This window comes from Elephas maximus, chromosome 6 (genome assembly GCF_024166365.1).
Source record: "Elephas maximus indicus isolate mEleMax1 chromosome 6, mEleMax1 primary haplotype, whole genome shotgun sequence".
Lineage (NCBI taxonomy): Eukaryota > Metazoa > Chordata > Mammalia > Proboscidea > Elephantidae > Elephas > Elephas maximus.
This window is the reverse complement of record NC_064824.1, coordinates 78189577-78333755: the sequence shown is the minus strand read 5'-3', so window position 1 is coordinate 78333755 and position 144179 is coordinate 78189577. Positions and strand designations below refer to the sequence as shown.

At 38.8% G+C, this 144179-nt stretch overlaps 1 protein-coding gene across 1 annotated transcript; it reads left to right on the top strand.

Annotated features, from left to right (window-relative positions):
* The first annotated feature begins 71813 nt into the window (after positions 1–71813).
* CWC22 (CWC22 spliceosome associated protein homolog) lies at positions 71814–143194 on the top strand. The gene is made up of 20 exons (XM_049887569.1): positions 71814–71919; positions 88094–88233; positions 92720–92787; positions 94680–94790; positions 98764–99009; positions 100398–100526; positions 106637–106805; positions 107177–107230; positions 108666–108801; positions 109069–109275; positions 109365–109427; positions 115707–115808; positions 117049–117130; positions 125122–125182; positions 132077–132154; positions 133583–133735; positions 135371–135498; positions 137146–137247; positions 137341–137561; positions 142138–143194. Exons 2-20 carry the CDS (start codon positions 88207–88209, stop codon positions 142722–142724), a joined length of 2724 nt encoding a protein of 907 aa, XP_049743526.1. The 5' UTR covers positions 71814–71919; positions 88094–88206; the 3' UTR covers positions 142725–143194.
* Positions 143195–144179: the final 985 nt, after the last annotated feature.

Sequence of the window (144179 nt, the reverse complement as noted above, 5' to 3'; positions counted from 1 at the left end):
TCTGATCTAAGACACTATTTTCTCTTAATTACTGATCTTCCCAAAAACTACATAGATTTATTATTCTACAAGATTTATAACAAAAACTAACAATCTTCTACCCCCACTCTCAACTCTCATCAAAGAGATAATTGCTTTCTATTCTTTTAGCTTTTTCTTCTGGTATTTGTCATATTTTAAAACAATAGCGTTACATTGCTATTTCTTGTTTGTGAGCTTTAAATATATATTTACATGCTACATGAAAATTATTTCAACCTCTTATACCTGTGATGGAATGAATTGTGCTCCCCCCCCCATTTATCTTGAAGTCTTAACCCCTGATACCTATAAATATGACCTTGTTTTCTTGGAAATAGGGTCACTGAAGATGTTATCAGCCCTAGGAAACTAATACATCCCTTTACCAACACACACACTTGTATTCCCCACACCCATTATAATTATAGAATAGTTTTTGGTACAAATATTAAATGTTTATGTTACTGTGATTTTTCAAATGTTATTCATAGCTGACCTATGTTGTGGACAATAACGTCATTTCCTTTCTTGAATATTTTTGTTTTCCCCAGGGTCAACTGCCTTGTCTTATCAATGGACATTTTCACTAATACATCTGGTCATCTCTCCATTTCCTATTCTCTTTCTTGGAGAGATTATTATTGAAGCCTTCTTTTCAGCTTCTATCTAGATTGGTTGCTCTTTAGTCTGGTAGCATATCTGGGATCCTGTGGTCTCCTATCACCTTCATCCTGGGAATTCCCTTGGCTTCTTAGCTATGTTGGAACCATATTTCCTGGGTCCCATGTCATCCTCTTGGTTTACTCCTCTTTTTGGTGAAAATTCCCTAGTTAACTTCTGACAAAGGATGCATTAGAGGCAAATGTTTTGAGACCTTGCCTTCAGAAATATCTTTATTCTACCATTACTCTTGACTGATTGTGTAGCTGAACACTGGATTCCAAGAAATGTCCTATCTTATTTCTATTTATTTTTGCTCTATTTTGGGGAAATTTCTCAGTCCTTCTAAAATTTCTAATGATTATTTTTGTTTCTGTTACCAATTTTTTTTTCCCAAGATATCTTTTATTCTCTAAAGGTCCTTTAATTTCTAGCATCCTGTTCTTGTTCCGGAGATGCAAAATCTTCTAATGATAAATGAGTTAAATAATACCTGGTCCTCCTCTTCTTGCAGGCACAAGGAAGGACTATACTTCCCCACCCCTTGATGGTCATATGTCTTACTATGGCCAAATAATGTAACAGAAAATGATTTGTGTCATTTCTAGATGGAAACATTAAAATGTGGCACTCAAATTCCCATTTTGCTCTTCCTTACCATAGTGATGGTGGAAGTGTGTATTGATATGAAAATAAAAGCAGCCTAATTTTTTTTAATATGCTGAGCCAATACATGGAGAACAAAAGCCCAAGAGAGCCACTTAAACCTGCAGCACACTTTGCATGACCAAGCAAAAATGGTTAGTTGTATTTAGGCATTCAGATTTAGGGGTTGATTGTTCCCACAGCATAAGTAACTTAGGCTATCCTGACTGATCTAATCATTGGCACCACAGCTGCAGTACTATCATAACAAAAACATTAATTATGTAGCATTGACCTAGTGGCTGGTCATCAGGTGATGAAGAAACTGATACTGGAAGCAGGAAAGTTAACAGACTTTAAGGAAGGTGTTTCTAGAGATAAAGGGCAATATTTTCTACGATTAAATAATCAATTAACTAAGAAGATATAACAACTGTAAATTTATGTACACTCAATAACATAGCTTCAAATATAAAAAATAAATGTGAGAAACTTAAAAAACCTTTCTCAATAAATGATAAGTAGACAAAAAATTTACTAAAGATCTGATAGATTTAACTATATTTAGAGAAAATAAAAATCCAAAAGTTGATTAGTTAAAAAGAATAATAAAATGATATAGCAACACTTACAAAGGAAAAAAAAAAAGGTTAAGAAGGCTCAAAGTACCAATAAAAGAAATGGAAGAGACATTACCACAGATCAGACAGATACCGAAAAAGAGAATGAGAGGATTTTATGAAAAACTATATACCAATAAAGTTGAAAATTTAGATGAAGTGGACAAATTCCTAAGTCTATAATTGAAAACCTTCACACAAAGAAATCTGTGAGCTCAGATGACATCACCAGAGACAAGTATTTAAGGAAGAAACAATATTGATCTTATATCAACTCTTCCAGGGATTAGAAAAAGAGAAAATACTTCTCGATTTATTTCATAAGGTCAAAATTATCCTTAAAAGTCCTCTAAAGTGATGAAAATTGGAGATCAACCTAGCTTCTCTACATCCAACAAAGCCAGTTTTTCCTTCAGTATTGGACCTAGATGAATCTGTTGGCTATAATTTAGGCATCATATTATGTGAAAATGCACAACTCTAAATATTAGAATAATACTAGCAAGGCAAGATGCCCACACTGTGAGGGGCCCAGAGGAACTGAGTTAGAAAGAAGGAACAGCAGATTAACAGTTCACATCTAGCACTCAGTAAAGAACAGCAATTAAGTGGAATGGCAGGAGGAATAGCTGACAACATGTCATTGTTCTCTATCTATTCCTTTCATCTGCTTTCTCCTTTCCCATTTTCGGCAAGTACAAATGGTTGAATTCACATTAATTAAATGTTCACAAAGTGAGACTCCACAGTATTTGAAAGTGGAGCACTGTTAGGGGACCCTAGAGGCTAAAGACAATTAATTAGTACTCCACTAGTTATCAGACCACTCTCAGTCCTCCCCCTCTTCAACCCCTCCCCCACGTCACTCACTTCCTCTAAATTGTTTTACAGATCCTCTGGAGAGCCCCAGAAGAGTCCAGGTTTAACTGGCCCAAAGGACCCAGACATGCGCTGAACAGACCACGATGACCACAAATGACCACCACGCATGCTCAATAATGCAAGAGCACTTCTGTCAAGGAACCAAAAGATTCATGCCAAGGAACCAAAATTACTGGAAATACGTCATCGGTAGTGGTCGAGCCCATTTCAAAAGCGCATGGTCCGTCAACCACTTCCGTGCCAAGTCTTAGCCCCAACTCGTAATAAATAATCAGTAGAAACTATGAATAGTTAAAACTTTCTGATCCTGCCCACCGTTTTCCTCCACCCTTAAATGAATATGTGTAAGTATAAATTGCAAATTGCACGGACAAATCGGGGAACTCAATCTGAGGTCCGTACCTGTGAGTTCCGCTTGCTAGCCTGAGAAATTAACTCTTTCTTCCTCTCAAAACCAGCGTCTAAGAGTTTGGCTTCTTGCACGCTGGGCACGGACCCATGGGTCCAGTTTCAGCATAATCTTCTCAAGGACTAAAGTGACAGTTTGCAGATGGGAATACACTATTATTGGAATATTATCCATCCTTTCTCCTAAGCATAATTACCCAATTCTATAATGTTTTTTCCATTTGGTTTAGGAAGATACTCAATGCTAAATGTGATCTTGAATAAGATACTTCGTTTCATCAGCTGTAAAGTATGGGTAATATTTCCTGTCACGTGGAACTACTCATTCAGAACACAGTCTAGTGAATAGGAAGTACTATATAGTATTTAAGGATCCCTGAGGGCAGAGAGGGTTAGAGCCCAGCTGCTAACCAAAACGTCGGCCATTTGGACCCACTAGCTGCTCTGCAGGAGAAGGATGTAGCAGTCTGCTTCCATAAAAGTTACAGCCTTTGAAACCCTACAGGAGTTATACCCTGTCCTATAGGTCGCTATGAGTTGGGTTCAACTTGATAGCAATGGGTTATATGGTATTTATTAAATAAATAAGTAAATAAAATGACTGATCCCCCTGCTATGAATCCTCAAATTTGTTGTTAGGTGCAATCAAGTTGATTTCAACTCATAGCAACCCCATGTGACAGAGTACAACCGCCCCACGTGGTTTTCTAGGCTGTAACTCACACCACAACAACAATCTTTACAGAAGCAGATCTCCAGGCCCTTCTTCTGTGGAGCAGTTGATTGGGTTTGAACCGCCAACCTTTCGGTTAGCAGCTTAAGCACTAAACTGTCGCACCACCAGGGCTCCTTGATTAAATGTGTAACTTTATAATAATAAATTCACAGTAAAAATTAAAAGACTACTTTTTTACCTCCTCTATTCACATTCGTGTCTCTTTGCTACTTTATGACATAATAAATCCAACTTAATAAGGTTTCGTTCCAAAAACTACATTCTTCATTCACAACATGTGAGCAAACATGTTAAGCTGCTTCAGCATTCCCCTCTGAAGCTCTTATTTGAGAAATAAGTCTTAACACAAGCTCTGAGATATTCACCTGTCCATGCCCTCGAGGTTTTGGGGACACAATGCAGTGTCCCGTTGAATTAATTGTCCCTGTCAGTCATCTCTGCATGTAACCATTAGGCAACAATCACCTTATTTATAAGGCACCACCTACCAGGTCGCACAAAATACTGGTGAAAAAACTCCATGATAAATAATAAAACACACAAACAGAACAGGCCAAAACTAGCCTTCAACAATATGCATTTCCTGCTGATCTGAATAGAAAGGGACACATGAAAGCATTTTATGCATATAATAATACCACATTAATAAGGAAACTTCATAAAATAGTGTATCAACTAAGTTTCACCTAAACTGTTCAGCTTCATTTTATGGATTCGAAGCAAATAAAATTACTTCTAAAATAGTTTAATGCATTCTATAGTTAGCATTCTATAGTTATGATCATTTTCTTTTCCCTCATATTTTATTTACTCTGTCTATATATTTTTCTACATTGTGCTGTTTCAAGGCATTCCTCTTTGAGTCTCAGTTCTCTTGTTTCCTTATTTCATCACAAGTAGAGATCATCCTAACTTCTTTCAGATTCAATTTCCATATCTTTAATACCAAGAATGCTTGTTCTGCCTTCTGCACAGATTTTTAAGGAATGATATATATGAAAACTTTTATGAAAATTGAATAGAATGTTCTCTAAGAATATTTCCAGCTTACAGAAATAGGAATATGTTTCAAAAATTTGGTTTTTTTATTTCACTGGCATTCTGTGCATTTATTCTGAGACATTATAATGTGTGTTATTTACATAATTTTGTAATTGGTATTTTATATGTAACCTAGAGCCCATCCTGTGGATCCTGAGAAGCATTACATGCCCAGTTTGCCTCCAGGTGATTGGACTATTTGCCCCATCTGCCAAATGGCAGGACTTCCGCCCTCCCTCTAATGCCTTTCTAGATGAACCGGTGGGGCAAGGACAAGGGGTCCTTGTAGACTGTGAGGTCCCATTGCTCCACTGTTCCTGCTGCTACTGTATTCTGGTAGTCACTGCCTGACAGTCTATACCTCTGGCTATTTAACACAGCTGTTACTTTAACCCCAAGATCACCTTCCATTTGGTCCTGATCAAACTTGGCCTCCAGCGTCCTCTCAGCTATATTTCTTTCTCCACTGTTGCCAATATAGGTCCCTACCTTTTCCAGTACATCATCTAATCTCTCTCCAGCCCTTCTTTCATAAGGCCCAGCTCTTCCAGAGGGAACTCTAATAACACAATTCTTTGTTTTTTTATCACCTAGCACTTCCCTGAGGATGCACGACAGTCTTACAGAGGCAGACAAAGTCAGGGAGGGTTTAAGTGCAGCTTCACAATTTATCCTGAATTACAGTTTCTTCCTACAGAGTTGCTCTGAGTCAGGTAAATAATGGTACAGAAAAAAAAGAGCCAATATGCACTTGAAAAGATGCTCAACACATTAAAACTACCAGTAAGATACCACTACATACCTACTGGGATGGTTAAAGACAAAAAGATTAACTATCTTTTATCAGTAACTTATTTAAAAAAAAAAAAAAAGCAATAAAGACTTATAAGCTTTGAACCTAAATGATACCCAACAAATAAAGAATAGATATTCTTTTCATGCACATAGAACATTTATTCTGGGCCATAAAATAAATCAATCTGGGCAAAGAAAAACAAAGTTGGAAGAGCCCCACCACTTGATTAATTTCAGGACTACTTGATTTCAAAGCTACAGTAACAAAACAGTGTGGTTTTGGTATAATGTCAGGCAAAAAATTCAGTGAAATGGAATGGGGTACAGAAATAACCCCACACTTACACAATCACCTGATTTTCAACAAAGGCACCAAAAGAGGACGGAAAGTCTTTTCAATAAACGGTGCTAGAACAACTGGATATACATACAAAAAAAAAAAGCCAAGACCTCTAATCTATACCTCTAATCTAATCTTGACAGAAGAAAAAGAAGTACAGAGAAAGCAAGAATATACAAGTAAGACTTGGATTATCAGTTGCCACTGACATGGTTTGGCTCATAAATGGTAAGTCCCGGTATGTCTGTGGGCTCACATAAGCACACACATGTATGTGAGATATAGCGAGAAAAGGAAAAATCCACGTGTGTGCCTGAAACAAAGAAAAGTGAGCATAAATTGGGGAGCTAGATATATAAAAACAAACTTCTTTTTTGCAGAAGAGTAGCCCTGATTTTACTCACAGAGATAATTTCTTTTGTTCACCTGTTGTGAAGTTTTTGGAGAAAAAAGCCTTAAGCCATAATTTTCAGTCATATTCCAATAGTCAGGGTATTTTACAAAAACTAAAAGACCATCAGGTTAATCAGTGAAAGGAATGAGGAAATTACACATATTTTTTAAAACATGGTTTCTCTTGCTAAATTCTCTGTACTGGAAGATGTAGCATGACTCTGTCCTTGGCATTAGAATAAATTACCGCTCATCTCTTCCTAGGAGAACAGTATTCCTGTCCACTCTGCTCAGTGGGAGTAAGCTGGGAACAGTTTATGAGATTACACAGTATTACTAAATCCATGCTGCTCTCATCTGGTTGCTTTTCGATCAGAACCTTGCATCTTTTGCCACATATAAATCATCTTATATAAAAGAGCTTTTGAATACTAAACCAATGATTTTTTTTTTTCTGGAGGCCTTAACACACTTCTTTATTTGATTATGAAATTCAAACTTGCTCACTATCATCTATGTGGAAAAGTATACTGTGTTTTTGTAAATACTACAATTATAAACCATATGACCTTTTTACTAAACTACACAATATTCATAGGTAGTGCTACCCTAAATTGGGATAATAAACCATGGCATGCTTTGTTACTTACTCTAAATTATCCTGCACAATTATAAACAGATATCTAGTTCAATATTCAAGGGTGTAGAAGAAGACAGAAATGTATATGAGTACATGTAAGGGAAACTGTGTTGGGAAGAGAAAGGAAGTGGGAATGTACAACAAGCAATAAAACCCTGCCTCCCTAATCTCCACGGTGTTGTTTGGGAAATATTCTCAAGTACTTTGGAATTAATTTAGTAGTCAAGTTGCCTGGGTTCAAAATCAAGCTCTAAGGGTAATTCACCTTGTGGTCTCTGGTAAGAAATTTCACATCACTGAGTCTCAGTATCCTCAGTTACTAAATATATATATATATATATGATTTGATTTTACCATACCTAATATTTTCATTATTATTTTCAGATTAACTAAGTATACTGTATATATGCCAAAATAGTGATCTCTACTTGTTTGCCATATTTTTAAGTACTGGTTAAAATGTAAATTAAAATGAAAATGGAAAGACAAATAGAATTGGATGCTTCAAATCATTTTTGAAAAGGATTAAGTTCATTATTCAACAATTATTCATTAAGTACCTACCATGTGCCAAGCACAGTATAGGACACTAAGTTGTAGATAAATAAATAAATGGGTGGAAGGATAAACAGCAGGTGGGAGAAGGGAGAAAGGAGAGAGTGAGTTAGCTATCTGGTTAGCTGGATAGTCAAACCTATACCAAATCAAAGTATGGGGAGATAATAAATATTCCACTCATCAGAATAATCCCATCAGGGCCCCAAAATAACTTTAGAACTGATAATATGTGCTGTAATATGATTTCAGGTGATACACAAAGGAATGCTTTTAACGGTCATAATTTTAATACATTTATAAAAATAACTAGCATGTCATACCTTACGAGTATTACTGATTAAGATGAGGTAAAGTAAAATTACTGAGTTGAATTAAGGACAATTTAGAGAAATATTATGTAAAAATAATAATCTGTTAGATGTAGATGGTAAAAATAATGATGATGGAATTGAAATGACTGAACATGGGAAAACATAAAAGGAGAATATAAGCCTCTGATATTTGTGATGCCACTCTCCTGAGTTCCATGGTCCCTTTGATGATTCTATAAATTTTAAATTGTTGGACTAGACAAGAGCAGCTTGTCGTCTTGTCCAAGGGTTTAAGAATTATACACACACACAAACAGCAGGCCAGTGCTCTCTCAACAGATGGACTCTCAAACGGTTATCAAAGTATGGACAGCAGAAAACAGTAAGAGCTTCCTGAAAAAATGGAACTAGAATAAGGGATATAACAAGAAAAACCACCACAACTTATTAAGCATCAACTTTATGCCATGCACCATATTTATATTATTCTTAGTCTTTGTAACAACCCTAAAAAATTGGTAATTTTCCAATTTTAACTATAGGGAAACTGAGGTTGATGGATTTTAATAAATTTTCTTAAAGTAACATTGAGGACACAGGTCTAAACAAACTGAGCTCCCAGCACATTGTTACTAGAATAACTTTTAGTTTCAATTTGTGGTATAACTTTCTACCTTAAATCAAATATTTATAAACAGCAAGATTTCATACTAAAATTTGTATCTATTTATGAAATGAAGCAAACCTAGCAGAGGATATAGAGAAATGAGGGTCATTGCCATTTACAACTGTGACTGGAAGATTGTAAACTCTACTAAAAATAATGTTCTCCCCAAAGATATCTGAGAGGAAAAGAGGAGGCTGGAGCCATGAGGCACTGACTTCGAGTAACTGAGAAAAGTCTAAGTTCCTGCTTTTTCCCTCAAGCTCTCTACCATAGGATACATTGTTCACTAGGACATCCCAGGGTTGGAAGAGGCTCCTAAGAACTCTATTATTGGATTTCAGGCTGCTCATCTGTTTTACCTATCCTTCTAAAATTACTTGGCACATATGTACTTAACATAGCCAAAATAAGTCTTGAAGCATAATGCAAATAGAATTAATGACAATCTAGAGTATAATCCCAGAGGATCGTAACATTAACTACAAGATCTAGGAAAGGAAGGAGAAATGGGACAGTGTTTAAGATTTTATTTTAACTAATTTTAGACCTTGTTAGAAAACCATAAACTTATTCATTAATCTTATGTGTACTCAAAAAATTTTAAGGGAAGTGACCATCAACAGATGAATGGATAAACAAACTATGGTACATATACACAACAGAATACTATGCAACAATAAAGAACAGATTAATCTTCAAAACATCTTACAACACGGATGAATCTGGAGGGTGTTATGCTGAGTGACGTAAGTCAATCACAAAAGGACAAATACTGTACGAGACCACAATTATAATAACTCATGAAAGGATTTACACACAGAAAGAAACAATCTTTGATGGTTACTAGGGAAGAGAGAGGCGGGGAGGGAAAAACACTAGACAATAGATAAATGGTACCTTCGGTGAAGGGTAAGACAGTACACATGGAAGCTTCATAGACACATCCAAACTCCCTGAGGGAGCGAATTACTGGGCTGAGGGCTGGGGACCATGGTCTCAAGGGATATCTAGCTCAACTGGCATAACACAGTTTATTAAAAAAAAAAAAAAGTTCTGCATCCTCCTTTGGTGAGTAGTATCTGAGATCTTAAAAGCTTGTGAGTGGCCATCTAAGATACTCCACTGGTCCCACCCCATCCTGAGCAAGGGAGAATGACAATAACCAAAGACACAAGGGAAAGATTAGTCCAAAGGACTAATGGACCACAACTACCACAGCCTCCACCAGACTGAGTCCAGCACAGCTAGATGGTGCCCAGCTACCACCACTGACTGCTCTGACAGGGATCACAATACAGGGTCCCAGACAGATGTGTAGAAAAATGTAGAACAAAATTCTAACTCAGAAAAAAAGGACCAGATTTATTGGCCTGACAGAGACTAGAGAAACACCGAGAGTATGGCCCCCAGATGCACTTTTAACTCAGTACTGAAGTCACTTCTGAGGTTCACCTTTCAGCCAAAGATTAGACAGGTCCATAAGACAAAATGAAACTAACTGGGCACACCAGCCCAAGGGCATCAACAAGAAGACAGGAGGGGACAGGAAAGCTGGTAATAGGGAACCCAAGGTGGAGAAGGGGAGAGTGTTGACATGTCATGGGGTTGACAACCAATGTCACAAAACAATATGTGCATAAATTGTTTAATGAGAATCTAATTTGCAATGTAAACCTTCATCTAAAGTACAATTTAAAAAAAGAATAAAAAAAATTTTACGGAAGCCTCCATAAAAACATAAATGGGATATGTAACTATCAAACAGCCAGAGGGAAATTTTTTAAACATGTAATTAAAACACAATTTACCTACAGCCAGACAGAGAAATAAGAAGTAGGAAAAAAGGAAATGTTAAAATACAAAAAGTTGTTGTGAGGTGCTGCTGAGTCAGTTCAGACTCAGAGCAAACCTATGTACAAGAGAACCAAACACTTCCCAGTCCTGCACCATCCTTAAAATTGTTGCTATGTTTCAGTCCATCATTGCAGCCACTATGTCAATCCATCTCATGGAGGGTCTTCCTCTTTTTTGGTGACCCTCTACCAAGCATGATGTCCTTCTCCAGGGACTGGTGCCTCTGATAACATGTTCAAAGTACATGAGACCAAATCTTGCCATTTTTGCTTCTAAGGCACATTTTGGCTGTACTTTTTCCAAGATAGATTTGTTCATTCTTCTGGCAGTCCATGATATATTCAATTTCTTCACCAACACTATAATTCAAGTTCATCAATTCTTTGTCACTCTTCCTTATTCACCGTCAAGCTTTCACATGCATATGAGGCAACTGAAAATATTATGGGTTGGGTCAGGTACACCTTAGTCCTCAAGGTAACATCTTTGCTTTTCAACATTTTAAAAAGCTCTTTTGCAGCAAATCTGCCCAATGCTTAAGTTGTTTGACTTCTTGACTACCGTTTCCACGGGCATTGATTGTGAATCCAAGTAAAACGAAATCCTGGACAACTTCAATATTTTCTCCATTCATCATGGTGTTGCTTAATAGTCCAATTGTTTTCTCTATGTTGAGGTGCAATCCATACTGAAGGCTGTAGTCTTCAATCTTCACCAGTAAATGCTTCAAGTCCTCCTCACTTTCAACAAGAAATGTCACAGGTTGTTGATGAGTCTTCTTCCAACAGTGATGCTGAGTTCTTCTTCACAGTTTCGCTTCTCGGATTATTGGTTCAGCATACAGATTGAATAAGTATGGTGAAAGGATACAACCCTGAAGCACACCTTCCCTGATTTTAAACCATGCAGTATCCCTTTGTTCTGTTTGAATGACTGCTTCTTGGTCTACATACAGGTTCCACATGAAGATAATTAAGTGTTCTGGAATTCCCATTCTGCCCAATATTATCCGTAATTTGTTCCAATCCACAGTCGAATGTGGTTGCGTAGTCAATAAAACACAAGTAAACATCTTTGTTGTACTCTCTGCTTTCAGCCAAAATTTATCTGACATCAGCAATGATATCCCTCGTTCCTCATCCTCTTCAGAATCTGGCTTGAATTTCTGGCAGTTCCTTGTCGATGTACTGCTGCAACCCCTTTTCAGTGATCTTCACCAAGATTTTACTTGCATGTGATATAATGATACTGTTTGATAATTTCCACATTCTGTTGGAACACTTTTCTTTGGAATGGGCAGAAATATGAATCTCTTCCAATTGGTTGGCCAGGTAGCTGTCTTCCAAATTTCTTGGCATAGACGAGTGAGCGCTTCCAGTACTGCATCCATTTCTTGAAACATCTCAATTGGTATTCCATCAATTCCTGGTGCCTTGTTTTTAGCCAATGTCTTCAGTGCACCTTGAACTTCTTTCTTCAACATATATGTTCTTGATTATATGCTACCTCTTGAAATGGGTGAATATCTACCACTTCTTTTTGGTACAGTGATTCTATGTATTTCTTCCACCTTACCTTGATGCCTCCTGCTATGTTCAACATTTTGCCCATAGAACCCTTCAATGTTGCAACTTGAGGCTCAAATTTTTTTCTTCAGTTCTTTGAGCTTCAGAAATGCCAACCACATTCTTCCCTTTTGGCTTTCTAACTCCAGGTATTTGCACATTTCCTGACAATACCTTACTTGTCTTCTCAAGCTACCCTTTGAAATCTTCTGTTCAGCTCTTTTACTTCATCATTTCTTCTGTTCACTTTAGCTACTCTACATTCAACAGCAAGTTTCAGAGTCTCTTCTGACATCCATTCTGGTCTTTTCTTTCTTTCCTGTCTTTTAATAACCCTTTTCTTTCTTCATGTATGATGTCCTTGATGTCATCCCACAACTCACCTGGTCTTTGATCAGTAGTGTTCAATACGTCAAATCTATTCTTGTGATGGTCTCTAAATTCAGGTGGGATATATTCAAGTTTGGGTATGTTACTTACCCTTATTATGTTATTGCTAATTATACTTTCTAATTGTATGGTTTTGGATAAGTTATTAATCCTTCCTTATGCCCCTTTTTCTCTTTTATAATGTGGGAATATATTAGCAGCTCTCCATACATAGCTGACTTTAGAATCAAATAAGATCACATGTGCAAAAGTCCCTTGCCATCTGTAATACACTAAAACAAAACAATTAATATGAATAGTAGTATTTCGTACAAGTAAAATGAGGTGTTAAGACCAAAACAAAGATTTCACTAAAAAGAGATGATAGCTTTTCTAAAATACAACATTTATGCTGCTCCCTATAATACTAGATGAAAGAAACAGACATCCTGACTTTCTTATTATTTGTTAATGTATAAAAGAGTATTATTTGGTTTTCTTTCTAAATAAGATCTGCTATATGCTTTTTTTATATGCTTTAAGGAGAATTAAGAGAGCTTACAAACTTTCTTAAATTACCCCATTCAATAGGATACCATATTATAACACAAGAGGGCGGTATTTCTTTAAAAACTTCCTCCACCAGATAAAAAATAAGGAATGTAACTCACTGAGGCAGTACAAGAGAATATCTTTATATGTCAAGATTAAAACAATTTAGCATCCATGTCAACTATAACTCATAGACATTGGGGGAAAAAATCATAGCACTACATTTCTGGAAATACTTAAATAATCCCTAAAACAAGAAACTCATGGATTAAAGCAGCTGTAGAGATTAAGTATCTGACAACCAGAATAGAGAAAAAATGTAGCTCTGGCCCTAGTGCACCTGTTTTCATACTGGAAGCAGGTTAGGGTGCAGGTCACTGTTTCAGCAGCAGCAGCAATTAGTGCAAAAGAAACAAAATCATGTGTGACTTCAACACCATATTCAGATCCACTTCGGAAATATCAAGCAAACTAAATGGTTGTTTCTCTGGAAAAAAAGCAACAGGAATACTTCCAAAGAACCCCCATCCCATGTTTAAAGTACCAACTTACATGAATTTCACCTTAATATATACAAATACCAGAGATACATAGCTCAATACTTCTTTTTATGATGGCTCTAATGGCATTTTATTTCCAGATCAAGTTATGGGTCAATAGGAATCATTTCTCTGATGGGTTAAATAAGTAAAATATATAACACTACAGCCTGGGCTGAAACTACAAATAGCCAAAATGATGCTAAATATAGGCCAGATGACAGAGCACACCAGCCTTTTCAAGGTGATGTGGGATTATTAACACCTGTTGCGTGCTCATTGTCCCGGCTGTTTTAAGTGCCATTTAACTCATTTAATCGTCTCACTAAGTCTGTGAGGTAGGTACTGTTACAGAGGCATAGGTTAAATAAGTAGCAAGGACTGGATTGGAGCCAAAATTAAACCCAAGAGGTCTAACTCCAGAGTCTGGCACTTAATTGCTACATGAGACACTGCTTTTCACAAGGCTGAGTTCTGTGTTAGCATTCAGGCAGCATGGAGTCCAGTCCTACCACTGCCACTACATGTTGTGTGAAAATGGAAAAATGGCATCATTTCTGGGCCTCAAAGCCCTGTCCACTCACCTACCCACTACCATCACCTCTGTAAATAAAGGAGTTGGACTAGCTAATGCACGAGGTTATTCTTTTTCTCAGAAATTGATGACAATGTTATGAAAGCAGCTGTCAGGTTGATGCAAAATGTGGGCTCTTATATTTTTAGATACTTGCCTTCTCTGATTTCTGCAAAGAAAACATATTTTTTAAATTTTTGAGTCAAAGGCGTATAATAAACACCAGTTTATTTGTATAAATAAATTTATGGCTATCTCTTATCTGCTCTCCATCTGCAAACAGGTTTTGATATAGAGGACTATATATGAGCATTTTTTTTTTTTTTTATATGAGCACAGGCTGCTTATAATTAAATGGAGGTGGGAAGGGAGGTTGCCATCAAGAACGTAAAATGTGAATCTAATATGGAAGTTCTGGTAAGTAAATATGAACTTCCACCACTATACTTCATAGCTCTGACTTCAGCTAACTCCAGTCCTTCCACTGGGATTTAACAATGTGATAGCTTTGAGAGGCTTCATAAGATAACATATGTGCTTTAAAGGTACTCTAACAATTGCAATTGCTGACCTTTTCATTAAAATTTTAGGAAATTTGCTGCAAAACACCAAGCTATTATCAGGTAACCTGACAATCATTTTAAGAGGTGTTTGGATATCTTAATAGAATATCAACTCATCATGAAATTATACTGGTTCACACTCATCATGAGTATTACAATTACTCCTAAGAAGCATAATTTTTAACTCATCATTTCTACAAATTAAATACTTCTTTCTTTTCACACATTTTTCCACCGAGTATTTTAAATCCTTTGAGATTTTTAAACATGAAGTCAATTGATCTTTGCCATATTCCTGTTCTGTTCAGAGGTGTTAGAGGATTATTTGGAGAGGAAAAAAAGGAACATTATTTTCAAATATAAAAAATAAAATTCACAGTTCAACCAAGTGTCAAAACTGCTAAAATTTAAGAGTTGAAATGAATGTTGGTTAAAAAGAAATCCAGGGGGCAGTTTTTTAAAAGAAATTTTAAAATCTTTAGCATTTACTATTCTATTTATTTATAAAGGAGCAATCTCATCCAGGCAAACTTTATAGTTCCTGATTCATAAATTAGCTTTGGCATCCCCCCAGCCCCTCAAAATTTAGCTACTGTTGAGACAGGTATAAATATTGGGAGCAAATTTTCAATACAGCTGAATAACCCTTCTTTTCTACCTTCTTAACAATTAATTTCTTATCTGGTATATTATTTTTTATATACACAAATCAGGTATTATAGATTTAATTGTGTCCCCCCAAAAGATATGTTGATGTCCTCATCCCTGGTACCTGTGAATATGATCTTGTTTGGAAACAGGGTCTTTGAAGATGTTATTGGTTAACATGAGATCATACCTGAGTAGGGTAAATTCTAATCCAATCTGAGGGGTGTCCTATAAAAGAAAAGAGACACAGACAGAAGGAAAATGGCCATGTAGTGATGCAATCATGCTGCAGCTGCACTCCAAGGATCGCCTGGGGCTACCAGAAGCCAGGAAGACAAGACTAGATATTCCCTCAGAGCCTCTGGAGGAAACATGGCCTTGCCAATACCCTGAATTTGGACTACTAGCCTCCAAAACTATGAGACAATAAATTTCTGTTCTTATGAGCCACCCAATTTGTGGTTTATGGCAGCCCAAAAAAACTAATACATCAGAAGCTGAGTAAAATACAAACATTCTTTCAGAGGTTGAGCAACACCGATAGAAATTTTTCCATAGAGCTTATGTTGTATTTTCCTACCTGGAAATAAGAGAAATAGGCATAGTATCATTAACTCAAAAACTTCATTTCCATACTATTATATCTTCTGATAACCCTAAACATGTTAGGCAACAGCCAATTTTAATTATTTTTAAGATTTACATACATTCTAGTTTTTTATTTTGTAAGAGTTATACAGAACTCAAATAATACTCAAAATATTCACAGAATTCTTCTCTGAAATTCACTCAAGTCTAATAGTTCTCAAAAGGCAGATTAGATCAGACCAAAAAGCATTCTCCAGAGTCATAAACTAAACTAGAAAACAGGATCCCAGACAGTAATAACGTAATGAACAAAGTAGCTCTTTCTGTGCCAAAATAATTGAAAAAGTTGTTTGGATTGATTCTCAGCTTGATTTGAACTACATTTAAACAAAACAAAAAAAAAACAAAAGTATATATAGGCAAGAATAATCAACTTTAATAAACCTCAAAGGCCATTTTGAATTTTATTATCTTATCTTCATTTTGTAGACTATGCAACATATTTTTTTAAGTTGTCATGCTTAAAAGGAGGAAAAGAAACTAACACTTATTATGCCTCAGCTAAGTGCCAGAAACCGCAAATTTCTCATTTAGCCTTCATAACTTCCCTGCAAGGAATATATTATTTTCCAGAGATTTCATTCAGATAAGGGCCTTCAAACTTGAAATAATGCTGCTGTGCTATTTATCGATGTTACTAAAAAGACTGACCTGGGGTAACAATTCTTTCCATGGCATATTTCTAAACCCTTTATGTGGAAAAATGCCTGAACCAAGTGATTGATTCAGATGTTAGAAGCCATAGAATTCGCTGAGAAGAGCCTGCCATTCAACAAATGAGTGCTGAGTGCTCACAGAGGCCGTGGTTGGTTTGGGACTTGGACTAAAGGTAATACACAGTTCCTACCCTTAAGAAGATTATAACTTAGGGCACATAGAGAGAGTTACAAGATAAGCTCATCCAATCACAATATGTTCTCTTTCTAGCCCAAATTTCTACCAAATACCTTCTTGGAGAAGACCTGAGGCATCCCTGCAACACTGAGCACTGAGGTTCTAAATACGTGAGAGAGGATCTGACTCAGCTCCAGGACAGCTTCCAGTTGAATATGACATACGAGCGACCTCAGAGTACAATACATGGAGCAGAACTGCCCCCTGAGCCTAGTCAACAGAGTTGTGAGAGATAAATTTTTTTTCTTGTTTTTATCTACTAAGTTTTACAGTGGCTTCATTAAATACCTGAAACAGAGAGGAAGAGTTGTATTGTAAAGATGACAATGGTGTTTTTTTTTTTCACCTTTGGGTCTAAAGGTTATCTGTAAAAATATTTAGTGATAATAGCCAATAGGTTTTTGAAAACTAAAATGAGGGGATGCTTATGCTACCAAACATTAAAACATTTTTAAACTTTAATAATCAGAAATCAGAAAGAGAATAATAGTTATCATTTATTCATTACTCACAATGTCTTAGTCACTGTTCAAAGTATTGCCATGACAATTACATAATGCTATCATTTTTTTTTTTTTTTATCACTTATGAATAAGGAAGACCAAAGAAGAATTGACACCTTTGAATTGTGGTGTTGGCGAAGAATATTGAATATACCATGGACTGCCAAAAGAACAAATAAATCTGTCTTGGAAGAAGTACAACCAGAATGCTCCTTAGAAGCATGGATGGCAAGATTGCATCTTACATACTTTGGACATGTTGTCAGGAGGGATCAGTCCCTGGAGAAGGACACCATGCTTGGTAAAGTACAGGGTCAGTGGAAAAGAGGAAGACCCTCAACAAGATGGATTGACACAGCGGCTGCAACAGTGGGCTCAAGAATAACAATTGCGAGGGTGGCGCAGGACTGGCCAGTGTTTCGTTCTGTTGAACTGACTCAACGGCACCTAACAACAATTATTCTCTATGCTTCCACATGAAGATCTGAAATTTTTCCTTTTTTATGCTAATAATTAGAGATCATCAATGCTAAACCAGAATAATAGACGAGACACTTACTAAAGCTATAATTTTTTAAATAATACCTGCCTGAATTTTTGGCGAAAGTATACACAGTAAAACAGGTTTCCATTCAATAATTTCTATATACATTGTTCAGTGTCACTGGTTACATTCTTTACATTGTGCCAACATTCTCATTATTTCCCTTCCAGTTTTTCCATTCTCATTAGCTTAGTCTCACTGTCCCCCAACCTTCTTATCTATGCTTTGGAGTAATTATTGACCATTTTGTCTCATACAGATGATTTTTTAAAAGTACAGTACTCAAGGATGACATTCTTTACTTTATGAATTGACCTGATATTTAGCTAAAAGGTGACTTCAGGGGATAGTTTCAGTTCAAGGTTTGAAGTATATCTCAGAGCAATAGTCTCAGGGATTCCTCCAGTCTCAAAGGGTCCAGCAGGTCTGGATTATTTTAGACTTTGAAGTTCTGTTCCATATTTTTCTCCCTTTCTATCAGGATCCATCTATTATGGCCCCGATCTGAGCACTCGGTGGTGGTAGCCAGGCACTATTTAGTTCTTCTGGTCGCAGGGTAGAGGAGGCCATAGTTCATGTAGACAATTAGTCCTATAGACCAGTTCCTTCTCTGGATCTTGGGTTTCCTTCTTTCTCTTTTGTTCCAGATGAGTAGCGAACAATAGTTGTATCATAGATGGCCACTGGCAAACATTTAAGACCCCAGGTGCTATTCACCAAACTAGAACGTAGACTGAGTTGTCCCATGAGACTATGACCCTAAGTCTTCAAACGAAGAACACTAATCTCATAAGATGATTGGTTACATTTAAGAAGTATCAGTGCCTGTGGTCCCTATTTGTATATATATGTGTGTGTGGTGTTATTGCTGTTGTTGCAAAATTATATATTGCATAGCATTTACCAAAACATCGTTTTCCTCATGTACAACTTAATGACATCAGTTACTTTAGTCAAGCTATGCATACTTCACCACATTTGGTGTAAAGCTACAAATTTATAAGTTAGGTCAGGTCAGACTGTGAGAGTTAAGGTGGACTACGTATGTAGGACACTGGGCCTGTCCATGTACTGTATTTATGAATAATTAAAATTGAAGAGCTTTCAGCCTTCAGAACAAGTCTCCTAAGAGATCTAGGACAACTAATGCTCTCATTTTAAAAAATAAAAGGTGAGGAGAAAAGAACAAATGCTCCATGATTTCAACTCCTATCATTCAGCTCTGTACAGTCAAGTGTAGTAGCAAGGATCACCGGCAGGGGGTGGGGATAAGTAGGATCTCTCTGCTTATCACATAAACTTTGCTTCCACAGTTGGGAGGACAAGGCATCCCTTGGTACAAAAAACAGACCTCCCACATTCATAAACTAAAGCTGAAAAACACTCTTGAGATCAAAGAGCAATACATTCATTTCACAGATGAAGGAACTGATGCTCAGCACTAATGTGATTTTCTCAGTCATATATTAGTACAAGAACTGTTCCCTAAACCCCCAACTTCCATTCTACCACAGGGTGATTTCTTCGCCATTTGACTTCCGTACCAAACCTACTCAAGAAGCATCCTCTTCATTCATTCCCATTTCACTTTTAAGAACCAATAACAACTTAAGAAAGGAAGAGGGCAAAGGCAGAGGTTGTATTGCTCACACTGTACCTGAGCACCTGGCACTATTCCTCACCGTAGAACACACTCAAGTAGCACTGATGGAGGGAAAAGAAGTAAAATGAGTGTCAGCCAACAGTTATCTTCAACTCTATTCAACAAACACAAGCTATTTATAAAAGCAATTTATTGAATATATCAATCATCTGTTAACATATCAGTATTGATTTCTATCTATGCTAATAAACTGAGACAAGATAATCTTATTCTGTGAAATTAAAGATGTTTTCCCAGTATAACTTTTTTCCTTTCATAATTAGTATAATCATTAAAAAAGAAAGAATTGCTTTTTTTCATTTATCTCCAAGACAGCAAACTGTTTACTTGTAATTAATGATTCAAATACTCTGAGGTGGGCAGCCTGAACTTTGCCTGAAGTACCATTTCACCAGCAGGAATGCAGCTCCTGGTTCATAAAACCACACGAAAAGCATATGATTCTTTATTTGAAGACACCTGTTCACAAAAGGCAATGCCAAGGTAAAATTCAAACTCAAAAGATATCAGACTATATTACTAACAAAACGGTACTTCAGAGTCATGGCTTTTTACAATACCCTAAACAAAAAATATTTCCCCTTGTAACTTTCAGACTGGTCAAAATAAGTAGCATGTCATAATATTTTCTTCTCTAAATAATTATTTTTAAAAATTCAATTGTATATTGCTCATGTTTTAGAAATACTTCTGTCCTCAAAGCCACAGCATTGTTAAAATACAGGGTCATGGCATTCTCTAATTTGGTCCTCACACAGCATGGGCTCCCTCCTTGCATTCTCAGCCAGAGAGCATCCATCAGTGTTTCCCAACACTGGCACTTGCGTCATTTGGCCAGGAAAATTCTTTGTTCTTCAGGACTGTTTCATCACCTTCGGTCCACTAGATGTCTACAGCATCTCCAATCATAGACACGTTGCCATCAAGTTGATTCCAACTCATAATGACCCTATAGGACAGAGTAGAACTGCCCCCATAGGGTTTCCAAGGCTATAGTCTTAACAGAAGCAGACTGCCACATCTTTCTCCAGTGCCTCAACTGGTGGGTTCAAACCACCAGCCTTTCAGTTAGCTGCTGAGTGCTTAACTGCTGCACTACCAGGGCTCTTTCCCCAGGACCAAGGAATGTCCTCATTTATCAACTCTGAGAGTCTGCTGAGCCATACCTGGGTTCCTCCCTCCATCACACCTGAGTCTGGAAACCCTAGGCACCACACTGGGCAATAATAGGGCTCACCACATTTGTTTCCCATTTCCAGGGATTACTGCCCTTTGTTGTCTGATGTCCAGTGTCTTGAATAACAGTTTTTTCATAGATGCTGTGTAAACTGTTCTTAGGTCTCCTCTTGCAGGTGGGCAGCTCTGGAAAGGCTTCCATACTCCAACATGGAGACAAGGCCATAAGCTCCCACCATCACTGAGTTTATAGGTATCCCTGTGTTCTGCATCTTGACCTCCATGTCCTCCTCCCACCATCCTTCTCAGTCTCCCTCAGGTCACAGAGCATGTAATAGTTATCTAACTGGTAAAAATCAATTCCTGAAAGATTCTCGTCATTCTAGCCTACACTCCTACATTCCATTCCCTTGGAGAATAAAGCAGGCGTAAAGGAGAGAAATTTTAAAATAAAGTTGTCTTCTGGATGAGTTTGGGTAAACTAGAGATTCCAAAAGTAGAGTCTATCAGTGTAGTGAGCAGAGGGGACACATAATGAGGTTTTTAATTAGTTGAGTGCAATTTCCCAATGATGAGAAACATGTCAGGTGATGTTTTCTTTATAAGGGTACTAGAACCCTGGCCTGCATGCATTGGTAGGCTAGATAGAAAGCCTTTGGTAAAATACCTGACACTGATTCATTCCAATGAGTGCTAAATTTTTCTAGTGCCTGCTGATGGTTAAAATGAACCATCCCTTGTCTTGTTATTTGAATGAAAACTAAATTTCTATCACCTGAATGTTAATCCTTGCAAATCTCACAAATGTTATCTGAATGAACAGGAAACTGTCAGCACGGCTCCGTTTAAACAGCATGTTGCTCAGACTTTTATGCATGACTGAGCAGGGTAGAAATGTGGCAGGTGTGGATACGCCAGATGACACACTGAGTCAGACTGTGCTCGGGGGATGAATCTGATGATGCAAGTCATTAAGAGGGAGAAAAAAATACAAAATAATAAATATGCGTTCCTTAAAGCGCAGCCTCAACACTGACTTAGAACAGCAAAAATAAGGCCATGTTTAAGAACTGCATTGACCCAGAGAGTTGGTTAGGAAATGGCGCATATAACAAAATGTACTCTTGACTGACTTTCACCCAAGGAGAGCAGCAGTGCTTAAAGTAACAATGTCAATAAAAAGTGGATTTATGTGTGGCCTTCTGTGTAAGAGATAAATGCTACTTCCATACCTTCTATATACTTTAGTCCAAGTTCATGTTATTCAGAAATACATGAACTCTTCCTTACATCTTTAGCCACACTCAACTACAGTCTCTGATGCCTTTTACCTACATGTTTGAGCTCAGCAATTTCTAAGACAATTATAACTAGTGCATTAAGTACAAAAGGAATCTTGACACTTGTAAATTTAGTCTGCTGCTAAAGGTCTGGTGTTTAGTATGCGTAAGCCCTTAGCTCCTGTGGGTTCTCCAAGTATCACATACAGGTAGTCCCTGACTTAATACAGGGTTCCATTACCATGACTCCAACATAAGTCGATTCTGATGTAAGTCAAATATCTCATTTTTTTCTTTTAGTTTTCATTTTTATTTTATTATCAATATCTTTATAAAACATACACAAAAATCTTTGTCTTTGTGGGTTGGAAACATCACATATAAACTTACAGATCTATTTTAATACATATATATAACTAACAATAAGATGTAAAAAAAAAAAGTATGGTTCATCATAATTTGAATATGTCTTAAGTTGGGGACTACCTGCACTCTCCACATCCCTGTTGGGCTAGCCTAGGCTAGGTGATTCTGCCTCAATTTCTTACTTACCACTCTAGTGTGCTACTAAGGCTGTTCTGTTTAACAAGGAGCAGTCAGCGAACTGCTTTCATAGGGCTTTTCTAGCCCTGGTTTGATTGGCTAGGACTACGTAAACTGAGTGACTTACAGTCTCTCAAGGAGATTGGTCAGTTCATGGATCTTGTAGGAGGACCATGCCTTGAAAGTGACAAGGAGTAGGCTTATATAAGGGCAAATTCCACAGAGCTTTAAGGGGACTTCTCTACCATCAAGAAGAATCCGGAGCGGAGCACGTCCTTTATACCAAGGATTCGGGGTCCCTGCACTGAGAACCTCCTAGAGCCAAAAGAAAGAGCTGTAACACCGAAGATGGCATGAGACAGAGAGAGACAGCTGCAATGGGTTTGCTGGCCCACAGAGGGAGGCAGCTGAGGTGGGCTTGCAAGTGAAAGCTGAGCACCTTCAGGCAGGAAGCTTGGTGGCGGAGTTAAAAGAGCCATAACATTTGCCCATGCAGGTCGGAGCCCTGAGTGTGCCCTATGCAGGGGTTGCCTTGGAGGATCCTCTGCAAAAGTCTTCCTACAGCAGGGCAGAGCCGGACACCTCTGGGCAGGAGGCTTGCCAGCAGAGCTAAAAGAGCGTTAACGCTTGTGCAGGGCAAGAGAGGCCTGAGTGTGCCCCATGCAGGGGTTGCACACGCCCCCAGAAGCAGAGATTAACATGGTAACAAGAGTGCTCCTCAGGCCCAGGTAGGGTTGCAGGAGGCAGAAGCCTCGGGCGGGGTAGAGGCAGCAGTAACATGAACACAGTATCTGACTTGAACCACAGCGTGCCTGCCCGGCAACATAAGAGTGAACATGGGTGATTTGGGGAAGGGTAAGCACTTCCCATTTGGAAATCTGTTATTGTTTACTGTCTGATTTCTATAAGTAGTGATAATGGCTTTCATTTTGCCAACACTGTGTAAGTATTACTTGTGTCTGAGATGAAGTGTCTCAATCACAGATGAACGTAATACCCAGAGAATGGTTGATGCCAGTGAGTGTATGCGTCTCATTCCTTGTAGTCTCATGACTGCCTGGAAGTCTGAGGCACAGCCTTTCTGCACGCGCAATGCAGATAGGCAGACATATGCATACACAAGGATTCTGAACCTGGTTAACCTATTCGAAACTGTTCCTTTGTGAAGATATGGAACTAGTGTGATGATCTGGAGAATTTGTTATAATGCCTGTCTACCTTTTCATGTCATCTCTGCTGAAATCCTCCTACTGCTATCTACCATCTTCCAGAATGGACCACCATTTAGTCAAACTTTACTCTGTATATTAGGCTACCAACTACCCAACTTGAAGGCAAACCCTAGAGAAGGGTTCTTAAAGTTCAAAGACCTTTGAATAGCTCACAGATAAGTTACAGGCAATCTATGAACCTCCAACATTAATTTTATGTATAGTTTTTAGCATACAGAAATGTATTTTCATCAAAGCCTCAAAGGACCCACAACTCAAAAGACGTTTAAGATCCATCTCCAGGGGGGCGAAGCCAAGATGGCGGACTAGGCAGACGCTACCTCGGATCCCTCTTACAACAAAGACACGGAAAAACAAGTGAATCGATCACATACATAACAATCTACGAACCCTGAACAACAAACACAGATTTAGAGACGGAGAACGAACTAATACGGGGAAGCAGCGATTGTTTCCAGAGCCTGGAGCCAGCGTACCAGTCAGGTACGACAGAAGCACAGAGACCTGCTCCACCCCCCTGAACTAACCCCGGGAGGGGGACCAGCCGGTTCCACGGGCGGCGTGGGACGCAGCTGGTAGGAGAAGTCCCCAGGAGGCAGTGACTGGTCTTGGAGCAGAAAGAGCAGCATCCGAGCCGGGGAACCGTCCTGCAGGGATTTGGACTGGACACAGGTACGCCATAAACATGGAGAGTTGCTCCACCCCCCGAACTAACCCCGGGAAGGGGCTCAGCAGGGTCGCGCGGGCGGCGTGGGACGCAGCCGGTAGGAGAAGTCCCCGGGAGGCAGCGACTGGTATTGGAGCGGGGAGAACAGCGTCCCAGCCGGGACACTCGGTCACGGCACAAGCACGGGGAGCTGCTCCACCCATCTGAACTAACCCCGGGAGGAGGCCCAACTGGTTCTCGGGGGCGGCACAACCACGCGGCTGGAGGGACGAGAAGTCCCCGGGAGGCAGCAACTGATTTTGGAGTCGAGAGTGCACCGTCCCAGTAGGGGAGACTTGACGCTGGGCGTGGGGCTGGAAGGGGAGGATCTGACCGTGACTCCAGCGGGCCAGACCCCCCGGGGGCAATCTCCACACAGCCAGCACACATACGCGACGCACCAGCGGGAATCTCAGATATAATAGTCATTCCAAGCAAGACAAGCAACTCTGGCTATATTCTGAGGTGCTACTCTCCTATCTCTCTGTTCCCTCCCCCACCCTCCCCAGGCGGCTTCATTAACATCTGAATAGCCTGAGCCAGAGGGAGAACTCTGATAGGGATCTGACTGCATTTTTTTTTTTAGCGGATTTTCTGGAAAAACTAGTTTCCCAGTGATGGCTCGGAGACAACAATCCATATCAAACCACTTAAAGAAGCAGACCGTGACAGCTTCTCCAACCCCCCAAACAAAAGAATCAAAACCTTTCCCAAATGAAGATACAATCTTGGAATTATCAGATACAGAATATAAAAAACTAATTTACAGAATGCTTAATGATATCACAAATGAAATTAGGATAACTGCAGAAAAAGCCAAGGAACACACTGATAAAACTGTTGAAGAACTCAAAAAGATTATTCAAGAACATAGTGGAAAAATTAATAAGTTGCAAGAATCCATAGAGAGACAACATGTAGAAATCCAAAAGATTAACAATAAAATAACAGAATTAGACAACGCACTAGGAAGTCAGAGGAGCAGACTCGAGCAATTAGAATGCAGACTGGGACATCTGGAGGACCAGGGAATCAACACCAACATAGCTGAAAAAAAATCAGATAAAAGAATTTAAAAAAATGAAGAAACCCTAAGAATTATGTGGGACTCTATCAAGAAGGATAACCTGCGGGTGATTGGAGTCCCAGAACAGGGAGGGGGGACAGAAAACACAGAGAAAATAGTTGAAGAACTCCTGACACAAAACTTCCCTGACATCATGAAAGACGAAAGGATATCTATCCAAGATGCTCATCGAACCCCATTTAAGATTGATCCAAAAAGAAAAACACCAAGACATATTATCATCAAACTCACCAAAACCAAAGATAAACAGAAAATTTTAAAAGCAGCCAGGGAGAAAAGAAAGGTTTCCTTCAAGGGAGAATCAATAAGAATATGTTCTGACTACTCAGCAGAAACCATGCGGGCAAGAAGGGAATGGGACGACATATACAGAACACTGAAGGAGAAAAACTGCCAGCCAAGGATCATATATCCAGCAAAACTCTCTCTGAAATATGAAGGCGAAATTAAGATATTTACAGACAAACACAAGTTTAAAGAATTTGCAAAAACCAAACCAAAGCTACAAGAAATACTAAAGGATATTGTTCGGTCAGAGAACCAATAATATCAGATATCAGCATAACACAAGGTCACAAAACAGAACGTCCTGATATCAACTCAAATAGGGAAATCACAAAAACAAACAAATTAAGATTAATTAAAAAAAATACACATAACAGGGAATCATGGAAGTCAATAGGTAAAAGATCACAATAATCAAAAAGAGGGACTAAATACAGGAGGCATTGAACTGCCATATGGAGAGTGATACAAGGCGATATAGAACAATACAAGTTAGGTTTTTACTTAGAAAAATAGGGGTAAATAATAAGGTAACCACAAAAAGGTATAACAACTCTATAATTCAAGATAAAAACCAAGAAAAACGTAACGACTCAACTAACATAAAGTCAAGCACTATGAAAATGAGGATCTCACAATTTACTAAGAAAAACGCCTCAGCACAAAAAAGTATGTGGAAAAATGAAATTGTCAACAACACACATAAAAAGGCATCAAAATGACAGCACTAAAAACTTATTTATCTATAATTACCCTGAATGTAAATGGACTAAATGCACCAATAAAGAGACAGAGAGTCACAGACTGGATAAAGAAACATGATCCATCTATATGCTGCCTACAAGAGACACATCTTGGACTTAGAGACACAAACAAACTAAAACTCAAAGGATGGAAAAAAATATATCAAGCAAACAATAAGCAAAAAAGAAGAGGAGTAGCAATATTAATTTCTGACAAAATAGACTTTAGACTTAAATCTGCCACAAAGGATAAAGAAGGACACTATATAATGATAAAAGGGACAATTGAACAGGAAGACATAACCATATTAAATATTTACGCACCCAATGACAGGGCTGCAAGATACATAAATCAAATTTTAACAGAACTGAAAAGCGAGATAGATACCTCCACAATTATAGTAGGAGACTTCAACACACCACTTTCGGAGAAGGACAGGACATCCAGTAAGAAGCTCAACAGAGACACAGAAGACCTACTTACAACAATCAACCAACTTGACCTCATTGACTTATACAGAACTCTCCACCCAACTGCTGTAAAATATACTTTTTTTTCTAGCGCACATGGAACATTCTCTAGAATAGACCACATATTAGGTCATAAAACAAACCTTTGCAGAGTCCAAAACATCGAAATATTACAAAGCATCTTCTCAGACCACAAGGCAATAAAACTAGAGATCAATAACAGAAAAACTAGGGAAAAGAAATCAAATACTTGGAAAATGAACAATACCCTCCTGAAAAAAGACTGGGTTATAGAAGACATCAAGGAGGGAATAAGGAAATTCATAGAAAGCAACGAGAATGAAAATACTTCCTATCAAAACCTCTGGGACACAGCAAAAGCACTGCTCAGAGGCCAATTTATATCAATAAATGCACACATACAAAAAGAAGAAAGAGCCAAAATCAGAGAACTGTCCCTACAACTTGAACAAATAGAAAGTGAGCAACAAAAGAATCCATCAGGCACCAGAAGAAAACAAATAATAAAAATTAGAGCTGAACTAAATGAATTAGAGAACAGAAAAACAATCGAAAGAATTAACAAAGCCAAAAGCTGGTTCTTTGAAAAAATTAACAAAATTGATAAACCATTGGCTAGACTGACTAAAGAAATACAGGAAAGGAAACAAATAACCTGAATAAGAAATGAGAAGGACCACATCACAACAGAACCAAATGAAATTAAAAGAATCATTTCAGATTATTATGAAAAATTATACTCTAACAAATTTGAAAACCTAGAAAAAATGGATGAATTCCTGGAAAAACACTACCTACCTAAACTAACACATTCAGAAGTAGAACAACTAAATAGACCCATAACAAAAAAAGAGATTGAAACGGTAATCAAAAAACTCCCAACAAAAAAAAGCCCTGGCCTGGACGGCTTCACTGCAGAGTTCTACCAAACTTTCAGAGAAGAGTTAACACCACTACTACTAAAGGTATTCCAAAGCATAGAAAATGACGGAATACTACCCAACTCATTCTATGAAGCCACCATCTCCCTGATACCAAAACCAGGTAAAGACATTACAAAAAACGAAAATTATAGACCTATATCCCTCATGAACATTGATGCAAAAATCCTCAACAAAATTCTAGCCAATAGAATCCAACAACACATCAAAAAAATAATTCACCCTGATCAAGTGGGATTTATACCAGGTATGCAAGGCTGGTTTAATATCAGAAAAACCATTAATGTAATCCACCACATAAATAAAAGACAAAAACCACACGATCTTATCAATTGATGCAGAAAAGGCATTTGACAAAGTCCAACACCCATTTATGATAAAAACTCTTACCAAAATAGGAATTGAAGGAAAATTCCTCAACAAAATAAAGGGCATCTATGCAAAGCCAACAGCCAATATCACTCTAGATGGAGAGAACCTGAAAGCATTTCCCTTGAGAACGGGAACCAGACAAGGATGCCCTTTATCACCGCTCTTATTCAACATCGTGTTGGAAGTCTTAGCCAGGGCAATTAGGCTAGACAAAGAAATAAAAGGTATCCGGATTGGCAAGGAAGAAGTAAAGTTATCACTATTTGCAGATGACATGATTATATACACAGAAAACCCTAAGGAATCCTCCAGAAAACTACTGAAACTAATAGAAGAGTTTGGCAGAGTCTCAGGTTATAAAATAAACATACAAAAATCACTTGGATTCCTCTACATCAACAAAAAGAACACCGAAGAGGAAATAACCAAATCAATACCATTCACAGTAGCCCCCAAGAAGATAAGATACTTAGGAATAAATCTTACCAAGGATGTAAAAGACCTATACAAAGAAAACTACAAAGCTCTACTACAAGAAATTCAAAAAAGACATACTTAAGTGGAAAAACATACCTTGCTCATGGATAGGAAGACTTAACATAGTAAAAATGTCTATTCTACCAAAAGCCATCTATACATTTAACGCACTTCCGATCCAAATTCCAATGTCATATTTTAAGGGGATAGAGAAACAAATCACCAATTTCATATGGAAGGGAAAGAAGCCCCGGATAAGCAAAGCACTACTGAAAAAGAAGAAGAAAGTGGGAGGCCTCACCTTACCTGACTTCAGAACCTATTATACAGCCACAGTAGTCAAAACAGCCTGGTATTGGTACAACAACAGACACATAGACCAATGGAACAGAATTGAGAACCCAGACATAGATCCATCCACGTACGAGCAGCTGATATTTGACAAAGAACCAGTGTCAATTAACTGGGGAAAAGATAGCCTTTTTAACAAATGGTGCTGGCATAACTGGATATCCATTTGCAAAAAAATGAAACAGGACCCATACCTCACACTATGCACAAAAACTAACTCCAAGTGGATCAAAGACCTAAACATAAAGACTAAAACAATAAAGATCATGGAAGAAAAAATTGGGACAACCCTAGGAGCCCTAATACAAGGTATAAGCAGAATACAAAACATTACCAAAAATGATGACGAGAAACCCGATAACTGGGAGCTCCTAAAAATCAAACACCTATGCTCATCTAAAGACTTCACCAAAAGAGTAAAAAGACCACCTACAGACTGGGAAAGAATATTCAGCTATGACATCTCAGACCAGCGCCTGATCTCTAAAATCTACATGATTCTGTCAAAACTCAACCACAAAAAGACAAACAACCCAATCAAGAAGTGGGCAAAGGATATGAACACACATTTCACTAAAGAAGATATTCAGGCAGCCAACAGATACATGAGAAAATGCTCTCGATCATTAGCCATTAGAGAAATGCAAATTAAAACTACGATGAGATTCCATCTCACACCAACAAGGCTGGCATTAATCCAAAAAACACAAAATAATAAATGTTGGAGACGCTGCGGAGAGATTGGAACTCTCATACACTGCTGGTGGGAATGTAAAATGATACAACCACTTTGGAAATCTATCTGGCGTTATCTTAAACAGTTAGAAATAGAACCACCATACAACCCAGAAATCCCACTCCTAGGAATATACCCTAGAGATACAAGAGCCTTCATACAAACAGATATATGCACACCCATGTTTATTGCAGCTCTGTTTACAATAGCAAAAAGTTGGAAGCAACCAAGGTGTCCATCAACGGATGAATGGGTAAATAAATTGTGGTATATTCACACAATGGAATACTACGCATCAATAAAGAACAGTGACGAATCTGTGAAACATTTCACAACATGGAGGAAACTGGAAGGCATTATGCTGAGCGAAATTAGTCAGAGGCAAAAGGACAAATATTGTATAAGACCACTATTATAAGATCTTGAGAAATAGTAAACCTGAGAAGAACACATACTTTTGTGGTTACGAGGGGGGGAGGGAAGGAGGGTGGGAGAGGGTTTTTTATTGATTAATCAGTAGATAAGAACTGCTTTAGGTGAAGGGAAAGACAACACTCAATACATGGAAGGTCAGCTCAATTGGACTGGACCAAAAGCAAAGAAGTTTCCGGGATAAAATGAATGCTTCAAAGGTCAGCGGAGCATGCGCGGGGGTCTGGGGAACATGGTTTGCGGGGACTTCTAAGTCAATTGGCAAAATAATTCTATTATGAAATCATTCTGCATCCCACTTTGAAATGTGGCGTCTGGGGTCTTAAATGCTAACAAGCAGCCATCTAAGATGCAGCAATTGGTCTCAACCCACCTGGAGCAAAGGAAAATGAAGAACACCAAGGCCACACGACAACTAAGAGCCCAAGAGACAGAAAGGGCCACATGAACCAGAGACCTACATCATCCTGAGACCAGAAGAACTAGTTGGTGCCCGGCCACAATCGATGACTGACCTGACAGGGAGCACAGCAGAGGACCCCTGAGGGAGCAGGAGATCAGTGGGATGCAGACCCCAAATTCTCATAAAAAGACCAAACTTAATGGTCTGACTGAGACTGGAGGAATCCCGGCGGCCATGCTCCCCAGACCTTCTGTTGACACAGGACAGGAACCATCCCCGAAGACAACTCATCAGAAATGAAAGGGACTGGTCAGCGGGTGGGAGAGAGACGCTGATGAAGAGTGAGCTAATTATATCAGGTGGACACTTGAGATTGTGTTGGCAACTTTTGTCTGGAGGGGGGATGGGAGGATAGAGAGAGAGGGAAGCAGGCAAAATTGTCAAGAAAGGAGAGACTGAAAGGGCTGACTCAAGAGGGGGAGAGTAAGTGGGAGTAGGGAGTGAGATGTATGTAAACTTATATGTGACAGACTGATTGGATTTGTAAACGTTCACTTGAAGCTTAATAAAAGTTATTAAAAAAAAAAAAAAAGATCCATCTCCAGGAGAGAGGTCCAATTTTCCTGTCTTGGTCCCTTCGAACCTTCAGTTTCTTTCCCCTTTCTACTACTAACAAACACAACTGAAATCCCAAAAAGAATAATAAATGAGCCAGACAGAATTATAACAACTTCAGAGCACATCTTACAGGTCAACCACATTATTCCAAAATGTCCCTTTTATACCAATTTTGTCTTCACGTTTCCCATCTGCGGTTTAAAAAAACTAGCAACTGCTATTACTTAGTGATACAACACTCTGATGCATCACCTTAATGGATGTTTAATTGATTTTTCACCCAAATTAAAACATTTGCTTTCAAATTGTACCAAATGTCAGTGGAGGGTATCAATTTCCAAGAATATTCTCTGCCATGCATTTTGTTTGTTTCTTTTCCTTTGCTTTGCTTTTTCCTGCTATTTTGCTGAAGCTATCATAGTTTATAGAGGGAAAATGTCAAAACTTAATCCCAGTTGACAGCTAAGAATGTAAAGTAATGCTAATTGACTTTTTTACTTGAACAGTCATTGTATTTATTTGGACTGTTTGTGATCTTTAGAAACTAAAGCTCTCCTATCAGCTCACAAATCATGACATGCCTCAGTTCTTACTGAGTTCTACTGGATATCAGCCACAGGTCACAACAAAAAACACATTGTTTTCTGATCACATTTTCAAATTAAATAATACACCTGTTGATTTATCTTATCAGACATTTTTCTTCAATCTGTGTCCAGCTCTCGCCCACATCTCCCTGGAAATGAAATTAAGTCAGCTCACTGATTGGTTTTGCAGGAAAATTACTGGAAGAAAAGAAAGGGAGGAGGGAATTGGCCCAGGTTCTTTTTTTTTTTTTTTTCAGATTTTGATTCTTCATACTCAATAGTAACCTTATCCACAGAACATAACAGTGAAAGTGAACAGTCAAAAGATAATAGATTACATTGTGAGGTACGGTAAGAATGAGATCAAAGTTTGAAATTTATTATAGTAATAGTTTTCTGTTTCATTATATTAAAAATTATAGGCAATGTATTAAAAAATATATGCATCTTCAACCCTAATTAATAAATATTATGTCTTTTTACTCACTAAAATGCAAAGACATTAAACTTAAAACTATAAATATCAATAAATGAATTTCTTTTCCTTTCAGCTATTTTTACTGGAGAAAATCACAAGAGTCAGGGGTATGTGCACCAGAATTTGTTTTGTTCTATTTTCTTGTTATTTTCAAAAGAGAAACGTGTATTTGTAGCATTACAAAACCTAAATATCATGTGGAAAAATGTTCTTATACAGAACTGTATTTAACATTTCAGCATGAACACTTGCAGTACAGGGCACAATGGGAACTTCACTGTGAAAGGGGGTAGACCAGAAGTGGAGAATGCCATCTATGAGGCTGGCTTTGAAACTAAATCTAGAAAAAACAAAGAAAAAAAATACCTATATGGTATCAGAACAGCCCTTCTAGATATAACCATAAAAAATCTCATCCTACATGAGTCCTGAGAAGAAGTAAGAATACACCTCCTCATACTTCATTTACAACTATGGAAGTGTAATCAGGATCATAAATGCCTTCAAGGTTGGGCAGGCAACATAAATTGCAAGTGTTCTGTGTTTTGTAACAGGGAGTAGTAGGGACTGTGTTAAACTGCAGAGTGCATACTCATGCATAAAAGTCTTCATATCTAAAGAAAAAAAAAATTAAACATTGTATAGACCAAACAAAAGAGTGACAGAGTAAGCTGAGCAATGGTTCATCGATTTGCTCCCTAAGACCTCCTCAAAATCCCAGCTTCAAACTTCTGATGCACTTCTCATGACCTAGGAGGGGCTCCAGCAGAATGTGGCTTGATGGGGGTCTTGGGAACTGGAGTCACGAGCTTCTGAGAGTGATGATAAATCAGGTCTCCATCTTGGATAGTGCCCTGTCACCTCCATTCTTATTTCCTGAAAGCCTCAGGAACTGGACAAGCTGCTTCCACTTTTAGGAACACATTTTCTTCTTCTGTCTAGAGCTTTTTCCTAGCCCAATAAGAAACATAATACAGTAATCTCACAGCATTTACTCTATTCTCTTGGCCTTAAAGCATGGAACTATTTTTGTGGTTTTTCTCACCATTTTACTTTTAGCAGTTAAAGATACAATGTAACTTAAAAAGTCATTTCCTACACACCTAGTTTATTTTTTCTCTTATTCTTCTGCTTCAACTCTAGCAGGAAAGATAAAGATGGCACAGTTGATAACAGCAGGTTTATGTAGGAAAATTTGTCTGATGTTCACAAGAACCCCCAAGTATTTCATAAGAGCATATGGGACACAGTCTCTAGGTAAGGAGCTAAATGGGGGAAGGGAAAGGCTGTGGAGAGTTGGTGGGAAATGCTCAATCTGAGGCCAACCCTGAGTCTGAGAGAGGGCAAGCCTGGGAAAGGGAACAGCTGCCTCAGTAGCTTATGGATTGACTCTCTCTCCTCCTATCTCTCTGAAATATTTCTTCCTCCTGTTTTCATAGATCCCACATTAAAAGACAATGAAAGAAAGAGAAATGGATGAGACGATTATGAGAAAGCAAGAAGAAAGAAAATATACACAGAAGAAAATCTACCAGGTTGGAGTAGCTAGAAGGAAGGTGATAGCCTGAGCCCAGGAGACTATTTCTGTGTGTCCATTCTGATAAATGAGAGATCCACCAGCTGGTTGGGCCAAAGTCCAGTGTTGCCCATGTCAGCTAGGCAGATCTGCCATTGTCTCCCACCTATATTCATGGTGCACCCACTGTAAACATCATAGCAGTGATGTTAACTAGGCATTTCCAAGGAAATATCCATGATTCGCCACAGTTTCAGCAACTGTTTCCCCTATTTCTTGCTATAATAGCATAATTTTTATTGTCAAATAATTATAGATTCAAACAACTGAGACTAACACTTGAAATATTCATTTGGCTTCAAACACAATCGTATGTATGTGTGTATGTGAGTGTGTGTGAGTGTAATTGTATGTGTGTGTGTTTACTCTGGCTAGTTTATTTTACTGAAGTCAAGCAGAAAACTTTTCTGCGTTCCTTTGAAAGGAAACAATCAAATAACAAAGTTCACTGAAAGGCAAGAACTCTGTTAACCAATGAACAAATGAATTCAACAAAGTAAGGAGAAAGTGATGTGCAGGAGTTGGTCTGGACTCTCCTGATAACATGTCCAAAGCACATGAGATGAAGTCTCAGCATTCTTGCTTCTGAGTATTCATTTCTGTAAAACTAACCAGAACATACTAACTGGAACCTGTGGTCTTCACTATTTCCACATGAAAAAGGAAGTCAACATCTCTGATTGATAATTTTGGCTGGGAGCCTCTCTTAGCAATTTTTAACTTGGTTGGTAAAAATATTTTGCCAGCTAAAATTGTGAAATATTACCAGATTAAAATATTTCCGGCAACTACAACTCCTAGGAAAAAATGAAATTGGGGGTTGGTTATTTTCTAAGTGGTTAATTTAAGAATGCTTTAAGTAGGCCTAACCATAAAATATTCATTTTAAAAATCTTGCAAACATTTTACAAATTACTTTTTAGGGGTATTAAGAATGAAGACCCAGAAACTTCTTCATTATTCAAAGCATAAAACTTCTGAAATAATTCTGAATAGTTTACAACAAAAGCATAACTTCATAAGTCTGAGAATTTCTAAAAATCATTAAAGCCATTCTTCCTGATGTACAACAATTGGTCTTTTGATCTACTACAAGGCCAAGGTGTTGAAAACAATCAAGAAGCATCACTCTGATTTAAATAATAAAATTTCATCATCAAGTGGCTATATAAATAAAACAGAACAAAATAATGGATCAATCACAGAAAAAAAATACAAATGGTCAATAAACATATGAAAAAAGGCAGCATAATGTATAGTTCTTAAGAGCATGTGGCTCTAGAGTCAGACTATCCAGATTCAAACTCAGGCTGTCATGCCTAGCTGTGTGACCTTGGTCAAATCACTGACCTCACTATGCCTCAGTTTCATCTGCAAAATAAAACTGATTAGCTAGCCTGCCTCACAGGGATAACAAAAGGAGTAAATAAGACATCCATATCAAGCATTTAGCAAATAATTGTCACAGTATAAACACTCAATATGTGTTGACTATTACTGCTATGTGAGAAAATATTCTAATGTCATTAGAAATCAGGAAATGCAAAATAAAATACTAAACTTTACTTCTCCACATTAAAACCCAAAAAACTCATTGCAGTCGAGTTGATTCTGACTCATTGCAACGCTATAGGACAGAATAGAACTGCGCCATAGGGCTTCCAAGGAATGGCTGGTGGATCTGAACTGTTAATATTTTGGTTAGCAGCCTTAGCTCACCATAGCTCTTAATCACTGCGCCACCAGGGTGCCTTTACCACATTAGAGTAGCAAATTTCATAAAAAAGACTGATAGTGCCCAGTGTTGGCAAGAGAGTGAAGAAACTGGTATACACATATGTAGCTGGTGGGAATACATATGGTTTTGCCCCTCTGGAAGCAATTCAGGTGAGGGAGGGGAACAAGTTGGTGGAGAGAAGTGAAGTAAACACACTTATGCAGTGTTTCCAAACATTTAACTACAGGACATTTTTTCATCATCATTTGTTACACCCTACTCTTAGCAAGCCATTTACCTGCAGTTTTCCACTTAGGTGCTAATTTGACAAACCAAGAAAAAAATCAGAAGAAACTGACTACACAGACATCCATCATCACGTGAGTGCTTTTCTAATCCAATGACGAACAAGACCTCTCTTTCAACAAGTCCCTGTTGTTGCTGTTGTTGTTAGGTGCTGTTAAGATGGTTCTGACTCATACCGACCATATATACAAAAGAGTGAAACACTGCCCAGTCCTGTGCCATCTTCACATTGTTACACTTGAGCCCATTGTTGCAGCCACCATGTCAATGCAGCTCATTGAGCGTCTTCTGCCCTTTCACTTCTGCCCATGCTTAGAGGGTCTAAGCATGATGTCCTTCTCCAGGGACTGGACTCTCCTGATAACATGTCCAAAGCACATGAGATGAAGTCTCAGCATTCTTGCTTCTAAGCATTCTGGCTGTACTTCTTCCAAGACAGATTTGTTCATTCTTCTGGCATTCCATGGTATATTCAATATTCTTCACCAACACCATAATTCAAAGATATCAGTTCATCATTCTTCCTTATTCATTGTCCAGCTTCCGCATGCATATGAGGCGGCTGAGACAGGCCCACCTTAGTCCCCAAAATGACGTCTTTGCTTTTTAACACTTTAAAAAGAGGTCATTTGCAGCCATATGTCAAAACAAAAAAGTTTACAGGACAGAGACCGTGGAGTTGAAGAGAAAAATGGGAAGAAAAAAGAGAAGCGCAAAATGTGTATAAAAGCAATAAAAAAAAAAGAGAGAAAGTAGAGAAACAGAGAAATAAATGAAACGGTAACAAGAATTGGTATTTCTGAACCACAATCCAACAAGAATTATCAACAATGACCTTGTGGTTGCAAGCAAAAAGACAAGGAATCTTTATTTAAGACAAGAGAGTGAGCTAAATATGGCGTATGCTGCGTGCTAGAATTTTAGCACTATCTGGGCCACTAGAAGTGCTTGGCCTGGCTAATTCACCAGGGTGCAAAAGTTGGCTTCTCTGAGGGAAGCCAAGAAGACCAACCCCAAATCTTAGGAAGCAGTAGAGCATGGTTATTAAAACATGATATCCAGAGCAAGACTGTTGTTGTTAGTTGTCATCAAGCTGATTAGGATTAAATCCCAGTTCTTCATCCCAGCTGTATTAGTTATTTATCAGTATGTAATAAATTACTCTAAAATCTAGAAACCTGAAACAATACTTACTGTCTCACAGTTTCTGTAGGTCAGGAACCCAGGTACAGCTTAGCTGTGTCCTCTGGTTCAGGGTCTCTTACAAAGCTGCAATCATGGTGTCATCATGACAGAGCTGTAGTCATCTCAAGGCTCCAATGGGAGAGAATCCACTTCCAAGCCACTTCATGTGTCTGTTGGCAGGCCTCAGGTCCTCTCTTGATGTTGGTTAGAGACATCAGTTCCTTGTCACTGATGTGGTACTTCTCCATAGAGGAACTCACAACATGACAGCTGGCTTCCTATTAGAGCAAACAAGTGAGAAAGGGCATAACCTAATCTTGAAAGTGGCACCCCACAATTTTTGCCAAATCCCATTTGTTAGAATTCAGTCACTGGAGATAGTCTACACTCAAGGAGAGGGGATTACCCAAGGGTTTGAATACCAGGCCACAGGAAGATCACTGGAGACCATCTCAGAGGCTGCTATCATACTAACTAGGTAACCCAACCAACCAAGCCTCAGTTTCCTCAAGTCTAAGATAGTATAAAGATATTTATCTCACAGAGTTGTTTAAGGATGAAATGAGGTAATAACGTACATAAAATACTGAGCATGGTATCTTACACAAAACAATATTTTTTAAATATTTACCTTTTAAAAAACTTTTTTTTTTTTCCTTTAGGGATTTCATTTTCCTTTCCCCCATGCTAGCAGTTGATTTGCCTTTGATTAATTCTTAAGAGAGGAATCTGGCAGAATGGGAAGCTGAAGACCTACTGGTCTTCCTGGTTTGGCTTCCAAAAGCCTGGGTAGATCCTTATGGAAACAGAAAGTTTGGAGTGGAGACCAAATATTTGGGAAAATAGCAGGGAAAGAGCAGGTCCCAGAAAGGAACAGTTGAGTGAGTGCTGAGCTTTCTCCTGCTTAAATCAGATCTATCATATAAAAAAGGTCTTTGTTTTCTAATTATTGTACACGATCAGTTTGGTAAATATTATGGACCTAACTGAATGGACATGAATGAATAAGCAATTCAGCAAAGGAAAATGGTGAGGCCATATCATGAAGATCATTTGATTACGCAGAATTTGTTCTGTAATCCTTGGACTAAGTCAGAATGAAAGTGCTCCTGAAACAGCAATAATGGGGATTTTACTGCTTGAGATTTAGGTTTAGATTGAGTTAAAATTTAATATAACTTAGTAGTATTTTTAAGTTTTAAATCTATAGTCATCAAATTAGTTAGAACTATATTAGAATACAACAAATATTGTTAAAAAATCAAGGCTGTGCAAGCGAAAATGCCAACTATTTTGATGGCCTAAGGTCAGTGTTGAATGTATTGGCACATTTAGGAATACAAAAAATAAACATCATTACTCATACTTGTATTTCCCATCAGGAAATTACTACCAAGTGCTGTAAGAGGTCCTGTGAGGAATATGAAGTCTAGAAAACGGTACTCTTCTAAAAAGCTTTCCATTTAGTTCAGAGCTTTTCTGAAGTCATGCACCTGGTTGGACATACAGTATCTTTTATCAGGTTTCCCTCCTGATTTCTGAAAATTCACAGGGAATATGTACTTGTCCTGTAAGACTGTCCTGAGAAACAAGATACTATATAGTGGTTAAGATGACTGGCCCTGAGGGTAAAGTTGCCTGAATTTGTACCTGTGCCCTATCACTTACTAGCTGTTTGATCATGAGAAAGTTACTTACCCTCCCTGTGCCTCAGTTTTCTACCTATAAAGCAGGGATAATAATGTTATTTATGTCATATGGTTATTGTGAGAATGAAATGAGATAATTTGTGAAAGTATTAAAAAAAAAAAAAGAAAGTATTAGAACATGTTAATTCTGGCTCAGTAATCGCTGTTGTTGTTAGGTGCCACTGAGTCAGTTTGGACTCACAGTGAACCTAGGTACAACGGAATGAAACACTGCCCCAGTCCTGCGCCATCCTCACAATCGTTGCTGTTTAAGCCCATCGTTGCTGCCACTGTGTCAATCCATCTCGCTGACAGTCGTCTTCTTTTTCGCTGACCCTCTACTTTACCAAGCATGATGTCCTTCTCTAGGGATTGGTCCCTCCCAGTAACACATACAAAGTACATGAAACCAAGTCTCACCATCCTTCCTTCTAAGGAGCATTCTGGCTGTATTTCTTCCAAGACAGATTTGTTCTTTCTTCTGGAACTCCATGGTGTATTCAATATTTCTTCACCAACACCATAACTCAAAGGCATCAATTCTTCTTCAGTCTTCCTTATCCATAGTCCAGCTTTCACATGCATATGAGGCAACTGAAAATACCATGGTTTGGGTCAGGCGCACCTTAGTCCTCAAAGTGACATCTTTGGTTGTTAACATTTTAAAGGGGGCTTTTGCAGCAGATTTGCCCAATGTAATGCATTGTTTGATTTCTTGAGTGCCGTTTCCATGGGCGTTGATTGCAGATCCAAGTAAAATGACACCCTTAACAGCTTCAATATTTCTTGCGTTTATCATGATATTCCTTACTGATTCAATTGTGAAGATTTTTGTTTTCTTTAAGTTAAGCTTTGATCCATACTGAAGGCTGCGGTCTTTGATCTTCATCGGTAAGTGCTTCAAGTCCTCTCCACTTTCAGCAAGCAAGGTTGTGTCATTCGCACATCACAGGTTGTTAATGAGTCTTCCTCCAAACTTGATGCCATGTTCTTATACTTCTTCATATAGTCCACTTTCTCAGATTATTTCCTCAGCATACATATTGAATAGGTATGGTGAAAGGATACAACCTTGATGTACACCTTTCCTGATTTTAAACCATGCAATATCCTCTTGCTGTGTTCAAATGACTGCCTCTTGGTCTATGTACAGGTTCCTCATAAGCACGAGTGTTCTTACGTTATCCATAATTTGTTATGACTCACTCAGTTAAATGTCTTTGGGTAGTCAAAAACAGGTAAACATCTTTCTGATATTCTCTGCTTTCAGCCAAGATCCACCTAACGTCAGCAACGATATCCCTCATTCCACGTCCTCTTCAGAATCTGGCTTGAATTTCTGTCAGTTCCCTGTCAATGTACTGCTGCAACCATTTTTGAATTATCTGAATTTGAATTATTTAGAAATTCACATCATATCAAACACACATCATATCAAATACACTTAAATGTACCCACCAAACAAACAACAAAAAATCCAAACCTGTTGCCATTGAGTCGATTCCGACTCATAGCGACCCTATAGGACAGAGTAGAACTGCCCCATAGAGTTTCCGAAGAGTGTCTGGTGGAGTCAAACTGTTGACCTTTTGGTTGGCAGCTGTAGCTCTTAATCACTACACCACCACGGTTTCCAGTATACCCACATGCAGGATTAAATGTAGTGTTTGTGCAGTGAAAAAATACTTAAATACCTTTAACATTTTCAAGTTTTAAAATTATTTCATTTATGATTAGCTTTGATTTCTTAAGAATCATCCTGCTGGAGGCAGGGCCAAGATGGCAGGGTAGTCAGACACTTTCAGTCCTCTTACAACAAAGACCCAAAAAAACAAGTGAAGTGATTATAGGAGGAGCCCTGAACATCAAAGGCAAAGTTAGGAAACTGGACTGAGCAGCAGGGGGAGGGAGAGACAGTATAAAAGCAGTGAGGAGTTGGTGGACCTGACTCGGGAAACTGGTGCCCTCAGGCATGATCCTCTGGCATGACTGTGGCAGGGCTGGTGGTAGCATTTGGGATGGGGTTTCCTCAGGGAGACAGTGAGCCACACAGTCTACTCACACCTCCAGAATCAGAGGAGAACAGCACTCTCAACAAAATATAAGTACTTGCATCTAATTTACCACACCCCTAGCCCCCAAGCCAGCTTCAGTGGCTGTCAATTTCCCTGGGCCTGAGATAGGTCCTGCTGTGCGCTCTGAGCCATTCTCCCAGCCTTGGAGAAGGAATAAATTAACAACGGGGGGAAAGATAATCTGCCAGCTCCCCTAAACTGGGAACTCAGGGCAGAAGTGACTCCTGTCCAGGCACAAACAGTCCATGGACTATGAATGCCTTTTACCCCTGCATGGACCTGTATGGGCCTATTTCCAGAGCTTCAGTCCTTATTGGCAGACTGCAGTGGTGTATGTGCCTGAGATCTGACTTCATCTGTTTCAGCTGTGTGGTGGAGAAGCGGGGCGGGGGGGGGGTTTACCTTTGACACCATTCAGCCTATTAAACAGGGTCATTACCTACCCACACCAAGGGCCTACAGACTGGCGGCTCTACCCACACCACCTAGCCACCCATGACAGGGGTCCAAGGATAAGTGGTGTCTCCCAGTGTTTACAACCAAAAGCACCGGGTACCTATGGATCAGTTGCAGAACATGCCCACCTGTGCACTTTAAGCAACAGGGACACACTTTCTTGACAAACACTTGGGAGACGGTTGTCAGCCCCCTGCCTTGCTCAGAGTGTGACACCCTATTGCAACCAGATACCTGTGCCTACACCAATCACCCATGCCTCTCTAAGACCGTAGGACAGAGCCTGCACCACACACCTTGGTGACCAACTACCTGGACACCTAAGCTGAATCCATACAAGAAAAGTGAATGGATTCTTAGCCTCATATGCCTGGTAACAGCTCTAGCCATCTGGTGACAGGATGTTAGGGCTTCCAAGGTACAAATAATCAAGCTAGCTGACTCAAGCAGCCTATTTGGGTATATCAAAACAAAACAAAAAAAAAAGCAAGAAGCTAAGATATAGTAAACAAACAAAATAAATTAATACAATAAATTATAGATGGCACAGAGACAACAGTCAATATCAAGTCACATAAGGAAGCAGACCATGATCACTTTAATAAGCTCTCAAAACAAAGAATCAAGGAATCTTCCAGACAAAGAGGTATTCCTGGAATTACCACAGGTAGAATACAAAATAGTAATAAGAATCTTCCTGCTTACTAGGGGATTATTTTAAAATGAGACAATTTGCTCTCCAGAAAAATGAAATTGTCATTAATATTAAATTTAATGATTAATGAAGTTAACATAATATTTCTTTGTAGATATTTAATTAGGACTTTTGGTTTGTATTGGAACCATTAACTTTTTTCTACTATTACTTTTCTTAGGCCCTCCAAACTCACACACCATGGTCACTGTGCCTAACGGGAAAATGGTGCAGGGTGATAGCTTCTCAATGACAAAGCCTGAGTGTCTCCACTGATACGAACTTACTGTATGAGCATTATTTGCTACTGGGTCCTCTGCATTTCTAGTGATCCAAATTCCAATAATCAAAGGGGAGCCCAGAATTCTGGCTCTGGCAAAATACAAAGAGAAAATTTTCTTTCTTTCTTTCTTTTTTTACTTTAGCATACTGGAAGATAAAAACAAGGAGAAATCCAATTTGTGAAAGGGGAACAAAAAAGAAATTTCTTGCTTAGCTATTTTGTACAGAAGGGGACAAGCAAGTCTCCAGAACAATGAAATTTATTGTTAGGAAAAGGGAATTATCGTTAGAAAAAAAAAAAAAAAAAACTATGAGTAACTCACCCTAATACAGTATTTGCTTCCATCAAATCCACATACCCTTTAATACTCAGATTCTCAAGTATGACAACACTAAAGACCAATACTGGTCAAGTTCATTTTTAATTACTAAACAGAGCTTTTATCTTGAATCTCCACTTTCCTTCCCAGGTGAATTACACATAAATACCTCCTTTTACAACAATCCTTTAAAATCACTATAAGACCAATATTTGAGCATCCAGATTGTTTGTTTTTCTTTTCCCAGGTTAAAACCATGGTCCCTCAGATAACTATAGTCAGAAGTGTCCTGAAGAAAAAGGCCGGATCACCAAAGATTTACCAAAAGAGAAGAAAAAGTGTAGGATGAAACATCAGATTTCTATATTCCTTCAATTCCATCCATAAACTCTCCTATCTGCTTATACTGGGGAAAAGGATGGGTTAAAGTGTGCCCTTAACTTGACATTGTGCTTTAACGCATGCCAAAATCTTTGCTTGAGGCGTGTGAAGTTGGGGCACTGGAGATTACCACTTGGTCACTAACTCTGGCAAAGGGTCATGTGGAAAAATACTGTGGATCTTAATAGGTATTCTTCTTAATATATTAGTGTTTAATATAACTAGGATAAATGACTAATGATGCTTAATAATGAATTTTAACTTCTTAGTAATGAATAAGTTTTTTTGTTTTTCTTTTAGCTAAAAAGAGACTAATATGAGTAGAATATATGAAAAGTTAAGTTTTGATTAAAAGTTGGTATGAAGTATTGACTCACATAAGGAGGCCCTGCTTGGGGTAGGCCAATCTGAGTGGGACAATACAGAGGAGTACCTGGTCCACCATGAGGCATAAAGAGGAATTTGAGTGCTGAGGGTCTTCAGGAAGATAAAAAGTGTACAGTAAAATGATGTTTGGAAGGTGCCAAAGAAAACTTTTGCTTTTTCATAAATTTGCCTACAGCTAACTCTGCCCTGATGATACAACATCGGGCATCACCAATTTCTGGACCTTAAGACATATAAAAGTCAAATAAGTTTATGAATTAGCCAATTAACTTTTAAATAACACCATTTATTACTCTAGGACACTTTCTTAGATTGCATCATCTCTTGCCACCAAGTAATGTTGGACATTTATCATTTTTAATGATTCAAATAAGCTCCATGTACCATTCCCCAGGGTTTCTCAGAATAAGTTGTTGAGAATACAGGGATTACATGGAACATCCACTTTGTATTGCACATAGGGGTTACTGGCTTGAGAAATGAGCCTTCAGAAACTTAGCAATCTGCAGAGACTCGTTTAATGGTAGGACTGTGGCAATAATTCTAGCAGGCAATGTCTTTTCGGGAACTCTTAATTGCCCTGGAATTACCCTAGAAGTGATTATCAATCATGTGAGGAAAAAAATAATACCTAAATCTCTGTCCCTAAAGCCCAAACTCTCCTAGAACAGGCTGTCCCATATCTTGAGGTCTCAAAGGATGAAAGATCAGGCCTTCAGGCTTTGCCCCCTGTGACTTGATGGTTTTTATCTGGCCTTTCTCACTATGGTCTTGTAATTTCCACAAAAAGACTGGGTGACACCATGCAAATGAGGGCTCGTGGCCCACCGAGGGGATCGGACAGCTTGCTAATAATGTAAATAAGGTGCATGACACTGTTGCAGGGGTGAGGCCATGCAAATAATGTATATGGAAGCCTAACAAAGGGATTGGTCAATTTTGCCATCATGCTAGGCTCAAAAGAGAGAGGCAATTTCAGAGCAAAGAGAGGATCTCACCACCAACAAGAAAGAAGAGCCAGGAATAGAGTGTGTCTTTTGGACCTGAGATCCCTGTGTTGAGAAGCTCCTAGAACCAAGAGACTGAGAGAGAGAGCTGTATCAAGAGAAGGATCCAATATCTCTATTGCCATAGAAACTGTGGAAAGAGAAAGTCATTTCAAAAATAAAAGAAACAGAAATTTTCCAGTCATATATTTTTTCCCATTCAGTAAATCATAGTGTTCAAATGCTTTACAGATGAGAAAATTGAGTCTGAGCCAGGTTAAGAGATTTGCCTGAGGTCTCAAATTGGTATAACTCAGAGTTCTTGACTGGACTGCAGTTTTCTTTTCTGCTACTCCATGGCTCCTCCTTAACAGTTTATTATGTTTTATTTATTCTTTTTATTTTTTAAGGCTGTGACCAAGGGAATTTCCCCAACAACATGTTTGAAGTTAGTCTGATTCAAGTCAGAGGACTGAATTCTTCAGAAAATTCACCAATAAAAAAAGGAGAGAGAAAAAAAAAAAGGAGATTAAGTTTTATATATCAGACTTATATTAAGGAGCTAATAGATATCACGTGGATGCTTTATTTAATAAATGTTCTATTTAAAGATCTACAGGGACATAGAGCAAATAATTCAAGAAGGTGGACTATATGAAGAAGAACGCAGCATCAGGACTGGAGGAAGACTCATTAACAACCTGTGACATGCAGATGATACAACCTTGCTTGCTGACAGTGAAGAGGACTTGAAGCACTTACTGATGAAGATCAAAGACTACAGCCTTCAGTATAGATTGTACCTCAACATAAAGAAAACAAAAATCCTCACAATTGGACCAATAAGCAACATCATGATAAATGGAGAAAATACTGAAATTGTCAAGGATTTTCATTTTACTTGGATCCACAATCAATGCACATGAAAGCAGTTTTCACTTACAGAAGAAGGTGCTATTTACTTTCTGGAAACTTTAAAATTTGTCTGAAAAGAACAGCTTTCCGGAAACACACCAGAAAGAAAAACACAGGTGGGGGTAGGTGTGGGGGGTTGGAACAGAACCCTCTCTTCTAGTGGGTTTTCTCATTTTTGTTCCCACCCACTCCCTGTATCAAAACATGTCCTGTGGCAGTTAAATTTGTTGTCCGCCCCAATTAAAGTGTTTTTGTAGAAACTGTCAGACATAGTTCCAAGAGCACTTTTAAGTTATTACATGTCAGTTACATAAGCACTGGAGACTCATTAAAACACTGAAAATACGATATGACTTCAGTAACACAGCAGTGAGTCAAAGCTTTAGCTTTTCAGTGTGACTAACATGACTATCTGAGATTCAGGCACCCTGATAAAAAACATATTTTAAAGAAAATTAAAGAATAGGTTTGTCACTTCCAGGAATCTCTGTAACTCCTGGCTTTTAAAATATGACTATAATTATTCTGTTTAACTGCGCTTTTAAGTACAGAAGTAACAGAGCCAGTCACATTGCAATTGGATATGGCAAGCAAATGTAATTGTGTATTTGATTTAAACTAATCTTATATTTCTCAAGAGCCCTACCAACTGGGTTGTACGGAGAAAATAAAAAATTAAGCCACTCCTCTAAACTCAAATAAAGGGAATGATTTAAGCAACCTATTTCTGTGTTTCTTGTGGTAACTCAAGAGGCATGTTGGGTGAAACAGTTCTTCTTAGTACTCTGTAGACATTGAGCACTCCCTGTGCCCTCCCCATCCTTACCCTATTCTCCCTACAAATGCCAATGGCACCTTCTTCAGGCATGATGACAACCCAAACTGCCCTTACACAGTTCCTAACACCGCTTTGGTGGTCAGTATTGCTTCGCCTCCCCACCCCGCCCCCACCAAAAAACAAACCTAAGTTATGCTCTAATATTTTAGGTAAACCTTCCAGTGTGTCAGACTTATTCCTCCCCCACCTCCTCTTCAAGATGGCCTCTGAGTTTTACAGGAAAAGAGAAAAGGGATTAGTGAGGATCCTTTTATCAGTGAAGTGTCCCTGGGTTTTCCGGTCTCTTTTTTTTAAGGCAATGGTCACTGCTCAGCTGGTTGACTTTCATGGGTACCGTCAACAGTAAAGTCATTGATGAGCTGGTCCCCACATATAAAACAACCCTATTGATATCCGATTAAATAGAATTGTCCTCATATATGACACTCCAGGTATAAGCTTGTATGATTTGTCTAATTACATTAAGCTAAAAAGAAGGACATATTCTCACTGATCCTTACCGATACAAAAACCTACACTGCTATGAAAGTAAGGAGACTCAGTGAAAGAATTTCTCACTTCTTAGGTGTCAGTGAGAATCATATCCCAAATGCCAAGTCCACTAAGTGGTGGATTTGAAATAGCTTCGGAAGACCAAGAAAGGGCTCTCTCGTAGATCTAAAAAAAAAATTAACATAATACGAAAAATATTCTAAATAAATAACCACAATAACATTCCCTCATTAGTTTATTCAAACTACTGTAATTAATTCTTATTCTGCTGGACCTTGGATCAACCCATCTGCTTTGATTAAATATGTCCGCTTCCGAAGTGAAAAGATGCTGGGAAATCCTAACTTAGTCTACTGCCCTGGAAGTTTTCTAAGCAATGTTAGGTGGGAAGCCTACACAACACGAGGGTATACTTTGAAATGGCAATGGTTCAGAGTAGCCAGTACAGTCTTTTCCAAGGATTCTGAGACTGCCCTTTGCTTTAAGATATAAAGATCAGTCTGTTGTCTAAAGCAGAGTCTTCAGGTTAGCTTCAGAGAGAAACAGAAACCTGTTTGATAATGAGACTGAACGGTTATGGTTAATTATTACAGTACCAATAATATCAGAATGAAGGTGTATAAAAGTCTGTATTAGTTATTTCATAAGGGTTTGATTAATGGTTCCCCCAAAGGTAAGTACTTATTATGGACAGCAAGGGCAGCGACAAATTTCCAGGTTCTTTCCTTAAAATATGAAATCTCTGAAATATTTATATTATCTTTTACCTATGCAAACTTAACCTAAAGAAAGTTGACCATCTCCTCTGATTTGACAATCTTTTCCATTAACTCTTAAAACTGTGTTGCACCAATTAAGAAATATGGAGCACGCCAAACAAATCTAATTATTTCTAGCATTTCTCTGGTGCTAGTACCTAGTAGGGCAGAAAAGAAGTGTGCTGCTCAGATCCTTCTTCAAGGAAGGACTGTGGTTTGAGCTGGTAACTCCTTCAGGTCAGCCTCAACTTTTGAGCTGAGGTCATGTTAAGACAGAGGGCCCTCAGCTGCAGAAAATTCCACTGCATCAAGCAGCTTGCTTGGCACATCCCATCCCAGCCCATAGCTTTACATTAATATCCTGGTTTCCCTGCTTGACATTCCCCTAGCTTTACATAAACATCCTGGTTCCCCTTTCCTTAACTGCTGCCCAAAGCTAGAGGAAATTGGCAAAAACTGGTTTAGGCGCCATGTCGATATTCTGGATAACCTTTAGCTTATTAAGTACCTCATACATAGTAACTTCCCCACCTCTGGGTGAAATTTAACCACCATCTGCTGAACATGCAATCCATGAAGTCATATGTAAACCCGATTACACCTGCATAGTATGATTATAATGTTGATGTGACTTGTATGAACTTCCTGTTTGTAAAATCCATAAAAGTAACCTTCCCTCTCTCCCTTGCTGAGCATTGCTGGAGGCAGCAGCCCTGACTCTTCCTTTCCTTGTGAGCAACAAAATACAGGTACTTTTCTAATCTCCCACCTCGGCCTCTGGGTTTGTTGGCTGAAATGAGTCTCACCAAACAAAACCTGGAGTTTCTACCTGGCAACATTTCTAGTGAGCCAGCCAGGAGTCATCCATTCTGTTCCGGAGTTGGATTGGACAATAGCCTGGCCCCAACATCGGGAACCACCAGGAGATTTCTCCTAGAGACCTTGGAGCAGCCCTGGAAGCCAACCCACCTTGGACCGAACAGTTGACTCCATGGGAAACATGAAATGCATTTGGGTTATTTGGTAAGTAGCAGGATAATTCTGACGTAAGGCCTTAGAAGAGTCCCAAGAAGGAAGAGGAATTGACTGTTTAGGGCATTACAGGCTGTAGGTATCTGGGGTTATTTGGTAAATTACAGGGCAATTCCTAAGTAAGCCTTAGAAGAGTCCCAAGAAGTGAAAGAGCTGACCATTGAGGGTGAATAGGGTTATGTGAGTGTGTAAGGTGTGTGTGTGTTCAGAGAACAGAGAATGTTCAAGGGATTCCCAAGTGTAGTCCCTTAGGATGCATCCTTATGAATTGGAAATATTTGGGGCCAAGCCCCACGTAAAAGAAGGAAATGATTTTCCTTTGCAACACTGCCCGGCCACAATAAAAATTGGAAGAAGGAAAGGAATGGCTAGCCGGAAAAAAAAAAAAAAACGCGAATAGGTCCCTAAATTATACCATCCTTCGGTTAGACCTTTTCTGTACTTCGTATTGGACCAAGAGATTGCAGAAGAAATGTAAAACTCTAGTTCTCCCCTCTGACCCTCAAGAAGAATTCTTATTGCCCTTGCCTGCCACTTTGGCACCCACGCAACCCCCTGCCTTATTGCCCTGCCTTTACCCAATGCAACCACTGTGCCAGTGACAGCCTCCACTGTTAAGCCCCCCAACCTTCGTATGCACCCCCCTCCAAGCCCTTCCACCCTGGTGTTGGGCTCACTGCCCCATACACAGGGCAGAACAGGTTTTGGGCACCCCAATTTGATAACTATGGAGAACAAAAGTAACATGAGGGTGACCGATTCTTGGAACAGCCATAGCATAGCTGAGCCCAGGGGCATACGCTCCCTATGAAAAGTCCCAGGGAGATGCTGGCATAGTCTGGGTCCACCAACCTTTCTCAACAAGTGATCTTTACAACTGGAAAAACCATTGCCCTGAGTATCAGAAAGACCCTAAGAGAATGCAGGATCTTTTGCCTCCATCTTCTGCACTCATAACCCTAATTGCGCAGATTGTCAGATGCTGCTAGATGTGCTCCTGGCCCCAGAAGAAAGGCATATGGTCCTAGAAAACGCTAGGGTCAAGGCAGACAGGCACCATGAAGTGCAGGCAGTAAATCAGCAGGGAGAAGAAACTTTCCCTGTGGCAGACACTCCCTGGAATCAGAATACAGCCGAGGCATGGACTCACCTTGCTTGTCATAGAGAGCACCTTTCAGAAGGGTTGAAGAAAGGGATGCCTAAACAAACAAACAAAAAAAGCCTTAGCAAAATATATGGGATCACACAAGAACCAACCGAAGATCCCCGTAAGTTTCTGGAAAGAATTTATGAGGCTTTTAGACAGCTCGCAAACATTGACCCTGAGAGTCCCAAAAATGCTCTCATGGTAAATATAACTTTCATTAGGCAGAGTGCCCTGGACATATAAAGAAAACTCTAGAAACCTGAGAGAGGTGTGGAGTTGGACATCTCACGGCTTGTTGAGCTTGCCTACCAGATGTATTCCAATCAGGACAGGGAACAGGAAAAGAGAAAAATCACTGATCTGAAGAGACAGGCCACATTCCTGGCCACTGCCTTGCAGGGAAATGACCCATCTACTGGCAGCCCAAGAAGAGGAGGGCCCCTGAGGAGAGAAGGAGGTGAGAAGCCCCAACCCCTGTTAAGCCAAGACCAGTGAGCCTGGTGCAAAGAGTGAGGACATTGGAAGAGAAAGTGCCCTAAATTCCTATCCAGAGGTAAGAAAGAGCCTGGAGCTACCCAGTGCCCCATTATGCCAATGGGGGGAGACTCGGATTGAGGAGGACTGGAGGCAAGTCTCCCATCTGAGCCTCTGGTTAATGAATGGGGGAGGGAACCTACACGGTTTCTAGTGGATACCAGAGCAACCCACTCTATCCTGATCCAGAAAAAGACAGCCCAATGAAACAAACTGTGTTGGTCATGAGAGACTCAGATAAGAGGGAGAACCCTCCCTTCCTCTGGCTTCCAACCTGCTCTATGCAAGAGAAGTTATTAACATATTATTTTCTCTACATGTCTGACTGTCCCATTCCCTTGCTGGTAAGAGACTTGTGCAAACTGCAAGCACAAATTTCTTTTGATAAAAGGATCATGCAGATGCAGGTACCACCAGAGAACAGATGGCAGCTGGAGATGGCCCTTACTGCTGTGAGGAGGGACACTACCAGGGATTGGTAGGGCCAGACATCAAGGACATAGTTGTCCTGTGGGTATGGGCCAATAAGGTGCCAGGATGCTCCAAAAAATGTTCCCCGGTGGCGATCAAGCTCTTACCCAGCAGAGTCCCCATTCCCCTGACTTAAGCAATACCCCATCCAGGCAGAGGCCCAACAAGCACTGCGCAAATCATCACCAGATACCTGAAGCCTGGACTGCTCAGACCATGTCAGTAACAGTTCAACACTCCCATCCTGCTGGTGAAGAAGAAAAACGGAGAATACTAGTTCATTCAGGATCTGTGAGCCAACAGCCAGGTAACAGTCACAGTCTGCCCTGTACTTTCCAACCCGTATACCCTGCTGTGAACCTTGCTGCCCACTTTTTCAGGTTCACTGTGCTAGACCTAAAGGATGCCTTCTTTTGCGTCCAAGTGAAGGAGAAAAGTCAGGAAATCTTCGCCTTTGAGTGGGAGGACCCAGGAACAGGACAGAATCAGCAGTTGTGCTGGCAAGTCTCCTCTCACAGGGCTTTACAAATAGTCCTACTTTTTTTGGATCAGCTTTGACCCAAGACCTGAGACAACTGACCCTGACCAATGGTGTCCTCCAACATGTGGATGACCTACTCATCGCCAGCTGCAGTGAGTACGACTCAGTCCAGAACACCATAGAAGTTTTGAATGTCCTGGGAAATGCAGGGTAACAGGTCTTGGAAGAAAAAGCTCAGGTCAACCAAAAGGAGGTGATTTATTTGAGTTTTAAAATCAGACAGGGAAAGCGAGAACTCCTCCCCACCTGAAAAAACGCTATCTGCAGATTGGTGGCCCCTACCGAAAGAAACAGCTCTGAGATATCTTGGAAATGGCTGGTTTTTGCTACATCTGGATCCCAAACTTCAGACTAATTGCCAAGCCTTTATGCCGAGCCTTAGAAGGAAAAGACACAGACCCCTTACAATGGACCAGGACAGAGCCAATAGGCTTTTTTTTTTTTTTTATTAACTTTTATTAAGCTTCAAGTGAATGTTTACAAATCCAGTCTGTCACATATAAGTTCACATACATCTTACTCCGTACTCCCACCTGCTCTTCCCCTACTGAGTCAGCCCTTTCAGTCTCTCCTTTCGTGACAATTTTGCCAGCTTCCTCTCTCTCTATCCTCCCATCCCCCCTCCAGACAAGAGCTGCCAACACACTCTCAAGTGTCCACTTGATATAATTAGCTCACTCTTCATGCCAATAGGCTTTTGATACCATTAAAACAAAGTTAATAGAGGCCCGGCCTCAGGACTCCCTGATATGAATAAACCATTTGACCTGTTTGTACATGAGTCCACCAGAGTGGCAGTTGGGGTACCTACCCAGAATCTTGGGACATGGAAGCGGCCGGTGTCATACTTCTAAAGCAGCTAGACCCAGACACCAGAGGATGGCCAGTGTGCCTTCAGGCAGCAGCACCAATAGTATCAATCATCAAGGAAGCCAAGAAACTCGCCCTTGGCCAACTTCTTCAGAGGACCATGCCCCACTTGGTTCTGACCATCTTACAGCAGAGAGGGTCACACTGGATCTCCCCAGGGCGAATACCCAGTACCAAGCAGTGCTGTTAGATGACCCAGCCATCACCCTACGAGAAACCACTGGTTTAAACCCAGCCACCCTACTGCCTATCTTGCTGAAGCAAGAAAAGGAAGATGATTGCCTAAAGACCATTGACATGGTATATGCCAGTCTAGCTGACCTCACTGACTGGCTGCTCTAAAACCCAGACCTTGAACTGTTCACTGATGGAAGCAGTCACATGGAACAAGGAGAAAGGAAAGCTGGATATGCAGTGGTCACTTTGGAAGAGGTTTTAGAGGCTAATGTGCTTCCCCCAGTACCTCTCCCCAGAAGGCCAAGCTCACTGCCATGCTGCAGGCCCTTAAAATCGCCAAAGGTAAGCAAGCAGCTATTTATACTGATTCCAAGTACACATTTGTGGTATTGCACACACACAGGGCAATCTGGAAGGAAAGAGGGCTCCTGACAGCAGAAGGCAAGGGCATTAAATATTCTCAAGAGATCTTACAACTTTTACAAGCCATTCTCCTATCCACCCAAGTAGCAGTAGCACACTGCAGAGGGCATCAGAAAGGGGATGCAGGCCGAGGGTAATTACAAAGCAGATGCAGCAGCAAAGAAAGCTGCAATCCAACAGAAACCTGTTTTAGTAGCCCTGCTAAATACCCATTTGGAGTTACCGCCACCTGACCTCCACCCGGACTATTCTCTACAAGATAAAGATGTTGCCAAGACCTGGAAGACCACTCGAAACAAGGGTGGATGGCTGTATACCCCTCACAGAAAGATTTTCATTCCATCAAAATTCATGCACCCTACCCTACAAAGAACCCACCAACCACCCGTTAACGACACAATGTTAAGAGATATTTAATAAGGTCCATGCCACTATTTTGGCAGTGGTAAAGAGCTGCTTCACTTGTTCAAGAAATAATCCCAAGAACACTGCTGAAGCGTCCCCAGGGGTCCAGCGAACCAGGGCAATGCCTGGAGACAGGTGACAGGTAGATTACTCTGAGATGCCTCAGGCGCCCGGGAATTATAAATATCTGCTAGTCTTTATCAATGCCTTCACTAACTGGGGAAACCCTGGTGGCACAGTGATTAAGAGCTATATCTGCTAACCAAAAGGTCAGCAGTTTGAATCCACCAGGCACTCCTTAGAAACTCTATGGGGCAGTTTTACTTTGTCGTATAGGGTCACTATGAATCGGAATCAACTCAACAGCAACGGGTTTGGTTTTTAAGTTTGGTCACTAACTGGTTTGAAGTTTTTCACTGCAGGACAAAAAGGCCACTGAGATTGTAAAGCACCTCCTGAATGGAACCATCCCTCAATTCGGACTTCCCATCTCCATTGGCATTTTGTGGCCTTGGAATCAGTGGCAACCGCCCTGGACATTAATTGGAACTTACACACAGCCTGGAGACCCCAGTCCAGTGGTAAAGTAGAGCAGGATAACCAGACTCTGAAGAGACACCTAGCAAAGCTGTGCTGAGAGACCATGTTGGTATGGGCAAAGGCACTGCCTATGACCCTCTTGAAAGTTCGGTCTTCCCCTAGAGTCAAACTAACTCCATTTGAGCTTGTGCCCTTTATTAGAGACCAGCATAGCTTGCCTTAATAATGATCAACCTCCCTCCCTCCATGAGATTGGAGATGTTGAAGTTACTAAATACTTGCAGTCTCTTTGGGAGACTCTGTCTTCTCTCCACAGATATGCTCGCCTAAGGAGCCTGCTTGAGCCAGAGGTACCCTTCCATCCACTCCAGCCTGGTGATTAGGTCCTCGAGGTGTAAAAAGCCAACCCCCTTCAGCAGAAGTGGACCGGCCCCTTTGAAGTCCTCTTGGCTACACCAACGGCTGTTGAACTCAATGAGATCAAAGCTTGGATCCACCATAATAAAGTAAACCACCCTGCCATACGACTAGGGACAAACCCATCAGAACTGTGAGAAGCAGACTTGTGAGCCAGTTGAGCACCTTAAGTATTGGTTTTCCCAACACCCTTCTGCATGGGTGAGATCCCCAAAGACTCTAAACGCTGCTAATAACATTGGTGTTAGTATTCTCTCTCCTATACCTGTATACTTTAATTGAACAGGTTAGATACCATAGACCTTTGAGTGAGCAGAATCAACCATGAACAGGATGATGTGGTTATTCCTACGTGTAAATGCTGGATGGGACTTCAGTGTTCTTAACAGATTGCACCAGGCTCTTATAAACCATACTACCTGCGCTAATAATTGCTGGATTTGTTGACACTCCCCTTTGTATGTAGGGCAAAGGTTACCCATAATCCCTGTACCTTTTCAACCAACTTAACTGAATAAAAGAAGAGGGGGTACAATTAATAAAAACAAAACCTTAGGCAGGGTCCAATACACCACTACGAGGTCTGACTATCAAGCAGTTTGGTGCATATACTGGTATCCTACCCATAGTACCTCAACAGTAGGTCAGTTGCTACAATGCAATATTACCTGGGTCTATGCTAACCGAACATGGACTAAATGCAACACCACCTCATTTGAATGGGACAGCACTAGCACAGTTATGTCAGAAAAATTAGGATACAATATAACCAATCAAAGCATTATAAAACAAGTCTTCCAATTTCCCCCTACAGCATACTCATTAAGACACCAAAGACTTTATTGGTTGTGTGGGCATTCAGCCTATAAGACATGGCCAGCTACTCGTACTGGCACACGTACGCTGGGCTGGATATGGGCAGGAAACATACACTTACTCCCCCTAGAGGAGTATGATGGTTAAGATTTCGTGTCATGATTCTCAGTGTTTTGGTAGCCATATAATGTTGTGATCACTTCCCTGTTGAGATCTGATGTGTGATCACCCCCATTATGGGATCTGCTGTGAGTATCCAATCAGTTGAAAGGGAGTTTCCTTGGGTGTGTGGCCTGTGTTGAATATAAGCGGACACTGTGGCAAGGCTTAGGAGATTTTGCTCACACTGGATCCTGCAGCTGGCTCCTATTTGTCTGACCTCCAGTTCTTGGGACTTGAGCTAGCAGCTTACCTGCAGTCTTGCCTGCGGATCTTGAAATTCATCAACCTACACAGCCTGTGAGCAAGAGCCCTGCTCTCTGACCTGTTGATCCTGGGTTCGTTAGCCCCTGTGACTACATGAATCAGGAGAAGCCTCTATCCTGACCCACGGACTTAGGACGTTCCAGCCTCTACTATCAGGTGAGCCTTTTCCTTGACATAAATCTCTCTCTATATATATATTTATATGCTATACTGGTTTTGATTCTCTAGAGATCCCAGCCTAAGACAAAGAGGTTCTGTATTCCACCAGAAGCATCCATAGGTTTAAAAGAGAAATTAGAGATACTACTAACAGTGCTTAGGAAAAGGCACAGAGTGTGGTTACTCCCAATGCTTGGGGCTGAGAAAAACTATGACGACATCATATCCCATATTAGTTCATTAAGAATGCATCTCTGACACTTGAGACAGTGGCCAATACTACCAAAAGCTTGACTCGGGCTTTGCAGTCTGAAGTAGACTCCACTGGAACCATGATTCTACAAAATTGAATTGCCTTAGGTCTAATGTTGGCTTCTTACAGAGGAGTTTGTGTGTGTATGTATATATACGTATCAATGGTAGCTGTTGTTCCTTAGTCAGTGCACCTGGACGGATTGAATACAACCAAGAAAAGTTGAGTTCAGTAGTTAGACAACTACAACGAGACCGCTGAACAATTAATGACAGCTTTCGGTCCTGATTTTAGCTGGCTGACATCATGGTTACCCAGTCTAGGATGGCTGAAATCATTGGTTGCTTTTATAGCGTTAATAATGACCATACGTATATGCTCCTGCTGTTGTGTGTAATGTATCCCACCTGCATGTCCTGGTTAAAAAAGGCCAACTTTTCAAGGTGGATGGGACTTCAGTGTTCTTAATAGATTAATAGATTGCACCAGGCTCTTGTAAACCATACTACCTGGGCTAATAATTGCTGGATTTGTTGACACTCCCCTTTGTATGTAGGGCAAAGGTTACCTATAATCCCTTTACCTCTCCCCCGAAAACACACCAAACAATTCCGAGCTGGGCTACATAGTTCAGAATGAACACTGGTCCTGAATGACCAATATCCAAAGAGAAAAGAAAGGAATAAGACAGAAGTCCCCATGCTGTGGAAAACTCCACTGCCTCAAACACCTTACCTGGCATGCCCTGTAGCTTTACATTAACATCCTGGTTCCCCTGTCCTTAACTGCTGCCCAGAACTAGAGAAAACTGGCAGAAACTGGTTTAGGTGCCATGTTGACATTCTGGATAATCTTTTAGCTCATTAAGTACTTCATACCTAGTAACCTCTCCATCTCTGGGTGGAGTTAAACCACCATTTTCTGAATACGTAATGCATGAAGTTATATATAAACCCAATTGTGCTTGTATAGTATGATTAAGAATGTTGCTGATGTAATTTATATGAACTTCTCATAAAAGTAACCTTCCCTCTCACCCTCACTGAGCAGTCTTGGAGGCAGCAGCCCCGACTGTTCCCTTCTTTGTGCAATGAAATAAAGGCATCTTTCTAATTTTTCACCTCAGCCTCTTGTTTATTGGCTGAGACAAGCCGCACCGAGCAAAACCTGGGGTTTCTACCTGGCAACAATGTTCTTATGGCCAATGACCAAGCAAGACTGTGATATAAAAGCTTATACTTTCACCCAGTGCAGGACTCTTCTATTAGAAAATCCTTGCCCTGGACCTCTCTGTTGGGCTGCCACAGACTTTATCAAAACTGCATCATGGTCTGATGGCTCCCCCTTCCCAATTATGTTTTTCTGTTTTCCTTTTGCAGTTGTCACTCCCCCATAAACTTTTTGCACTTCTGTCTCCAACTCAGTATCTGTTTCCTAGAGAATCCAACTGACACAGTGATACCAGGAATGATCAGAAAAAGCAAGTGGTAAACTGGGATTTTGAGACTGTCAAAGAGGATCCTGTTCCAAGTAGTATATGGGGCACAATGTGGTAATGCAATCGGTAAAACATTTAACTGGTACAAAGAGCTGGAACAAAATACCAGATAAGAGAGAGTTTACTGACTTGAGGGTGCTCTCTTAAAATATGAAATTTAACACCCTAGCAAGGATCCAAGGAGACTGAGAAAATTTGCTGCTAGAGTGTCTTCTAGAAGTCCAGAGAAAGCAATGGCTTATGCTGAGCAAAACCGAAACACCTGAATTGCCACAGCTGACCAGAGAGAAAGTAAAAAGTTCAGGGTAGTAGGCCAAAGTGGATATATTACATGAGGCCAGAAAACCTACCAGAAAATTATTTTCCACAGAAGGTGTAAAAATGGCCTAGGGGTGGCATCTGGCCTCCTCTAACTTCATAAGGGGTAAGGAGAATCAAGATAACAGCCCAAGGCTGATTCATATGAGGCAGAGGATCAGATATGCCTCCGCCCAGTCAAATAAATACCATACCCATTGCCATCGAGTTGATTCCAACTCATAACAACCCTATAGAACAGAGTAGAGCTGCCCCAACGGGTTTCCAAGAAGCAACTGATGGATTCAAATTGTCAACATTTTCGTTAGTAGTGGTGGTTCTTAACCACTATGCCACCAGGGTTTCCTGGTTTCTCGGCATTTCTCAAGCTACAAGAACTGAAGAAAAAACTCAAGCCTCAAGTTGCAACAGTGAAGGATTCTATAGGGAAAATATTAAACGACACAGGAAGCATCAAAAGATGATGGAAGGAATACACAGAGTTATCATACCAAAAAGAATTAGTCGACATTCAACCATTTCAAGAGGTAGCATATGATCAAGAACTGATGGTACTGAAAGAAGAAGTTCAAGCTGCAATGAAGGCATTGGTGAAAAACAAGACTCCAGGAATTGATGGAATATCAAATGAGATGTTTCGACAAATGGACGCAGCACTGGAAATACTCACTTGCCTATTCCAAGAAATCTGGAAGATAGCTTCCTGGCCAACCAACTGGGGTAGGTCCATATTTATGCCTATTCCCAAGAAAGGTGATCCAACCAAATGTGCAAATTATCGAACAATTATCATTAATATCATATGCAAGCAAAATTGTGCTGAAGATCATTCAAAAGCAGGTGCAGCAGTATATCCTCAGGGAACTGCCAGAAATTCAGGCTAGATTCAAAAGAGGATGCGGAACAAGGGATATCATTACTGATGTCAGACGGATCCTGGCTGAAAGGAGAGAATACCAGAAGGATGTTTACCTGTGTTTTATTGACTACGCAAAGACATTTAACTGTGTGGATCATAAATTATGGATAACATCATGAAGAATGGGAATTCCAGAACTCTTAACTGTGCTCCTAAGGAACCTTTACACAGATCAAGAGGCAGTTGTTCAGACAGAACAAGGGGATACTGAGTGGTTTAAAGTCAGGAAAGGTGTGTGTCAGGGCTTTATCTTTTCACCATACCTATTCAATCTGTATGCTGAGCAAATAATCCTAGAACCTGGACTATATGAAAAAGAACATGGCATCAGGATTGGAGGAAGACTCATTAACAACCTGCATGATGCAGATGACACAACCTTGCTTGCTGAAAGTCAAGAGGACTTGAAGCACTTACTGATGAAGATCAAAGACCACAGCCTTCAGTATGGACTGCACCTCAACATAAAGAAAACAAAAATCCTCACAACTGAACCAATAAGCCATATCATGATAAATGGAGAAAAGATTGAAGTTGTCAAGATTTCATTTTACTTGGATCCACAATCAACAGCCGTGGAAGCAGCAGTCAAGAAATCAAGAGACGCATTACATTGGGCAAACGTGCTGCAAAGGACCTCTTTGAAGTGTTGAAAAGCAAAGATGTCACCTTGAAGACTAAGGTGCACCTGACCCAAGCTATGGTACTTTCAATCACATCCTATACATGCGAAAGTTGGTCAATAAATAAGGAAGACCGAAGAAGAATTGACGCCTTTGAATTGTGGTGTTGGCGAAGAATATTGAATATACCAGGGACTGCCAAAAGAACAAACAAATCTGTCCTGGAAGAAGTACAACCAGAATGCTCCTTAGAGGCAAGGACAGTGAGACTGCATCTTACATACTTTGGACATGTTGTCAGGAGGGATCAGTCCCTGGAGAAGGACATCATGCGTGATAAAGTACAGGGTCAGCAGAAAAGATGAAGATCCTCAACGAGACGGACTGACACAGTGGCTGCAACAATGGACTCAAGCGTAACGATTGTAAGGATGGCACAGAACTGTGCAGTGTTTCATTCTGGGGTACACAGGGTCGCTATGAGTTGGAATTGACTCAACACCACTTAATAACAACAACAACAGTCAAATAAATACATTCAAATTAACACATAATCTTTCAGAAAACATTCCAGTTTCTCCTTCTCTTCACACCTTGACTATCTTTCCACTCATATGCACATGACCTCAGGCCTCTGGCTGGGTAGAACCAGTAGACACTGGCCACCTATCAATCATCTTGTTTAATCAACCTATCTTTTGTCCCAGGCCACTGTAAATGCGCCTCTTCTCCCCTCAGCTGCAGCATAACAACTCTTACTTTCCTTTCAGTCATTATAGGTAACAAAAACCAAAGCAATGATCTAAGAATCAAAAGTGTCACTTCCTATACCCCTTCGTTCTTCGTCTTACAAAGTCCCATGCTTCCATGAATCTGGAGCCATTGCAACAAATTCCACTTCTTACACCAACTGTAAGAATGGCAAGGCAATCCCCTGCCTAGTTCCTGGACTCATGCCAGTTTTCAAATCATTGAAGACTTGACTGATCTCAGGAAGAAAGATCCTGCAACATAAAATCAAATATATATTATAATGATTCCCTTGGTCCTTTCCCTAAAGGACCCACTTTCACTTATTTGAGTGACTGTATGAGTTAGCCAGATCTAGTATGCTTCCTCATTTTAATTATTATTGAATACAGGTTCAGAGTTGATACTGATACCTGGAGATGTGAAGTCATCATGGCTCTCCTGTTGCAGAAGAGGCACATGGAGGCCAGGTAATGAGTCTGGCTCACAATTGATTCACAGGGTTCACAGAGCAACCCAGTGGTTATTTATCCAGTGTTCAAGTGTATAATTGGGAATGACATAGGTTCACCATTGGAGTAACTTCCATATATGGTACTTGGCCTGTAGAATAAAAGCTATCATAATGGAGAAGGCCAAAGAGAGGTCATTGAAACTGCCAATACTGGTCAAAAGAGTAAATATAAACAATATCACCTTCTGGAGAGAGGTAGAGATGAATGATACCCTCAAAAATATAAAGGATGCAGGTGTGATAGTCCCCATTATAAAAAAAAAAACCCCATTGCAATGGAGTTGATTCCAACTCATAGCTCATAGCTACCTTATAGGACAGGGTAGAACTGCCCCATAAGGTTTCCAAGGCTGTAATCTTTACCAGAGCAGATTGCCACATCTTTCTCCTTTAGAGCAGCTAGGGGGTTCAGATTGCCAACTTTTCCGTTAGCAGCCAAGCTCTTAACCACTATGCCACCAGAGCTCCTAGCCCCCATCATATGGCAACGCCTCTCTGGCCCCTCTAGAAACTAAATGAATTAGGAGAATGATTGTAGACTATTGCAAGCTCAATCAAGTAGCAGCCCCCAACTGTAGCTACCCTGTCAGGCATAATATTACTACAAGCCCAGGATGATATGGCCTCAAGTACATGGCATGTGGCCATTGACTTGGAGAATGCATTGTTTTCTATTCCAATCAAAACATTAGAAATAGTTCACAACTACATGAAACAAACAGACGATATACACTCACAATTTTGCCCCATGACTATGTTAACCCTTTTACTCTCTCTTATAATATAGCTCATGAGATTGGGACCATCTGGAAATCCCACAGGATATCATATAGATCCATTACATCGGTGACATAATTGCTGATAGAACAGGTTGAGCAAGAGGTGGCCAGCATGCTGGAGATTTGATAAGACGCTTATGCTCCAGGGAGTAGGAGATAAACCCCATGAAGAATCAAGAACCTGTCCCTTCAGTAAAAGTTTTAAGGGCTCAGTGTTCAGGAGACTGTTACGACATCCCCTCCAAAGTAAACAAATTGCCACAGCTTGCATCCTTTACAAGAATGGAGGCTTCTTTGAGCTCCAGATACAACATATTCCACACCTAGGAATATTTTTCTGCCACATATACCAGGTTGTCCTAGTCATCTAGTGCTGCCATAACAGAAATACCACAAGTGGATAGCTTTAACAAAGAGAAGTTTATTTCCTCACAGTAAAGTAGGCTAAAGTCCAACTTCAGCACCAGCTCCTGGAGAGGGCTTTCTCTTTTGTTTCTTGGGGAAGATCCCCGTCATCAATCTTACCCTGGATGAGGATCTTCTCCACATAGGGACCCTCCAAAGGACACACTCTGCTCCTGGCACTGCTCTCTTGGTGGTATGAGGTCCCTCTGTCTCTCTGCTCACTTCTCTCTTTTATATCTCAAAAGATTCCCTCAAGACACAATCCAATTTTGTAGATTGAGTTCTGCCTCACCAACACAACTGCTACCCATCCTCCCTCATTAACATCACAGAGGTAGGATTTACAACATACAGGAAAATCACACAATACCGGGAATCATGGCCCAGTCAAATTGACACACACATTTTTGGGGGGGACATAATTCAATCCATGACAGGCCATATGATCTGGCAGATGCTATGGTATTAGAGGTGTCAGTTGTAGATAAAGATGCAGCATGGGATTTATGGAAATCTCAGCAGGAGAATTACACTTCAGGCCCCTAGTGCCATTCATCTGCAGTGAAGAATTACATGTCTTTTGAAAAACAGCTGTTGGCAAGCTACTGGTAGAGAGGGCATGCTTGACCATTGGGCACTACATAAGTGACCCATCATGAAATGTGCCTTGTCAGACCTGGGCCTCCACTGAGACATCTGCTCTGCCGCAGTCCAACCGCCATCCCCCTCCCCCGCAGCCCGCCAAGCCGCAGCTTCTAACTGAGCTTTGGCCCCACCACGCTGCAACTCTAACTGCAGTTTGAATTCGGTGCCAGAATCCCCTGCATGCCACATGCGCAGGACCTGAAGAGCTGTGTCCTCAATTTGTTCTTGGACCTGAGCATCACCAACATGATTCAGCAGTCAGACCTCCAAATGTGGACATGGGAAGACTAAGGGTGGAGCGTTCCAGGCACCAAACCCAACCCCCAGACACCACTGGAAATACAAAGCGCCCCAACCCCCTCAGATGGGGAGCGCGTGGTCTTTCAGCTCCTAGGTCCCACGCTGCTCCTTGCTTCCGCAAACAATAAATGGCCACTTCCTGTTCCCCTTGCAACCAGTGATGTGGTACCCATCTTATTTCGATTGGCTAATAGGACAGGACAAGAACCCGTGGTAGGTTACAAATTCTGGCAACTGTGCCAGGACGCGCGGACTCCGAAACCTGGGTGGTGAGTATTCGGACCCCCACAGCCCCTTAAGGCGCACCCTGACTGTTTGGTAAGGAGTTTCCGGTGGTCATTGTGATCCCCACCCTAGAAGGAAGACCATCGGGTCCCCACCTCAGCTCGGGAACAGAAACTGGACGGGAAAGGCTTCTAAATTCAGGTAAGGTAATCGTGAACATGGGACCAGGCTGTTCCACTGGTCCGGGGGGGAGGGGGTACAGGGCCCTCTCCCCTGGGAGCTAGGCAAAGAAGAGGGTGGCAACAGTGCAGTCCTAAGGCCCGACTCCAAAAGTTACAAAACAAGGGAAGTAGTAAGTCGTGGCCCCTGGGACCTATCCTCAGCCTAGTTGGGGTCCCTTGCCCCATCAGTGACCAAGGATGTTTCAGTCCCTCAGGAGTCGCCCCCACAATCGGCGACGATCTTTCTTTCGGAACACTCTCCATTTCTCTTTCCCTTTCTCTCTACCTCTGCTCTCCAAAAGCAGAAAACGGGCAACTTAGTTTTTGATCAAGCTCAGGTTTTGGTTCTGTTTATGGTCCTGGTTTTGGTTCAGGGGACGTCCTTTTTGTATCGGTGTTCTTTGTCTGTCTGGTGGAGGCTCCTCTAGGTTGGGTGGGAAGTCCTTTTGTTTGTGTATGACTAGAACCAGTGTCCTTTGTCTTCATGTGAGCGTACAGGAGTAAGAACATGGATAATACTAAAAACATTCCGGAGTGTTCACCCTTAGGTTATACTTTAAAGAAGTGGGATAAACTCGGCTGTGATCCTAGGGAAAAAGGAAAAATCCACCGCGACCCTTTTGACCACAGCGGTGTTCGAGGCTCTCCTCCCAGACCTGTGCCGAGAGGGAAGGAACGGAGAATCAAACAGGGAGGCCCATCCAAATGTCCTGGGGATCTTCCCTTGCTGTCACCTTATATGGGGGGGGAAACACCCCACTGAGAAATTAATGTGGCCCAGGGTGCCGCAAAGCCAGGGCAGAGCCAATGGAGACGGCCAGCCTCCAGCCAGTATCCCCTCTGCCAAACAACTCCAGCGGTGGACAGGGACCTGGTTCGGGTTCAGGTTCCCTTTAGTACAGTGGACCTGATTAACTGGAAGAATAACACCTCAGGATGTCGAGAGAACCCAAAGAAAATGTATGAACTATTTACTGCCATCTTTAACTCTTTTGATTCCACATGGGCAGACTGTCAATCTCTCTTAAGCACCTTCCTCTCTCTGGAAGAAAGACAGATGGTCCTAGATATGACGCTCAGCTGACTGGAGATGCAGTCGATGACATCTTCCCCCTCCAACACCCCTGCTGGGAACACAATCACACGGCAGAATGCGGTAGGCTCACCCAGTATCAGGACTGTCTTCTAGTGGGCCTTAGAGGTGGAGTGCCTAGCAGAGGAGGTCAGAAGCTGGCCAAATGCACACAAAAATAGAGAGTAAAGAAGTGTGCTGTCTCATTAGGGAGAGAGCAACTAGGAGCATACAGCAAGGTGTATACAAATTTTTATATGAGAGACTGGCTTGATTTGTAAACTTTCACTTAAAGCACAATAAAAATTAAATTAAAAAAAAAAAGGTTGAGTGCCTAGGCTCTTAAATTGGAACAAGGTATGTAAAATTAAACAGCATAAAGATGAGATTCCTTCGGCTTTTCTTGAAAGGATTTACAGAGCCTTTAGACAATGTACTGATCAGGATCCAGGGACCCAGCAAATGCTCAAATGGTCAATAGTATTTTTATAAGACAATGTGCCCCAGACATTGGGAAAAAAAACTTTGTAAGATAGAGCGGGGTGTAACTATAAGTATCAGACACCCAGTCGAGATGGCATTCAAGGCCTATAACAGGGAAGACAAAGGCAGAAAATACCAGGATACCTTACCAGCAACAGCCGTACAGAATTGGGCTCCCTTAGAGGAGAAGATCTACGGGCCCTAGCGGGGCCTGACCCCGACCCCTGCTGGAAAAGACCCAATGTGTATATTGTAAGCAGGAGGGCCACGGGAAAAGAGAGTGTCCCAAGAGAAAGAGTGAATACCGAACAATTCAACATCATGCCTCTCTGGTTGATGATAATCCCAGCGTGTTGGCCCAATTTGTCGTCGCTCCAAGTTTGGCCACCCCTCTTCCCACTCCGTCCCTGGAAGACTCCATCCACCATGACTGTGTCCGGGTGGTGGGCCTGATCCATGCCAGCTCCCCAGGCCCACAAGATCAACCACTAGCGGACACTGGTTTAGAAATCTTCACAGGGGAGAGTAGCTTTGACAAGGGTGGCCAACGGAGAGAGGGCTACGCAGTTGTCAGCTGCACTGAGATCATCAAGGCAAACACTCTCCCAAACAGAGCCTTCGGCCCAAAAAGCCAAGCTGGTTGTGGTGGTCTAGGCCTTGCGGCTGGCCAAGTCCAAGCCAGTGACTGATTAAACAGGTTCCGAGAATGTGCCGTCAGTTTTACATGTCTATGGGGCTTTGTGGAAGCAGAGGGAGCTTCTGAATTGGGTCAATTAAGAAATCAAACATAGACAATAGGCTTTACAACTCCTTGAGGCAGTGTTACTCCCTGCCACTCCAGCTGTGGTACACTGCAAAGGACATCAGCAGGAAGATACAGTAGTGGTCCAGGGCCACCAAAGGGCCAACTTAGAGGTCAAGTGGGCAGTGAGAACCATGATCCCAATAAAATAGTGGCTAATTCTAGCTTGCAACAAGTTACAGAAGACCTTTATGTTGCCCATTCATGATAATTGCAGAAATAGGGATTGAATAGGGAAGAAACAGCTAATGAGATTTGGAGGGGTAGAAAGCAGGAAGAATGAAGAGAAAATGGAAAGGGAAAAGGAAAAGGCACAGAAGAAAAGAAAGAAAGGAGGGTAGAATAGCAAGAGAAAGAAAACTGGAAGAAAGGAGAGAAGGTAAGGTAAAAGTGAAAGAAGGTGAAAAGGAAGAGAGGGAAGAGGTCTCCCTCAGTATTAAAGGACATTATTTGGAAAAAAAAATAAATAAAATAACCAAGACCTTAGCAGTGTCAGAGGAGAACAAGTACCAGAAATATGTTCCAGGAGAAGATTGCAAGGAAAAAAAAGTGAGTCAGACTGTTGAAGCCCATCTGGCCAAACACTGCCAGAAGACCTAATTAACATGGGTGAAGGACCTTCCCTGGTCTCTGTTCAGGATTAGGGTTGCACCTCGAACTAAACTTAAGGTAAGTCCTTTTGAGCTTATGTATGGCCATCCCCTCTTCCGTAACTTCTGGGAAGGCTTAAATACTTTGGGTCCTGAAAACACCTTGGAGGCTGAAGACATACACAAAGCTACCTCACTATTAAACAATATTTGTATTCTGTGGCAGAGGTGCTTGACTCTTTTTACAGGAACACGACGCAGCAGACTCTTCAACAACCTGATGTCTCTCTCCGTGTCAAGACCTGTAACACTACAGACCTGGCAGGAAAATAGAAGAGACCTTGTGAGGTGCTGGCATCAAACCCCACTGCAGCCAAGATCACCAGAAAGACAGCATGGGTTCACCACCCTTGCATCAAACCATTTCCTACTCCCATAATCGACCAACAAACCCTGCAAAACAGTAAGAATTGGCAGGACAGTGATAATTGAGAGACTCAAGGTTTAGAGGATTTAAAGTGATAGACAATTATGCCAGTTGATTAGTCATCCCCTAGTGACTGCAAGTTTAGTCTTACTAATAGTTGTTTTCTACCTGGTGCTTGTTTCCCACTGAGCTCCATGGCTATTAGCTAGCTCTGTTCATGGCTCTGTTCATGTTTGCCATCCACATGTGATCTTATATCCTGTTTTTTTTTTGTTTTGTTTTTGTTTTTTTAAATCTCCTATGAGTCGGAATCGACTTGACGGCACTAGGTTCTAGGTTTTATGTCTCTCTAGGGGAGAGGCAGGGCCCCGAGAGTGGGAGAATAACTATCTCATAAGTACCTCAAATGCTCTCCACTTAAAAAATCACTGGGTCTGCTTCACCCCCTCACCAGAACTAAAGAAAATGTAGAGGCAGTCCCAGTCACCAATTACACCCAGGTGCCCCCACCTACTAAAAACACCACTAGATTCTCCACATGATAGATCTCCCCCAGGCCCATCTTTCATTATTACAATGGGGATTCTGCCCAACAGACTACCTGGGGTTTCACCAGCTCCACTGCGAAAACCCCAGACAACTGGAATGAAACAACTCGTCTCCAGACTAACATGACCAGCCAAGTCTGTTGCACAGGGTCACCTACTGAGAGAAGATATCCAGGAATTTCCTAAGAACTTTTTGTTTGCTCCTTGACTATTGCTTGCCCAACCACGTGGGGCCTACACCCCTGGGCACACTCAATTACCTCCAAAGCACTTTTGCAATGCCATGGGAAAGAATACCAAAGCCCCACGTGCTGAGTGTGCCAACCTGGGCTTTGTGGTACCCTGGCCCCAAAATGGTGGAGCAGCACTTGGCTTGAGTGGGCTGGCACCACCTTTGGTGGCTGCACTATCACTGAATCTTTGTGTGCCCCCTGTGGATGTGTGAATGTGTGGGTCTGGCTCATGCCCGAATGACCGCAGCCCAGCTTGTTGTTGTCCTGGCTGTGAATGGGTGGCTCCTTACGTTAGCCCTGTCACTACCACAGGTCAATGCTCCCTAAGATATTTATTCCCCTCAGGTACCAGTGTCCACATGTACCAGGCCTCTAGACGAGCCTCAGGCTGTAGATGAAAGAGGGCACTGGGTTTAATCCTAAGCAGGGCAGGTCCAGTAATAGGGCTCCTGACCCCTTGGGGAAGGTTCGAGTTCCTCCATGGTAATGAGGGTTTGAGTCCCTCTGTGGCCGCCTTTTTGAGGGTTTGAGTCCCTCTGTAGTAAATGGCTACACAAGTTCAACCAACACCCAACTTCACAGGATATCTGGGATGTAGTAAAGGCAGCAATCACAAACTTAACATGGTACCTTCCCCTTCTAAGATCCCTGGCCATGGTCATTCTGCTACTTGTATTTGGGCCTTGTTTGTTTAACCTTTCAGTAAAGTTTGTGTTTTCCAGGCTTCAGAAGTTCCACCTGCAGATGATACTGCAACGGGGATATCACCCCATCTTCCTTGAGCAGGTTCCAGCTAGAGCCCAGTTCTATGCCAGCACCCCTAGCCAGCAGGAAGAAGCTACAGAAGATGAGACCTTCGGCCCTAAACACCTTTTAAGATAGAGAGGCAACTGAAGCCTCTGCCGAGATTTCCGCTGCTCCACCATGGTTCCCCCCGTCACAGCCCGCCAAGCCACGGCTTCTAACTGTGGTTTGGCCTGACCACACCAACCTAACCGCAGTTTGAATTTGGTGCCAGAATCCAGCGCATGCGTGAACCAGGATTTTGGCCCATGCACAGGACCTGAAGAGCAGCATCCTCAACCTGTCCTTGGACCTGAGCATCACCAACATGATTCACCATTTGGACCTCCAAATGTGGACATGGGAGGACTAAGGGTGGAAAGTTCCGGGCAGCAAACCCAACCCCCAGATGCCACTGGAAATACAAAGCTCCTCAACTGCCCCCCCACCCCAGATGGGGAGTGCATGGTCTTTCGACTGCTAGGTCCCATATTGCTCCTTGTTTGTGCAAACAATAAACTGCCACTTTCCGTTTCCCTTGCAACTAGTGGTGTGGTGTCTGTCTTATTTCAATTGGCTAATAGGACAGGACAAGAACCCATATCACATAAATTCTGAGGGCCCCAAGCACAATTCATCATAAGATGGAAGTCTCACATTTGGGATGAAGCACAAAGAACACCAGAGTGCACAAGAGACCTACATGAGCAGGTAGCACAGACCTCCATGTCACCCGTTACACTGACATCCCTCCCTCAGTTCATATTGATAGCCATATGAGAGGGAGTGGAGCTAAAACTATCAGAGGAAAGAAGAAAAAAAGGCCAAGCTAAGTTTATGGATGGATTGGCTCACCACATGGTTGAAAGCTGAAAATAGACAGCAACCACATCACAGCCTCATTCAGGACAGCCTTGAAGACAGTGGAGAGGGACAATCTTCTGAGCAATACTGCAGTAGAAAATCAAAAACCAAACCCATTACAAAACCAAAGGCCAAACTCATTGCCACTGAGTCAATTCCAACTCACAGCGACCCTACAGGACAGAGTAAAACTGTCCCCACGGGCTTTCCAAGGAGCAGCTGGTAGATCTGAACTGCTGTCCTTTTGGTTAGCAGCCGTACGTCTTAACCACTGTGCCACCACTATGGTATAAGGACCTAGTCATTTAATCCCTTAGTAGTCCCTCCGTTTCAGAAACTTTGGCAGCATAGATGTTAAGAGCTACCACTGCTAACCAAACAGTTGGCAGTTCAAATCTACCAGGTGCTCACTGGAAACTCTATGGGGCAGTTCTATTCTGTCCTGTAGGGTCACTATGAGTAGGAATCAACTCAACAGCAATGAGTTCTTGGTAGTTCCCCTTTGGAGCTACCCCTGCCCAATCCTGCTTCTTCCCTTTTCTTTTAAAATTCCTAACTCTATCTCAGTATCTTCTTCTTGGAGGACCGAAATGACAAACCTACTTTTTTCTGGCTCCATTCAACTCTTGTAGGCTCAATCCTAACTTTCTTATTTCCACTGATAATTGCAGTGGTGTTCATTATATTTCTTTTAGATATGTTTACCAGATTCATCTCCTGTGCCACGTATTGGTACAAATGAAACATATTCCCTTAAAATACCTTAGAACACCAAAACACAACTTTAGCTATGGTCAACTCTCTTCATATGAATAATAATACCCGTTACTGTCAAGTCGATTCCAACTCACAGTGACCCTACAGGACAGAGCAGAAATGCCCCACAGGGTTTCCAAGGAGCACCTGGTGAATTCCAACTGCAGACCTTTTGGTTAGCAGCCATAGCTCTTAGCCACTAAGCCACCAGGGTTTCCATCGATAATAACAGATAGCAGTTATTACATACTAGGCACTTGACTACTAACCTAAAGGTTGGTGGTTCGAGCCCACGAAGCAGTTGCATGGAAGAAAGGCTTGGCAATCTGCTTCCATAAAAAGTTACAGTCATAATGATTACCCATTCCTGTTGAGTCAATTTCAATTCACAACACCCCTATAGGGCAGAAAACGGCCCCATCAGGTTTCCAAGGCTGTAAATCTTTATGGAAGCAGAAGACCAGAAAGCCCTATGGAGCAGTTCTACTCTGTAACACATGAGGTCTCCATGAGCCAGAATGGACTCCAGTGCAGCTTTTTTTTTCTCTTTTTTAAGGGGATGGGTATTGGTATTATTCCTACTTAACAGATCAGGACGCTGGGGCACAGAGTGTGAAGTAACTTGTCTAAGGTCACCCAGCTAGGAAGCCATAATTCAAATGTAAATAGTCTGGCTCCAGCTTCTTTATTATTAACCACTGTACTCTTCTTTCTCTTGAAAAGGGTTGGTAGCAGAAGCACCCTAAAAATGTAATAAATAAGTATCTGGAGAAACCAGGCCTGGTTTATATAAGGTTGGTGAATATGCTATAGTTGTTTTAAACCAAAACCCAAACCCATTGCCCTTGAGTGGATTCTGACTCATAGCAGCCCTATGGGACAGAGTAGAACTGCCCCCATAGGGTTTCGAAGGCTGTAAATCTTTACAGAAGGAGAGTGCCATATTTTTCTCCGTGAAACAGCGAGTGGGTACGAACAGCAGCCCAGTGCTTAACCACTGTGCCACCAGGGCTCCTCATAGTTGTTTTAGGGAAGGATATATCCCCAAACAGTTAGAAGTAGTTGAACTTTTTTGTTGCTATTGGAAAGTAAGGCATAATGAAATTAATTGATGCTGGATCCCTGAACTCTGTACAGACTACCATTCAAACTCTGCCAGATAATCTCCTTACCTCATGATATCTTGACCGTGAAAAACTGGTATTATGATCTTTAAGGTTGCATGTCAACTTGGCTGGGCCACGATTCTGTGGTTTGGCAGTTATGATGTAGTTTGGCAGTTGTATAATGATGTAATCACTTCCATGACAAGATCTGCTATGAGTAGCCAATCAACTGAAAGGGAGTTTCCTTGGGGTTGTGGCCTGCATCCAATATATTTGGACTTTTTGGCAAAGCTCCTTGGCTTCTGCTCTGCTCTGGATCCTGCATTCAGCTCGTCAGCATCTGACCTCCGGTCCCTGGGACTTGGGCCAGCAGCCTGACATCTGACCTGTGGATCTTGGGTTCATCAGCCCCTGCAGCTAAGTGAGTCAGGAGAAGCCTCCAGTTTGACACCTGACCCATGGACTTGGGACTTACCAGCCTCTACAACCCTGGGAGCCATTTCCTTGAAACCTGGATCTCTCTATCCTTCACTGGTTTTGCTTCTCTAGAGAACCCAGCCTAAGATAGAGACATCATTTTCTTTTCAGGATTAGCTTCTCTTCATTACTTCACACTATTTATGGTTCTGTATTTTCTCCTTCACTTAGGCTTGAAATCTTGGTACTTTACAGGCACTTTTTAACATTTGGTAAAGCTTAATACGCTCTCGTGAAACTACTGTAAAGAGTCTGAATAAGCTGTCTGCTCTTAAGATTTTCACGGAAAACTGACTTAAGTATTACAGTCATGCCAACTGCAGAAAATAGTTTTAGATGAAAGTAAACCTCGCTAAACCCTAACCCTTACCACGTTTCCGGTGCGTTGACTGGATGTACTCGGGGGCGCTTACCTACAATGACTACAATTCCCATCCTACACTGCGGCCTCCACAGCCTAAAACTACAATTACGCTAGCGTCGTTTCCGCTCGTACGGGCAGTGGGTGTTTGATTTAGTCGTTTGTATCAACTTCTTTTGTCGCCGTCTTAGGGGTAGCAAGTGGATGCACAGAGTTCTTTGAATCTAGTACTACGAAATAGTGTTAAAATAAATCAATACTTTTATAACATATCACAGCTAATTTTTAATGTATTTCACGCTCCGCCTTCATTGTGCCGCCAGAGCCCAGGAACGGGAAGTGACGTGTATCCGGTGTAATGGCGGCGCGGTGGAGCTGTAGGTAATTACCGCAAACTCCGTAGACTCCCTGTAGGCAGGGATCCGACGTAGGTGTGGCAGTTTTCCTGAACGGGTGGGAAGTGAAAGGGGCCCAGGAGTGGGTGCGCGCCCGTTGGCCCAGCCGTGGGCTGTAAACGGGTGCGCGTTGCTCCCTGCCCGCCGTGCGCTGGCCCGCGAGGTGGGGGTGTGAGCGCGGGTCGGGTCGAGGAGTCGGAGCGGGTTAGGAAGGGGCGGTGGTGTGCTCGCTCCCCGCCTGCATGGATGAACTTAGTTTCCGCCTGAGAGTTTTGGGCTGACTCCTATCTCTTTGTTAGTGAAATCCAGCAGTAGCGATGGTCTTTTTCTTCGCGTACAGTGCGGTTCGGGCGCGGGGTACTTAGAGCCTGAAGAGTTAAGTTGGGCTTCCCAGGCACCTTTCATAGTGTCCCCGTCCTAGAGTCATGGGGGTGGGATTAGGAAACTGTAGTTGATTGAAATAGTGGAAGTTGCACTCTTTCACTCATTTCCTTCTTAATATTCCTGTGACTACCTATTTTACTAGTTTCTTTTTTCTTCGTTTGCCTCGTAAATACTGATTGTTCTCAGTGTTTAGGCCGGGGGGGGCTCTTTCCTTATCATGTGTATTCTTTCACTGTCATCTTCATCTTTTGATCACTGGAACTACATCCAGTAGGGTGATCATAACTTCCAAATTTGAGTCTCAGGTGTCCACCTGCCTTCTGAGCTCCGGATCCAACAGTACATTCTTGCGTACAATGGTATTTTAGTAGTTTCATTAACTGCGGTAACTGCTTTATTTATTTTCACCTAACCCTCAAAGCAGTTCTTCAAGGTAAGTGGAAAAGGAAACATACTGAGAAAGGCTGTTCCAAAGGCAAGCATTGAAGTGATTGAAAGCGTGATAAGAATTTGCTTTGCATATTCGGGTGTCCACAGACTAGACATATGAGGTAGATACGCAAACAAGCTTGGTTTTCAGAAAACATGTTAACCTACCTTTTACTTTTCTGTGTTTAGATTTGTCTTGGTTTAGTATTGTCTCTGAGCTCAGGAATTAGCTTCAGTTAACAGAAAAGCAACTTTAGAATTGGTGTTTAATAGTGTGGGTTTTGACCATGGTAAAGTTACTGCACACTGTGTCTGTAGGAGGAGGTAACTCCCTTGCGTTGAGTTGATTAATGGACTAGTGAGCCAAAGGTTCCAGTCTTGGCCTGACATTTATTGGGTCTATCACCTGGGTGGGGTAAGTCACCTTATGTCTCTCATCTTAGCTTCTTTACCTGAAAAACTTAGATTATAATATCTACCTCACCGAGTTGTTTTGAAGATGAAGGAAAATAATGCACATTAGATATTAAGCACAGTGCCTGGTATATAGTGTTACCCATTGCTGTCGAGTGGATTCCGACTCATAGCAACCCTATAGCACAGGGTAGAACTGCCCCTTAGGGTTTCCAAGGCTGTAAATCTTTTCGGACTCATAGAGTCGGAATCGACTCGATGGCACTGGGTATTTTTTTAAATCTTTTCGGAAGGGCTCTTTCTCCCGAGGACTGGCTGGTGGATTTGAACCACCAAACTTTTGGTTAGCAGCTAAGCCTTTAACCACTATGCCACCAGGACTCTATTATATAGTGTTAGCCCTTATTATATTAAGGCTCTCTGGTGGCACAGTGGTCAAAATTATCTACTGTTAATGGGAGGATCAGTCTTTGGAAACCACCAGCCGGCTCCAGGGTAGAATGTGGCAGTCTGCTTTCATAGAGATTATAGCCTTGGAAACCCCATTGGGGTCACTGTGAGTCGGAATCGATCCGACGGCAGTGGAATTGGTTTTTATTATTTTATTATTGCTGTTGCTGCTACTACTACTGTTACATGTTGCCCTTCTACTATTAAGTGTACAGGCGCCTTTCGTAACTAATCTGGCTGGGGCTCTGGGACTTTGTGGAAGAAAGGCCTGGTGATCTACTCCCCCAAAATCTGGCATTGAAAACCCTGTAGAGCACAGTTCTACTGCGACACACACGGGGTCGCCACGAGTCGGAGTTGACTCAACAGCAACTGGTTACTGGTTTTACTGGGACTCTGCTTATACTTGCTTGCTTATCAGAGGCCGAGAGCCTTGATCTAATACCCTGGCTCAGTGGTTCTAAAAGTGGTCTCCTGAACCAGCAGCATCAGTACTTGTTAGCAATGCATATTTTGGGGCCCACCCCAGTCCTGTTGAATCAGAAACTGGAGGAATGGGAGCCTATCAGTCTGATTATTAATAAACCATCTATTTGATTCTCATGCCTGTTTGAGAACCACATCCCCTAGAGACCTGTTTTTTTTTTTTTTAATTGTGCTTTAGATGAAGATCTACAGAACAAATTAGTTTCTCATTAAACAACTAATACACATATTGTTCTGTGACACCAGTTGCCAACCCCGCAATGCGTCAACTCTGTCCCTTCTCGACCTTGAGTTTCCTGTTTACGTTCATCCAGCTTTCCTGTCCCCTCTTGCCTTCTCATCCTTGCTGCTGGCCTGGTGTGCCCATTTAACCCCTATACATGGTTGAGCTACGTGTATTTTTGTTTGTTTTATGGGCCTAAATCTTTGGCCAAAGGGTGACCCTTAGGAGTGACTTTAGTAGTGAGTTAAAAAGGTGGCTGAGGGCCATACTCTTGGGGCCTAGAGATCTATTTTTGTCTGTTGTTTGTGTTTTGTTTCATTTTCCAGAATCAGCTGCTACTCCCCTTCCTCACTTTGGATAGTTTAGCTCCAACCACTTCTGTAGTTAGACACTCCCTAGACTATAGGGTCCCTGTGAGTTGGAATCAACTCGACGACAAGGAGTTTGGTTTTTTTAGGCTACTTAGCTGTCTTTCCTAAACCAGCTTTCCTAACTGTCAGCTTTCCCAGTTGCTGAATTGTTAGTGGTTAACTCCTTTCTGATGATTGTACGCTGCCAAGTGACCTGTAATGGCTTGAACCTGAGGCCACCTGAAAGGACACAAGAGCATCAGGGTATATGCTCATGCCATAACTGCAACATTATTTTCTGTTTGTTGACCACATGGATTTAGAGCTAGTTTAAGGAAGAAGTGGTTGTTGGTGGTATAGCTGATCCCACTGATGACTTTTGAGGACTCCTTTGTTGCATTTCCCTACTTTTCATTTTAAATTTGAGAGTCCTATGGAAGGGTGATGAAACAGTAAGGCCTTTGGCGTATTAGTTTCAGCAAACTCCCAGACTTAACTAAATCTGTAGCCTAAATACTTTATCTCAGTATTTGCATATCCCAGGTAGACACTGTGGAGACACTTCAGTATCTGCAAGAAAGTATAAGCTTTTCACATAGTTTGCTTCAGAGTTAGTACATGTAATCAGGGGGAGAAGCAAGGGATTAAAATAAATCTTGCTATTTTTAGGCATCCTAGGTATTAACAAATCTTTCCCAGTGGACAGATAAAAAAAAAAAAAAAAAAAGAAGGTATGGGCTTCCTTGGCCTGGGATATACAAAGGGATGGGTCCTGTGATTATAGAAAGGAGGCCTGATGGCACAATGGCTAAGCGCTTGACTGCTAACCAAAAGGTTGGTGGTTTGAACCCACCCAGCACCTCCCTAGGAGGAAGACCTGGCAATCTGCTTCTGTAAAGATTACTGCCTAGAAAACCCAGTGGGGCAGCTCTGCTCTGTCACATGGGGTCCCTATGAGTTGAAATTTATTCGACAGCACCTAACAACAAAAATGACATGATTGTAGAATGAGGTAGCTAATGGAAGGGAGAGACCTAGCAGGAGACTCATACTTATCCTGTCTAATGAGTCTAACTCATTAATGTATCAGGCTAGACTAAATTCAGCACTTCTACCTAAAAAATTACTCTGTGAATTCTTCCGATTTAGTTTATTAGGACAATTTTATTTTCTACCTGGACGCACAAGTGGTAGGAGGTTCTGTCATGCAGTTGTGCTGTGTTTCTAGAGACTACTTCCTAAATTCCTTAATGGAGGCTAACCACGTCCTAGTTGTTTTCTTCAAAATAGAATACAGTTCATTTGATGACTCTTTAAATAATCAGAAAACACACTCTTAAAGCTGTGCTGTGAGTTGGCAGAAACTGTGTAGTCCATGTATTTGTTAGGCAAGCTGAGGAACGAATTTGGAAAGTAGGGAGCAAAGTATGAATGTGTGAAGGCATACTGCATACTCAATAATTAGACTTTTTGTAAGCTGAGTGAACTGCCAACACCACCTTCCTGCTGTGTTAGTAGAGGAGTTGGGATTTTCTTCATCTCACTCGTTAGGGATGTTTTTTCAAGCAGTTCCTTAAAGATAGATATGGAATGATGTCTTATACTGCTGTCTTAATGCAATTGATGACACAGTTTGGTGATTCTAAGAAGTAGGAATTAATAAGTGGAACAAAACTATTGTATTCCTTAGTAAGGAAGATGTCAAAATATTTTATGGAGTTCTATGGTGAAAGAAATGTTGTTAGGTGCTGTTGAGTTGGTTCCAATTCATAGTGACCGTCTGTACAACAGAAGAGAACACTGCCCGATCCTGCATCATCCTTACAATCATTGGTCTGTTTGAGCCCATTGTTGCAGCCAGTGTGTCAGTCCATATTATTGTTGAGGGTCTTCCTTTTTTTTGCTCACCCTCTACCAAGCATGATGTCCTTCTCCAGGGACCTTCCTCGGGGAAGAAATAGAACTAATTTTAGAATTCACAAGTCTTACACGTTCCATTTCATATCTATTCAGTCCTCCATATGCATCCTGTGCCCTACTCACCAAACAACTCAGAATTTCCTAAATATTCTTGTATCTTTGAGTTTTTACACAGGCTAATCTCATTGCCTGAATGACTTTTTTTCCATATGGACAATTCCTGCTTGTCTTTCAAGACTCACTTCTTTCTGTATATCCTAGACCCACTTAGCTGTGCTTCTCTTTTTTGTACTACTAAGTTTATTATTATATTACCTGAGCACTTACACTTATGTTCTCTACCAGAGCATGAACTCTCTGAGAATAGGGACTTTCAGTTTTCAGTCCTCGATGCTTTGTGTTCTGCTTAACATATATATCACCCTACATTTATCCACAGTCCTTTAGAGCACTATTCTTGATTTGTTACCAAAAAATAGGGCTTAAGTTAAAAAAAAAAAGTAATCAAAAGACCATGAGCATACTTCTCTTTCACATTTTCTCTGTTTTTCAAAAATCACTTTCTAATGTAAGTATTAATTGTGGCTCCAGCCTCATCATTTTTTGCCCTATTTCCCTGTTTATACAAAATTTTTCAATTTTTATTTTCTTACCAAGACTCGTTAATAAATACAGACTTTAACACAAAATGAAAAAGGCAGTGTTTGTTGAAGCTCTAGTGCTTCTAATGTATTAGTATTTACTATAATATGGCCCTTCTAGCCCTAGGCTAATTCCTGCCAGATGACTGGGTGGGGCTATACAAATGAGGTGTTTGTGGTCCACCAAGGGGATTGGATAGGTTGCTAATAAGGTAAATAAGGGGCATGGCAGCCTTGTGGGTGTGGGCCCATGCAAATAAGGCGTATAAAACCCTAACAAGGGGATTGGTCAGTTTTGCCATCCTGCTAGGCTTAAAGGAAGATGCAGGAGGAGAGAGGAGCTGTAACACAGGATAGAGAAGGGCAGTGGAACCAGGACAGAGAGGGAGAGCTGTAACACCTGAGATGAAAAGAAGCGGTGGCAGGAGCAGAACCAGGGGACTGACAAGAGATGGCACAGTGGGCCTCCCAACCCACAGAGCTAGGGCTGAGCACCTTTGGGCCAACGCTTTCTGGCAGAGTGGGACACCTTGGGGCACTTATTGGCAGAGCCAAAAGAGCTTTGTAACACTGGAGCAGGGCAGAGGCCAGGCCGAGGGCTGATGGCTAGAGAGAGACCTGACTGTGGCACAGTGGTAAAGAGGCTGTCGTGACCAAAGAAATGTATCCTGAATGTTCCTAAACCTGATCTGTAACCTGTTAAAAAAAAAAAAAAGCCCTTGCCGTTGAGTCAATTCCGACTCAAGCGACCCTGTAGGACAGAGTAGAACTGCCCCTAGGGTTTCCAAGAAGCACCTGGTGGATTCAAACTGCTAACCTCTTGGTTAGTAGCCAAACTCTTAACCACTGTGCCACCAGGGTTTTCATGTAACCTGTTACTTCCCTAATATACCTCATAAGTGTGAGTATGGTCTGTGAGTTCTGTGTGGCCATGGCAACTAATTATCAAACTTAGCAGAGAAGTAGACAGTGCCATGGGAGAGACAGTTGTTACCAGAATTGGTAAAAAGGCTGCAGGGTGAAGGCATATCTAACCCCTGCCTCATAGGAATCAAAACCTTGGGCTGTTGATCCTGGTAATGATTCTCCTTCTGCCTTTTCAGCTTAGATGAGGAGGTCAGATGCCACTACCACACCATTTTTGCAGTTGGTGTCAGGAGTGGGATTTGTTGCAATGGCCCCAGACTCATGGAAGCATGGGTCTTTGTAAGAGAAAGAACGAAGGGGCATGGGAAGTGAAAATTTTGATTCTTAGATGGTTACTTTTGTGGTTATCTGTAATGGCTGAAAGGAAAGTAAGAGATATTATGCTGCAACTGAGGGGAGAAGAGCTGCATCTGGAATGGCCTGGTGCAAAAGCCAGGCCAGATAAGCAAGATGATTGATTCTACGTAGCCAGAAGCCTGAGGTCATATGCATATGAATGAGAAGGTAGTCAAGGTATGTAGAAGATGAAACTGGAATGTTTTAAAAAGGGTTTATTTGAATGTACAGTGGATATTGAATGTATCTCCTACCTAGTGTTGTAAAGCAGACCTAAACGTATGATGCAAATGATTATTGTATATATAGATAACAGAGCCGTAAGTCTGCCTTCAGCCAATACTTGATTGGATATGCTAAAAGGGGAGCTAGAATTTGCCTGAAAGAAACACAGGCCATTGGCTTGAAGGCAGTAGCTCTGTGTATGGAGCACTTGGTGTCACAGTGGTTAGTTAAGAGCTCGGCTGCTAACCAGAAAGATGGGCAGTTCGAATCCACCAGCCGCTACTTGGAAACCCTATAGGGCAGTTCTACTCTGTCCTATAGGGTCCCTATGAGTAGGCACCTACAACAAAGGTGTTTTTTTTTTTTGTTTTGGGGGGGTTTTTTAGCCCTGTGTATAAAAAAAAAAAAAATTTTTTTTTTTTTCTTATAGAGTATTGGGCCTGAGCACCACCTAGGGATTTTGTATTTGAAAAGACACAGACCTGCATAGAACTGGTGAGAGAACAGAAGGTTTGCGTTTGAAGGAAGGACTTGCAGGAAAAAAAAAAAAAAGACTGTTTTGCTTTTTGAGAGCAAGCAAGTGGTTTCCCTTGGGTGCAATGAGGCAGCAAAAGTCAATCCCCATCAAAAGATCCCCCTTCCAGGACTAGAAGCTAAAGGAAGCCAGCAAGTAGACAGCCTGGAATACGCACCTGTGGTGGCCACTTGGGTTCGCTCATGAGTGAAAGTAAGGGAGATGCAGCAATGTGAGAAAGAGGAAAGTTTTATAGGTAATATCTTAAAGGAAGAACTGGTTTGTGGTGAGGAAGAGGAGAAAATAAGTTCCAGTTTGGACTTTCTTGGTTAGAAACACTTTGAGACATCCAAATGGAGGTTTCCGTAGGCAATTGGACATAAAGATTTCGAACTCTGTAAGATTAGGCTGGAGATAAAAAAGTCATTGTCATATGTGCTAGTTGAAGCTGTGGGGATGAAGATGGTCTTCCAGAGAGAATATGGAGATAGAAACGATAAGAGCTATTCATTAATCCATTTAACAAGTATGTATTGAGAGCCTTCTGGGTTGTAAATACAACAATGAACAAAACAAAAATTTCTGACTAAAGATTAAACTGAGGTACAGTAAATATTAAAGGAATGGACAGAGGAAAGAGACAGGAGGAAAACCAGATGAAGGCGTTGTCCTTGTAAGTCAATCAAGAGAAGCAAGAAATTGAAGAAGGAGGGAGTTAGCATTTCCAAATGCTAGTGTTGTGTAGAGGAAGGAAGTGGCCCCTGCATTTAGCAACACCAAACCCAACCCAACCTGTTGCTCTCCGGTGGATTTGGACCCATAGCGACCCTATAGGACAGAGTTAAACTGCCCCATAGGGTTTCCAAGGAGCAACTGGTGGATTCGAACTGCTGTAACTCTTAACTGCGGCACCAAACCCTATGGGGCAGTTCTACTCTGTTTTATGGGGCCTCTGTGAATCAGGACAGCAGCAGGTTTTAGTTTGGAATCTTTTGCAGAAGCAGACTGCCCTGTCACATCTTCCTCCCTGGAGCAGCTGGTGGGTTCAGACCTTTGTGTCAGCTGCCAGGCACTTAAACACTGCTTCACCAGAGCTCCATGATACCAGTAAAAGAATTTTTAAAAAAATTTTAATAGTGTAACCAAATGATTGTATCACTTACTCTTTTATTTCTTTGGTTACTTACATATAAACCAATATGGACTGGCTTCATGATATTTTAGGAAATTAATGGGGCATAATACCTCCTCACAATTTATAATGAGTAGTTTTTAGTATACATATTGGTATCAGTGAATTCATTGCTGTATGTATTCTCAATAACAACAACAAAACAAATAGAAATTTTTTTTTAATTATAAGATTTTAGGTTTTGTCTTTTTTTACTCATCTGAGTCTTACTGTCTTAAGGTACTTCATAACTGGGACTGTCTTCCCTGCACAAGGAAACCTTGGTGGCATAGTGGTTAAGTGCTACGGCTGCTAACCGAAAGGTCGCTGGTTCAAATCAGCGAAGTGCTTCGTGGAAACTCTATATCGCGGTTCTACTCTCTCCTGTAGGTTCGCTATCAGTTGGAATCGACTTGATGGCAATGAGTTTGTTTTGGTTTTCCCCGCACAAAGAATCAGAGACCAGACAGAGGGTTCCATATTGTGCTTATTCCTTATCACTTTCAAAACCCAAACGATATCTAGATAATATCTCCACAGCTTCCAGCCCTGTTCTTGAACAAAGGAATCTTTAGTCGTTCAGATGGTTTTGAGTTAAAGAGCATACCTGATATATACAACGACTAGGAAACAAGTTTGCAGTTCTTTATTTTAATTCTGGAAATTAGAACTGTTTTGACATTCTGAAATTTTCATATTTTAGAGAAGAAATACAATACATATACTGTTAAGTAAACTGTGGGGGCCTGGGGTAACACCTCCTAATCAAGCCTATTGATCATTCTGCAGTGCATCCTGTAAAGGATCCGATTAAATCTTGAGTCAGTGATGCCGAGTGAGTGTGCCACAAGCTTAAAAAAATAACTGTGTGTTTTCAGGGCTTTTCGTATTTCAGAATTGCAGATAAGGGATTGTGGACCTGTACCTGGTAACTTTCCAGAAGGGAACAGAAGTATTCAGACTCTTTTATTTTCTTGAAATTGTGGATCCATGATGAAATCACAGTACATCATTTTTCTTTATGTGGTGTATCATAGGACAAGTTTCCCACGAATATATATTTAAAAAAAAAGCAAGTGGTTTTTCTTCAGTATGGATAATGTTAAGGACACAGCCACCTTGTCATATATTAGTCAAGAACAGTGGCCAGCCTCATCCCTTCTCTGACAAGGAAAACCATTATTTGGAAAGGGTCTAGGAACTTGACCCCCATTTGGGGGCTTTTCTGAGGATCTCCCCCACCCCGTATTACATTTTTATATTTAGAACAAATTTAAACCAGTTTTTAGGTTTAAATGTTTTTAATATTACCATTTTCCCTATTGGGCAACTAGGGTTTTTTTTTTTTTTTCAAGCCATTATAGTATTTGAAATTCACCAACCCTAGTGTAATTCTGTAGAATGCAGAAGAGCAAGCCAAAGGGAATCTACTGTGTTGACTCCCTCTTTTTCTTTATCATTTTTATAATGTTTCCATGAGTTCCTCTATCATCGGGTAAGGACCCCCGAGAGGCAATAGAAGAAGTGTTCTGCTCCTGAAATAATCTAGAAAGCAGTACATTTCAGCCATTACTTGAATATTTTCTCATTTTCTTAAATTTTTGAGATAATTGCAGAATTTATAGTTTTGTAGCTTCCAGTAAACAAGCTAAAGTGTTCCTTTTAAATGTTATTAAATATTTTGCTCTCCAATGCTTACAGAAACTAAGAGAGATGGGAAAATCTTCATTTTTAAACTAATGGTCCCATAAGTGCTGCCACATTCTCATTATAAAATATCCTTGCTTGGGAGAGCAAGTGTGGTTTTACTGAGTTGCTTACTTGTGACGTGGAAAAAGAAATTTAGTAATTCGTCGTAAAATCCACACAGTGATACTAAAAAGAGCAGCAAGAGCTATAAAGCCTAGATAAATTGCTCTCATCGCAGGAATTTGCAGTTAGTCTGCGTATCAAGCATGCACATATTGAACTCCGAGAATTTCTCCACAGGCATGTTTTTAAATCTGGACCATGGTGGTACTTTATGCATTTTTTACTAGAACTACGGTAGCAGTGTCCTCTACAGTGTTGTCAGTTTCACACTCATTTTGGAACACGGAAATGTAACTGGTTGTACTTGATTGTCAGGAAATTATTTAGCAGTGAAGGTTGAAAGAAATGGGGAAGATGACACTGTTTAGAAATAAAGCTCATTAAATTTAAATGGTAGCATAACTTGAAATAAAATACATAGTAATTTGTGCTTTTGTTTTTAATGAATAAGTAAGTTGGGAATGGAAAATGGCCTTGGGAAAAAAGCAAAGGAGAATGCTTAATCTAAGACAGGTGATTTATTTCCTCATGTTGTGCCTGGTCACAGTGAGTTCTAGGTATGGTGATTAAAAGGAATCCTTAAAACTATTATTATGCATGTTTGGAAAGAAGTAGTGCCTCATCATATTAATGTCCACATCTTTACTTTTGGAACTTTGGAGGAATCGATCAGTTTATGATGGGAAAATTTATGTATTAGAGACTATACCTGCTTACATTTTATAATTTACTAATTTGACATCAATTTATTAATGTTGGCATTTTCATTGCCATACAGTATCAGATGGTTTTGGCATCAGATATATCTGGCTTCGAATATTAGCTCTGTCGTTGACTGGCTGTGTAACCTTGGATAGATGGCTTCAGCTCTCTGCGTCTCAGTTCTCACTTTGAAAAAAATCACTAAAGTACAGAAATCATGAGGATTGAATGAGGTTATATAAATGAAGTGCCTAGCGTAGTATCTTTGTGGATGTAATTATCATTTATTGTTCTTGTTATTGTACTTAAATTACACATTTCTCACTTCGAAAACAAAAATGTAGTTAATCTCTGGATATCTTAGGAACATCATTTTTAAATGGCTGTAAAATCGTATCAGTATAGATGGTAAGTTATTTTGTTGTAGTGCTACTGTATACCTTGACAATCCTCCTGTTTGCTGGGTTTTAAACAATAATTGAACAGCAAATTGACAATTTTACTGGATTAGAAAATGCTCTCTTCCATTATGTTGTCCCCTATGCTGAGACAGGAACTTTAGCCCACCTCTGTTTTAAGACTGGGTAGAGAATATTAGTCAGTTGAGTTACTGCTGAATTAAGTTAACATGGGGGTTTTACTGTGTGAACAAATTCCTTTTTAAAGTAGGGCAAATTGTTCAAATCAGGATCTAAACAAGACTCATATGTTATATTTGTTGTTATATCTCTGTCTTAAGTTTCTTTTATTTAACAGCAGCAGCTGTCCTTCTCTTGTTTTTAATCTCCTATGCCATTGAGTTGTTGGATAAACTGGGTCATTTGCCTTGTGTGTTAAAGCCCACCAATCAAAGATCCTCAGTAACATACCAGCAGTCAAAGTTAAGTTTATTGGCTTGCTGCAGGAAGGGAGAAAGCACACTATGGGGAATCATGGGGCATATTATTATAGAGGTTGCTGGGCTAGAGTGAGACACCGGAAGATCTTAGCAGGGATTAGGCAGAATTTCTGTACTAGGGAGTTCGTGAAGCAGTCAGGACAGTTTTGTCTTCTTACTTTGGAACAGATATAGATCTGAACATTTTAGAAATAAGAATTTGAACTTAGAAAATCCATGATGTATACCGTGGTTTGGTCCGGCATAATTTGTTCTGCAGATTAGTGGAATTCATTTTATAAGTTGTGGTTTTTGTTTCAGTTGTCAATTCTTCCCTCACAGCTGTCATCAGGGCTGGTTTTTAATTTTATGAGTACTCCCTCTGGTTACTCACCCTGAGCTGAAGGATGGACCATTGTCTTCTGGAGATGTGATCAGTCCATATCTGCACTGTTGTTCAGTGGGTCATGATCCTGTATCAGGTTTGTGATAGTAGCAGTCTTGATCTCTAGTACCAGGCTTTCGTGTTCTTTATATTGAATGATCCCATGTTGAGTCATTTGGTATCACAGCAGTGGCATTTTAACACTCTGGAGGTTACACATTTGGCCATTTTGACATAGATAAACTCTAGAATGAAGATTATCCTATTATCTATTATTTATCATGACCTATAATTAATCCTTTTTATAAAATAACCAGGTGGCTTTTACCGTTAATTTGAATATGGATTTCTTAACTTTGCTAGTATCTGAAGAATTAGTCCCATATATGGGGATTTTTTTTTTTTTTTTTATGGGGATGGTCAAGGGTACGGATTTTGGGAGTACCATGACTTAAGGCAGGAGTGTCTACTAATCATTAGGATTGTGCTGTCCAGTTTGGTAACCATTAGCCATATGTGGCTAGTTTTTTTTTTTTTTTTTTTTAATACTATTTTACTGTGTTTATGATGAACCTTTAGACAGCAAATTAGGTTTCCATTTGAAACATTTATTGTCATCACATTTTATTTATGTGTTAGTCTAGGAAGGCTGAACCTCTCTTTTGATGTGGGGTTTTCTTTTTTTTCTCTCAAATTTTCATTGTTTGTATTCATTTTAAAGATGATAAAAACATTTTGTAAACATGTTCTGTGTTCTGGCATCTGGATGACTCTATCTCAGTGCTTGTATTTGCGTTTGTGATCATTTTGTAATAAGTAGTATTACTTCAGTTATTGAGAAGGATGTGGCAGCAATCTTCTCCTGTAAGGACCTACAGCCTTGGAAACTCTATGGGGCAGCTTTGCTCTGTCCTGTAGGGTCTCTGTGAGTCAGACTCAACTCAACGGCAATGGGTTTGGTTTTTGGAGTGAGAAAATAAGTAAGTGTCCCTTTCCATAATATGCGTATGAAGTGTTTGTGCCAGGTGAGGAACAAATGAGGTTATAGCATGTGTAAAAAAAGTTGCTGTAGTTTGGATAAAGAATAGTAGTGGAAAAGTGAATGCTCACATAGTATAGGTATCTGAAACTCAAAAGAACCTCAGCTGTGACAGTCAGTGCATTCATTACAAATGAGATTTTTTTTTTCCTGTAAATCGTGCCCATAATTTCTCAGTTTTAAAAAACGCTGCTATAGATACTCTTTTCTACGTGCATCTACAAGCTTTGTACCAATAAGGGAGTAAGTATTAATTGGAATTTATCTGTCCCTTTCCAACTGATTACTGAGTTTTTCATTATAAAGTAACTAGGCTATAGACTATATTCTGTAAGTGGTCCATGACTTAAGAAAAATTGAGAAGCAGATTTCTCACCCCGAGTTGGGAAGCCGAGAAGACTTGGGGGAAGGCTGCACATTACAGTCTCCTTGGGAATGCTTTCATAAAACAAGCATGCCCAGGCCTACGTTTCACCTGCACATCCATCTTTTGATTTAATAAGTCAGAGGTGGCTTCGACATATTTACAAGTAATTCTCTTGTCATGCACTTTTACGGAATTCAGATTCTTTTTAACAATCACTTAAGGAATTAGTTCTACACTGTGAAATAATGATCTGAAACTGGCATGTAGAAAAAAACCAAACCAGCCACTTTGAGTGACATGGTGCTTTGCTTATCATTATAGATTTGCCACTTAGAACTAGAATGTAAACTTCACGCAGACAGGATGTTTTGTTAGGGTTGTCCATTGCTATCTACTCCTCTTTCCCCGTTGAAGCAATTCTTTTTTTTATAGTTTGACTTTTGTTAACACAGGTTTGTTAACTCATTATATCAGAACCAACTAAAGGGAGATGTGCCTCTTCTCTCCCCCTTACTACCAAAAACCCAAACCAAACCCATTGCCGTCGAGTTGATTCCGACTCATAGTGCCCCTATAAGACAGAGTAGAACTGCCCCATAGAGTTTCCAAGGAGCACGTAGTGGATTCGAACTGCCGACCTTTCTCATTAGCAGCTGTAGCATTAACCACCATGGCACCAGGATTTCCCCTTACTACCACAGAGACTGATTTTATGAATTGTTCTTCATAATTTTATTCTCATTTGTTTATCTGATTGGTAGCATCCAACAAGAAAAGTTGTTCTGAAACTGAGTTCAAACACTGAATTCAAACAGAAATGCCATAGTTGTTGACATGATAAAAGTCCTAGACAGACTGGTCTGTTATAGTTAGGATTTAGGGTCAGAGCAACTCTTTTAAAAACAAACAAACAAAAGGTTTTGGGCCAACCTGCCAGCCAGAAACAATCCTAAATGTAGTAGTGTATATTAATTAATTGAAGAACCAGGGTGCACATGGGCCCCTTACATAAAGTTAGGCACATTGGCAGCTGCAAATATGTAAGCTATGGTGTGCATTAGGTTGCAGTTATTTCACAGATTGATAAGTTTGTAAAGAATTTTGTGTATATTGCTTTTACTAACCTTGAAACCATGCTAACAATTGTAATAGACACTTTTCTTGACCTAATGATTTGTGTACATCTCCATCTGCATTAAAAAGACAGCAGCTCTACGTAGGTTTATAGTGTGTCAGAGCTGTTTGAGTATTACATATCTAACCTGTGGACTAGTGAAAGAAATGCTTAACTGGGTGTCATTACACTAGATTTCTAGTTACAGGTCTGCGGCTAACTGGTATCAGAACTTAAAACTTTGAAATGACTTCTCCAATCTTCAGTGGTCTCAGTTTTAAAAAGAAAGAATTAGACCAGATAACCTATAATGCCCTTTCTAGCACTCAAAAAATTTTTTCCAAATTTTATTCATTTATTTCAGTACTGAGTACAAGTCTTTATATACTCTACATCTTCTCTTTTTTTTATTTTTGTGATTTCATTACTTTACACTATAAGCCATTTAGATTTGTAATTCCAGTAAAATGCTTGAATGGCAGTTCTGTGCAAATGTAACTATTGATCCAGAATTTTGCAAAACTTACTAAAATTCACTTAACAGGTAGCTATTGAAAGATATTTTAGCATTTAACTTTGATGACTAGGCTTACTGTGAGCCAAATACTTAATTCTAAAATGTGAATATATCTGAAGCTTTGTCCCTTTGATAGATAACATTGAGTCATAATCATTTTAGTTTAGCACTTTATATTTCCGTGTAAAGTACATTTATCTCTGAATAGTCATTATTGCAAGAATATTGGGTACTTCGCTTTTAGTTTATGTAGAAACATTGGATGTGTTGTACTTAGTTTATAGAGAATTTCTCTTACATAATTCCCAGTCCCTTTGTTTTTTAATGTACCATGATAACTATTTTATGATGTAGCTATAGGGCTCCTTTGCTGCAACATTTTGAATAAAGTTATTGGACATCTATTTTTAAATTGACTTTTGTTTCTCTCAGTCCTTAGAGTAAAATATTTTAGGTGCTTAAATTTGGAAACCCTGGTGGTGTAGTGGTTAAGTGCTGCAGCTGCTTACGAAAAGGTCAGCAGTTCGAATCTGCCAGGCGCTCCTTAGAAACTCAATGGGGCAGTTCTACTCTGCCCTGTAGGGTCGCTATGAGTCAGAATCAACTCGATAGCAGCGGGTTTTTTGGGTTTATATTCCCTCGTTATTATTTGCTCTCTCGTTCATGGTTCCTTTTTTATTAATATGTGTTAGGTATACATTGTTATATGGAACTATTTAAGAATTTATTGATTTTTTTGTATTTAATTATTGTTTATGTTTTTGCTTGTTGGCTAAGAAATATAAAATGGTCAGATGTCCATTGTTTTGAAATAATGTGTCATTTCACACACACATTTTTATCATCGTTAACAAAACTTTCTTGGTGTGTTTTATAGGTGACAATTGCAGACAGAAAAAATAAACTCTCAAGAGATTCAGACTACTGGGTAATTGATACTTGGAACAACTTAAGGAGTGTTTGATTTATTGGGTCAGTTGGCAACAGAAAATGAAAAGTAGCGTGGCACAGATAAAAGTAAGTGTTGGAATCTTATAATAGACAAAGTAAACTTAGAGTCAATTACCTAGTCTTTAAACAAAAATGCATTTATATAATTACACCATTTGAATCATACCATAGAGATCATACAGACATTTATTTAACTGACACAATTTCAGATGTAGATACTTGGCCAAATGGAAGTAGTAGTGTACAAGAGGGCCAGTTGAGAGAGCATGAGGGTGTGTGTGCGAATGCCTTCTCAGCATCTGCACAAATCAAGAAAGTACATGAAAATGAGCACATGCAAAAGGAAAATAAATAAACAGTGCAGGCAATTCTACCATTATTCTCAAAAAGCCTGCTCTCCTGAATGAGTGAATTGAAAGACAGGAATCTCCTTCCCACAGTTGGTCTCGTTTTCCACGTTTGTCACAGTGGAGCATCTTACTGCATATTTTATATTCATAGATGAGCTTTTTATTCTGTGATGTACATTACTTTAGACATTATCCATTCATGTAGTCAACATATATTTATTGAATTCTTACTATGTCCCAGTTACTGTTATTGGTACTAGGTAAAACGGGAACAAAACAGAAATCTTTGCTCTCATGGATTTTATATCCTAGTGGAGAAAGACAGAATAAACTGTGAACTTAATACATAAGTAATTCATACAGTAAATTTGAGTGTTAGTGCCAGACTTGTGCTATGGAGAAAAGAAATAAAATAGGGTAAGGGGGGCGGTCAGTAGTGTTTGGGGTTGTAACATTCATTAAGGAGGCAAGTGTAGGATCCATTGAAAAGATAGCCATTTGGACAAAGACAAAGGGGGGTAAAGGAGTTAGTCATGTAGCCATCTGGGGGAAGAGTGTGCCAGGCAGAGGGAGCAGCAAGTGCAAAGGCCAAGAGTCAAGTGTGGCTGGAGGATGCTATAAGAAAGAGCGAATAGTAGGAGATGAGGTCAGAGCAGTACAGGGACCATTGGCTTCGTCTGATTTCAAAGCTGTTCTTCTGCCTGTGAGCAGACTTAGCTGGAGAGCAAACCATTCCATTTCCTTTTCTTTTCAACTACAAGAATCTACAAGTCAGCCCCATCCCTCTTTTCTCGCATGTCACTTCCTGGGGAAGGTGTGTTTTTATTTGATTATAAATATAGCCGTTCCTCCCTTCTTCTCCTCCATCATTTCTTCCCCACTGAACCTTCTTCTACTTTAAGGAGAACTAGTCTGTGAGCTCCTTGACAGCAGGCACCAAGTACATGGCCTGGTGTGTAGTAAGCACTTAATAGACTGAAGGGGTAGACCTGTAGACTAAGGAAGATCTGCTGCCATCTTTTCTAACTTCTCTTGTCAGGTAGACATCCAGTCTCTGCTTGCATATCCCTGTTGGAGGGGACTCACTGTTTCCTAAGGTAGCCCCATCTATCAGTAAACACCTTCATATATTGTTCTAAAATCTGCCGTTTTGGTACTTAAACCCATTGGTCCAATGTCATGCAAACAGTTAACTTATCCAGGACCTAGTAGGTGTCAGAATGTTAGGAGCTGGGCACATAAAGAAAAAGGAGACCTTGTGTGGAACTGACTCTCGACTAAACCATGCTAGATGGGTACTCAGATATTTAGGTTGATACCTTTTACACAGAAGAAGAAATGTTTAGTCTTTCTCAGAATCTTCTTTCTGTAAGCCACAAAAGGTCCACTAGCTGGGCTCAGGCCTGTTCTGACCTCAGGTGAAGCTCAGATCTTCTTCTAATGTTCTAAGGACGCATATGTTAGGATTGTGAGGCTTTGGTTGAGAATCCTGCTTTTTTTTTTTTTTCTCTACTTGAGCCTTACTGTAGCTTCCTTAGCTAGCTGGAAGCAAGCTCTCTACCTCATCTAGTCCCTTCTGTCTCTTGCTGTTGAAGACCTGTTCCCTGAGCCTAGTGGATACTCAAAGCCTTCTGGACTCAGGCTTCCTGGTCCACTCACCGTCTCACATTGCTCTCTCTACTACGTACTACCCATGTAGACTACCTGCATAGGTTAGTCTAGGTAATGTATACTCTTCACATGTATCCTGTGCCTGATATTGTATATGCCAAACCATTTTTGTTTTGCTAAATGAACAACGTTAGAGAATTTTTGAAGGTAATTTTGACTACATATTATCTTTAACTACTGCACTCTAAACTCTGTGGTAAGGGAAATAAAGAGATTCATGTTATTAATGTTTGAATTACACCCCAAAATGACTTTCAACTTAGTGAGATCCTATTCATCCACCAAAGCTCAATTTAAGTCCCCCTTTTTTTTTGACCCAAAGTTGGAAACCCTGGTGGCATAGTGGTTAAGCGCTACAGCTGCTAACCAAAGGTTCGGCATTTGAATCCTCCAGGCGCTCCTTGGAAACTCTGTGGGGCAGTTCTACTCTGTCCTGTAGGGTCGCTGTGAGTTGGAATCAGCTCGTCAGCACTGGGTTTGGTTTGGTTTTTGGTTTTACCCAAAGTTATCCCTCAGTTCCCTATGTCATGGTGATTGTTCCCTACTTGAGATCTCCTGTTAACACTTTCTAGCTGTACCAGGCATCTGTTACTCGATCGTATTTAACAAAATCCTTCCGATTCACGACTTCAGTATTTTTGGCTTCTCCCTCTTGCTCACAACAGATGTTGGAGAAATGTATTAAAAATCATTAGCACAGAATTGAGGCCTTCTCTCTAATGTAATCAAAATAATTGCATTGCCTTGTAAAAGAAAAAGTAGACAGTACAGTTTTATTGTTCTCTTTTGGAACACATAATTCGATATTTATAACTCTCTCTCTCCTACAAGATCATCGGTTCCTTAAGGGTCCTTCCTGTCTTTTGTATCCTTTACAGTACTATTTGTAAGACATTGCCCTTCTGCGTCTTACCATAAATAGTCAGGGCTATGTCTTGCAATAAACAGTCAACACTATAATTTATGTTACCAATTTCATTTAAATGAATCTTGTACTCTGTATTTGGCTTAGGAGCTTGATGTCAAGTTTTATATAACCCTACATCATATGTATTGAACACTTGTACTTCATTGCGTTGCTAAGTGAAATAATTTTTGAAGCTTTTTAAAATGTATTAGAAACAGAATTTTAAGACGGTTGCAATTAGTGTAAAATAGCCAAATTATGGCTACTTTAAATTATAAATTTGGATTACACATTCATTCACTTGTGTGGTTATTGTATCATTACCACCAGTTACCATCAAGTCAACTCCAACTCATGGAGACCCCATGTGTGTCAGAATAGAACTGTGCTCCCTAGGGTTTTCAGGGACTGATTTTTTTCAGAAGTGGATCACCAGCCCTTTCTTCCGAGGCACCTCTGGGTAGCCTCAAACCTACAACCTCAGTAGTTAGTGAAAGTATTTTGGCAACTGTGATAATGTTATACTTAAAACTGGTGTTAATTAGGTAGTTACAAATTCAGAGGAAGTTGGAGCTTGTTTACATTCCTGTTCAGAATAATTTTCTATTTTTAAATGCATCTGTTTCCCGTTAAGTAGACAAGCATTTAAATGTGCAAAACAAATTAGTCATTATTTTTTTCCTTAGCTTTCAAGATTAAGGTACTTTAGCAAACTCTTGTTTTTCTTTTCTTGTTAGGCTAATTAAAATTATCTTAATTCCTAAAAAAAAACAAGCAAAAAAAGCTTGTCAATATGAATGTTGGCCAGTTGTATTAAAAAATTGCCTATTTGTAGAGAGAAATATTTTGGTTTCTTTAATGTTTTTGATTTGTTAATTAGAATATATTCTCAAACTGTACTGTTTATATCTCTGTTATGATACATTGAAGTTACTTACTTTTTTGTCTGTTTTTCAAAGAATTTGGCCTAGGGTCTGTATCTTGAGAGTCATGTTTTTAATTCCCTTTAACATAGGACCATCTGTATGTATCAGACACTCATATTTGTTGAAAACAAATGAATTTTTATAAATATTTCTCTTTAATATAGAGGCAGTTTTTTCTAGCTGTTTATTTCCATCTAGATTTAGTAACCTAAAATTGTGGTTTTCATAAACCAAAGGAAATATGAGGTAAATGTAGTATTATAAGACTTGAACATATTCAAAAGTGAGTACTTGCTAGAAAGCACCTGGCCCTTGATTTTGGTTTTCACCAGGAGAAGCCCTTTAAAAAAAATGGTGCCATATATAAATTTATATTTGCTACATAGGAATAAAATATGGACTAGGTAGCATCTAAAATTTGAGAATTATCTTCTACCTTGTTTTTTTGTTGTCATTAAAAAAATACCTGGTCCATGGGGGAAACAGGTAACTGCCATAGACATTTACTTTGGATGGCCTTAAAATTTTGTTTTATCTTAATACTGTTTAGTTAGCATGAGTTATCCTTATGATTAAAAAATGTTTTGAAATAATTTCTGAAGTACTTCCTGTTTTTCTGGGTACACATTTCATTGCCTATGTTTCTTAGCATTGCAAATAATTTTTGAAGTGCCTTTTCTCATTTTTCCTTTTGAAAGCATTCTTCTGGTCATGACAGAAGGGAAAACTGTAATTCACATCAGAGGACCTCCTCTCCAGAAGAGAGGTAAACAATTTTATATGTTCTGAACACAATTGAAAGTTTTTATGTTAAGTTTGAGAAGTAACTCTGCTCTTAGGTCCCTCATTTTAGGATGAACAGCTTTTTTATGGTTTTATAACCAATATTCCTTTAATGAGCTCTAGGAGGAATCTACAGCAGTGGCTGCAACTGTGGGCTTAAATATAGCAACGATTGTCAGGATGGGGAAACCCTGGTGACGTAGTGGCTAAGTGCTACAGCTGCTAACCAAAGGGTCAGCAGTTCAGATCCGACTGGCACTCTTTGGAAACTCTATGGGGCAGTTCTACTCTGTCCTATAGGGTTGCTATGAGTCGGAATCGACTTGACGGCACTGGGTTTGGTTGGTTTTGGTTTTGTCAGGATGGCACAAGACTGGGCAGTATTCTGTTGCGCGTAGGGTCACTATGAGTCGGAACCGACTCAACAACAGGAGGGATCAGCCTTGACTCATTGTTCCAGGAATTTCTAATGAATAATTCTGGATTTTATGTAATAATTTAGGTGATATAAACCCACTGCTGTCGAGTCGATTCCGACTCATAGCGACCGTATAGTACAGAGTAGAACTGTACCAGAGAGTTTCCAAGGAGTGCCTGGCTGATTCGAACTGCCGACCTCTTGGTTAGCAGCCATAGCACTTAACCACTACGCCACCAAGGTTTCCTTAGGTGATATAGGATAATTTTAAAAGTTCAAATACTAAATATAGTAGAAATTGATAAAATAGAATACTGAGTTGAAATTATGTTATTTGAAGTGCTGCTTCTGCTGTTGGTACTGTCTTACATTCACATAGCTTCGTATTTAGGAAATTTTATATACATGTAATTTTATCATAATTATGTTAAGACTGAAGATCCAAAAATGCTGCTGTTAATGTGTATAATGCATTCATATCAGGACTTAGGTTTCATCACTTAGGTTATGTCATTACGATAATTAAAAATGATTTATGAAGGAGGAAATCATTCTCTAAACTTGCTTCCAGTTTTCTCATATCTCCCTATTCCCTGTGTACTTTCTTCTTATTCCACTTAGCTAAATATCTCCAGAAACCTTTACTTTATAGCCATCGTGTTAATTGCCATGGTTTGATACTGTTTTCTACCTTTCACCAATCATCTACTCCCTATAGTAAAAAAATACACCTGTGCACGTGTGTGTATACACATCTTTAATTAATTTATGCACACACACATACATACACGTGTGTATATAAATTGTAGGTGTATGTATAATCTATGGATGTTATTTTGTATATGTTACATGTGTATATGTTACATGTGTATATGTTACTTCTCTTAATGTTCTCTGATTTTATTGACTTTTAAGATATAAATAACAGATCTTACACTGTCTCTCGTTGTATGCTAATAATTTCAATCCTTTCTCTGCTGTACAACAATGCAGTTTCAAGAAAGAACAGTTGATGAGTATAATCTTCTGGGATGGAATTAAACTGGTCTGTGTGGATGCCAACCAATGGCATTGGTCTCATTTGTAAGTGTGCCAATAAAATGAGCCAACTAAACGAAAGAAGTCATGTACAGGACAGCCTTTTTTCATGCTGACAATATACGATATACAGATAATGTCTTCTATTAAGGATGATATGAATCAGGATGAACGAGTTTGGTTAAGTGGATTCCAGAAATTCTTTAATTTTGCATAAGCTGGGAACTTTTGTAATCGTGACTGAAAGAACATCAGCAGAATGAGTTATACGTTGAAAATAGTTTGTTAAAAACAGTTTGACAAGAAGTTGTTCAGTCATAGGGTTGCTTTAGCATTACCAGTGTATGACTTTCTTAAGTTAAATATTTATAACACAGTTGTTTCCAACTTACAATTTTGGTTTTCCTATTTTATGTTAGATATGCAGAACAAGAAAGGTCCCCCCGGGAGAGAGATTACTTTAATTACAGCAAGTCAGACAATGAGCATTCAAGAAGAGGACGTTCTTACGATAGTGGCATGGAGTCACGGTTAGTATTGGAAATTTTAACTGTAGCAAAATTATATTTGTTTATAGTTTATGCTTTATAATAAAATAAGTAAAAATAGCAGTTAGCTTTTATTCTTAGGTGTCAGGCTGTCTGATAAGTACTTCATGTGGATTAACTCCTTATTGCAATAAATAAGTAAATTTGTTGTTGTATGCCTACTATTATATCTATTTTACAGCTAAAGGAACTGAGGCCTAGAGAAATTGAGTAAATTGTTCATATTTACGAAGCATATGGCAAGTGTAGGTCAGTCTCACTCTAGAGCCCAAGCTCTTAATCATTGTACTAGACTGCATTAGGGGTTGGCTTATGTGATATTTTGAGATTCTTTACTTAATGAAAGAAAATAATGTATTTTTATGACCTAGAATGATTTAAACTTACTTTCCTATGTAATGGCAGAGAGACATTGTGATTGGTTTTACCCATCTGGAGTTTTTTCTAAATATAAATGATTCTTACTTGAGTCTTTGAGAACTTGACTGCTCATCTGTTCCTCCTGCTAACAGGACGTACAGAACATACCTGCTTGAGAGATGCGTAAGGGAACTGAAGGGAGGGCTTTTGGAAACTCTCAAGGGCAATGTTTAAGAGAAATCAGACATAAGTACCATTTGTTTTTCATTGAAAACTAGGTGGAGTGTTATAATTCCTTATTATTGATCTATATTGTTATTTCTTTTTCTCCCTTGGAAAAATTAGTAATTTTCACAATGAGAATATTACAATGAAGCTAATATTGTAGAAGACCCTCTAAAAAGCCTCACTAAATCGTCTCTGTATTCGCTTAGGAGCAAGTTGAATGGAGAAAAAAATTGCTTAGTGGATCTGGAGAAAGAAATCCCCAGGTAGAAACAATGGTAGCATCAAAGAGAGTAAGTAGGTGAGCAATTACCTAGAATGCTCAGTGTAGGAAAGGAGATTCACTGAAATTCTGCAAGAGATAGGAATATTCTCAACTGATTGAAATAGTCACTATATGAGTAATGCTCTATTAACTTGTATATATCCATGCTTTTGAGAAGAGTAGTGATGCAGACAGTGTGCTGATCATCTAAAAGTGGCTTTGGAATGTCTTTGTTATTGCCTTTTTAATGAGGTAGAGTTGTATAGTAGAAAGTACCCTTAAACTTCACGTTCATACAGATTAGATTCTTAGTTGTAGTTACACAGATTTGGGAAAGTTTCTTAACAGTTTTCTTCTGAACATCAATTTCCTCATCTGTAAAATGAGTGTCATAATGTGCCTGATCAGTTTGTTTGAGGTTTGAAAATAACTTCATTATTAACCCCATGTCTGGAACATAGTAAAAAAGAAAAAAAAAAAAAAAAACCATGGCTATTGAGTCGAATTCAACTCAAGTGTTACAAAGTAGAACTGCTCCATAGGGTTTTCTTGGCTATAATCAAGGTTCCCTGGGTGGCTGAAACAGTTAAGCCCTCAACTACTAGCTGAACAATTGATGGTTGGAACCCACCTGGAGGTGCCTCAGAAGACCAGCCTGGTGATCTACTTGCAAAAGGTTTATAGTCTTGAAAACCCTATGGAACAGTTCTTTTCTGCACACATGGGGTCCCCATGAGTCAGAATCAACTCGATGACAACTAGTGACAACAATTTTTTTGTTGTTGTACTTAAGATGAATGTTTATAGAACAAACTAGTTTATCATCAAACAGTTAGTACACACATTGTTCTATGACATTGGTTAACAACCCCACGACATGTGAGCACTCTCCCTTTGCAACCCTGGGTTCCCTGTTATCAACTTTACTATTCCCTCCTGCCTTCCAGTCCCTGCCTCAGGGCTGGAGTGCCCTTTACTCTTCTTTTGTTCCATGGGCCTGTTCAATCTTTGGCTGAAGAGTGAACCTCAGGAGTGACCTCATTACTGAGCTGAAAGGGTACGTGACAACAATCTTAATGGCACATTGCCAGGCCTTTCTTCCACTGCAACTTACAGATTAGTAATTGAGCACAAACTGCACCATGTAGGGTCCTCAGAAATAACAGTTTTTAATATTATTTTTTTTAACATATCAATTTGAGTAGTGAAGAGGAGTGAACCAATGGCATATTAAATAGTATTTAGAAAACAGTGGAAGAATTCAGATTTCCTAGTTTTGTATGAGGTGGTTAAATACTGATTGTATGTTTTAATTAATCTGGCAAAGCTAACAAATTCTGTTATTTTAGTGTTTGTAAAGAAACCATGTGATCTGTTTCCCAGGTTCTCTTTATGTATCTCCAACAACCATTTCCCTTGTTCCTTCAAAAACATCTAAAACCATCTTTCTTTTCTTCATGAGATTACCTCTCCTCATTTTCCTGTTTGTTTTTATCAGTCATCCAGTTTCAAAAACTTGTCTCCCATGTTCTATTTGTTCACCAAGTTTTATATCCTTTTTGATGTTTAATATTTTACACATCCCATAACTACCCAGACTATACCTCCACTAGAAGTTGGATCAAATTCTTCTGCAGTTTATGCACATTTTTTGATACTTGCAGCCAAAATTACCTTCTCACAACTTTCTGTTATACTCCTAATCCTCACTTGTTACATTAACCTCCAAAAAGCCAGGCTTATCTGCTGTTAACTTAAGAAGAGCTATTGACACCAGTAATTGGATGCCTATACATTTTCTTCCTGTGGTAGGTATTTTGCATACTTTCTCAAATACTCTCAAAACTCTAACAAAGTAGACACTATTATTCCCAGTTTATAAATAAGGAAATAGTTTTGAAGTAATGAAGTAACTTACCTAAGGTTCCAGTTACACAGCTGGTAGATGACCTAGCCGGCATTTGCACTCAGTTTTCTCTGACTCCAAAACTCATGCACTTTCTACACTCACGGCTGTATTACTTCAGTATAACTGTTCATGGTTGGTACATCGTAGATACTTAAAGCCCAGTTTGATCATTACAGCCATACTGTGAAGTAAGCATCATAGCAACATAAAAGCCACTATAGTATGACAAGCTGACAGGTTGTAGAAAAATTGTCTTTTTGGTGATAAATTCTGGTTTGTCCTTTATACAATTTATTATATACATCACAGGCCAATTTGTTTTCTTAAAACACTATTTTCATGTCATTCTCCCACTCAGAAACTTATAATGATTCCTTATCACCTTCAGTACAAAAAACTTAAACTCTGGCATTTATCTTTAAGATTTTAAAGTCTAAGTCCAACTCATTTTTCCAACAACCGCAATATATGGTTCTTTATTGTTTCCTGATTGTTCTACTTATTCTAAGGAGCCCTGGTGGAAGAAATAGTTAAGAGCTCAGCTGCTACCTGGAAAGTTGGTGTTTCGAACCGACCCAGTGGCTCTGTGGGAGAAAAGCCTGGAAATCTGCTTCTGTAAAGATTACAGCCTAGAAAACCCTATGAGGCAGTTCTGCTCTTTCACATGAGGTCACTATGAGTTGTCATCAACTCAACAGTACCCAACAACAAGTACTCATTCTGGCCTAAACACTTCTCCTTTTTTCACCAGTTAGTTCTTCTATTAGTTAACAAATGTTCTTCTCCCTTCTCACCTCCCTGCCCGCAGTCTAAATGCTATGAAACCTGCAAACTAAAGCAAACTGCTGCTGTTAAGTTGATTGTGATGCATAATGACCCAGTAGGGTTTCCAAGGCTATAATCTTTAGGAAGCAGGCTGCCACATCTTTGTCCAAGGAGTGACTGGTCAGTTCCAGCCACCAACTTTTCGGTTAGCAGCCGAGCACTTAACCACTGTGTCACCAGGACTCCTTATGAAACCTTCAAGACCTAGTTTAAGTTAACATTTTTTCTGTGAAGCACTTTCCCACCATTCCAAACCACTTTTCCTAGTCTGAATTTGTGGGCCCACTTAAGTTCTTGCTCGTTTCATGTGCAGTTCATTGTAAGAATGTATTTATGTTCTTTTCTCCATTCAAAAAAAATTAACATTACAGAAGTAGGGACCGAGAAAAACGCAGAGAAAGAGAAAGAGATACGGATCGGAAAAGGTCCCGGAAGTCCCCATCACCTGGGAGAAGAAGCCCAGAACCATCTGTAACCCAGAGTTCCTCTGCTCAGGATGAACCTACTGCAAAGAAGAAGAAAGATGAACTGGATCCTCTCCTTACTCGCACTGGTGGAGCATATATTCCTCCTGCAAAGCTCAGGATGATGCAAGAACAGATCACAGATAAAAGCAGGCATGTTGATATTACTAAATACAGGTAGTCCCCAACTTACGACTGGGTTCCGTTCTGACGACTCTGTTGTAAGTTGGTTCTGGTGTAAGTTGAATACCTCTTTTTTTTTTTTTTCTAGTTTTCAATATTATTACCTTTTATTATCAGTGTCTTTATAAATCATAACATTGAGCATTTGCGAGTGGACATTGAGTGATAACATCAGGAAGTTTCTCACTGCAGCATTGCATTACTAATAACATGTACAAAAAAAAAACTGTGGTTCGTCATAACTCGAAAACATCTTAAGTCAGGGACTACCTGTATGCAAAGCAATGATATCCTGTTTAAGAAAATCATCTATGGCCTAATTTAATGTTGGCTGTCGAAAATGAATGTTAGTTCACAGAAATAGAAACTTCAAATTAGAAGCTGTTTTCCTTCTTTACTCCATAAAAAAAAAAAAAATTTTTTTTTAAGCTCCGTTAAAGCTCTGCATACTACTTGCCCTGCCATGAGTCTATAGTTTCTTTATTTTTTGTCATGAATAAATTTGCAAGTTTGAGGAAAATAGCACTTATCTTTTGTTCAAAATAATTTTCAAACTATTGTTTTTCTCATAGTTGCATGCATGCCTGTTGGTAGAACGAAAAGTACTATTGACAGCCTGGACCTAAAATGGATCCTTACACTTGTGCTAAACCAGAAGTCACAAACTTTTTCTGTGAAGTAAATATTTTAGGGTTATTTAAAAAAAAAAAAAAAAAAGACAGTATAGTCATCTAACATTCAGCTGGTATAGCTGTAGGACTATTGCTTAAATGTAGAGGTGTTCTTTATAATATGTAGAGTATTCTTTCAGTCCCATGATTCTATTCCTTTTACTGTAACTGTTAAAATTTATCTATAGTTTAAGACGTTTTACCTTGTCTCTTACATTCTTATGAGATTGGACGTAATAAAAATTGCCTTTTTAGGCTTCTCTTCAGGTGTTTCATACTGTTGTTTCTTCAAAAAATAATTGTCTTTGTTTTAAAAGGTTTCCTTTAAAGACAAATTTAAGTAAATGAGGCATTATAATGTAAAATAAGCACGTATTGAATTTAGTTAGTAAACGTTGTAAATTGAAATATACATGGACATAAGGAAAAAATATCCCTATAATTATGTTATTAAGGGGAAGTGAGCTCTACTTAAGCATCATATATATGCAGAAAGTTGAATATGGTTTAAGATATAATTTGTTTCCTATGCTCATCTGTATTTTATTGTATTTTTGGGTCATTGTGAAAATAGTTAAAAGCAAAGGAACACTAATTATTTTTTATGTTCTTATTAAAACCTCTTGTTGTAATTTTTGACTAAATCTTATTTTTATTAAAATCTTTTTTTTTTTTTTTTTTTTTTAGCTTAGCATACCAGAGGATGAGCTGGGAGGCACTGAAGAAGTCAATCAATGGACTTATCAACAAAGTTAACATTTCTAACATAGGTATTATTATTCAAGAACTTCTTCAAGAAAATATAGTTAGAGGAAGGTAAGCATCAGCTATTTTATTTGTAGCATTTCATAGTATTGTTCAAAGGAACATAATATCTACATGAACAGTTGATTTATCATCCTACTTCATTTCAAAGCTAGTCGAGAATATTTAAAATACGGTTCTTAGAAAAATGTAAGCTACTGACAAATAAGTTGCACCTCACTGTTGAGATTGTGTGGAACTTTTGCTTTTCAAGAAACTTTGATGTCACATAATGAGTTTTATACAGTCATTTGTTTATTGAATGCCTCAAATGATTTAAATCCATGAGGAATAATTAATATTAAAAATAAAGAGTGGGAAAAAAAATGAGCTACCTCAAACCAGTTTAATTTCTGATGAAAGCAAAATGAGAATATGAGAGCAAAATTTATCATCAATAAATTCTGGAAAAGCAGAAGGGAATGATTTACCATTTCCTGTGTGATTTTTGCCAATTGTTGATATTTTAAAGGACCAGAAAATAGGATTTTCCTGTATGCTGTTTGGAGCCCTGGCAGCCCAGTGGTTAAGTGCTCAGCTGCTAACAAAAAGGCTAATGGTTCAAACCCAACAGCCATTCCATGGAGAAAGATGTAGCAGTCTTGTAAGCTTGTAGTAAAGATTACAGCCTTGGAAACCCTATGAGACAGTTCTACCCTGTCCTATAGGGTCACTGTGATTCGGAATGGACTCAATGGCAATGGATTTTGTTGGTATATGCTATGTGCTATTTTATGAACTAAAGGTTCTTTTCCCATATTATTTCACATTACCGTGATTCATGATCTCAGAAAACACTGATTACAGTTGTAAGGTGTAGCATGCTAGTGGGAGGGGGAGAGGGGTACAGAAAGTTGACCAAGAGGCAGCTACTGTCCTTAAAGGTAGGTGGAGTTCCCTCTCTTTTACTTAGAAGCAGACTTAGAAGGTACATGGTTCATGTAAGGTGTTAACAACTTGTAAGCCTCAGAACCACAATTGAACCTATTTCATAATTCAGTGATCTTAGCTCCCACATGGCTCTGCTTCAAAGAAGGAGAGCAGTTCCTTTGTGGGAAGAGGGTCCCTTTCTCATGAAAATATATCTGTTTTTCTCAGAGTTACCTATTATAAAGCATGGATTATATCCTGGCTCTGTTAACCTAGTCTTTGTGGCCTTGAATTAGTCAGTTAACTTTTCTAGGCCCTTTCTGTAGCATAAATTGTGACTATAAGATTGATAGATAAAACACAGAACATGCTACCAGAGGCAATCGTGAGTTTCTAGCCTTGAAAATCACCAAGGGTTAAATATCTAACATTTTCATAGATGTTTTTGAAATCTGCGTTTGCCTGAGGCAGGCGTTATCTTGTCATACCTCTTTGCTGTAGATTAAAACTTCTTTTATTTTAATCCTGCAAGAGGCCATACACATATTTATTAATTTAAGGCAGTCTTTTTAAAGTACTGTTAATATCTTTGCTTTAAGGAAAAAAACATTTTAGAAACTGATTTCTTGGTTCCTGGACGTCTCAGACATTTTAATATCCCAACAACATCATGAGTCTAATGAGGTGGTTGTTATATAGAGCACTTATATTCCAAACTTAGGTACCATGAAACCCTCTTGGAGGAGATATTAATAACTTTCTGACATAGTGTTTCTTGGAATAAAATTTGGGAAATTCTGAACATTGACTTGGCATGCTCTAAAGTATGGCTAATAAATATGGTAATATTCTTATGTTGTTGTTAGGTGCCGTCAAGTCGGTTCCAACTCTTAGCGACACTATGCACAACAGAACGAGACACTGCCCGATCCTGAGCCATGCTTAATCCTTGTTATGCTTGAGATCATTGTTCAGTGACTGTATCAGTCCACCTCGTTGAGGGTCTTCCTCTTTTCTGCTGACCTTATACTCTGCCAAGCGCGATGTCCTTCTCCAGGGACTGATCCCTCCTGACAACATGTCCAAAGTGTGTAAGATGCAGTCTCGCCATCCTTGCTTCTAAGGAGCATTCTGGCTGTACATCTCCCAAGACAGATTTATTCGTTCTTTTGGCAGTCCCTGGTATATTCAATATTCTTCGCCAACACCACAATTCAAAGGCATCAACTCCACTTTGGTTTTCTTTATTCATTGTTCAGCTTTCGCATGCGTATGATGTGATTGAAAATACCATGGCCTGGGTCAGGTGCACCTTAGTCTTCAGGGTGACATCTTTGCTCTTCAACACTTTGAAGAGGTCCTTTGCAGCAGATTTGCCCAATGCAATGCGTCTTTTGATTTCTTGACTGCTGCTTCCATGGCTGTTGATTGTGGATCCAAGTAAAATGAAATCCTTGACAACTTCAATCTTTTCTCCACTTATCGTGATGTTGCTCATTGGTCCAGTTGTGAGGATTTTTGTTTTTTTTATGTTGAGGTGTAATCCATACTGAAGGCTGTCGTCTTTTATCTTCATTAGTAAGTGCTTTAAGTCCTCTTCACTTTCAGCAAGCAAGGTTGTGTCATCTGCATAACTCAGGTTGTTAATGAGTCTTCCTCCAATCCTGATGCCCCATTCTTCTTCATATAGTCCAGGTTCTCAAGATTATTTGCTCAGCATATGGATTAAATACGTATGGTGAAAGAATACAACCCTGACGCACACCTTTCCTGACTTTAAACCAGTTAGTATCCCCTTGTTCTCTCCGAATAACCGCCTCTTGATCTATGTAAAAGTTCCTCAAGAGAACAATTAAGCATTCTGGAATTCCCATTCTTCGCAGCGTTATCCATAGTTTGTTATGATCCACACAGTCGAATGCCTTTGCATAGTCAATAAAACACAGGTAAACATCCTTCTGGTATTCTCTGCTTTCAGCCAGGATCCATCTGACATCAGCAATCACATCCCTGGTTCCACGTCCTCTTCTGAAACCAGCCTGAACTTCTGGCAGTTCCCTGTTGATATACTGCTGCAGCCGTTTTTGAATGATCTTGAGCAAAATTTTGCTTGCGTGTGATATTAATGATATTGTTCTATAATTTCCACATTTGGTTGGATCACCTTTCTTGGGAATAGGCATAAATATGGATCTCTTCCAGTCAGTTGGCCAGGAAGCTGTCTTCCATATTTCTTGGCATAGATGAGTGAGCACCTCCAGCACTGCATCTGTTTTTTGAAACATCTCAATTGATACTGCTTCAATTCCTGGAGCCTTGTTTTTCGCCAGTGCCTTCAGAGCAGCTTGGACTTCTTCCTTCAGCACCATCGGTTCCTGATCATATGCCACCTCTTGAAATGGTTGAACGTCGACTAGTTCTTTTTGGTATAATGACTGTGTATTCCTTCCATCTTCTTTTGATGCTTCCTGCGTCATTTAATATTTTCCCCATAGAATCCTTCACTATTGCAACTCGAGGCTTGAATTTTTTCTTCATTTCTTTCAGCTTGGGAAACGCTGAGCATGTTCTTGCCTTTTGGTTTTCCATCTCCAGCGCTTTGCACATGTCATGATAATACTTTGTCTTCTCGAGCCGCCCTTTGAAATCTTCTGTTCAGTTCTTTTAGTTCGTCAATTCTTCCTTTTGCTTTAGCTGCTCGACGCTTAAGAGCAAGTTTCAGAGTCTCCTCTGACATCCATCTTGGTCTTTTCTTTCTTTCCTGTCTTTTCAGTGACCTCTTGCTTTCTTCATGGATGATGTCCTTGATGTCATTCCACAACTCGTCTGGTCTTCGGTCACTAGTGTTCAATGTGTGAAATCTATTTTTCAGATGGTCTCTAAATTCAGATGGGATATACTCAAGGTCATATTTTGGCTCTCTTGGACTTGCTCTGGTTTTCTTCAGTTTCAGCTTGAACTTGCATATGAACAGTTGATGGTCTATTCCACAGTCGGCCCCTGGCCTTGTTCTGACTGATGATATTGAGTGTTTCCATCGTCTCTTTCCACAGATGTAGTCAGTTTGATTTCTGTGTGTTCCATCTGGTGAGGTCCGTGTGTATAGTCACCGTTTATGTCGGTGAAAGAAGGTATTTGCAGTGAAGAAGCTGTTGGTCTTGCAAAATTCTGTCATTCGATCTCTGGCATTGTTTCTATCACCAAGGCCGTATTTTCCAACTACTGATCCTTCTTTGTTTCCAACTTTCGCATTCCAATCGCCAATAATTATCAATGCATCTTGACTGCATGTTCGATCAATTTCAGACTGCAGCAGCTGGTAAAAATCTTCCATTTCTTCATCTTTGGCCCTACTGGTTGGTAGTAAATTCGAATAATAGTCGTATTAACTGGTCTTTCTTGTAGGTGTATGGATATTATCCTATCACTGACAGCATTGTACTTCAGGATAAATCTTGAAACATTCTTTTTGATAATGAATGCAACACCATTCCTCTTCAAGTTGTCATTCCCAGCATGGTAGACTATATGATTGTCCGATTCAGAATGGCCGGTACCAGTCATCTCAGCTCACTAATGCCTAGGATATCGATGTTTATGCATTCTATTTCATTTTTGATGATTTCCAATTTTCCTAGATTCATACTTCGTACATTCCAGGTTCTGATTATTAATGGATGTTTGTGGCTGTTTCTTCTCATTTTGAGTAATGCCACATCAGCAGATGAAGGTCCCAAAAGCTTTACTCCATCCACATCATTAAAGTCGACTATACTTTGAGGAGGCAGCTCTTTCCCAGTCATCTTTTGAGTGCCTTCCAACCTGGGGGGCTCATCTTCCAGCACTGTATCAGACAGTGTTCCGCTGCTAGTCACAAGGTTTTCACTGGCCAGTGCTTTTTAGAGGTAGACTGCCAGATCCTTCTTCCTAGTCTGTCTTAGTCTGGAAGGTCCCAGCTGAAATCTGTCCTCCATAGGTGACCCTGCTGATATCTGAATACCGGTGGCATAGCTTCCAGCATCACAGCAACATGCAGGCCCCCACAGTAGGACAAACTGACAGACACGTGGGGGAACTTAAGAGTACAGAACAAATTTATCATCCTTCAGATAAAAATTACCATTTCCAAGTGTCCAGAGAAATAGTATGATTTAGAAATACAATGACTGGCTAACTGGCCTCGTCATCATCGTTTTTGTCATCATCATCACGTATAGTATTTATTATTAACGGTTACTGAGCCGTTATATGCCAGACACTGTGTTAAATGCTTAATGTATCTTTCCTTACAACCATTTTGAAAGGTCGGTTCAGCAAGGTTATGTTCCTTGGCCAAGGTGAAGCAGCTGGTAGGTGGTCTAGCCAGAATAAGCTCACTTTTGTGTGACTCCCAGGCTTACATTCTCTGCTGTCACCTGTGTTTTCCTCTGTTGTGTGGACTGAGTTCTCTTTCCTTGTTTTCTAGCCTGGGTGATTCACTTGTCATACCTAAACCTGATAACTGTTAAGACATTTTTTTCCTGCTTTTTAGCTGTCCAGTAATTATTTATTATTACATTGTTAGAAATAACTCTTCAATTAGCCCACTCTATATCTCTCCCTTCCAATCAAATACATACAGAAAACATGGCCATTTCCAAATGAACAAAAAGTAGGATGCTTTATTTTTCCACCATTGTTGTATCAGTCATCTTGCAGTGCCTTTATTTTGTCTGTCTCTCAAAGGAGTGTTCCAAATCTTCAGTTTTGTTTCATTAGGAATAGACTTAAAGAGTGAAGCTACCCAGGTTTGTCTTTAATCACAAAATTAATTTTACATAAATCATAGGCCCATAGTGAAAGTTGTACATTAAATGTAGTGCTTTTGGAAAAGGTCTCCCCCCTCCTTCACTTTGAAAATGTTAAATTATTTCTAAGAAGTTTAAAAAAGTCAAGTTTATGACTTTCAGGCGTAGTAGATAGGAGTAGGAAAAGGGGAATTATATCTAGAAAGAAAAAAATTGTTGTAAAATTTTAAATCTATTTTACAAAAGCACAAATTCAAGTTTTGTTTTCTCAAAAATAGTATTTATTTATTAGTGAGACAAACTTTTTCCCTAAATAAAGTAGTGAAAATTTGGTCCTGTCTTAACTTTGATGATTATTTACAGAATAATGTTATTGGCATTTTCATTGAGTTTATGTTTTTTCCTCTAATTAAATTGATCATTATTTGTTTTCTTTATCTCTTTTTTTTTTTGTCAAATAAACAGAGGACTGCTGTCCAGGTCTGTTTTGCAAGCACAGAGCGCTTCTCCAATCTTCACTCATGTTTATGCAGCACTGGTAGCAATTATCAACTCAAAATTTCCACAAATTGGAGAATTAATCCTCAAGAGGTTAATTCTTAATTTTCGGAAAGGCTATCGAAGAAACGATAAGGTATGTATGATGGACTGGTATGTAGACTGCCATGCAGGGACAGACTAATAAACCAGTAGCAAAAATAGTAAGCAATGTTGAATTATACAGAGGAATCTTTTCTAAAAACTGTGTACTTCTTGAGAACCTTTTTGGTTTTATTAAATACCCCCAGCCATAAAAAGTGATGCCTGTCACTATAAAATTTTAACTGTTTAGCCAGAAATAACACTCTTTCATAAGTTATTAGTTTTTATCTTGTAACGTTCATGAAAATCAGCTCTGTGCACTACGTATTTCAAATAAAACGTGTTAGTAGGCCGTAGGTTCTATAAAGAGGAGTGAAAATTGGTTTTAGTTTTTAGGTTAACTGCCTCTGTCTTCACTTTCAGCAACTTTGTCTGACCGCTTCAAAATTTGTGGCCCATCTTATTAACCAAAATGTGGTAAGTGGTTATCTTCATTACTTGGTTTTATTCAGTGGTGTTAGACCATAGGCTCAGTGCCACTTCAGTAACACACTTCTTTTTGTATTTGTTTTGATTTATAGTTTTTGAGATAAGTGTCTTGGATGATATTTTAGTTTCAAAAACATATGCGTTTAACGTTCTTTGCTATTAAAAGCGACCAGAACCCTTTTAGGTTCTTTATCAAATTGATCTAAACTCTTAATGTTGTACTTGATTACTTGTCCACAAGTTATTCCTTCAAAGAATGTAATTTAATTGTTTTGATTTTTATAATTTATTTTTTTGTTATTGTTGTTGAGAGCATACACAGCAGAACATGGACCAATTCAACAATTTCTGCATGTACAATTCAGTGGCACTGATTACATTCTTCAAATTGTGCGACCATTCTCACCCTCCTTTTCCAAATTGTTCCTCCTCCATTAACATAAATCCACTGCCTCCTAAGTTTCCTGTCTCATCTTTCAAATTAATTGTTTTATAAAACATTAAAATTGTTATCTCTTCCATTCCTTTCCCCTATACCTAGTGCTCATGAGAACCTAATCAATATCTGGTTGATTCTATAAAAACTTGATTCCTTACAACTTTGTAAAATAACCATATTTTTAGAATCAGCTTCTGAAAATGTAGATTATTGTTTTAAATACAAGTAATTTTATTACTCAGGTTTTCTATTTTGTATTGGTATAGTATTTGAGAATTTTTATTTAGCTTCTTTTTAAACTTGGAAATAGTAAAATTACTCGTTCATTCTCAAAGGTTTCCATCAGGTACGTATTATCATTTTAAATATAGTATCTGTTATCGGTGGAAGAATTTTGAAGCCACGCTTAATCTTATTTTTGTGGCATTAAATAAAATTTTTAATTCTTTCCTACATGAAATTCTTTTAAATGGTCACTCTTACAGAAATCTTTGGGTTTTAACCTAGTAAGTTCACACACTCTTCCAGTGAGGAACGTGGGAACGTAGTTTCACGTGCTACAGCAGTTTTCAGTTACACATTATACTTGTATTGGAAATATTTTTGACATTGTCACAAAGTAGTTAAAATGATAAATATTTTGCTTCTTCTTCCTGTAGAATGGGACAGAATTTTCTTATCACTTATGTAAGACTGTTTGACCCCTCCCCTCAAAAAAATGTATTTTTTGTATTATGCTCAATATGAAAAGGAAATTCTTGGGATAGTCATCTGGGAGTTCTTAACAGATAGATAATGAAAGTGAAAGAAAAGCTGTACCCCATATTTGGAGTATTACTGTGTATGTTATAAAACTTTGACCATCATTTATGTAATATTAATGTTGCAATACACAGATTTACTAATTTTTAAATTTTCTATCAACAGTGAGTTATTATGTCTAAAAATGTTTTTTCTCTTCCAAATGACTACATTCTATTCAAGGCACATGAAGTTCTATGCTTGGAGATGCTCACTTTGCTCCTGGAAAGACCTACAGATGATAGTGTTGAAGTAGCTATTGGTTTTCTCAAGGAATGTGGTCTCAAATTAACAGAAGTATCACCAAGAGGAATTAATGGTAAGTGTATTCTTGCTGTGATAGTGAGCTCTTATTTGAGCATTATAATATTCACTGCCTATTTTATTGTCTGGAAACCCTAGTGGTATAGTGGTTAAGAGCTACAGCTGCTAACCAAAAGGTTGGCAATTTGAATCCACCAGGCGCTCCTTGGAAACTCTACGGGGCAGTTCTACTCTGTGCTGTACGGTTGCTATGAGTCGGAATCAACTCAATGGCAGTGGGTTATGGGTTTATCTTATTGTCTTTTCTTTCTGTTTACTTTAGCTATATTTGAACGCCTTCGAAACATTCTCCATGAGTCTGAAATTGACAAAAGAGTTCAGTATATGATTGAAGTGATGTTTGCAGTACGGAAGGATGGATTCAAGGATCACCCAGTTATCCTAGAAGGACTTGACCTCGTGGAAGAAGATGATCAGTTCACGCATATGCTCCCCCTGGAGGATGACTATAATCCTGAAGATGTTCTTAGTTAGTCTGGGGCAGGGCTGGGGGAGTGGGTCACCAATAAATGTAAATATAGAAGATAAACACTTCCTTCGTTTTTGCTTTTTTTTAAGATGTTTTCAAGATGGATCCTAATTTTATGGAGAACGAAGAGAAATACAGAGCCATTAAGAAGGGTATGTAGAATTTTTTTACAGAATTTATTTTGGATGAATAGAAGCAGTTTAGGTAATTACCTAAATACTGATAGAAAGGGAGTATTTATAGATCAGTGATCCCCGCACAAAGAAACCTTTGTTCTTGTGAAGCCATTCTCTTCACTGTTTCCTATGCATTATTTTTCTTTTTATGCTCACCCATGGTAGTACTTCTTTTTGAATTATTTATCTCACTGTCCCTTTTTTCTTTCCCTCCATTTAAATTGTCTATAACCTTTAATTCTCACCTCTCAAGAAATAGTCATAGATTTCCCAAGCCCTTTATTAAATCTCTCTACCACTTACAGTCTCTGCCACCTAGCTTTATATTCAGTTAAATGCTGTGCTTTATTATTTCTTGAAGGCAGTGGATAACTATCCCTCATTCCTTTTGATAACAGCAGTCACAGTGCTGGATATAGTATCGATGCCTAATAAATGGTAAATTGGTAACTATTACCATTTATACATCATTTATATGTTATAAGCACTAGCTTTGGTTAAACTTTGACTTTTATTTTGTCTTTGCATTGCTAGCTTGGTGACCTGGGGCAAGTTGTTTGATGTAAGGATAAATATTACTAGTTTGTATAACGCTAGATGAAATAAAGTTCTTTGTATTATCAGAGTTAACGTTCAGGCAGTGATAGCTATTATTATTTTCAGATTTGTATCCTTTTTCTTTGTAAATCTACCATTCAGGGCTACTTATATAGTAATATTATTGGTTCATTTTCCTTGAGTTGTGATTACACTTGAATATTTTATTTATTTCCTGTATTCCATGCTTTAGTCATGCTTAAGAGTGGAATATTGAAGTGGAAGGTAAAGGTGTAAGAAGGTCTTCATTTCTATATGTTATCGTTCTACAAACCTGGTACAAAAGGTTTCTCATTTTTTATGTTAATTTCCTTGGGCTGTTTATCTACAACTGCTAGATTTCTTTTTATGTTATAATTTAGTTTTCAAACACTGAGAACTCCTTAGGCCCATATTGGCTTTTCTTACTAACCTTTTTCTTTAGTCTCTCCAAAAGCTGCCAAATAGTTCTGTGGAATTCATCTTAAACCTACTGTAACCTTTTTTTTTTAAAAAAACACTCAGGCGTTCCCCATCCATTTCTCTGTGGTCTCGGCAGTTGGCCAATACCTGGAAAGTAGCCCTTTCCTTTATTATAAAAAAAAAAAAATTTTTTTTTTTTTTTTTTTTATATTATAGCAGTTCTTAAAGCCTGGCCTCACGATTTCTTTACACTCTTAAAACTTAGCTTTTGTTTATGTGGGTTATACCCATTGACATTTACTTTGTTAGGAATTAAAACTGAGAATTTTTTTAAAATTTATTAATTCGTTTAAAAATGATAGTAAACCAATTATATGTTAACATAAATTGCATATTTTTATGAAAAATAACTTACAAAACAAAAATTTAGTGAGAAGAATGGCATGTTTTATAGTACTGCAAATCTGGTTAATGTCTGGCTATATAGAAAACAACTGGATTTTCATATCTGCTTCTGCATTCAGTTGTAATATATTGTTTTGATGGAAGTATTTGAAAAAATTTAGCCTCACACAGATATGTAGTTGGAAAAGTGAGGACCATTTTAATAGCCTTTTCAGATAATTGTGTATATTCTTCCTTGATACTCACCCAAACCTACTGCCCTCAAGTCAATTCCAAGCCATAGCAACCCTGTAGGACAGAGTAGAACCACCCTATAGGTGTCTAAGGCAGTGCATTTTTACAGAAGCCAATTGCCGCGTCTTTCTCCTGCAGAGCAGCTGGTGGGTTTTTTACCACCAACCTTTCGGTTAGCAGCCGAGCATTTAACCACTGTGCCACCAGGACTACTTAGTCTTCCTTGATACTGTGGCAGTATTTAACAGCTGGTAGTTTCTTAAAGATTAATTGCTATTAAAGCTGAAACACTGTCCTTGAACTTTTCCTACTCTGTTACATGAAATTTCCTTGGTCTGCCTCTTTGAGTGGATGTCTTACCCATCCATGAGTTTGTAACATGTTGCATTGGGTCTTTTGGAAATTACTGAACACTGAGTTATGTGTATCTTTCAAATGTTAACATGTTTCTATAATAACAAAAAAATCACATTCGTTTGGACTACTACTAGGCCTCTTCAGAAAAGCCTTAGATATTGGGAAACTGACAAACTTACATTGATGGATACAAGTTTTGCAAAATTGTAATTCTCTCTTGAAAATTTTATCATGGTGGCAAATACTGTTAATTGTTTTCCTTGAAGTGATAGGCTCTCTTTGTTTATATTTGAGAAGATGTCTGTCAAATACCTAGTAACTAGTTTGTCACCCAGTCTTCCAAGTAAAAAATTAAAAAACAGCTAATTCGTCTTGAAACACAGCCACACGAGTGCTTTTCCTTGAGACGAATGTCACCATTATACATCTGTCTTTAACAGAAGTGCTGTATGTGCACTTCATATTTTGTCACTCAGAATATTATAAAGGCAACTCAAGGGCTGCAATTTAATAAAATTAGTTTTACGTCTTCGCCAATGACAGTTTTAAATGAAACTACCGTTTTTTTTTCCTGTTGCAAGAATGTGGCAGTAAAGAATCCAGTGACTGAGTGCAGTTTGGTGCATTGACTTGGACTGGGTTGCAGTAGTTGTAACCCCTATTGCTTTTGAACCATCAGTGCAGGTGTCAGCATGGTGAAAAAGTCAATAATATCTTGATACTATTATGAAAACAGTTTTGACCTCACAGATACCTAACCTTACCTCAGGAGTTCATAGACCATACTTTGAAAACCACCACTTCATTCCGTCAGTTAATAAAATCCAGTTGTCATTGCCTCAGGGATTCCAGTAAGTACATTCTAAAGTAGAAAGATGAGAGGGTGATATAAACAATTAGATAATTCATTTGACCTTCCTTCCTTCATAAAATGTTGTTCCAGAGCTGTCGTAAAAATATGGCCACAGCAGGAAACGAGCACAGCTTTAGTAATTAGCACCTTAGAGTGACCTAGGTGTACTTGTGTTTTGGGTCTTACAGCATTTGGGAAAACAGCAGGAGTGCCTCTCTTCCTTCTATTGAATACTAACTAGTTTCCTCCTTTTAAAAGTGCCAGAATGTAGAGTGATACACTAGATACTACACATTGCTTCTTGAAGTCACACTTGTTAGAAATATTCTTTTTTTTTTTTTTTTAATTTATTGTGCTTTAGGTGGAAGTTTACAAAAAGCAATACACACCCAGCGGTGCATTCACAGCTGTGCTCCCCTTAATGAGACAGCATATTCCTCCCTCTCCACCCTGTTTTCCCCGTGTCCATTAAACCCGCTCCTCTCCCCTCCTTCCTTCTCATCTTGCCACCAGACGGGAGTCGCCCACATAGTCTTATGTGTCTGCTTGAGCCTTGAAGTTCACTCCTCACCAGCATCATTGTCTATCTTATAGTCCAGGCCAATCCCTGTCTGTAGAGTTGCTTTTGGGAATGGTTCCAATCTTGAGCTATCAAAGGGTCCGGGGACAATGACCGTCAGGGTCCCTCTGGTCTCAGTCAGACCATTAAGCCTGGTCTTTTTATGAGAATTTAAGATTTGCATCCCACTGTTCTCCTCCATCAGGGATTCTCTGTTGTGTTCCCTGTCAGGGCAGTCATCAGTTGTAGTTGGGCACCATCTAGTTCTTCCGGTCTCAGGCTGATGGAGTCTCTGGTTTATGTGGCCCTTTCTGTCTCTTGGGCTCATATTTACCTTGTGTTTTTGGTGTTCTTCATTCTCCTTTGCTCCAGGTGGGTTGATACCAATTTATGCATCTTAGATGGGCATTTGCTAGTATTTAAGACCCCAGATGCCTGTTAGAAATATTCTTGAAGAAATTTGTGTATCAGATAAGGCCTGAATGAAAACTCTGCATTTTTGTAAAATGATTTGTTCGTTATAGTATCAGGTTTTCTCCTAACATTAATTATGTGTGGCTTGTGATTTATATTACTTAGGTTAACTTGAAAGAAAATGGAATTTTCCTAAAAATTAATTGGCTCCCAAAACTTTGTATTAAAAGCTCCCTGCTTCTGATAGAAATGCCAAAGTGAAGTGTTGGCCTGGTTTATGAGATTATCAGGCTAATAGAGCACACACCATGATGTAGAATATAATTTTAGTTTTTGTTATTTGTTTACTAATATGATAACTGACCTTAAGTAGTCAGTCCCTTGTTTATATCACTTATTTTCATCAATTTCTAAAGGTAAGCTTTATTTAAGAAATGATAATCCAATAAAGTTGTACATCTTGCCAATTTTCTTAAAGGTTTTTAAACGTCAGTTATTTACATATGAAAAGACTGAATTGATTGTAATGTTCAATTTTTTATCTTTATTACCTTTTTAAAAAATTTTTTGTGCTTTGGGTGAAAGTTTACAGCTCAAGTTAATTTCTCATACAAAAATTTATACACATATTGTTATGTGACACTAGTTGCAATCTCCATAATGTGACAGCACCCTCTCCCTTTCCGCCCTGGGTTTCTTGTGTCCATCCAACCAGCTTCTGTCCTTTTCTGCCTTCTCATCTTGCCTCCCACTCATTTAGTCTCATGTATCTGCTTGAACTAAGAAGCACACTCTTCACCAGTATTATTTTGTGTTTTATAATCCATTCTAATCTTTGAAGAGTTGGCTTCGGGGATGATTTTAGTTCTGAGTTAACAGAGAGTCCGGGGGCCATGTCTTCGAGGGTTCCTCTAGTCTCAGTCAGACCATTAAGTATGGTCTTTTTATGTGAATTTGAATTCTGCACCACACTTTCCTCCTGCTCCATCAGGGACTGTCTGTTGTGTCCCCTCTCAGGGCTGTCATTGGTGGTAGCCAGGCATCATCTAGTTCTTCTGGTCTAGGCTGGCATAGTCCCTGGTTTATGTGGCCCTTTTGTGTCTTGGCCTAATATTTTCCTTGCGTCTTTGGCGTTCTTCATTCTCTTTTGCTCCTCGTGGGTTGGGACCACTTATGGCCACTTACAAGCTTTTAAGACCCGAAACACCACTCACCAAAATGGGATGCAGAACACTTTCTTAATAAACTTTGATATGCCAATTGGCATAAATTCCCCCCGAAACCATGGTCCCCGGACCACAGCCCCTGCTGCTCTGTCCCTCGAAATGTTTGGTTGTATTCAGGAAACTTCTTAGCCTTTGATTTAGTCCAGTTGTGCTGACTCCCCCTTGTGTTGTATGTTGTCTACTACCTAGTTAGTGAATTCCCCTCTCCCTCCCTCCCCATCCTCGTAACAATCAAAGAATGTTTTCCTCTGTGTTTAAACCTTCTCTTGAATTATTATAATAGTGGTCTCATACAATATCTGTCCTTTTGTGACTAATTTCATTCAGCATAATGCCTTCCAGAGTCATCCATGTTTTGAGATGCTTCGTGGATTAGTTGTGCTTTATCGTTGTATAGTATTCCATTGTGCATACATACTATAATTTGTTTATCCATTCATCTGTTGATGGGCATGTAGGTTGTTTCCATCTTTTTGCTGTTGTGAACAGTGCTGCAGTGAACATGGGTGTGCATATGTCTAGTCGTATGACGGCTCTTATTTCTCTAGGATATATTCCGAGGAGTGGGATTGCTGGATCAAGTAGTGGTTCTATTTCTAGCTTTTTAAGGAAGTGCCAAGTCGATTTTCAAAGTGGTTGTACCATTTTACATTCCCACCAGCAGTGTATAAGTGTTCCAATCTCTCCACAACCTATAATGTTCAATTTAATGGGTATATATTCTAATAAAAATCTCATTACTTATTTAAAGAGAGCACTAAATTATGCAGTTATGTCCTCTCTTGTTTGTATATCAAAGTACATTCTTAACCTAAATTTTTGTTTTCTGTATCTAGCCTTAGCCTTGTAGAATTCATTCTAATTATGAAGAAATTACGATATTTCGCTCCAATATGCTGTTTCCATTCCTAATTTATTTTTCCAGTGTTCTTCCTCTTTTGGAAAATTTACTTCTATTTCTCATCACCTCTTTGTTTCATAGCCACTTTTTCTGTGGCAGAAGAATGATACATATGCTCTCTCTAGTCAAATCAGTTGTAGTGCTTTCTGATTACCAAGACAATAACACAAGGCCTGGGTGATGATCCTTTTTTGTTTGGTAAAGTGTTACATCGCTGTGGATTTCCGTCAACTGAGAATTATCGTCTCAGAATGAAATACATGTGTATAACTTGCTAATTAATTTTACCTTAATTTTGTTCCTAAAGAAATTCTCGATGAAGGAGACAGTGACTCAAACACAGACCGAGATGTTGGAAGTAGTGAGGAGGAGGAAGAAGAGGATGAAGAGGGAGAAGAAGATGAAGAAGGTAAAGGTGCAGCTGATTCAAATAAGACTGTAAAACAGTCTAATTCTGATGTTATCCTCTAAACAGTAGTTCTCAGTAGACATTTAGCAACTACTGGAGACATTTTTGGTTGTCTAAACTGTAGGGGAATGCTACTGGCATCTGGAGGGTAAATGGTAAGGATGCCATCAAACGTGTTACAAGTCACAAGACTGCGACCTACAACAAAGAATTACTCAGCCCAAAATGTATTACCAAGTTTGAGAAATCCTGTTCTAAAAGTACTAAATAAGCAAATTCATTTTTAACATCAGTGTAATTTCTATTTGGTCTTTTATGCCTTTGATTATATTATAACCCATGAAAAAGGTACATCCATGTTGAGTACATGTGATTTATGTAACCCTGGCAAAAATGTGACAGATGAGGATGACTAAATATTTGCTATTCATTATGGCAAAATAGAGTGGGGAGGCCAAAAGCTGTATTTTGTACAAAAGCAGGCTTGATGTTCTCTTCAGCTTTGGTTACATTATTTTACAGAAAAATAAGCTAAGAACTTTACTTTGTAATACATGTATTAGATATTTGAAAACATTAAAAGTATGTTTTTCCCTTTTAGGGCGTATGTATTTTAGTTCTGTCTTAGAGTATAATGACTTTTCTGTAACATTTATAAAAATAAGTTTAAGTAATACCATCTTTATTTCAAACATCTTCTAACTATCTGTGTGCTAAATTTTATTTTAGAATTTATTTTATGTGGAAATACTATTCAAAATAAATACTATTAAATATAAGGGCAGTTTTCATGCATTATACAAAAGGAAATTTTGACAAATGTATTTATATTGGACCTGTCCAACCTGTCACGATGAGCCAGTGTTCTCTGAAAGTGAATTTCAGACAATCAAGAGATTGTTTGTAACCCTTGAAATATTTTACCAAACATCAGCATGAGTGCAGTATTTTATGGGCTCTAAATGAGCAGGTGACACCAAAAAAAAAAAAATTTTTTTCCTGGTTTGGTTCTACTGTAGACTTCTTTGAATAAACAAAACTTATTAAAATATTAAGATTTGACTAAAAACTTGAAGTAGTTACTTCAAATTCTATACTTAATCCACACAATAGAAAAGAGAACCATTAAACTGAGAGATCCTAAATAATTTTATGAAAAAAAAATATTCAGAAATACATTTTTAACTCTTCACATTTATTTTTTTAGTTTCTTAATTTTGTTATGTTTAATCTTTTCCAGGACAAAAAGTTACTATTCACGACAAAACAGAAATTAATCTGGTCTCATTTCGTCGCACGATTTACCTTGCTATTCAGTCAAGGTAAGATATGATAGTTTGGTAGATTGCCTTTATTGTCAGGTGGATCAAGAATACATTTTAGAATCTGACAGAAAAACTAAACAGTACATAGATTCTCAGGCTACCTGATATTTTACCCCCATCCCAAACTAAGCTCATCCATAGACTCCTCCTCTAGATTATTTACTGCAAGAACAAATTTTTTTTACTTACTTGGAAGGTTACAATAATTAAACATTTTTAGCTCTGTCGTTTCTTATAGTTTGTTATAGAGCTAGCATAGTATTTAATTGTATAGTAGAAATATAATGTTATTTTTCCTAATTCAAGTTCTAAGCAGAGAAGTAATGTTAAAATAACTGTTGGTTACTGATGTGCTATGCAGGTGGAAATGAATATAAATAAAAATAGGAATTAAAGGTTTTGAGAAACCTTTGAAGTAATGTTACGTAAGAACTATTATGATATCATGAAAACAAAACCTATTCCCTTTGAAGCCTGTGAGTTTGTTTTTAAAGAAAAATAAATGAGAATATTAAATGCTTAATGCAGCTGATACTTTGTGTGAGAATCAAGTTACTGAGTTAGTGGGCACAGTGTTTACATTTTATACTGGAGGAGGGATGTTTTCCCAGTTACTAGGTTTTGTATATTTCCATTTAGTATGATGTAATAGCAACGATGATTCATAAGTAAGAGTCATCTTGTTTTCATTCTGTCTGAAAATTTTTTGGCTTTAGATTAATCTTCAAGTAGAGGAATGTTAAACAGCAAAACACTGGTTGGAAATGTTTTGGGTTTTTTCGTAGCTATTTATCTTTCACATGAAAGAGAAAACTATTTATTTTTTTCATACAAACCTAAAGTGGAAGATGAGAATTTGTTTTATTAATGTATTTTCAAATAGAGTTTAGCCTTTAATTTGTCCTTTTTTTAATACACCCAAAAATAATTACTTGTGAATGGCAGATTCAGTGTTTTAAAACTGCTATTAACTTTGAAGAGTTCTAGTGAAGTTCTTTGAATATTATTTAAAATAAAACTTTTTTTAATTGACCTAATCTTGTCAATTTCAAATCAGACAAAAAACATGAAAAATTAAAGTGTTAAGAGATAAGTGACAGCCGCTATTATATAACGACACCAATCCTAGTAGTAATAACCAACTACCTTATGTGTTATTTGTTAAAAAAACAATTTTATACTTGATAAAGTATTTCTATACTTAAAAAATTTTGCAAGTTTATAGAAAAGAAACAAAGACCTCAATGGAAAGATGTTTAAAGGACAGGAATGGAAGATTATATAATTGAATTATAAAACTTAATGAAAAATGTTAGTTAGCAAACAGTATTACTCTAGACAAAGAAGTGCCATTATTTGTTCGTTAAAATTACCGAAGTGGTTTACTTTTTTTTTTTTGGTTTTTAAAGCAACAGTAGTCAATAATAATGATGATACTGTGAGATATACCTAAATAATTATTGGTGGGAATTTAAATTGGTAGACTTCTCATGGAAAGCAATTTTGTAACCTGAATCAGGGGCTTTACATATCCATGCTATCTGACTCTTTTTTTCCTTCATTATTGTATTTTCTAAAGAAATAACTATTGACTGAGAATTATATGCAAAATTGACACTAAAAAAAAAAAAAATTTGAGAAATACCCATTTTATGCCACCATTGAAAATGAGATTAATGGAGATTGTTACTGATTTGAGCAAGTGGTCTGATAAAATATTAGGTAGGGAAAAAAGTACCATATAGAGCTGTGCCTATAGTATTATCTTAATTGTATAAATAAAACCAAAAATAAACCCATTGCCATCAAGTCGATTCTGACACATAGCTACCCTGTAGGACAGAGTAGAACTGCCCCATGGGGTTCCCAAGGTTGTAAATCTTTACAGAAGCAGACTTCCACATCTTTCTCTTGTAGAGCTGCTAGTTGGTTTGAACTGCTGACCTTTTGGTTAGCAGCCGAGCACTTAACCACTGTGCCACTGGGGTTTCTTATTGTATAAATAGGTAAGTAAATTCTAGGAGGAATAACATACCAACATGGTTGTCTTGAGGAAAAGTTGAATTATAGGTTTTTTAATGCCTTTTTTTTTTTTTTCCTAAAAATCTCCTATTTGTAGTATAAACCAAAAATCCAAACCTATTGTCACTGAATCGACTCCAACTCATAGTGACCCTCTAAGGGCAGAGTAGAAATTCCCCATACAGTTTCCAAGCTGTAATCTTTACTGAAGCAGAGTGCCACATCTTTCTCATGCAGAGTGGCTGTGGGTTCAAACCGCCAACCTTTTGGTTAGCAGCCAGATGCTCAACCACTGCATTTCCCAGGCTCCTTGTTTTAGTATAATCAGGCTAGAAATCAAGAATGGAACCTAATCATAAAGTCAGATGACTATATATAATTTCACTTTTAGAAATCTTGAGAGCAAAATTAATTCTGGCAGTTGAACTATGTGGGGATTTTATTTTGTTTTAATTTCTTTCCTTTTAGAGCCATTGACTGATGTCACTAATACTCTTATCTTCTTCTTACTGTTAAAACCCAGAAACCAAACCCAGTACCGTCAAGTCAATTCCAACTCACAGCGACTCTATAGGACAGAGTAGAACTGCCCCATAGGGTTTCCAAGGAGCGCCTGGAGGATTCGAACTGCCGACCCTTTGGTTAGCAGCCATAGCACTTAACCACTACGCCACCAGGGCTTCCTTTCTTAAGGCTCCTTAAATGACCCTTTTTTATTTTCACAGTGTAAAACTACAGAATTGGCTTTGTTGCTATAAACAGTGCATTCCTGTTTGTTCTTTTAAATGATGTTTCCGTCTTAATTTACATTATTGAAGCTGTAGCATCAGAGGGACTACTATGCTCTCACCAATTTAAAGTTTTTGAGATTGGAGATTTCAACAGAACTGTTTGCCACCACAGCTTGAAAACTGGCGTCAAGTAGAGAAGATGGTAATTTAGTAAATGTGTTCTTTTTTTCTTTACCCTTCCCTCAGCCACCATTTGTGTTAAACCTAGAATTCATTTTGGTTTAACACCCTAAAATAAGAATTGACATATTAGGTAATTTTAATTCATTTAACATTTACAGTTTGTGAAACTTTGAAATGATTGTGGTGTAGGGAATCACCAAATATTTTTAAAATATAACAGAAATAGGAAAAATATACTGTCACACAACTAACCTTCTTCATGACATTTCACTTATTAGAGAGAGGAAAACCATAAAACTTGACAAATTTCTACATCAACTACCTGACTGATTTTTTCAGAAATTTCAGGGTTTTTCCTGACTACTAAGTCGCTATGAGTCGGAATTGACTTGACGGTAATGGGTTTTTTAATTCTGTTTTGAAAAGAGAGAGAGCCAGAAAAGAAAAAGTGAAGTCTTCCTTTACCCTCTCTGGTGGTGGCATTGTTGTTGTGTGCAATCAAGTCAATTCCTACTCATGGTGATCCTGTATGGTCAAGTAGAACTGCCCCATAGGCTTTCCTAAACCTAAACTGTAATCTTTATGGGAGCAGATCACCAGGTCTTTTCTCCTCAGAACACTGAGTGGATTGTAACTTCTGAACTTTTGGTTAGCAGCTGAGCGCTTAACCATTGTACCACTAGGGCTCCTTAATACTCTCTTTGATATTGGTAAATTATTGAAGTTTCTTAACTATACTTTAATAAAGTGAAGTATAAACTATAACAATTTTTAAGAATAAACTTTTAATAATAAACTATTCTTTAATAATTTAATCTTAGTACTAGATATTATTTAATGTTACGTGTTACAAAAGCTCTTTCCTGACAGGTTTCTATTTTTAATCTTAGTTTTTTTGTTCCATTGCCCTGTACCATCCTGAATTAATACCTGGTATGCTTATGAAACTTAATAAGTAATAGGAGCTGAAGAATACAGATGAGCTATAAAACTAAATTCATGGTCATTAATAGTTTAGTGAATGATGATTTTATACTGGTGTTATCAAAAGAATGGAAGTTTGAATATTGTACAAAAGGTACAAATATATTAGCGTTTTTCCTGAATCAGGTTCACATTGAGATTGATAATTCTCTTAGATGAAGTATGTTGAAGATAGTTTTAATTCAATTCATTTGAACATTGTGAAAAGCAATTTATTTTTTCTGACAAGTCATTTTGGTTATTTTAATATCGTATTTCATTCTTAGAAAATGTAGAAGCCCTGTGTTTAGGTGTGAGCCAAGGTAACTTGTAAAAATGGTGATTGAGCACTAGGTGTCTTGCCGGGCTCCTATAGCATCTTTGATTTGTATCAGGGAAGTGGAAATACTTAATAGTGTAGTAAAATTTTAAATAATTTTCAATACCTAGTAAAAGTAAGAGTTACTATATGATAGAATATATCATTAAATCTTTGAAGCTGAGATTTTAAGGTAAGCCTGAGAAACTTGACCTGTGTTCGGCTCCTATTTTGGTTTTAATTTTAATTAGGACTTTTTGTAGTTTCTGTCAACATATAATGTATTTCAAGAAACCATTGTTCAAGTTAAATGTTAATTAAAGCCTTTTCTTATGAAATGTTGGATGAGGAAGTATAAGTATTCCTGTGTGGCCTAGAGCAAGTCATACAAATGCCTCTGAGTCTCATTTTCCTCATCAATAAAAATGAGAGGGTTGGGAATTTCTGGGCTGAGGGCTGTGGGGACCATGGTCTCGGGAAACATGTAGCTGAATTGGCATAACATAGTTTATAAAGAAAATGTTCTGAGTTCTACTTTGGTGAGTAGTGTCAGGGGCTTAAAAGCCTGCGAGCAGCTGTCTAAGATACTCCATTGGTCTCACCCCTTTGGGAGCAAGGGAGAATGAAGAAAACTAAAGATACAAAGGAAGGCTTAGTCCAAAGGACTAATGGATCACAGCTACTACAGTCGCCACCAGACTGAGTCCAGTACAACTAGATGGTGCCCATCTACCACCACTGACTGCTCTGACAGGGATCACAATAGAAGGTCCCGGACAGAGCTGGAAAAAAATGTAGAACCAAATTCTAATTCACAAAATAAGATCAGGTTTACTGGCCTAACAGAGACTGGAGAAACCCTGAGAGTATGGCCCCCGGACAACCTTTTGGCTCAGTAATGAAGTCACTCCTGAGGTTCACCCATCAGCCAAAGATTAGACCGGCCCGTAAAACAAAATGAGACTAAACGGGCACACTAGTCCAGAGGCAAGACTGGAAGGCAGGATGGGACAGGAAAACTGGTGATAGGGAACCCAAGGTCGAGAAGGAAGAGTATTGACATGTCGTAGGGTTAGCAGCCAATGTCACAAAACAATATGTGTACTAACTGTTTAATGAAAATCTGGTTTGTTCTGTAAACCTTCATCTAAAGTACAATTTAAAAAAAAAAATGAGAGGGTTGGGTCATATTATCTCTACCTCTGAAATCCTAATTATGTATAAACTTAAATCAGGATGGTATCCTATAGGGTGTTTTACCTATAGTAATTGTTACTGCATTAGATGTGCATTTATGACTGATGAATAAAAAATACATTTCTTAAAAACTTTAGCTGGATAAAATATTTATATTTTAAAAACTTTTATTTCTCTTAGTCTTCATTGTTAAGCATCCTACCTGTTGTTTTATCTAAGTTTTTGAATGTAGTTACTGTTTTTTTTTTTTTTTTTTTTTTGTCATCCTTAGATGTATTTAACAAATGTCAGCGCTTGGTTTAGTGAGACTTTTTTGGATATAGAACAGGGCAGCTGGCTTTCAGGAAAAACCTTGAGCATTGGATGGCTCTCCTTGAAATCTGTGCCGTGGGACCTGATTGGTTTCCCAGAGTTGGAGTACTTAGATTTGTCCTGTATTATTGGATTATCAAATCACAACAGTTAATAAATTCTTTACGTGTAGTTAAGATTCTCCAATGTTTGAGGGAAAATATATTGCTAACGCTAACATTTAATACAGTGGCACTTTGGTGATCAATTTAGGGCTGACTAAAGAAGAACATTTGATCATCATAATATGATTGCAGAAATGAGAGAAGCTTTTACACTTACCTATTTTCTTGTTTTGTCACCTTGAAATGAAATCATGCAGCTGAAGCCCTATGTCTGACTTGTAATGAACGGAGGTTGGCTGATTGGGGGAATAATAAAAATCTATGCATGTGTTTCATTTCTTTTTTTCGTCTTTTTGTCTTTTTGAAAATTGAGATATAATTCACATACCATAAAATTCACCCTTTAAAGTATACAATTCAGTGGTTTTTAGTATATTCACAAAGTTGTGCGCTACCACCGTCTAATTCCAGAACACTGTCATCACTCCCAAACTAAACCTTTATGCTCATTAGCAGTCATTCTCCATTTCCCCTAATTTACTGCCTGTCTTTGGATTTGCCTGTCTAGATATTTTATGTAAATGGAATCATAACTATATGTGGCCTTTTCTGTTTGGCTTCTTAGCCATGTTGTAGCATTTATCAGTGCTTCATTCCTTTCTATAGTTGAATGATAGCCCATTGTGTGTACATACCACGTTTTATTTATCCATTCATCAGATGGTGACCATTTGGGTCAGTTCCACTTTTTGACTATTACGAAAAATGTTGCTTTGAATATTTTTATACAAGTTTTTGTGTGAACGTGTGTTTTCACTTCTCTTGGTTATATACCTGGGATTGGAATTGCTGAACCATATACTAACTCTACGTTTAACTCTTTGAGGATCTCCCAGTTGTTTTCTAAAGTGGCTATACCATTTTACTTTACCCACCAGAAACATAAGAGGGTTCCAATCTCTCCACATTCTCACCAAGACTTGTTATTCAGTTACGGCCATGCTAGTGAGTGTGAGGTGGTATCTCATTGTGGTTTTGATTTGCATTTCCCTGATGACAAATGATATTCTGCATTGTGGCATGTGCTTATGGGCATTTGCATATCTCATCTGGAGAAATGTCTATTCAAATCCTTTGCCCATTTTTAATTGTCCTTTTATTAAGTTGTAAGTGAGAGGTTTTTGTTTTTTAAATATATTGTAGATACTAGTCCCTTATCAAATATGTCATTTGTAAACATCGTCTCCCATTCTCTGTATTAGCTTTTCACTTTCTTTTTTCTTTGAAGCATAGCTGTTTTGTTTTTGTTGTTGTTTCTTATGCTTTTCGTGTTCTACTTAAAGAAACCATTGCCTAATCCAGCGTCACAAACGTGTCTGTGTTTTCTTCTAAAAATTTTATGGCTTTCTCACATTTAGGTCTTTGATCCATTTTGAGTTGATTTTTGTGTATGATGTGAGTTAGGGGTCCAGTCTCACATAATACATGTTCATTCACCAGTCTTTTGATAGAGAGTCCAGGCCCTTCCTTTGAGTATTCGTTGTTAGTCAGAAGTTTCATGTTATCTTTTTTTTTTATAAACCATGTCCAATAGCCTACAATTTGTAAAATCAGTTTCTTTAAAGTGAAATTAGATCATAAGGACACTTGCAGAGTAATCTGGGTTCAGAATCCTTTTACATTTTTATAGTTTTTTTTTTTTTTCCAGTCTTGTAAAAGCACTTTTTTCTGGTTTCACATTTAGTTAAAATACTCAATTCTAATAAAAACAGCCAGCACATGCAAATTTGGGAACACATACAATTACCTGTTGATAAGCCTGCAGTTCAGTTGCAGGGAGAAGTGCGGTATATTAGTAGAAAGTAGGCTACCAGCCAGGGGTGTTCAGGATCCTCTGTACACCACTTGACACAAGTGAATTTGCCAAATTGTTTCAGGGGAGGTTAAAGGAGTTTCTACACTATTTTAATTTCAGTGAACATTGTTATATTTTTGTTACCTGTATTCTGAGAGTTAAGAAGTATGTTTTTCTTTGTATACAGTATATAATGTGAAATTATACATAAAGATTATTCAAAAGATTTTTGTGTATAAAAGAGTGCTACAGTTAAGCAGCAAGCTATTATCCTAACTATTTTGGTCATTTTATCTTCACAGTTTAGATTTTGAAGAATGTGCTCACAAACTGCTGAAAATGGAGTTTCCTGAAAGTCAAACAGTACGTTAGTACTTTTTAATTAAAAATATATATATTTGTTATAAAAAATGCTTAAGACAGTTAAAAATTAGGTATAGCAAGTGAATTGAAACAATAGCTCAGTACTAAATATATCCAGTATACATTTTAAAAATACAAGTTTTCTAAGATTTTTAAATAACTCAAAACTTAAAAGTCCTGTAGTGTTTTGTATGCTACTTGTTCCAGTAAATTAACCTGGCTGCTTGGACAGGACATGGGAAGAGGAGGAGCACTCTCCAAACCACCACACTTTACATAGAATTTCTGAGTGGTTGCCTGTAAATTGAATTGTGGCTTAAATACAGTTAATTTGCTCTTTAATAAATTACCTGGTCCATTTTCATTATGCACTAAAGCATGCTTTTGTGGTAGAAATTATGACAATCATGGCACATATTGTTTCATTGCTCTAATTGGATGTGAAAGAATCTATATTATTTCTCTTATTTGTTCATTTATTCAACAAAAATGTGTTCACCATATTCTACGTGTCAGGCATTCTGTGAGGTGTCAGACAGTCAATGATCCATAAAGTATACATGGTCACTCTTAGCCCCATAGTGTTCAGTCTTAAAACTCAGTATATTATACTGTTCAAAGTATTGTAGAACCCTAATGCCAGGGAAAATATAGACCAGGTTAAATAGACTGTCTTTTTTTCTAATTGTTTTCTTATATATACTGCTCCCTGCTTAGATTTTAGGTCCTTGGAACCTGAACGAAGGCCTGGGGGCTTTTTTTTTTTTTGCATTTTACGTGGTAGACACGGCACAGATGCTGAATTGACTGAATCAGCTCCTGTAGGTTGTTGGTTTTCTAATTCTTCTGTAAGGATCTGTTGGCTGTGTGAGTAAGCTTGCTGTTAGGTGTGAGTCCTTTGTTTAAAGACTTTAAATATGGCCTGATACAGTAGCCAGCAAGCTATGGCCCGGGCTTACCACCTATTTTTGTAAATAAAATTTTATTGGAACATAACCACATTTATTCGTTTTTATATTGTCTATGGCTCTTTTCGCATTACTGCAACAAAGTTGAGTAGTTGTAACAGACATCACAGGATCTGTCAGTTTGTCGTACTGTGGGGGCTTGTGTGTTGCTGCGATGCTGGAAGCTATGCCACAGATATTCAGATACCAGCAGGGTCACCCAAGGAGGACAGGTTTCAGCTGAGCTCCCAGACTAAGACAGACTAGGAAGAAGGACCTGGCAGTCTACTTCTGAAAGGCATTAGCCAGTGAAAACCTTAAGAATAGCAACAGAACATTGTCTGATATAGTGCTGGAAGATGAGCCCCCCAGGTTGGAAGGCACTCAAAAGATGACTGGGGAAGAGCTGCCTCCTCAGAGTAGAGTCGACCTTAATGGCGTGGATGGTCTAAAGCTTTTGGGACCTTCGTTTACTGATATGGCATGACTCAGAATGAGAAGAAACAGCTGCAAACATCCATTAATAATCGGGCCCTGGAATGTACGTAGTATCAATCTAGGAAAATTGGAAATCATCAAAAATGAAATGGAACGCATAAACATCGATATCCTAGGCATTAATGAGCGGAAATGGACTGGTATTGGCCATTTTGAATCGGACAATCATATAGTCTACTATGCTGGGAATGACAACTCGAAGAGGAATGGTGTTGCATTCATCGTCAAAAAGAACATTTCAAGATCTATCCTGAAGTACAGTGCTGTCAGTGATAGGATAATATGCATACGCCTACAAGAAAGACCAGTTAATTCGACTGTTATTCAAATTAACGCACCAACCACTAGGGCCAAAGATGAAGAAATAGAAGATTTTTATCAGCTGCTGCAGTCTGAAATTGATCGAACATGGAATCAGGATGCATTGATAATTACTGGTGATTGGAATGTGAAAGTTGGAAACGAAGAAGGATCAGTAGTTGGAAAATATGGCCATGGTGATAGAACCACTGCCGGAGATCGAATGATAGACTTTTGCAAGACCAACAACTTCTTCATTGCAAATACCTTATTTCACCAACATAAACGGTGACTGTACACATGGACCTCACCAGATGGAACACACAGAAATCAAATTGACTACGTCTGTGGAAAGAGACGATGGAAAAGCTCAATATCATCAGTCAGAACAAGGCCAGGGGCTGACTGTGGAACAGACCATCAATTGCTCATATGCAAGTTCAAGGTGAAACTGAAGAAAATCAGAGCACGTCCACGAGAGCGAAAATATGATCTTGAGTACATTCCACCTGAATTTAGAGACCATCTGAAGAATAGATTTGACACGTTGAACACCGATGACCAGACGAGTTGTGGAATGACATCAAGGACATCAACCATGAAGAAAGCAAGAGGTCATTGAAAAGACAGGAAAGAAAGAAAAGACCAAGATGGATGTCAGAGGAGACTCTGAAACTTGCTCTCAAATGTCGAGCAGCTAAAGCAAAAGGAAGAATTGATGAAGTAAAAGAACTGAACAGAAGATTTCAAAGGGCGTCTCGAGAAGACAAAGTATTATAATGACATGTGCAAAGGGCTGGAGATGGAAAACCAAAAGGGAAGAACACGCTCAGCATTTCTCAAGCTGAAAGAACTGAAGAAAAAATTCAAGCCTCGAGTTGTAATACTGAAGGATTCTATGGGTAAAATATTAAATGATGCAGGAAGCATCAAAAGAAGATGGAAGGAATGCACAGTCATTATACCAAAAAGAATTAGTCGATGTTCAACCATTTCAAGAGGTGGCATAGGATCAGGAACTGGTGGTACTGAAGGAAGAAGTCCAAGCTGCCCTGAAGGCACTGGCGAAAAGCAATGCTCCAGGAATTGATGGAATATCAATTGAGATGTTTCGACAAACAGATGCAGCGCTGGAGGTGCTCAGTTGTCTATGCCAAGAAATATGGAAGACAGTTTCCTGGCCAACTGACTAGAAGAGATCCATATTTTTGCCTATTGCCAAGAAAGGTGATCCAACCAAATGGGGAAATTATAGAACAATATCATTAATATCACACGCAAGCAAAATTTTGCTCAAGATCATTCAAAAACGGCTGCAGCAGTATATCAACAGGGAACTGCCAGAAGTTCAGGCTGGTTTCAGAAGAGGACGTGGAACCAGGGATGTGATTGCTGATGTCAGATGGATCCTGGCTGAAAGCAGAGAATACCAGAAGGATGTTTTCCTGTGTTTTATTGACTATGCAAAGGCATTCGACTGTGTGGATCATAACAAACTATGGATAACGCTGCGAAGAATGGGAATTCCAGAATGCTTAATTGTTCTCTTGAGGAACTTTTACATAGATCAAGAGGCGGTTATTCGGAGAGAACAAGGGGATACTAATTGGTTTAAAGTCAGGAAAGGTGTGCGTCAGGGTTGTATTCTTTCACCATACGTATTTAATCCATATGCTGAGCAAATAATCTTGAGAACCTGGACCATATGAAGAAGAATGGGGCATCAGGATTGGAGGAAGACTCATTAACAACCTGAGTTATGCAGGTGACACAACCTTGCTCGCTGAAAGTGAAGAGGACTTAAAGCACTTACTAATGAAGATAAAAGACGACAGCCTTCAGTATGGATTACACCTCAACATAAAGAAAACAAAAATCCTCACAACTGGACCAATGAGCAACATCATGATAAATGGAGAAAAGATTGAAGTTGTCAAGGATTTCATTTTACTTGGATCCACAATCAACAGCCATGGAAGCAGCAGTCAAGAAATCAAAAGACGCATTGCATTGGGCAAATCTGCTGCAAAGGACCTCTTCAAAGTGTTGAAGAGCAAAGATGTCACCCTGAAGACTAAGGTGCACCTGACCCAGACCAAGGTATTTTCAATCACATCATATGCATGTGAAAGCTGGACAATGAAATAAAGAAGAACGAAGAAGAACTGACGCCTCTGAATTGTGGTGTTGGCGAAGAATATTGAATATACCAGGGACTGCCAAAAGAACGAACAAATCTGTCTTGGAAGAAGTGCGGCCGGAATGCTCCTTAGAAGCAAGGATGGTGAGACTGCATCTTACATACTTTGGACTTGTTGTCAGGAGGGATCAGTCCCTGGAGAAGGACATCATGTTCGGCAGAGTACAGGGTCAGCGGAAAAGAGGAAGGCCCTCAACGAGGTGGATTGACACAGTGGCTGCAACAGTGAGCTCTCAAGCATAACAATGATTGTAAGCATGGCGCAGGACCGGGCAGTGTTTCGTTCTGTTGTGCGTAGGGTCGCTATGAGTCGGAACCGACTCGAAGGCATCTAACAAACAACAACAACAACAACATGGCTGTTTTCTCATTACTGCAACAACGTTGAGTAGTTGTAACAGACATCACAGGATCTTTAAAGCCTAAAATATTTACTATCCAGCCTTTACAGAAAAAAATTCCTGAACTTGTTCTAGAATATGGATTCAATTCTTGAAATGCCATGGTATGGAATTTTGAGAAAAACTGGTTTTTTTCTTTTTTGAAATTTTTAAAAATTTTCCTTTTGAAGTTTATTTATTGGTGTACTAATAATAGACTACCTATTTGATAAACAGCAAATAATACATGATTCCACATATATGAACGGACAAATTTGTAGGGACACAAAGTAGATTAGAGGTTACCAGGGTCTGGGGGGAGGGGAGAAGAGGTAGAGAGAAGTTATTGTTTAATAGGTACAAAGTTTCTGTTTGAAGTGGTGAAAAAAAAAATTTGCAAAACTTAATACAAAACCCTCTGAAGCAGTTCTGCTCTGTCCTGTAGGGTCACCATGAGTCGAAATCGACTCAATGGCAGCAGGTTTTCTTTTGGTTTCTATTTGTACTCAAACTTCACTTGATGGATTTTTGTTGGAAGAAAATAAATTAGTATATCAACCTTTAGGATTATAATTGAAACTGAAATTACTGTATGATCTTGTCCCGTTATTTGAGGAATATAATTAAGTCATTTTAAATTTTATTAATATTAATCCATAAGGTAGTTGTTCAAGAACTAACCTCAACATATTTCAATAATGTTTGGAAGAACGTCTTGGCTTATCTGTTTTCGTGCATGTAGTTATTCAAAAGGCTTTCCTAAAATCATGTAATATTTAGTTAAAATATTTAATTATTTTACACCCCAGGGAATAACTCTTGTAATTGCATTTAGTGGAAAAAAACTAATTTGTTTTGCACATAAGGTTGAACTTATTGACAGTGTTGTCAGCGTATTATACCGTTTTTTATTGTTTAAAGCCTGATTAACTGCTCTATTATCTTAAATACAAAGTTGGTAGAAAAAGTTAAAATGGATTTTTAACGTATCAAGTTAACATAATATGGCAGAGTTCAAAAACGTTTCGTTTTAAGTTTCTGACCTGTATTAAATTTTGACAAAATATATCTTTTTAGAACTTAAACATTTATATACATTTTATTTGAGTAAAGTAGCTTTTGGCTAATCTTAAAAAAATTAATTTGCCAATAATGGCATCTAAATATAACCCTGTTTTAAAGTTAGAATTTTGAGTAGATTATTTTTAAGTAGATTACCAGTTTCTAGAACTTTTAAACTTTTTGGAATGGTGGAAAGGTTCATATATTCTGCACTGTGTAGTACAGTAGCCACTATCCACATGTGGCTCATGAGTACCTGTGATATGGATAGTGTGACTGAGGAACTAAAATTTTAAATTTTATGTAATTGTAAGGAATTTAATTTAAATAATGATACACAACTATGGGCTACCATGTTGGAGAGCACAGTTCTAGAGTGTCTGTTCTGTGCCTCTCAAGTGTCCCCTTCTCCCTTGCCCTGAGATTCCTCCTGGAATCTCTCAGACAAATTGTTTTCATAGAGATGACTTAATTTTTTTTAGTATTTAAAATTTACAGAAAGCATCTATTTGCAGTTGCTATCTTTAAAAAAAAAGGTAATTTTTACTGATAAGGATAAGGATTATGGTGTAGAAAAAGATATTTAGTCGAATGTGTAGGAATTTATGCCTTTATTCATTTTGTCCATATTGGCTGTTTTTTTATCTGTGAAGTTGCTACAGTATATTTTTTATTAGAGTTATTTCAGGAATTAAATAATATTTGTTAATTCTGAGTCTCCAATTTGTTACAATAATGGTACTTCCTGACCAGAGATTTAATAGTACAGTTATTAGTTCACCAGAATTTTCACTGAAGGGTTATTAAGTCACTTAAATAGCCTTATTGGACAATATATTATGCCAGCAGTTATGCAATGATGCCATCTATTTGTATCCCAAAGAGAGAATCTATGGGCATAACATTTATTTTGAGGCTAGACAATTTGGCTGCAGAGATATTTTTTGGTTTTTTAAAAATACATTTTTACTTTATCATCCAGAGGGTTTTTTAAGTTAGCATTAAAATTGTGCTCATTTATTCTCCTTAAAGACTCATGTTTTACCTTTTCCATACTAACTCTATTTGTTAGTAGTTGAACTTAAATCTTTGGGAAATATTTAGCCTGAATTGTTAAATGTTGTGTTGGTGAGTCTGTAAAGAATTCTGCATAGAATTCTTTTAGAATGGAGTATATTAATCTTTCTCTGATTTATCTATTTCTTATACCAGGTTTTTTTTTTGAAGTGGTTCATATTATATAAATTTAGAATTTTAAAATCAATCTAATTACTGTAAATGCCTGTCAGAGCTGTCAGCCAGACAGAAGGCTTTAAAAAACTGAGCTTAACCAAGATCGAGATTTTTATTTTTTCCTAATAACTGAAGTTCACAAAGTTTGAAAGCTTTTTATTTTTTAAAAACATTATTAAAAAATTCAGACAGTCTCTATCATATAGGCAAATTATTGTATAGCGTGGATTCATTGTGTTTTGAATCATTAATGCAATTGTTTTTGTCCAAATAGAAAGAACTCTGCAACATGATACTTGACTGCTGTGCCCAGCAAAGGACATATGAGAAATTTTTTGGCTTATTAGCCGGGGTGAGTTCCAGCCTCGTTTTCCACATCAGAATTTAGTAGAAGCACTAAAGGAATTCTTGTCCGGAATGTTAGGAATTAATGTTTCTTATTTGTGGCCTGATCTAATAAAACAGCATATGTTTGCTAAAATCAACTTGTTCCTTCCCTTCTTCAGGTTTCCCCCACTTGGGAATCACCTTTGCAGTACCTTAATTTGCATATCTTTTATCAGAACTTTTTTAAATTCCACATGCTTTGTAACAATTTACTGATAAAAGACAATTAAATGCTGTTTTTTTAAAACTTCAAAGTAGCGGGGGTTTGGGGACCATGGTTTCAGGGGACATCTAAGTTAATTGGCATAATAAAATCTATAAAGAAAACATTCTGCATTCCACTTTGGAGAGTGGCATCTGGGGTCTTAAATGCTAGCAAGCAGCCATCTAAGATGCATCAATTGGTCTCAGCCCACCTGGAGCAAAGGAAAATGAAGAACATCAAGGACACAAGGTAGTTAAGAGCCCAGGAGACAGAAAGGGCCACATAAACCAGAGACTACATCATCCTGAGACCAGAAGAACTAGATGGTGCCTGGCTACAACCGTTGACTGCCCTGACAAGGAGGACAACAGAACCCCTGAGGGAGCAGGAGAGCAGTGGGTTGCAGACCCCAAATTCTCATAAAAAGACCAGACTTAATGGTCTGACTGAGACTAGAAGGACCCCAGAGGTCATGGTCTCCAAACCTTCTGTTAGCCCAAGACAGGAACCATTCCCAAAGCCAACTCTTCAGAGAGGGATTGGACTGGACAATGGGATAGAAAAAGATGCTGGTGAAGGATGAGTTTCTTGGATTAAGTAGGCACTTGAGACTATGTTGGCATCTCCTATCTGGAGGGGAGATGAGAGGGCACAGGGAGTCAGAAGCTGGCAGAATGGACACAAAAAGAGAAAGTGGAGGGAAGGAACGGGCCGTCTCATTAGGGGGAGAGCAATTAGGAGTGTATAGCAAGGTGTATATAAATTTTTATATGAAAGACTGACTTGATTTTGTAAACTTTCACTTAAAGCACAATAAAAATTAAAAAAAAAAAAACTTCAGAGCAGTTTCTGAAGTCAAGGACATTTTTAGGCAGCACAAATAAAGCATGAGCTAAATTATTTTTTCAAATCCAAACTGTATCTACTGGGAAGAAGTATAGTTGTCGAGTATGCAAGTAGGTGTCTGTGATTAGCTACTTGTGTAACTTTTATTTTATTTTAGCATATAAGTCCCAGGTAAATATATATTAATTTCTTTTTTGAGCATCCCATCATACAGCACAAAAAGTTTTAGTGATTTGGTATACATTCTTTCAAGATGTACAGAATATTTATTGACTGTGATTCAGTACATTTAGGGGAATGTAGTATGCTTATATTACTGATATTGAATTTTGTATTTATTAGCGTTTTTGCATGCTAAAAAAAGAATACATGGAATCCTTTGAAAGTATATTCAAAGAACAATATGATACCATTCATCGCTTGGAAACAAACAAATTGAGAAATGTTGCCAAGATGTTTGCTCATCTTTTATACACTGATTCGCTTCCGTGGAGTGTAAGTAGATGGTTCAATATTTATACTTCCTTTCCAATCCTTTATTATTCTCAAATAGGTATTAAGTATAATATAGCCATACTTACTCTATTTCAGAAATGTGCTTTAAAATGAAAACGTGCGGGCCAACATTTAGTGTAGTTACTATCTTTGAGATTGTGTTCATATTGGTTATATAACATGGGCTCAAAAAGCTAAATAGATATATAGGAGTGTTAAGAAATATCCTGGATTATATTAACAGCCTGAACATCACAGTGCTTTTTAATAGTGATGGTTAGGAGCATTTTCAGGGTAAATGTTGCAGATTTTAGTCTTCTCTTTGTATACATACATGCATTCACACTCATGTCCACATAGACCATTATTTTGATGGTACATGCTTCTTTGAGCTACTGCTCGTGTTTTCTGGGAGAGTAATGGCCATGGTTCCTTGATTTATGATAGCAGAGACGTGATTGTCCTAATAGGATGTGTTCTTTTACCAAGTACTGAAGTTGAGTAAGTGATAGGGAAGAATTCCTATAGTTTTAGACCAAAGAAAGATATATTCTTGATGGGAAATGTACACTGGATTGGAATTTGAAATGCATTCATTACGCTGACATTTATTATACAACTACTGTACCTTCAGCAACTATTTATGGAGCTTCTGATGATGTGCAGGCCAGACAGTAGCTGGGGATCCAAAGTGAATTAAATATGGTGCCTGCTTTCAATGAGGCTACCATATAAGGGAAGATGTAAGACATACCCAAGAATAAGAATAATACAAAATAAAAAGTGGTAAGAAAAGTAAAGCTGCTGAAGAAGTTCAAGAAAAAGAGAAATTAATTCCGGGAAGAAAGATGATGATCCCGTTGTAGAATACCGTAATCTAATGGTAGAACAAGGCAGTATATCATTGAGTATATAAACATTGGATAATTTTTTTTAGCACTCTACTAAATGTGTCCAGCTACATTAATAGACATTTATAAGCTGACCCAGGAGGCTAATTGTAATCATTTCTGACTTCTGTTTTGTTTTTTTCCTTTGGGAAAATGAAATTCAGGTTTTAACAATTGGCTAACAAATGGGTTCCTGGAACACATAATCCATTTGTTCCTCAGTTGTTAAAACTGGGAGCTGCTTTTATTTTTATTTGACCTTAAACATCTCTCCATGGGCTTTAGTCTTTGAACACAAATCTTACTATTCAGAACAAGCCATCACTCTTTCTTTACCCTTATTGTGTATTATTTGTGCTATGTAAAGCTATAATGGTCTAAGAGGTGTTTTGCCCCATATTTGCATACTCACCACATTTTGATAAATGACATTTAGGAGCTAACATTATATGCTTCAATATTATATGTTCAAGACACAAAATCCTCCCTGGTATTCAAGCAAATTCCTTATGCAAGAGAATAAACCCTGTAGCATCTTGATATTTTGAAAATTGGTGTAGAAAAGGAATCTTAAACTTTGCCGAGAAATAATACAGATCAGCGCAAGGAAAGCTACTCAGAGATACTGTTTGAAAATGAGAATAAATCATAATTTCAAGAGACACTTAAAGTTATAAATATGAGCCAGTTTGTCCTACCTTTTGAAAACCAAGATAAAATTGTCTTTTTTAATTTTAATTTTCAGGTTCTTGAATGTATAAAGCTGAGTGAAGAAACCACTACATCATCCAGTAGAATTTTTGTCAAAATATTTTTCCAGGAACTATGTGAATACATGGGTCTTCCTAAACTTAATGCAAGATTAAAGGATGAGTGAGTGTATCACTAAACACTTTATATTCTTACTGTCCTTAGAGATAAGTCTAACGGTTGTAAAAGCAAGAGAGTTAAGCCCACTAGGACTTCGTTCATCCAGTAGTCACTACACTGACTCTCATTCTGTGGCACCAGACAATATGCAACTTTTAATGGTGATTTTTTAGTCCAAGTGAAGAGAACATAGAGTTAATACCTCTTTCATTTAGGTAGAAGACACAAAATTAATTTTGTACGGTCACTGTAGTTTTCTAGTACTGAATATTTATAGTTTATTTTCATTTTAACTCTAATGTTGAGCCTTAGAATGGTAATTAATTTCTGTCATCAGTGGACATTTGTAAATAAATGCAGATAAATATCAAACATGTAGTCATTTAAATTACCACACTGACCTAGAATATTGTTTCAAGACTATTATATAATCCCTATCTCAACTTTCTTATTTCTTATTTATTTAGATTGCCCATTGCCACCATAGGGTCGCTATGAGTTGGAATCAGCTTGATGGCAACGGGTTTTTTTATGGTTTATTTCCACTAAAATTGGCTTCTACACCGTTCACACTACTGAAATCATCCTGTGAAATATCTCAGTGACCACCTCCCCAATCCAGTAGTCTGTCAGTCTGCATGCCCCTTGACTTCTCTGCCCCCCTTCCACAGTTGACCACTTGCTCACTGTGGCTCCTTGCTTTTTTTAATATCTACCTCCTTTTAATCTTTTTCTCAGTCTCTGACTCCTCCTGAGCCTGCCCCTCCAATGTTAAAGTTTACCAGAGATATATCTGGGGTTCTGCATGCTCTGTCTGGGGTATTCCATCCCTTTCTCTTTGCTTCATGTATTTATTTACTTGGTCCCTGTCTACTGCACCATACTCATCTACTCTCTCTTCAGCTCTCTAGTACACCACCATTGCCATCTTGTTAAACAGCTCTCATTCTTTACGCTTCTTTGCATCAATTTCCACTGCTAGAAATCTGCTCTCGTTCTTTCTGTCAAATGCTTCATCATTCTTCTTTTGTGTCACCTTTTTCTATGAAATAATTTTCCCTGACTCTGCTCCTTAGCATTCATTGATGATACTCCTCAGTACATGTCCAAAACTACACTGTATTATGAATCTTTTTCTGTTTTTTCCCCTCACTAAAAACTGATTGTGTGCAGTCTTCACCCTTAATTTCTCCATTTTGTTGATTACTTTCTCCCCTCCTCCAGTGCCTTGCATAGTGCTGTGTGTACACACACACACACACACACACACACACACACACACACACACACACACACACACACACACACACACACACACACACACCCAGAGGGTTTTTTCTTTTAACTTCACAGTTACACACACAGAGTATGTATACATACATATGTATATGTGAATACACATGTATATATACTGTGTGTGATATAAAAGAAATGCTGTTGTATAATTATAGAAATCAAGTTTAATAAATTATGACTTGATTCTACTTGTTCCTTTAAATAGCATGTAGCCTAACGTAATAAATGACATAAACCACTTCCTTGGTTGTATTTCACTTACTAATTTAAAATTTAGAAAAATCTGAAAAATAACTATAAGGATTATGTCTTTTATTTTTAAGGAGTTCTCTTTTGTTCATTTTTCTTTTTTAGAACTCTGCAGCCATTCTTTGAAGGATTATTACCCCGAGATAATCCAAGGAACACTCGGTTTGCCATCAACTTTTTTACTTCTATAGGTCTTGGAGGTTTAACGTAAGGATTATTTTCAGAATCTTATTTTCAGTTTACAAAATCATCTCACAATTGCCTTTAAAGTCAGATCTAACAGATTATATTTTTAATTAGGGATGAGTTGCGTGAGCATCTCAAAAATACTCCAAAGGTCATCGTGGCTAAGAAACCAGATGTTGAGCAAAATAAATCATCCCCCTCCTCTTCCTCTTCGGCATCCTCCTCTTCAGGGTCTGACTCCTCTGACTCTGATTCTGACAGCAGTGATAACAGTTCCGAATCTTCCAGTGAAGAGAACGATTCTTCGTCTACCAGTAGTCATAGCTCTGCCTCAGGTATTGAAACTCATATAATTTATCTTTCTCTTTTCTAACAAGTATATTGCTGGTGATATTTACAATAAGGGAAGAACATAATTCGATTGCTTAGTTATTTTCGTATTCAGTTGTTTAAAACCACCATTAACCGTTTAAGTGATTATCTAGCACTATTGCAGTCTAGTATAAAAAAAAAAAAAATTTTTTTTAATACTACATTTATAATGCTGAGATCTCATCTTGGAATCCTTCATAGAAATGAAATACTTCAATGATGACTGAAATACCACTTCCAGTATCAGTAATCTAGTTGATAGGAGCCTTCTTGACATTTATACTTTAGAGAAATTTTAAATTTTTTCCTTTTTAATGGTAAAGTTTCAAGGTTAGTGATTGGCATGTACCATACATTCAGGGCACACCTTGTATGCATACAGCTATGTAGCTATATGGGTTTTCATAAAGAGGACACATCCATGTAGCTAGCGCAGATCAAGAATTACACCTCAGAACCCCTTTTTGTGCCATCTCCCAGTTATAACCACCCTGTCATCCATCTCCCTATGGCAACTACCATTCTTATTTCTAATTCCAAAATTTGCCTATTTTTAACTTTAGAATTATGCATTATAACCTCTTTTATATTTGGCTTATTTCTTTCAATTCAATATTACTTTTGAGAGAGTCATCCATATTATTGCATTTAATTGTAGCTCATTAATTTATCCTTTATATTCTTAATGGAAGGAGCCCTGGTGGTGTAGTGGTTAAGCACTTGGCTGCTAACCAAAGAGTCAGCATTTCGAACCTACCAACTGCCTCACTGGAGAAAAATGTGTCAGTCTGCTTCTGTAAAGATTACAGCCTTGGAAACCTTGTGGGGACAGTTCTGCTCTGTCCGGTAGGGTCGCTATGAGTCAGAATGAACTCAGCGGCAATGGGTTTTAGTTTATTCTTAATGGACATTTAGATTTACAATAGTGTACCCATGAATACTCTCATATATATCTTTTAATGACTATACACACACGCATGCATGCATGCATGCCCGCACGTTTCTATTGGATATTTGCCTAGGAGTAGAATCATCACTGGTTCATAAGGTGGGCATATATTTAGCTTTAGTAGATACTGCCAGACCATTTTCCAGGTGAGTATTCCAATTTACACTCCCACCAGCCATATGTTAGAGTTCCAGTAGCTTCCGTTCTCACTAACACTTTAACGTCTTTTTCATTTTAGCCATACTGGAAGGTGTGTGGTGGTATTGCGCTGTGGTTTGATTTGTCTTTCTTTGATCACTGTTGAAGTTGAGCACCATTTTCTATATGATTGGCCATTTGATCATTCCTTTCTTTTTTTTATAAATGGTTGCTCAAATCTTTGCCCTTTTTTTTTTTTATTGTCTTTTCTATTGATTTGTAGTTCTTTATGTATTCTGGATATGTGTCTTTTTGTCGTGTGTATTTATTATAAATAACTAGTCCTGCTTTTGTTTCTGTGTCCCTCTAAGGCTGCCAGAAGCTCTGCTGGTCTCCCTGACCCTTAGCAGCAGCCCTGTGCCCAGGCAAAATCCTGAATCAGCAAATGCTCACAGGGAGAAAGTCACTGTCAGCTTACTTCTCTGTGGTTCTACCTTTTCTGAATCTTGACCCCCTCTAAGTGTTTTTTCACTAACTCTAAGATGCTTTTGTTTACTTTTTAACTTGAACTAATTTTAGACTCAAGAAAAAAAGTTGCAAAAATAGTATGGAGCATTCCCATATATCACTCACCCAGCTTCCCCTAATATTAGCATCTTACATAATCATAGTTCAATTATCAAAGCCAGGAAATTAATATTAAAGCAATACAATTAATATTAAAGCAATACAATTAAGTAAATGACAGCCCTTGTTTGAATTTTACTACCTAGTTTTTCCATTAATGTCCTTTCCCTGTTCCAGGATTCTGCTTGTATTTAATTGTATTTCTCCTTAGTCTTCTACAATCTGTGGTAGTTGCACTCAGTGGTTCCTTGTTTTTAATGATCTTGGTACTTTTAAATTCCACTGGTAAGCTATTTTATGGAATGTCCCTCAGCCTACATTAGTCTGATATTTCCTCATGATTAGAATAAGGTGGTGAATTTTTGGCAAGAATACCACAGAAATGATGTTTTCCTCTTAGTACTTCTTTTCAAGGTATTCATAATACTGGTATGTCTTACTGGTGACGTTAACCTTGATCACTTTATTAAGGTAGTGTTTGCTGGGTTTCTTCACAGATGCTTCTTTTTGTAAAATTAATAAATAACTTGTAGTGATATAATTTGACACAAATATTCTTTTTCTCCTCAAACTTTCCCTCATTAATTTTAGCATTCATCTTTGTTTCTTTTCTGCGATAGGTATTACTCTGGTGTTTGCCTAATGGTACTCTTTCCATTTATCTCATTTCTTCCTGTATTTATTAATTAGAATTCTTCTGTAAGAAAGAGTTCTTCCTTCTCCCCCATTTATTTATTTATTCAGTTATATATTTATATCAGCATGGACTCTAGGAAACTTATTCTATGGGTTGAAGTCTAATACTATTATTTATTTTGTTGTTCAGATCATTCCAGCTTTGGCAATTCCAAGTTCCATCAGGTTGACTCCTGTGTTCTTTTGGTATGCCCCTATTATTTAGAACACTTCCATCCTTTATGGCATCACAAGTTGTTTTAGTTCTTCAGTGCCTTTAAACAAGGTTTTTTAGTTTTATCCAGCATTTTTGGTTCTCAGAAGAAGCATAGGTCTGCTACAAGTTCTCCATCCTACTTGGAAGTAGAAGAGCTGTAGTAAAGGATTTTTTAAAAAATGTGCCCTTTTCATAGTTGGATTTTAGCTCAGATTTTCTGAAAAGGTCTATTGTTTTCCCCAAGATGAGCTCTGCTTTCTCTCATCATAGTATCTTAGTCCTTATAAGTAATTGTTCATTTGTCTGAAATGCATGTCATTCTTGTTTTTTGTTGTTGTTTTATTTTTCATACCATATTTGGGAGAGTCAGCCTTTTTCCATGCAGCCTTCAGTTGGAAGGCTAATCATTGTTCCCTAGCTTGTTACACTTTGAGGTGTTTCAGTGCAAAATTACAGGGCTCTCAGTGTTGTATATTTCATATTATCAAAGCAAGATTCCATTTACTCAAAAGAAGTCTTACTCTTGAATTATACTTAAAATGTTCATTTAATATTCACCTCTTTTAATTCTAAAGAATTTATTTCATGGTATCTGTTTTGTGAACAGATGATAACACAGCATGAATTGCTGCAATAAGGAAGCTTGCTGATTGAAAATTAATTTGCCTTATGCAATTTCAGTAGAAAACTTTTATTAATAAAATTTTAAATAGCATAAAAACAGAATAAACTGCCCTCAAATTAGAAAATTGTAGAGCACACAGCAAAACGAAGAGGGGATTATATATTGTTATATGGCTAAGGCTTTCATGTCAGCAAAGCACTGAGTAGTATAAAGCTGGGTTGGAGAGATAGATGTTGGTTTAACACAGAGCCAGATGGTTTCTGCTTGTGTAGCTGCAGCTCAGTTGAGCTGCTTGATAGGCACCAAAGAAGTAAGCCCTTAGTTGCAAATCAACTGACTGTGCAGTGTGCCAAGGGTAAGCTTTTGGCAGAAGTAGTCGAGGTTGGCACAGTGAGGTGTGAGTGGAGGTAGGGCAAGGTTAGGCAATTTTCTACCATATTTTCTTCCTTTCTATGTATATATGAATTTGTCAGAAATTTTGATCATGTCAGCACCTTTGGTTTATGTACCCAAATTATATAATAGTATAATTGTTTTATATTTGTGGTTATATGAATCAGCCAGGTGCTCCCTGAAAACTCTATGGGGCAGTTCTACTCTGTCCTATAGGGTCACTATGAGTCAGAATCGACTCGAGGGCACTGGGTCTGGGTTATGAATAAAATTGTTCAAGACCTTTTGAGAAGTTTTCTTCAAAAAAGCAAGCTTTAGTGGTTCTCATAAAGCCTATGATTTTATGTCTTACCATAGTTTCTTTTACTGGTGCAGTTAGTGCCCCTCTGACAGCACCGGGTAGCAGAACTGTCGTTTTCATAGGAACACTTTTTATTTGAAAAATATCTATGCATGGGGTTGAGCAAATCTAGTCATCCCATTCCCCCTACCTTTCGGAAGTCATGTTGCCAGTGGGTGTGATCACTGACTTTTGAGGATGTACCAGATCCAACATAATATTTCATATGACACAATGCACATGGACTGAAATTCCCATTTTTGGATAACATTTGTAAGTGTAAATGTACCATTCTGGTTACTTCCACAAAAAGAGTTACAACGTTTGGTATAGTTTGTTTAAAGTTTCTGTTCACTGTCTTGAGTCTGAGGTTGAGGTTGAGAATAGTACTTTAATAACTAATGTTGAAACATTGTATATTCTTTAAAATCATGCATTTTGTAAAATGTTCTCTTATCAGACTTTCCATTTGATCAGTTTGGCTGTGTTTGCTTTAGTAAACCTATAATGTATCAATAAATGTAATTTGTTAACGCTAAAATAAAAGCTAACTGTATTTTATTTTACATGCACAGCTAAAAATATAAGAAAGAAGGCACAAGGGAAGACCAGAAGTAAAGAAGTAAATAAATTGATTAGGAAACAACAAACAAATGATAGAAAGCAAGATGAAAGAAGACCAGAACAAAGGCACCAGGAAACAAGGACTGAGAGAGAAAGAAGGTCAGAAAAACAGAGAGATCAAAATTCAAGAGATCCAAATTGGAGAGAGGCCACTACAAAATACACTTCAGACAGAGGTGTTCCTTCTGAACGAAATAGTTACAGTAGGGTTGCAAATGACAGAGACCAAGAAATGTACATAGATTTGGAAAATAAGCATGGTGATCCCAAAAAGAAAAGAGAAGAGAGGAGAAACTCTTTTTCTGAAAATGAGAAGCACAGACACCGAAATAAGGATAGTGAAAATTTTAGAAGAAAAGAGAGATCAAAGTCAAGGGAAAAAAATAGCAAACATTCAGGCTCTAGAAGCGATGAAAACAGGTATCAGAATGGTGCTGAGAGGCGATGGGAAAAATCTAGCAGCTACTCTGAACAATCCAGAGAATCAAAGAAAAATCAGGACCGGCGAAGAGAAAAGTCTCCAACAAGGCAAAAATAATTCTAAAAAATAATATAAACTGAACATGCCTTACATTCAGTTGAAACAAAATATTTTTTACATTGACATTGATTGACGAACTTTATGGAAAATTCTTGTATAAAGCACTGATTTGTATTTGTACATTTAAAAAATGTTTTCATTTTACCACGTTTTATAATTGATACATCTCAAGCCCCTCCACATAAACTTATTTGAAGGGAAGAGTTTTCCAGAGAGAGATGTAAGACTTGCTTATATTTTGTGAATAAAATGATCAAATGCACATTGCATCAGTGATTTTTTTACATTGACAAAATGTTTTTTTCTCAAAATATGTTACCAGTTGTTTACAGTACTGCTATTCATACAGCCACTAATGAATTAGTAGTGGCTTTTTATTTGTAACTGAAGACCAAAATAGTTGAACCAGTTCAATGTAACATTTACGCTTTGTTAATGAGATGTTATGAACCTTTTTTTTTTTTTTTAACAGTAGAGGGTTTATTGCCAGTTGTGTCTTGAAAACAAATAGGCATGTATAATTTTTCTCCTAAGTGTTGCGGTGAAGCTAGGTGTATTCGTTATTCAAAAGATGCACAGCTATATTGTTTGTAATTAGAATTTCTCTCAGTAACGTTTCTGGACTGCTAGATAACATTTAATTGAAATTCTTTGTGATTAGTGCTTTTTCTCAGCCTTGAAGTTTTTTCACTGTTGGTGAATTAATGTGTATTTAATTTTTAATTTGGATTAATAGGTCATTGGAAAAGATATAGTCATAAAAAATGTGTACAGCCTAAGTGTGAAATAATTCCAGTTTTTTATAAGAATTTTAAGGGTTTCCATTATTGTAACTCTCAATGATTAATATGTGACTATATTTATTACATTTGAAATAAAACGTTGCCTCTGAGATCTTAGATTTTCTGAAAGATATTTAACCTTACTTACTAGATAGACTTCTTGTGCTTGCTCATAAAAGTACATAAAATTCATATTAGTCAATGAGTTCAAGAATAGGGAGGCCACCGTCTTAATATTTGGCTCTTAAGCATACTCTGGAGACCTGGTGGCGTAGTGGCTAACATCTCGGCTACTAACCAGAAGGCTGGCAGTTCAAATCCACTAGCCACTCCTTGGAAACCCTATGGGGCAGTTCTCCTCTGTCCTATAGGATCAACTTAACAGCTCCTAATAACAACAACAAGCATACTCTGATTCAAAATGTTTTCTATTTTTGTTGTTATTTAAAATCCTAGGTATAATTAACAATAACGCCCATGTAAATAAAGAAATATTACCCCTCCCCCCAACAACAAAAAAAAGTATTGACAATATGGCAGCTTGGAAAGGTTCTTACTTGTGTTCTCCCTTGTGGCAGTTAAAAGGTGGTATCTTTAGATGACATCAGGACTACTATGAGTCAGAATCAACGGCAATGGGTTTTTTTGGTTTATCATAGACATGAGTCCT

Bases quoted from the DNA above. Each gene is read 5' to 3' on its own strand.
- CWC22 (XM_049887569.1), top strand. From the start codon at position 88,207: ATGAAAAGTAGCGTGGCACAGATAAAA. The intron at 106,806-107,176 runs GTATGTATGATG...CTTCACTTTCAG, and splicing joins GCTATCGAAGAAACGATAAG to CAACTTTGTCTGACCGCTTC. The intron at 133,736-135,370 runs GTAAGTAGATGG...TTTAATTTTCAG, and splicing joins CTGATTCGCTTCCGTGGAGT to GTTCTTGAATGTATAAAGCT.